The sequence below is a fragment of the Brassica napus genome, chromosome C3 (assembly GCF_020379485.1).
Source record: "Brassica napus cultivar Da-Ae chromosome C3, Da-Ae, whole genome shotgun sequence".
NCBI lineage: Eukaryota > Viridiplantae > Streptophyta > Magnoliopsida > Brassicales > Brassicaceae > Brassica > Brassica napus.
In genome coordinates this window covers 12,206,215-12,328,278 of record NC_063446.1, presented here as the reverse complement: position 1 = coordinate 12,328,278, position 122,064 = coordinate 12,206,215, and the positions used below count along the sequence as shown (strand labels likewise).

At 33.4% G+C, this 122,064-nt stretch overlaps 10 protein-coding genes across 15 annotated transcripts; 5 read left to right on the top strand and 5 right to left on the bottom strand.

The window, feature by feature from the left end:
- Positions 1-3,973: 3,973 nt before the first annotated feature.
- LOC106427755 (NADPH-dependent aldo-keto reductase, chloroplastic) lies at positions 3,974-6,132 on the bottom strand. Its single transcript, XM_013868475.3, has 7 exons — positions 5,887-6,132; positions 5,549-5,599; positions 5,302-5,378; positions 5,129-5,216; positions 4,652-4,927; positions 4,328-4,576; positions 3,974-4,212 (listed from the first exon to the last, which is right to left on the bottom strand). The coding sequence occupies exons 1-7, from the start codon at positions 6,004-6,006 to the stop codon at positions 4,126-4,128; spliced, it is 948 nt and encodes a 315-aa protein (XP_013723929.2). The 5' UTR covers positions 6,007-6,132; the 3' UTR covers positions 3,974-4,125.
- Positions 6,133-7,683: 1,551 nt separating this feature from the next.
- LOC106427733 lies at positions 7,684-8,276 on the bottom strand. The gene has a single exon (XM_013868448.3). The coding sequence runs from the start codon at positions 8,184-8,186 to the stop codon at positions 7,962-7,964; it is 225 nt and encodes a 74-aa protein (XP_013723902.1). The 5' UTR covers positions 8,187-8,276; the 3' UTR covers positions 7,684-7,961.
- A 16,480-nt stretch (positions 8,277-24,756) lies between these two features.
- LOC106427749 (L-type lectin-domain containing receptor kinase IV.1-like) lies at positions 24,757-26,927 on the top strand. Its single transcript, XM_013868468.3, has one exon. It carries the CDS (start codon positions 24,818-24,820, stop codon positions 26,843-26,845), a length of 2,028 nt encoding a protein of 675 aa, XP_013723922.2. The 5' UTR covers positions 24,757-24,817; the 3' UTR covers positions 26,846-26,927.
- Positions 26,928-29,699: 2,772 nt separating this feature from the next.
- Positions 29,700-35,171, top strand: LOC106427726 (protein CER1-like 2). Its single transcript, XM_013868443.3, has 9 exons — positions 29,700-30,173; positions 30,298-30,742; positions 31,210-31,429; positions 31,876-32,254; positions 32,346-32,453; positions 33,253-33,453; positions 33,814-33,912; positions 34,005-34,178; positions 34,276-35,171. The coding sequence occupies exons 1-9, from the start codon at positions 30,114-30,116 to the stop codon at positions 34,459-34,461; spliced, it is 1,872 nt and encodes a 623-aa protein (XP_013723897.2). The 5' UTR covers positions 29,700-30,113; the 3' UTR covers positions 34,462-35,171.
- Positions 35,172-50,212: 15,041 nt separating this feature from the next.
- Positions 50,213-57,794, top strand: LOC106427727 (protein CER1-like 2). The gene is made up of 8 exons (XM_048749384.1): positions 50,213-50,421; positions 53,632-54,010; positions 54,086-54,193; positions 54,309-54,437; positions 55,029-55,127; positions 55,219-55,392; positions 55,474-55,622; positions 57,749-57,794. The coding sequence occupies exons 1-8, from the start codon at positions 50,213-50,215 to the stop codon at positions 57,792-57,794; spliced, it is 1,293 nt and encodes a 430-aa protein (XP_048605341.1).
- LOC106427766 (phosphoinositide phosphatase SAC4-like) lies at positions 57,781-59,673 on the top strand. 4 transcript variants are annotated; one of them, XM_013868492.3, is made up of 5 exons: positions 57,792-58,204; positions 58,303-58,419; positions 58,512-58,727; positions 58,828-59,096; positions 59,201-59,673. In XM_013868492.3, the coding sequence occupies exons 2-5, from the start codon at positions 58,324-58,326 to the stop codon at positions 59,460-59,462; spliced, it is 843 nt and encodes a 280-aa protein (XP_013723946.1). In that variant the 5' UTR covers positions 57,792-58,204; positions 58,303-58,323; the 3' UTR covers positions 59,463-59,673. The 4 variants fall into 4 exon arrangements, 3 of the variants coding, with proteins under 3 accessions (XP_022554778.1, XP_013723946.1, XP_013723947.1); XM_013868493.3 differs by having other exon boundaries at positions 57,794-58,204; positions 58,828-58,991; XR_002656829.2 differs by having other exon boundaries at positions 57,801-58,204; positions 58,512-58,702; positions 58,828-59,673.
- A 140-nt stretch (positions 59,674-59,813) lies between these two features.
- On the bottom strand, positions 59,814-63,748 carry LOC106427767 (phosphoribosylaminoimidazole carboxylase, chloroplastic). 3 transcript variants are annotated; one of them, XM_048752528.1, is made up of 17 exons: positions 63,507-63,748; positions 63,119-63,344; positions 62,783-62,995; positions 62,590-62,701; positions 62,446-62,508; positions 62,222-62,360; positions 62,087-62,142; positions 61,930-62,003; positions 61,690-61,837; positions 61,450-61,623; positions 61,285-61,372; positions 61,090-61,200; positions 60,888-60,994; positions 60,688-60,805; positions 60,502-60,596; positions 60,311-60,417; positions 59,814-60,227 (listed from the first exon to the last, which is right to left on the bottom strand). In XM_048752528.1, the coding sequence occupies exons 2-17, from the start codon at positions 63,331-63,333 to the stop codon at positions 60,134-60,136; spliced, it is 1,914 nt and encodes a 637-aa protein (XP_048608485.1). In that variant the 5' UTR covers positions 63,334-63,344; positions 63,507-63,748; the 3' UTR covers positions 59,814-60,133. The 3 variants fall into 3 exon arrangements, with proteins under 3 accessions (XP_048608485.1, XP_013723948.2, XP_048608486.1); XM_013868494.3 differs by having other exon boundaries at positions 63,119-63,333; positions 63,507-63,681; XM_048752529.1 differs by having other exon boundaries at positions 63,119-63,398; positions 63,507-63,671.
- A 1,310-nt stretch (positions 63,749-65,058) lies between these two features.
- LOC106427776 (scarecrow-like protein 9) lies at positions 65,059-67,632 on the bottom strand. The gene is made up of 2 exons (XM_048752527.1): positions 65,452-67,632; positions 65,059-65,353 (listed from the first exon to the last, which is right to left on the bottom strand). The coding sequence occupies exon 1, from the start codon at positions 67,520-67,522 to the stop codon at positions 65,498-65,500; it is 2,025 nt and encodes a 674-aa protein (XP_048608484.1). The 5' UTR covers positions 67,523-67,632; the 3' UTR covers positions 65,059-65,353; positions 65,452-65,497.
- A 46,632-nt stretch (positions 67,633-114,264) lies between these two features.
- On the top strand, positions 114,265-115,988 carry LOC106427761 (transcription factor AS1). The gene is made up of 2 exons (XM_013868483.3): positions 114,265-114,433; positions 114,719-115,988. The coding sequence occupies exon 2, from the start codon at positions 114,773-114,775 to the stop codon at positions 115,817-115,819; it is 1,047 nt and encodes a 348-aa protein (XP_013723937.1). The 5' UTR covers positions 114,265-114,433; positions 114,719-114,772; the 3' UTR covers positions 115,820-115,988.
- Positions 115,989-116,097: 109 nt separating this feature from the next.
- Positions 116,098-118,524, bottom strand: LOC106427762 (actin-1-like). The gene is made up of 5 exons (XM_013868485.3): positions 118,380-118,524; positions 117,952-118,023; positions 117,484-117,877; positions 116,432-117,045; positions 116,098-116,338 (listed from the first exon to the last, which is right to left on the bottom strand). Exons 2-5 carry the CDS (start codon positions 118,009-118,011, stop codon positions 116,273-116,275), a joined length of 1,134 nt encoding a protein of 377 aa, XP_013723939.1. The 5' UTR covers positions 118,012-118,023; positions 118,380-118,524; the 3' UTR covers positions 116,098-116,272.
- Positions 118,525-122,064: the final 3,540 nt, after the last annotated feature.

Genomic DNA, 122,064 nt, shown 5'->3' with positions numbered 1-122,064 from the left:
TAAAAATAAATACTTAAAAAATATATAAAAAATTTAAAAAATAGTTTCAAATATAATCTTCAATTTTCAAAAAGAAATTTTGAAACAAAAATTAAAAACAAAAGTTTCAAAGAAAATTCAAAAAAACCAAATTAATAAAAAAGTTCGAATTTGAAAAAGTATAATTCAAAAACATAAATGAAGAATTTTATTTATTTAAATAATAATTTATTATATATAGATAACAAGGGTATACGAGTCTTTTGCCACTTAATGAAGAAGATATTTTTAAAAATGCCTATTTATTGATGGTAAAGATGGAAAGTGCTATCATGAAAGTGGTAAACATAAAATTTCCTCTTGATTTATTGAATGGAAACTGAAATTTATTTTAAATAATCTTAAAATAAGAATTCAGATTTGCTTTGGTATTTTAATTATGGTTCTATTAAGTTCCACAAACATAAAAACATAAAATTTAAAAGCAAATTTAATATTAAGAAAACTATTTTGTAACTATTTGATCAAACTATGTTTATTTTTAAATTTTATTTTTAGTTATTTTAATATCTCTTAAAAATAAGGAGTAAACAAAATAGTGATTATATTTGAAAATAATATTATATAAGTAAAATATAATTTATCGATATATTTTTGTTATAATTGAAAGATATTATAGTCAACTAAATATATGAAAAATAAATAAAATATTTCAATAATACTAATTATAAACTATTTTAAGTCAATTAAACATATATCAATTTAGGTTACTTAATTATTTTATGTAATCATCTAAGAAAATAGATAGATATATAAAAATATTTCTATTACTTTGATTTTTTTTGTGTTAATTAAAATTATGATTTAAAACAAAAAAAAAATTTTATATGTGCAAGATTATTTTTAATGAAATCACATTATATACAAATTTATATTTCTCATCGACGAAAATATAGATATAAAGAAAGTATTTTATTACTTCAAAAATATATTTTATATTATTTAAAAATATTTTTTAAATGTAATATTACTATTTTATGAACTTTTCCTTTTTATGTAAACATATTATATATACATATATTTTTGTTTTTTAATTTGTTTTTTTACTTTATAAATATTTTCCTTTTTAATATATGTATATATTTTTTGGAAAATTTTAAAAAGGAAACTAATTAAAAAGTAAATAATAGTATTTTCAATGTAACAATTTAATTCATAAAGGGTATCAGTGTAATCAACCATCGTGAGAGTTAACGTGAGAGCGACACATAGAAAACTGACTTCTTAAATAATATTATAGAGATTCAATATATGAACATATTTAACTAATAACTTATTTTATTTTATTTTACTTTATTTTAACCAAATTCAAAATTTCCTCAAAAATATACATCAAATATACGAAGCCTATGATATTTTTATATAAATACTTTTAATAATAGTCATTCGAGGTTTGCACAAATTCGATATTAACAATTTGGTCAAGCATATAACAAAATTTTGATTTTAAAAGGTTATGCATCTAACCTGTTAACCAAACTATGAACAATAAGAGTCTCTTGTTTCTTGGAGTTTCCCTACTTCAATCATCATCCTAGAATATAGTTTGTTTTACGCAGACAATCTCCTTGTAAGTTTGAAGTCTCTTCTTCTCATTGTCTAACTCTTCTTTATTACAATCAATTTGAAACATAGACCTAATTTTTCATTGACCAGCTTTGGTTCGAAGAAAACTCGTTACATGAAGACGTGGTAACAACGACTCCTCTACAAAAAAAAAAAGTAAAAAGAATTCAAAATTACTTATTCATTTGCTAAACAACTATAGGAACTCGTCTGCAATGTACACCATCGAATGTACACCAGCGAATTTTCATAAGCCATCTATAACTTCGCTTCTTCCGCAACTTCAAGAACTTTCTTAAGATAAGAAAAATCAAAAGCCCTTCTTGAAAATAGATAATTATAGAAAAGACACAAGCATCGGTTGTGGAAGAAAGTAAACTGTTTGGAAATTTTTTGTAAACAAAGTTGTTATATGAGTGATTCTAGTGTTCATTTAAAATTGATTTAGTGTAGGAAGTTGAGATCGTGTTGTAGTGGTTGAGACAGTTAAAACTGTTTTTGCTTTTTTCATTTTACGTGGAGGATAAATGAACTGTTTTAACTTTTCTGGTCGAATTTCTGAAAAATAAGAAATGAAAAGAATAATTTAATTGTTTTTATTTTTCATTTTGTAAAGTTTTTCCAAGTGTCAGATTCTTATTCGCTAGGCGACTTGCGTTTTACTATATAAGAGATATTTTTTTGTTTTCAACTACATGAAGATCGGAGCCGTCTTAAATTATATTAAGACGATGTTCCAAAAAAAATATTAACTATATATTTAACAATGTAATAAAATAATTTTAAAAGTTAATAGTTTTATCTGTATATATTTGAGGTTTATGTTCGAATTATAAACTATAAATTTAATAATACATTAAAATAAAATTTTGAAATTTTAAACTAAATTTATGTATTTATTTTGAAAATTTTCCTAATATTTTTTTTTATTTTTAGATTCAGACTCTATTCGACCACTCCAATATCACATGCTATTAGACAGACATGATGAGGATATGTAGTTAGTATGTATGTCTCCTAGGGCCTCTTTTAGTATCTGAAAGTAGAATAATCCCTATTTAAAAAACAAATATTTTAATAAAATAGATGTATAAATTAGGATTTAGATTTTTAAAATAATAACTATATTTTATACAATATTAAAATAAAGTTAGACATATATATGGATGAAGCTACTAAGTTCTAAATCTATATCACTACTTTTAAATTGTACCGTTAATATTTTTTGAAGATGACAGAAATAATTTGATACGAAGTGAAGTATTTCCGGTTTACATAGCCACATGTTGCAAATTGCTTTGTGGCATTGATGTAGAGATAAGTAGATTACGGATTTAATATCAAAGTTTATGTATTCCAAAAAGACCTCGACTACAAAATAATATTTGTAAATATAAGAATTATAAAAGGAATACTTGAATTCTCAATTTTCAAAATCGGTTAGACAACAAGAAGAATGGTTATCATTCTTATTTTTCGATGTGAACATAGTACCATCTCCAAACTTCAATTTAATGACACACTGACGCATTCAATTTCTCATTTAGCCAGTCTAGCTCTAATACAATGTGAATGTAGAGATTTTGATTGGTATGTTCGCCACCATATGAAACATCATACTGTCGTTTTTAGATGACATAGTAGAGTTATTGTTGGGTTCACTCCCTAGGGTGAATCTCTAGTTTCACCGGCCAATAAGATTTCATTATTTCAAATTCGATATCTTTTAAAAAAAGAAACAAAATATTATCAAGTTATATTATGTTTTTAAAATAAAAAAAGTGAGAAAAATAGCAGCTACAGAATAAAAAAATTAAAATAATCTTTTTAACGTCGTCAGCAAAACACTAAACCCTAAATCCTAATCCCTAAACCCTAAATCCTAAACCCTAAACCCTAAGGTAAACCTAAACCCTTGGATAAACCCTAAACCTTTGGGTAAACTCTAAATCCTTGGGTAAATCCTAAACTTTAAATAAAAACACTAAACCCTAAAACTCTAAACCCTAAATCCTAAACCCTAAACCCTTGAGTGTTTTAGTGTGTATTGATTTTGATTTAGAGTTTAAGATTTATCCTAGAGTTTAAGATTTATCCTAGAGTTTAGGGTTTACCCAAAGGTTTAGGGTTTAGGATTTAGGGTTTAGGGATTAGAATTTAGGGTTTAATGTTTTGCTGATGACGTTAAAAATATTTTTTTTTGTAATTACTACTATTTTTTTTTTTTTTTACCTTTTAATTTTAAAAAATAATATAATTTGACAATATTTTGTTTTTTTTTTTAAAAGATATCGAATATGAAATAACATAATCCTATTGGTTGGTGAACCTAGATAGGGGGTGAACCCGAGAATAAGTCAATTTATAATTGGCTTATTAATCTTTATTACTAAAAATTCAAAATAGGAACAAATATGCTGGTAAATTATTGGAGGGACATAACATTCATGAATAACTGAAAAGTTTGAAAGATACAAAAGCCTCCATATTATTGATAAAACAATTAGATCATCTGAAGTATTATATCTCGCCATCCCATAAGTCTTCAAGAGACTTGTAAGGGCTCAGTGTCTCATGAACAAAGAAGGAAGCATTCAATAACCTTGCCTGCATTTAATCCAAAACACACACAAAACTCTTAATTTAGAAAAAGCCAATAAAAAGCAGGAGAACTATGTTACGTAATGAAATGAAAAGAACGAAGTGGAGATGTAGCCGGTACCTCCTCAATCTCTGAAAACCTGGCAAACAAGTCATCGGGTATTGACCAGTCAAAAACCTCAAAGTTCGCTCTAATTCTTCCTTCATTGGTACTTTTAGGAAGCACACTGTTACTCATTTGAAGTCCCCAGCGAAGTGCGACTTGAGCAGGAGACATTCCTAGTTTTTCAGCAACAGTGTTCAGTATAGGGTTCTTCAAAACATCGCTCTTGAGCCACGTTGTTCCTGGAGAACCCAATGGAGAGTATGCCTACAAGAATATTTCAAATAAAGTGTATAATGTATGGTGCAATTTTTTTCCCAAGGCAGAGAAAGTGATGCTTACGGTGAGGTGAACTCCTTTGGATTTGCAGAACTCTCGTAGCTTAGTCTGTTGCCAAGAAGGATGACATTCAACCTGGTTAACCGCAGGAGGAACACGAGCTAACTCCAAGAGAGTAGCTAGCTTCTTGGTGGAGAAATTGCTTACACCTATTGCTCGTGCCTTGCCCGAATCATAGAGTGCTTCCATCGCTTTCCATGTGCTAGGAATATCTACAGGCATAAGGTTCTCGGGCTTAGCTCCAACAGAACCTTTCTTCATCCGTACAGGCCAATGTATCTCGAAAAGGATCATAAATAAATTTGTTACTCAATTATCAACCCGTTATGAAAATTAATCCCCGTGGGCAGAAATGCTATACAGATTAGATTTTAAGCAAAAATATAAACAAGCTTCAACACTATATATACGTTAGTCATCCCACATTTGAATCAATATGATTTAATGCACAACTGTACCATCGAAATGATTCATGCTTACCAAATAGAGATCGACGTAGTCAAGCTGCAGATCCTGTAAAGTTCTTTTCAGTGCCTCTGGCACATCTTGAGGGTCATGATCCGTACACCTTGATTTGATGATACACAATATGAAAATACAATGATTGAAAACTACATTTATTAATCAAGGAGTATACATTTTAAACACAATACCAGAGTTTGGAAGTGATGAACAGCTCCTCTCGTTTCACTACATTGTCTTCAAACAATTTTTTCAATACTGACCCAATCTGAAAAAGGAAAAAGGCGACAAGCTTATGAAAAAATCAAAATGTAATTAAAAAGCAGATCATTGTCATATGCATAAACACACATGTTTGTTGTTACTTTCGCCATAAAGAGAATCAAGAAGGAAACTTTTTTTTTTAATTTGATCAAGCATCTACGTGTTTCATTCTACCTCTTTTTCGTTGCCGTAGATCTGAGCGCAATCAATATGACGATATCCGATCTACAATCCCAATCAAGATAAAACAGCTTCAGTTGTACACTTAATTACGACAAAACTAATTGAACAAATCAATTAACATAAAGCAGTGTTAAAAAAAAAAAGCATAAGGCAAACAAAACATTTAACAGAAATAGAGAAATCTCTTTTTGTTTGAACAAAAAAAAAAAAAAGAAAAAAAAGATAAATCTCTTTTTTAGAAAATATATGAAGAAGTATGTTGAGGAGATCTCCGAAATTAACTATTAGCATATGTCCATAGAATCATAAATTTACCAAGAAAGACGAACCTTAACAGCTGCGGCTACGGCATCACCGACAAGACCCGGAGAGGCTTGCCATGTTCCCAAACCCACCGACGGGATCTTAGCGCCAGTGTTGAGCTCAAAGAATCTAATTGCGTTAGCCATTATCAGAGGAGATGGAGTTCAAGATCGCTACTGCTCTTTGGTTCAGACGCAAACAGCATTTCTCAACTTCCTCACTCATTAATAATAGACAAAACTAAAAATACTAAGGATACGTTTTTCAAAAAAAAAAAAAAAAATACTAAGGAAAAGCGACAGAAGCGGGAGATTCGTGGCGAAATTGATTTCTTTCTCGCATGCTTAATAATGCCACGTCAGATATTGACCATTCCGTGGCAGTAGCTTATTCGTTCGTTTAATATGTCCTCTTTGCTAATGTTCCCCTGTTCTAAAAATCGACCATCTAACCGCCTAGACGGCCACATGGGCGCTACGCGTCACTCTTCCGATTTATGCCAAATCCGATTTTCTCCGCCTAGACCGGCCTAAATGATCGCCTAATCTTTTTTTTTTTGTTATTTTTTTTTATTTTTAATAATATTTTTATTTATTTATTTGATCTAAAATTTTATAAATATTTTTTATATTCATAGTTTTGATGAAAATTATACTATATTAAGTTTATATATTCTATTTGTGTGTTTAATACAATTTTAAACATGAAAATGTATTAATGTTATACACAATTAAAGATTAACATGTTTTATAACATTGTAAACAGTTTAAAAATTCCGCCCCGCATAATTTCTGACTAATCCCCGATTTTCTCTTTAAACGTTAAACCTAATCCGACCGTCCGCCTAGCGCCTAGCGCCTAGCGCCTAGCGCCTAGCGCGTTCCCCAAACAGAGCTAATGTCTAGTGTGATCATCAAAGTGATACGTGGAAATAGAGTCTGTCACTATAGTGCGCAAGTATTGTTCAACTTGTTAACATTTTTTTGCTAATAAGACATATAACATCGCCTTCATGAAGATATCTCCAAATTTTTAAAAATATAATAAATTAAAATTTTAATAAATTATTAATTTGAAAATTATATTCACAGTTAAATAAAATATATCTTTTATGTTTACATTTTTATTTAATTTAAGAGACTCATATTAAAATCCTCCGTCTGAGGTGCTTTGAGTTTTTATTCTCTTAACAAATGGTCTCTAAAAGGGGATTTTGCGTATGAAATGTGTTTTAGACAGTTTAAGAATTGTTGATATTACGGGAGTCTCCATGAGAACTAATTCGTAGATAATAAATGCAATATATTATTTGAAACAGTAATGATGATTACATAACTTGAGATAATATATAAAAGATATATGCATAGAACTATAGAAGATAAGCAGGCTTTTCTGAAAGCCAGTAAGAGTCCTCCAAGGTAAGATCTCCTAATAGGGAATAAGTTGATCAAATTTCAAACTTGAATGGTTTTGTAATGCATTTGCTCGACTTTGGATTAATATTTTATAAACACTATATATGTGCTTGACAAAAAAAAACACTACATATATGTAGGTTCTAAAGTCCGTAGATAAAGAAAAAATAATAAAATATTATTTATGTTATAAACTGTGTGAACAGTAGAACGTAAGTAAGAAGTTAGAATACACACAGATCAAAAATTAAGATAAGTATTCTAATGATTGGTATAACATAGAGCAACCATTAGAATACATGTTTTAAATTTGATAGATCATATATAGACAAACGACATATAGTCTACATACTTTACAGTGTACACAACGTTGAACATGATCAACGTTAGAAAACCACAATCCCATAATTCTCAAAAGTATATCAAATATTCATATAATTTTTATACAATTAAAAGTCCCTTAAAACACACATACACAAAAGCCATGCATGAGACTACCCTTTGGGTGAAAATCCCACGCTTAGAGAATCAATCTCCCTACCCTTATTACATATCAGGTTTCTTCAACCGGTCCAAACCCTACATAACTCATAAAAAATATCAGACACTTAACCTAACCAATAGTAATTACTTATTACAAAGTCACGGACTCTTTCCCTGACGCGCATCTTCAAGTTCCCGTCGCATCATGTCACGACTCGACGGTGAACGGGTGACTGGCCTCCAGTGGAAACAGCAAACGTAGTGGTAGTGATCGTGGTCTTCGACGACGCTGTATCCGAAGAAGATCCAAGACCCGATCCGAACCGCCCTGAATCGCCCGGAAGACGAACATAGTAAGAAGAAGAAAGCTCGTCGCGGTAACGGATTTGCATGACGGCTCTATAAACAAACGGAATTAGACCCTCCATGTTATGTTTATTTCTCTAGTAGCCAAAGAAAACAGAGCCGTTTGGTCTTTATAGGGAGATAGGAACTACCACATGGCGTTTCATGATTTGTACTATATCCACAAGTTCCTCACGTCATTTTAGTTGCTATATTTTAACAATATATATTATATGATTTTGAATGTTAATAAGAGAAGCAACCTTTGAGTAAGAAATTAGCTACATGAAGAATCTAAAAGCTACATTCCAACTAATATGAAAGCACGACTGGTCCAACGGATTTATCTTCAATAAATATATTAATTAATTTCATCCACATCCAATTTTAATAGTGTTTTGCAGCTGGACTGCTGGAAAATTGTGAATTTGCAATCCTATTGACTATATCCACATTTAGTCAATAATATTGTAAATCAACCATGTTAGTGTTCGTAGTTCTTTTATATTGTTATTATGATCCTAGTTATTATTATTTTTTGACAAAGATCCTAATTATATTTTCATATGTTAATCTTGATTCTTGTATGATTAGTTGATTACATAAGTTTATCGATGTAAATTGTTAATAAAATGATTTGCGACTTTTTTATATAGAAAAATATAAAAATATATTTATAAAGTGGTAGATGTGTTTGGATTAATTATAGTAAAGAATGTATGATGTCAATATAAGTATTTAGTAAGTGGTGGCGTGTTGACGTTTTGGGGGGGGGGAATATAACAAGAGACGCTTGCGAAATTGCGGCCAATATGCTTAAATGCTAATTGCTATTGAGGAATTAATTATTCCGTATGATTGACTACTGCTTAGATTTAATGGTTATCTCAATCTTGATGATGACTGCGATAATATCTGTAATTATCGATTAGATTGAACTTAAAGACCTTTAGACTAACCATACAATTTATACTCGATATTCTTTATAATTTGGTATTTATATATTATCTTTATAATTTGGTATTTATATATTATCCTAATACCAAAAGATCATCTCCTAAAATCTAGTGGACAGAGTTAAAACATGCATGAGGGATTATCTTAATAGTGAGTGACATATGAAGATTTTAGGACTTGTTTTTTGGTGCAAAGATTTTAGGACTTACAGAACATATAACATTATGCCAATGAATCTCATTTGGTAGTCAGAATTTACAGGTTACTAGTTTTGCAGTTCTATTAGAGTTGGATTATGGACTTCTTGTAAGGAGACGATGAGATGTTTAACAAGAAACTATTGGTGTCCATCCTCGTTGAAAATTTACAGAATAGCAATAAACACTATGTTCTCTTGATTTGGATCGAACGCGGAATGTAGAAAGTTTCAACAAACTAGAAAATTAATGAAGAATACAAGAAATCTCTCACCCAGTGTGTTGCTTTTCAACTTTTGAATTAACCCAGTGTGTTGCTTTTCAACTTTTGAATTATTTTATAAGATCTTCTCTTTTATACTTACTATGAACCAAAAGCTAAGAGGAACGTCTACATCACTGCCCTTTCTCAACTGGATTTTAAACTAAATAACATAAATAATTTAATACTTAAAGCTTTTGAATATAAAGAAGTTTGGCGCCGAAACCCCCATAATCGTTCAAGCCTAAAACCACATCATGTAATATTTGTTTTATTTCAATGAAACTGAAATTATTGCATAAACAAATAAACAACATGATATTTTTTATTTTATAATTTGTCAAATTAAAAATAATCCTTTTTTCTAATTTTTTTATTGTTAAGATATATTGAACAAGTACAAATCATCCTTGCCGAAAGCGTTTTTTTTATTTGAATTCAATATGAGGGCAGGGCAAAAAAAAAAAAAATTATCCTCTAATATTTATATTCAAATAATGTTTAAAATATTTTTAAAATTTAATCAGTAATATTTTATATATTTTGTAATGAAAATAAAACTATATACATATCAAATAATTTTGAATCTTTTTCGATTTTATTTATTAAATTTATAAAATTTTATATATGAAAATAGAGATTTATAAAAAAATTGGACCCCTTAACTATTATCATACGGGGGGACACGGACTTGAGCCCAGGGAACACACCGCTTGTCCCTCCTGTGAGCCGGCCTGCATGAGGGACATCATCCGGAGTACAAAAAGCACGGATGAGGAATATGAGTTGCACACGTTTTGCTAATTTGTAAATTCTCACATCATCAGATCCCATAAATTTGGGGCATTGGTATGTAACTAAAAGTGTGTTTTAGCAACAAAAAAACCCTAAAAATGTATGAAAGTCCTCCTAATTTCGCAGTTGACGGAAAGGAGTAAGAGAAAACTCACGGACTTTAACTCAACAGGCCAACGAAACAAGATGGGAAGATTGATCTTATACGAAGTCACACCCTCAGGCCCAATGGCCACAATCACTGTAGTAATATATGGAAATGCCACAATCATAATCATTGGTGGGGTTCCGGCAAAAAGATGAAACCATATTTTTCGACCCAAAAAAATGGAAATGTCTCTATTATTTCCATTTATAATTGAGTCTGAACAAATGAATAATCCTTAACAAACTTTGAACCAATACTCAACCATGCTTGGCCCGATGGAATAAGATGGATGTGCAATAAGTTAGTGTCCATTACTTTCCTTTTTGTGTGGTCAACTTAGGTATATCCATCTCTTTGTGACAATTTACAAGAGTATTTGGGGTTCAATTAAAAAATATAAAAATAAAAGGCAAAAGCGAGTAAGATCAGCTAGAATCTATACACAAATGGCACTAAGATCTAGATTAGTTTACCCATCACGGTACATTTTATTTGGATTTGATGATGATATAAAGAATTTTTTACATGTAACAGACGTTTTATCATTTTTAAATTACACTCAAAGCCACAATGCACTTGCAAAACATTTTTTCAATGGAACCTACAGAAAGAATATACATATTTGTCTTTAATGAGAAGAAAATGAAATTTTTCTTAGACAAGAGGAAAGATAAAGTGTGTTTCTTTATTATTATTTAGTCTACTTCTTAATATTTTATTTTTGTTTATTTTTAAATTAAAAATACATATAACAAATTTTGTTAATATAATAAATTATATTTTTTATTCTCTATAATTTGATATTCACTTTGATATATTTTTTGTTATATTTTAAAATATATACTTGTACACGTATTCCATGATTGTGTTATGGATGAGTGATATGTGGATGTTTGAAAAATGTGGATAACTACATGTAGAATATAAGCATAGAAAGACACATGTAGATGGGTGTGGAAAGATAAGTGTGGACGTGTAAGCATGGATGAGTAAACATGGACGGCTATTTGTGGACGAGTAAAGTTATGATTAAAATTCAAAATTCAGCATACTACATATCTCATGGTGGAACCACTGCAACTTCACCGAGCTCATCCACGACGATGTTGAGCTTGGAATCCATGGTGTGGCTCACCTGGAAGAGAAGCTGACTCGTTTTGACTGGGGGTTTTGGAGGAGGAGCTGGCTCGTTTTAACTTTTTGGTTTGTTTAGCTTTGTTTTCAACACTGAAGCTTGTTTTTTTCCCTATACATGTACATGATAGTTATTGGTTTGAAGTTATTAATTTGTTCATCCTTGAGATTGTAGACACATTGGCATCCATATCATAGTCTTTCAATATGTTACATTTTTTTATATCTATGTTTAGTGTTTGAGTTATTACTCTATCCACCAAGTCAAGCTTCAATTTCCTCTCCACAAATTTAAGAGATTTCTCTTGTTCTTTATTCATGTTTATGTTAGCGTCCATATCCACAACATAATCAAAATCTTTTTGTCTCTGTCCACAGACAAACATTGTTGTTGGAGTTGTCCTTAAGCTCAACTATTGTGGAGCTTGCTCTGATGAAGCTTCTAGAATTTTTACAATCATTTCCGTCCACGCATCACCCGTCCATGTATTATCCGTCCACGCATCGATTAAGGGCAAAATTGTCCATAGTATATTGATGGTCCACAACAAAATATCTTACATGTAAGAAGTGACTCTGAGTGTAAAAAAAAGTTAAAAAGTGGCATAGAGAGTAATCAACTCCTATCTAAAATACTATGATGAATGTTTTCTTAAACCTTTTTCTGTTTAGTTTATGTTCGCCGCGTCTTGATTTGATTATGGTCCTTTGTTTTTACGTCTCAAGTAGAATGTGCTTTAGCGTTCTCGTACTTTCTTGACCCCAACATAACTAAACGATCCGTTATCTCTGAAGTGAACATATTTGAATTTTTCTACTATAGAAATTTGGAAAAACAGGTTAGAGACATGTATGTCTACTAGGGGTGTTCAATCCGGATATCGGTTCGGTTTAGGTTCGGTTTTTTTCGGTTTTCGGTATTTCGGTTAGTAAAATATAACTACCGTTCTAAATCCATATTTACTTCGGTTTGGTTCGGTTTATATACCGTCGGTTTTCGGTTTATTCGGTTTTATACCAAAAAACATAATTATTTAGTTTGAGATCATATCAAATGAATTTTAGAGTCACATTGTCAACACAGTCATTTATTAAAAATCTATTACATGTTCAAATAAATGAACAAAAATGTAAAAATGCTTCTACCATCAAATAAAATCATCAAATCCATAATTAAAATCAGAGCCTGAAATTTTGAAAATAAAAATATGAAACAAAACAGAAATATGAAAGAAAAGTTTTTCCACTCTTCCATATTTAGTGTTCATTAAAGTCATGTTTTTTCTATTGAACACGAAACTCTGTTTGTTTATAGATAAGAAAAAAGTTGTGAAAATTTTCCATTAATTATTTTCCATCAAATTTATCATCTTCATATTAATTTAGTGAATACTAAAATAAAGCAAAAAGATAAAAAAAAAAGACTTAGAAAATAAGATGTCTGAATTGCGATGTATTCAAGTGTTTTACAAATTATATAAGGTTCTTTATTACTATAACATTATGGTAATAGTTATTAACACAAATTTAACTTATATAACAAATAGATTTTCATGTATTGTTATAAAATAGATACATATTTACATGTTTCTACTTTTAATCGGTTTTGTTCGGTTTATTCGGTTTAATCGGTTATCTACCAAACCATATCCAAATCCTACGGTTTTTATAAAATTATATCCATTTGGTTTATATGGTATATACCAAAACCAAACCATATTGTCTATTTCGGTTTGGTTCGGTTCGGTACGGTTCGGTTTTACCATATTGAACAGCCCTAATGTCTAAATGCCTCGTTTTAATTTAATGGTAACATGTGATGACATAGTTTATCCAAACCAAACCGTGCTCTTTACATAACCCAATTGGTTCATGTTTTACTCAACCCGAATGGTTTGGTTTGGTTACTAAACCAATAATCCAATATATTTTTATCTATAAATAAATATATAAATATATATATATATATATATATATATATGTAAATATATTGTAAATTTTAGTTAAAGTTTTGTTTACCATTTTTTCTTAACTTCCATATATTTTTTTTAAAAATCCAAATATGATTCAAATAATCCTAATATCTAAAGATTGTACTGAAAACAAAACTTAAAAACTATAAGCATCTAAATCGTAGCCATCACGTTTCGTTCATCTTCTCCAATTTTCATTCTCTAAATTATGTAACAGTTATTATAGGATCAATAAAAACAAAAAGGTTGATGCAAATAGTCTTTTAGTTAATAGGTTTTGGAATGTTTACAAGTCTTTGTTACACTAATTAGATTACAAATAGTCTGCTCTTTGCTTATTATGTATTTCTTCGTTTGACGTGGTTAAGAGTTTTGTCATCGAGCTTGTTTTTTGTTTCATAGATTTTTAAAGAAAACCAAACTAAATCTAAAACAAACCGAACCAAACCAAACCCAAACCAAAGCTACTTTGGTTTTAATTGGATTGAGTTTTATAAAACCCAAATTAACCAAACCAAACCGAACCCAAACCAAACCCGAAACTAAACCGATATGCCCACCCCTACTTTGCATGCATATCCCATTAAATAGTTTGCCCTTTTGCCCCACATAATCTTTCACTGTATGCCGTTATAAGATTCTAACATTCTAATTTTTAACAGTCTACGTCAGTTTTTCTTTATTCTAACACATCATTCAACTTTTATACATTAAATTATAAGTTTTTTAAATAAAATTTGACATCTTATTTTTATCATTAATAATTATTATCTTTTATGTTCAAATTAAATAAATCAAACCTCTATTTATGAAGAATTTAAAATAATAAAAAATTTGTATAAAAAAAGAAAAATAAATTATGTAATTTATAATAAAATTATTAGTTTTAAGTAATTAGATAAATATCAAAATATCAAAAACTTCTAGCAAGTGACCGGTGTTGTCAATAGTCCCACTTTTTTTCTTATATTCAAATAGTTAATTGTATTCAACTACATTTAATCTATATAATTTTTTTATATAATTCAACTACCTCTTAAACCATGTACAATGGTCACAATTTTTCAACACTTCAAATTCACTTTTTGGATTCCACATCATCTTCTCTATTATTCCATATGATAATTCAAAAATCATCTAATTTTTTTATCTACAATAGGTTGTTTAATAAAATACAACAACTATCTATATATTTATTTTTTAGTTAACAAAAAAAAAAATTCAACACTTTACCCCACTATTTTATCATTTTATTTTCTTTATTTTGTAGACAGTATATTAAAAATATATTTCAACTTAAAAGTATCTTAAGTTTTTTAAAAAAAATAAATAAATACAGAAATAGAAATCACCATTAAACAAAAAAAATTACAAAATAGTGAAAATGACAATTTGTTTACTATATCCAAAAAAAATGAGACTAATATCTATGTATAAATCATAAGCATGATAAATTTTGGTATAGTTTTCGTTTTAAAAATTAAGTTTTAATAATTTAGAAGAGAAAAATAGCGCAGATTTTATCAAACAATAGAACATTGCTCGTGGGTCCTATGAAATATCTCTTCCTTTCATACATTGCCATGTGTCACAGTTGAACTAATTTTAGTTTCGTTCAACTTGTTGAAAATATTCAATAAAATATAATCCACATGTATTTTTGTAAATTCATCCGGTTCATTGTAGAAATTAAGCTGTTAAAAAAGTAATTCAACAGCCCCTTTGTTAATGGTCTTATAATGAAATTAAATGTTGATTTTTTTTATTCTAACATCCCATTGTAAATAGTCTTACATTAAATTAGTGCATTTATACTATCAAAACAGAAACATTCGTATTTTTCTTCTTTAGTAAAAATGTCATTTTTTCCAAAAATACTCCTAAATTTACAAAGAAAATTTAATTATCATTAATGAAAATGTTATCTTTTGGGTTTTGAGCTTAAAACTATACATATCTATTATATTATTTATTACATATATGAATGACCTATTAAGAAATCACATTCCAGCAAGCATATTTATTAATAGGTCTAAACCCATTGATGGTTCTACAAAAAAAAAAATATCTACAAAATGGTAATAGTGGATCCTTACAAAATCTGCAAATTAGAATGCATAACATGAATACAATGCATTTGCTTTATATGACAAATTAAATAGTTTATTCAGTTTTATGTATTATGATAAAGTAAATGAGAAATTTAATCAATTTTTTTAAAAAAAAATATTATAATTTTTTTTCCAGCTTTTGCCTGGTCAACCATGTCGATTCACGAGTTAATGGAGAATATTTGGATTTTATCAAAATTTTAATTAACAGGCTTTCGTTAAATCTAATTTGTGAAAACATATCAATTAGTAGAACTTCTGATAGAATTCTACATCAAGGACATAAGCCGGTCCGGATTATGTACGACCACTGGGTTTACCGGTTCGACCGCGGTTCCAGATCGGATATTAAAACACTACTTATATCTTAAATCGTCTATAAACCACATATGTACTCCCATTAAAAGAGTTAAATCATTTGTAAAAATAGAATGATTTTTACGCAATTTAAATGTAGATGCACCATTAATCCTCCTCATTTGATTTCGGTACATGTATTTTGGTATTTGATGTTTTGGTTCTAAAAATTTAGGAACCATTCAAGTATTTACAAAACTTGGTTTTGTTTCAGTTGGGTTATTTCAGTATTTGCTTCGGTTCAGTATGAAAGTTTGGAACCAGGAAAAAAACACTGGGTCCAATTCAGTTTTGATTTATTCTGTTTTTTAGGATAATTACGGATTTATAGATTAAAAAATATCAAATAATTTGGGATTTTCGGTTTAAATATCGGGTAATTTAGGTTGTTTGGATAAAATATCTAATAATTTATATATTTTTTTTAATATTTTGATAAAAAAAACTATTCGGATAATTCAGATTATAAATAGTATTTTTAGGATATTTGATTATTTATAAATTAAATATAATTAATATTTATAAGTATATAATTTGTATCTTAAAGTTCATGTATACATTTGGTTTTCGGTTCAGTTTCAATTTTCCGATTCTATGATCTTCTCGGTTATTTATGAAATTCAATTGAATTTTGGTTTTGTATTTTTAGTTTGGTATGGTTAGGTTCGTGGTTCCGGATAATGTGCTCAGACTTATACACTATCTTATATAAAAATTTTGTTTAAAAATAATTTATATAATTTGAAAAATAAGTCTACATTTTACCAGCGGGAGTCAAAATCTAATATTCCATTAATGAGTTTGTCCTTTTGCTTCGCATACACTATTGCAACAACTTAGCTTGGCACAACCTTCTCCTATGAAAACACCGGTATCATATCTTCAAATCCATCATTTTCCTGTAAGACGAGTATCTAAGGGTAACAAACTCATCAATATTTAATTTAACCTAATGTCGTGGACGAAAATTTCTGATGATTCGCTAATATTCAGATTTAAAACATTCAAGCAGTTTTATTGGGTTAATGTGAATTCTATTATACGAATACTTGTTCGACATTTGTTGGGTTATATTAGCCTAAAGAGTAAAACCCATAAAAGAAGTGTAAACGGTATACTATATATCATTACTTGAAAAAATCTTTCTGATCTCTATGCTAAAACGACGTGACAAACTCGTCTCTGCAAACCACAAGAGGAGTGAGGATAGAAGACTTTGCTAATTAATTGCTACCATTCGCACAATCTCGCGCAAACGCGAAACTTCAGTAGACCAAAATATTCACATGTTTGACTTAAAAATCAACGATTATCATGTCAGAAGCTCCCAAGGTGAGAATGGATCCCTTTCTAGTCTATGAGTTTTGACTAGTTGTGCATTTTCCACGAGGGTCCCAAACTGCCATTAGCGTCATTTCCATCCCACCCAATTCATCATTTATTATTCAGGACAAAAGGTAAAATGCTACGCCCTTTAATATTATAATAAAAGAACAAGTTCACATGGTTCCATGATTTGTAAACAATGCTAGCAAAAGGTTGTCAATCTTGTACATATAGTTTTTACAAGGGACATATAATATCACTATTATAAATCCATTTTAAACCTTCTGAAACTAAATATTGAAATAAATAGTGAAGTACATAAAAATGTTATGTTTACAGATTCGTATAAGCATCACATGTAATCAAAGTTCAAACTATTTCGTTTTTCCTCTAAAATAATACAGTAGTATATAAAATAAAAAGTAAGAGATTTTTAATTAACACAAAAACAGGTGGGAAGTTATGTCGTCGGCAAGAAATTTGAGAACATTAAGTTCTGCATCCACATAAATATTTGAGAGGACCTTGTCTGCTCAATTAAGTACGTGTCTTCCAATACCTCTTTGACTTTTTCACATTACAACTTTTGGAAATGTTGAAAGAAACTCGCTGCATTTGGCATATTAGACGACCGTGAGTCCGTGATCGATAAAGTGTACCCAAGGCCAAATCAAATTATTAAATTAGGATTAAAATTATCATTTACATATTAATTGAAAAACATGATATTTGTTATAAAAGTAACTGGAATTTTATTGTATCGCAGGAATTTAAATAAGGACAAAATTTTATACCCGTAGAATATTTTAACACTGATAGAAAGAGTGTATTAGAGAGAAGAGAAGGTTGAGGTGTATTCTTCTAAACGATCGAAATCGATTGTTTATATAGAGAAGAAATTTACTGTGCAAATAGTGCAACGAACCCCACATCTTTATATTTTCAACAATTGCGGTGGCTGCTGCTTTTTTTCTTTGACTTTCGTAACACTCCCCCTTGGGGGCCGGTGTCACTATCCGCTCTCGCTTAACGTCTTTGTTGCCTCGTTAAAAACCTTTCCAGGAAAACCCAATGGGAAAAACCATAGTAAGGTAAAAAGAGTACAACTACGTAAGCTCCCCCTCGAATGAACAGTCATAGATCCTTCTGATGGCGCATCCCAATGTTATGGATGTGTTTTCTGAATATCGAGGTAGGGAGTGATTTTGTGAAGAGGTCGGCTGCATTGTCGCATGATCGAACATATCTTACTTCAATCTCTTTATTCTTCTCGAGCTCTTGAGTATATGAGAAGAACTTTGGAGGTATATGTTTGGTTCTATCGCTTTTGATATATCCTTCCTTCGTTTGAGCAACACATGCCGCGTTATCTTCATATAGAATAGTTGACTCCGTATTTTCGTCAATCCCACTGCTTGAACAGATGTGTCGGCTTATTGATCTTAGCCATACACATTCTTTACTTGCTTCATGGAGTGCAATGATCTCAGCGTGATTTGAAGAACTAGCAACAAGTGTCTGCTTCTGAGAACGCCAAGATATGGCGGTGCCTCCAATTGTAAAAACATATCCTGTCTGGGATCGAGCTTTGTGTGGATCTGACAAATAACCTGCATCTGCAAAACCAATCATTTGACCTTTTGAACTTTTAGGATAAAACAAGCCTAAATCAGTTGTTCCTTGAAGGTAACGAAAGACATGTTTAATTCCATTCCAATGTCTTCGCGTAGGAGACGAACTGAATCTCGCTAAAAGATTAATGGCAAAAGATATGTCAGGTCGAGTACAATTTGCAAGATACATAAGAGCTCCAATTGCACTTAAGTATGGAGTTTCAGGACCAAGTATTTCTTCATTTTCCTCAGATGGTCGAAACAGATCATTTTCAACATTAAGTGATCTAACGACCATCGGGGTGCTAAGAGGAGTTGCTTTATCCATGTTAAAGCGTTTCAATACTCGTTTGGTATATGTAGACTGGTGTACAAATATACCCTTTCGAGAATGCTCAATTTGTAATCCTAGACAATATTTTGTCTGCCCGAGATCTTTCATCTCAAATTCTCCTTTCAGATAGTTTGATGCCTTTTAGATTTCGTTTTGAGTTCCAATAATATTTAGATCATCAACGTACACCGCGATTATCACAAATCCGGATGTTGTTTTCTTTATGAAAACACAAGGACATATAGGATCATTTGTGTATCCTTCTTTTGTTAAGTGTTCACTGAGACGATTATACCACATTCGTCCAGATTGTTTTAATCCATATAATGATCTTTGCAATTTTATTGCACATAACTCTTTAGGTTTGGAACTTAATGTTTCTGGCATTTTAAATCCATCTGGGATTCTCATATAGATATCAGTATCTAATGATCCATATAAATATGCCGTAACGACATCCATGAGACGCATTTCTAAATTTTCATTTGCCGCTAGGCTCATCAGGAATCTAAATGTGATTGCGTCTATGACAGGAGAATAAGCTTCCTCATAATCAATTCCTGGCCTTTGAGAGAAACCTTGGCTACAAGACGAGTTTTGTATCTTGTAATCTCGTTTTTCTCATTTCTTTTTCGGACAAACACCCATTTGTACCCAACAGGTTTTACATCTTTGGGTGTGAGCACAATAGGTCCGAATACATTTCGTTTGTTAAGCGAATCTAATTCGACTTGAATTGCATCTTCCCATTTTATCCAGTCATGTCTCTTTTGACATTCATATACAGACTTTGGTTCTGGATCTTCGTTTTCTTCATTTATTTCCTTTGCTAAAAGGTATGAGAAAACATCATCAATATCATCCATCTCATTTCTTTTCCATATCTTTCCATTATGGATGTAATTGATAGAAATCTCATGATTTTCTTCAGATTCAAGATGCTTTATATTGTCGTTAGATTCACAATTTTCTTCGTCCAAAATATTTTCTGTTATTTTGGGAGTATCATGCTTTTCACATTCCTTACGTTTTCTAGGAAGTTTATCCTTTGAACCAATAGGTCTACTGCGCTTTAAACGTGTTCCTGATTCACGTGTATCAACTGCCGTTCCACCATTTTGTGGTATTTCAATACGAGCAGGAGTATTTGCAGCGGGTATATGTGATTTAGTTACCATTTTGGTATCAGCAAATGCATCAGGTAGCTGATTTGCTATATTTTGTAAATGCATGATACGTCGAACTTCTAGTTCTGACTGTTTCGTAGGAGGATCAAGGTGTAATAACGATGGTACACTCCATTTGATCTCTTTTCCTACTTGTTTATTGTCTCCCCCTAGAGTTGGGAATTCTTTCTCATTGAAATGACAATCGGTAAATCGTGCCGTAAACACATCACCAGTTTGTGGTTCTAGGTATCTTATTATTGTTGGAGAATCATAGCCAATATATATTCCCAACTGTCTTTGCGGTCCCATCTTTGTACGTTGTGGTGGTGCTATTGGAATATAAACCGCACAACCAAAGATTTTTAGATGAGAGATATTTGGTTCTTTTCCAAATGCTAACTGTAATGGGGAATATCTATGGTATGCACTTGGTCTTATCCGAATTAGTGCTTCTGCATGCAAAATAACATGTCCCCATACAGAGGTTGGGAGTTTTGATCTCATGATCAATGGCCTTGCAATTAGTTGCAGCCGTTTAATTAATGATTCTGCCAAACCATTTTGTGTATGAACATGAGCAACAGAATGCTCTACTTCAATCCCTGATACCATACAATAATCATTAAAAGCTTGGGATGTGAATTCACCAGCGTTATCTAATCTAACTCTTTTAATTGGATAATCTGAGAACTGTGCTCTTAATTTGATTATCTGAGTTAGAAATCTCGCAAATGCCATATTTCGAGATGATAACAAACAAACATGTGACCATCTACTCGATGCATCGATTAATACCATAAATTAGTAGAATGGTCCACACGGTGGATGTATTGGTCCACAAATATCACCTTGGATTCTTTCCAAAAACTTTGGTGATTCTTTGTCAACTTTGGTTGGTGATGGTCTTATGATTAATTTCCCAAGAGCACACGCATCACATGTCATTTTATTACTTTGGTATATATCTTGGGTTTTTATTGAATGACCATGTGAGCTTTCAATGATTTTTCGCATCATTGTAGTGCCTGGATGACCAAGGCGATCATGCCATAATGTAACATCTTCTGGATTTCTTTTTATCACAAGATGTGATTCTATAGCATCAATATAAGTGTGATGCAATCCAGAAGGAAGTTCTGGAAATTTTTCCAGTACAAGGCCTTTGCCTGATTTTTCAGAAGTTATATACAAATACTTCTTTCCATTCTCAGTTGCAGACTGAGTGTTATACCCTTGACGGTATATATCTTTGAAACTCAACAAATTTCTCTTGGAATTTGGAGAATATAAGACATTATCTATGGAAAACTTTGTTCCATTAGGCAACATAAAGTTCGCCTTGCCAATTCCTTCGATCAGGTCTGTAGGACCTGATATTGTGTTTATAGTCATTTTTACTGACTTTAAAGTAGAGAAATATCTCTTATCCTTCAGTATAGTGTGCGTTGTGCCACTATCTGGTATGCAAACTTCTCTACCAATTTGTTTAGTTGTTGTTCCATTTGCTTTCTTATCCATTTCGAATCGCAGAGTGATCGTGCTGATAACGTGTTATAAAAGGAACTGGAATTTTATTGTATCGCAGGAATTTAAATAAGGGCAAAATTTTATACCCGTAGAATATTTTAACACTGATAGAAAGAGTGTATTAGAGAGAAGAGAAGGTTGAGGTGTATTCTTCTAAACGATCGAAATCGATCGTTTATATAGAGAAGAAATTCACTGTGCAAATAGTGCAGCGGGCCCCACATCTTTATATTTTCAACAATTGCGGTGGCTGCTGCTTTTTTTCTTTGACTTTCGTAACAATATTATGTTTTTGGTGCCGGTTAACCACGTATCAACACTAGAATAAAGGGTGTTAGTGGAAATTAGATTTATGATGACTGTTAGAATTTATATAATCTATTGTTATTGGCTTACACATTCTCACATTCCCATTAAAATCTAGAGTTATTAGTTTCATGAATTTAGTAATTCTATACACAATCTTTTGTTATTCAAAAAATCTAAATTTTAATGATTCTTTAAATCTATTAAAGTTGGTGTTATTGAGAGTTGTATTCTTCATCATTTAATTCATAACACAAGATTTTGAGAATACTACTTATATACCTTAGATTCTTAGAATCATTATATCAATGTATTTTCATCGAATTTCACAATATACAAAACTCTCTGGAACTCTTTCCAAATTTAACAAATCTCTCAACTTTTAAAATCAACAAACTCTATATAAATCTTACTCCCACTAACACCCCCTAATTATTAAAATCGTTAGACAAATAAGTTGTTGGTGCATCTAAATATAAATTATATTTTTTATTAAACTAACTATCAAATTAATTAGTAGTTTACAAAAGAATATTTTTCATTTTTCCTTAAATAAAATTTACAGAATTACCTAATATGATTAATATATATATATATAATAATTAATGATTATGAATAATACATATTTGATAATAATTTTTGTATCGTCATTCTTTATTGTTTAATTTTATATTATGAAAAGAAATTAAACAATCACATTAACCATATAATAAAAATATTAAATTTTTTATATGTTATGTTTTGATTTTTTTTTTAAAACGACTATAAATTACTAAAAAAGGTAAAAGTCTCACATTGAAAATTTTGTGATCAGTGGTTTAATTTTTTTTTGCTCAAGCAAGATACAAATGATCATAAATCGTATAAATATAAAGTCTCATTTAATAGATTATATATCATATATCATATAAAATACATAATTATGTTTGTTTCAAAATTTGCATTGAAAATTTTATTGAGATCTTAATACGTAATTATTTTTATTGACATGAAGATTGGAAAATAAAGATGAAGCCATAAAGGACTCCGGAAAATTGTATACATATTTTTATATATAATGTTAAAGAATAGTTTGAGCAAAATTTGGTTGCATAATCCTATTTTCCTTTTTTTCTTCGTTTTGTCGACAGAGAATAATTTTGATTCTTTCCATTGCATATTTGAAAGAAAAGATTATGTGTCTAGTTCAGCCCATTTGAATTCATTTTGGGTTTAATATAGATGTAAGAATCTATAAAATTGAATGTAAAATTATATTACGTTTTTCTATACCTAAAATTAATTATTATGAGGTAAACGAAAAAGCATACTCAAATTTTAAACAATTACCACTATCAAGTTATTAAAATAAAAATTAAAAAAAAATTATTTAATATTTTGTGTTCTGTCTATACTTTATTAAATTTGAAACATGTTTTCATACGTAGAGAAAAATAACAAATTGAAAACACATAATTAATTTTAAATTGCAAACATTTTATTATTTTAGATATTTAACTCCTCACCAAGTACTCCATTACTCCATAAACTTTCCTTGATAACGTGTTAGTTTAACCCTGACGTCCTTTATATAATCATCTATTAGTATGTTTATGTTACACACATCACCATTCTACGCAAGATCAAGTTAAAAATGAGCACAGTTTTTTTTTTTGGTAAAAAAAAAATGAGCATAGTTAGTTCAAAAGGATTTTACATATTAGTTAAACTATGGCATCACACACATATATATCTCAAATCAATCATGTAAAATCTATTTTCAGTATGAAATCCCTAATAAAACTTATCCATTTGTCGTTTTTTAGAAAACTTATCCATTTGTTAGTTTGATTTTCGTTGGTACAAAAGAAATGATCCTCACGTGAGCTTACAACTAGAATAATAATAATTTCTAAAAATGTTCTCATTTAAAAAAAAAAAAACTTTAAAATATTTATAAGTCTCAAATGCTATTTGTCTTTCATTTATTGGTTTATTTTATTTTTGTTAACATTAAGTTTAGTAATATGACAAATACATTAAGATGTTAACTTTTTTTTTTTGCTTAAGATACTGAATGAAGTTTTGGTAAGATATGCTCTAATAGTTAACGTTGAACCTTCGTTCACTACACATTAAGTATTTATTAATTAGTTGAAAATACTAGTGCCGAATATGTTCTATAAAACTAAAAAACATCCTTATAGTTACAGCTTCGCGAGCGTGATAGATGGCTGATTTTATAACTGGTATCTAAATCTCAATAAGAGTTAAATAAGCTTTAACCTTGGAAGTTGGAACACATATCACCTACTTTGATTAATATTCTTAATCAAGAGCAGTCCCCACAAAGACCAAAAAACTTGCTTTTCTAGAAAGAAAAAAAAAAAAATAGAAAAAGACTTGCCAACTCTCTCCAATACAGCCATTAAGTATATTTCTTTCTTCAATCACTCTATATAATAAACTCAAATAATATCAAAATGGAATCTAAAAAAACACATAGAGCAGAGAAAAAAGGAAGCCATGTTCTTGAAGCTTTTCACCATCTCCTTCTTCTTCAACCTCCTCTTTCAATCCCAAGAAACATCTTCCCAAAGTACCAACTTCACTTACAACGATGGCTTTAACCCACCCACTGACATATCCCTCCAAGGGATCACCACCGTCACACCAAACGGTCTCTTGAAACTAACCAACTACACCGTTCAGAAAACCGGTCACGCCTTTTACACCAAACCGATCCGGTTCAAAGACTCCCCAAACGGCACCGTTTACTCATTCTCCACAACCTTTGTTTTCGCTATTCACTCTCAGATCTCTATACTTAGCGGTCACGGCATCGCCTTCGTCGTCGCTCCTAACCCTAGCCTTCCTTACGCAACCGCAAGCCAGTACATCGGTCTCTTTAACATCACAAACAACGGTAATGACACGAACCAGGTCTTCGCTGTGGAGCTCGACACGATCCGGAGTACAGAGTTTAACGACACTGATGATAACCATGTCGGAATCGATATCAATAGTTTGAAGTCGGAGAGAACCTCGTTAGCCGGGTGGTGGGACGAGAAGGGACAGTTCAAGAATCTGAGTCTGATCAGTCGTAAGCCGATGCAAGTCTGGGTCGACTACGACGGTGGCTCGCACAAGATCGACGTCACGATGGCTCCGTTCAACGAGGATAAACCTAGAAGACCGCTTGTGTCGGCTGTAAGAGATCTTTCTTCGGTTATAAGCCAAGACATGTTTGTCGGTTTCTCGTCTGCCACAGGTTCTGTTCTGTCGGAACATTTTATCCTCGGGTGGAGTTTTAAGGTGAACGGCGAGGCTCAACCTTTGGCTTTATCGAGACTTCCGAAGCTTCCTCGGTTTGAGCCCAAGAGAATCTCAGATTTTTTCAAGATCGGGATGCCGTTGATCTCCCTCTTCTTGATATTCTGTTTCATCTTCCTCGTTTGCTTCCTCGTGAGGAGGAGGAGAAAGTTCGCGGAGGAGATGGACGAGTGGGAGAAAGAGTTTGGGAAGAACAGGTTCAGGTTCAAGGATTTGTACTACGCGACCAAAGGGTTCAAGGAGAAGGACTTGCTCGGAACCGGCGGGTTTGGGAGTGTTTACAAAGGTGTGATGCCTGGGACGAAGCTGGAGATCGCCGTGAAAAGAGTCTCTCACGAGTCGAGACAAGGGATGAAAGAGTTTGTGGCGGAGATTGTGAGTATTGGTCGGATGAGTCACCGAAACTTAGTCCCTCTCTTGGGGTATTGCCGCAGGAGAGGTGAGCTTCTTCTTGTGTATGACTTCATGCCTAATGGGAGCTTAGACAAGTACTTGTACAACACGCCAGAGGTAACCCTAAACTGGAAACAGAGGATCAAGGTGATTCTAGGGGTTGCTTCTGGATTGTTCTACCTTCATGAGGAATGGGAGCAAGTGGTGATTCACCGAGACGTTAAAGCCAGCAACGTCTTGTTAGATGGAGAGCTCAACGGAAGGCTCGGAGATTTCGGTTTGGCTAGGTTGTATGATCACGGGTCGGATCCTCAGACCACGCATGTTGTTGGGACATTGGGATACTTAGCTCCTGAACACACTCGGACAGGACGTGCAACAACGGCTACCGATGTTTTCGCGTTTGGAGCGTTCTTGCTAGAAGTCACGTGCGGGAGACGTCCTATAGAGATCAGGCACGAGATCGATGAGACGTTCTTGCTCGTGGAGTGGGTTTTCGGGTTATGGAACAAGGGAAACATCTTGGATGCTAAGGACCCTAACATGGGTTATGAGTATGACGAAAAGGAGGTGGAAATGGTTTTGAAGCTAGGTCTCTTGTGCTCTCACCCGGACCCAAGGGCTAGACCAAGTATGAGACAAGTGTTACAATATCTAAGGGGAGATGCAAAGTTGCCTGATTTGTCTCCTTTGGACTTTTCTGGGAGTGGGATGATACTTGGGCTCCAAGATGGGTTTAGCGAATTAGGGATGTCGTATTCTTCATCCGTGTTTAAAGGGTTTACCGGGGGATCTATAGCTGATTCTCTACTCTCCGGTGGGAGATGAATGTTTTGAATATTAAGATGTTTTTGTGTGTATGTTATTGTAAAATAATTGAAACTTTTATCAAAGAATAGATTATGACAAATGTTGTTTAGATGAAACGTACATGTATTAGATGTACAATCTAACAAAAAAATAGATTCGATCCAATGACCATCTAAAATTATCTAGCCTTCAAAATTGTTATTATGTGCCACTGCTTCTTACATAATCTCTGTAACTTCTGCTCCAAATGATCAAAAAGATATTCACTTTAGAAACACAAAAACAAGTGAACTCATATTTTTACTAAAAGACGTGTGTGCTAGGTGACCTATTGAGAGAGCTACAATGATAATTATGAGACACTTTGCTCCTGGATTGGGAACAAGGGAAACATCTTGGATGCCAGAGGGAGATTTGTAAATAACGTAAGTCATGAGGCAAATGTGTAAATTTCATGTCATTGGGAAAATTTGAATATACCATAAGTCGTTGGGCAAGTTTGTAAATACCATAAGGCATGAGCGAAATTTGTAAATAGCCTACGTAGTGGAGAAAATTTATTAATACCCTAAGTGGAGGTTTTGGTTTACGTATTTTAATGGATTTGAAAATCTAAATTAAATATAGTGTTTTTGGTTTTATAATTTTGAAATCCATATTAAAATCATGTGCTATTGATTGATTTATAAATTCTAATTTAAATCAGACGTTGTTCAATTCTACAGATTTATTAATGGATTTGATTTTATAATGAATTTGAATGGATTTATATTTTTTTTTTGTTAAAAATACAAAGATTCAAATCCGAGAAAAACCTTCCAATTTGTTAATACTAATTAAAATTTGTAGGTTAATTTTGAAAATCTATATATTTTAATTAGATTTTTAAATAATTATGAATTTTTAAATCAATTAAAATACATGAACCGATAACACCTCCTAAATCATGGAGTAGTGGTTGAGTAAAGTAAGTTGTGTATTGATAGGATAAGTTGTGCGGCATATTCTTAAATAACCTGAGTCGTGAAGTAAATTTTTAAATATTGTGATAAATTTGTAAATACAGTAAGTTGTGTGCTAAACTTGAAAATATTGTAAGCCGTAGAGCTAAATTGTAAATATAGTAAGTCGTGGGTACATTTGTAAATACCTTTAGTTGTGGGCAATTTGTAAATACTGTAAGTTTGGGCTTTTGGGGCAAGTTTTAGGACTTATTTTGTAAACGGACCTGTTTATAGTTACGTGAAGTTTTGGGGTTGATTTTAATTAAGAGCATCTTTATCCCTGCAAAAAGAAGGGTCTCTTAAGCAAAAAGTACAGGAGGGAGCCCACAAAATAACAAAAACCGTATGTCCAAGTCGCCAAATAAGAGACGTTTTCGGTGAGTTTTTCAACTGTTCGCGGGCCCTGTTGACACGTGGCGGTCCACAATTGGTTTTTTATTTTTTATTTTTTATTTTTTAATCAGAAAAAAACTAAAAAAAAATTAATAATAATAAGAAACCCATTAAGGGTTAATGATGCTCTAACCGGTTATGTTTGCAATGATTGACTGGTTAAGAAGAAGAATGCATTGCAAGTGCCTTGAGAGTTGAGAGCGAAGGAAAAACTGATAATTTTTCTAATTAGTAAATAAAATGAAACAAGCGAATAACTTCTTAAGCATCTTAAAAAATAAAAAGAAGCAGTCTTGCAACTTCAAATTTTGCTGTCTTGCAAACCTACAATTCCGACTTGGTATGTTTAAAGATCCACATTTGAACTTTTAAGAGAGTAAATTATTAATATGTTTTTAGATCTACCGCAAATATGATGAACATTTTACAAAGTCGCCATAACCCTAGTGCCTGATCTCGGTAGAGCTAGACTTAAAAAAACTTATGTTTTTTTTTCTCTATTTGAATTGTATTGAACAGCATAGCAACCATTTATTTAATCGGTGTAGTTGTGCCTTGTGGCCACATTTAATAAACTATGATCAGAAAAGGCAAAAGACGAGAAGAAGGCTGGCTAAATTGTGCTCAGAAGCAATTACAACTAAATATGAGTAAATACATTTAGTTCTACTTGACCAAAACAGATACATATGGGCCTTTGGTAATGGCATGCATCAATTATGTACTGTTCATTTGGTCTTAACAGTTACCAAATTTTATGATCATTTTGTTTGTTAAAGAAGAGATGTGAAAGATGGCGGAGTGTACAAAGTAAAATTCATACAATAGATATTATTGTATGAAATGTATGCCATGATCATAAAATGTATGCCATGGTTCAAATTCATACATTAGATATTATTGTATGAAATGTCTTGCAACTTCAAATTTATGATCATGGCATACATTTTATTGGTTTTTGTGTAGTGTTGATGTTATTTCATAATGGCCAGAAAATGAACTCATCTTTGTTCTTGTCTCTCGATTTCCAAAGAGAATGTTTTTTACCATATAACACATGCTATGATCATCCCCAACTCGACCCAAAACATCGATTATTGTGATGTATATTTCAAATTCTATGCAATTGCTTATATAACATATTATTATTGTTAGTTATCATTAGTTCGTTTCATCGTACAGTTAAATCTTTAACTACCACAGTACCTATAAATCGGCAGTTAGATTTACTTTCGGCTGTCTCTCCCCCTTTTATCATATCGAGCGCTAATGAAAACGTATAGATAATATTTCATAATTGGTATTCCAAAACATCGGACTCTTAGATATTTAGTCTCCTAGATATTTAGTCTTTCAAGATGGTTTATGAAATAAATATTAAATCGACCCCAGTTTCTGTGGAAAAGTAGCTCCAAGTTTCAACAAGAAACCATAACCATTTGAGTTATGGGTACTAGACTCTTTTACGTGTAAGACCGACTGCGACTGTTCATGCAAATTGAGATTCTAATTTTGATTAAGACAGTAAAAAAGCAAAAACGGCAAGGAAACTTCTCAAATATACTAATATGGTACCAATTTTTTTTTGTAGTCAAATCAATAGCTTAGTATTGGGGATGCGTGCAGATTCAACGACATTTAATGAGACCTCGTAACTCGTCACCAATGAAACAGGTTGTCTTATCTTTTAAACTTAGTTAGGGATCATACGATTATATATATATACTTACGGAAAAAGGAACTCTCACATGTACCTCACATGTGATGTGTGTGTGATGCCCTCTATTATATATATGCATGTGTTTGTATATAAGTTACACTCACATACACCCACAAACAAGCCCATTGGAAAGACGTGACTGAGTAGCCATCATTGTAGGGGTGAAAGAATGGCGTCGAGACCAGGTCTTCTCACGGAGTGGCCATGGACACCTCTTGGAAGCTTTAAGGTCTATTTTACTGCTCTTGTTCCTTCATAACATCTTCATAAAATCTTCATACATGTATTTATAGGCTGTTGTTTGTATCAATCATTAGTCATAATGTTGGTACAAAATATGGTAAATATTGCAGTACTTGGTGTTGGCGCCGCTGGTTATCGACAGCATCTACTCGTACGCGACCATGCGAGATGTCGATAAACTTTTGATATTGGTGGTAATGGTGGGGAGGGTTGTTCACAGCCAGATGTGGATAAGTTTTGCCCGCTACAAAACTGCGAAAGGAACCAAAAGGATCGTGAACAAATCCATAGAGTTTAATCAAGTCGACCGAGAACGAACCTGGGACGATCAGGTCATCTTCAACACTCTTGTTATTTACTTAGCCAAAGTGTATGTATTAGGAACCAATACCCTTCCTTTTTGGCGACTCGATGGAGTGGTTCAAGTCGCTCTCCTCCATGCGGGCCCGGTTGAGTTCATCTACTACTGGTTTCACAGAGCCCTTCACCACCACTTCCTCTACTCTCGCTACCATTCACACCACCACTCCTCTATCGTCACCGAGCCGATCACTTGTACGTAAATATATATAACTTATATATATATCCTCGCAGAAAATATAAAAACTGTGTGATTAGGCACAAGCCGGATATTTGTTTGTTTTTTTTCCTATCAGCTACTTGACTTGTCCTATAGTCCTACTTGCCTAAATTTTAAATACTTGCAAGTTATTTGGGACGATTTACTATTTGTTTATTCAGGTTCAAAATATTAAAATCAGGTAACTAAAACTTTTAAATTGTAAAAACATACATATAAAGTTGCTTAAGAAAAAAAAATTATGAAAACTTATATATTATTTTTGATATTACAATATCTATACAACAATAATATCACGTAAGTTTTTTAGTGTTTAACATAGTTTGTTTAGTATGGACAAAATTGTGTTTCATGATTTTTTGTCCTATATACAAAAGAGGATTTGATACGAATATACGATGACATGTACATATGATAATATAATGCATAATTTTGATTGCAGCGGTGGTACATCCGTTTGCGGAGCACATTGGCTATACACTAATCTTGGGGATACCTCTAGTAACGACTTTGCTTTGCGGCACGGTCTCTGCTGCCTCCGTTACACTCTACATAACTTACATAGATTTCATGAACAACTTGGGCCACTGCAACTTTGAGCTCATTCCGAGATCCTTCTTCTCTCTTTTCCCTCCTATTAAGTACCTTTGCTACACCCCTTCGTAAGTCCTTCAAAATCCACAAGAATACTCTTACTCTTCTTAGTTTTACGTTTACAATCTACAAAGGAGTTCTTATTAAAACACTATAAATTTTGGTTTACCGAACACAACATAAATTACACAGCCTATAGGAATACCACATTGGCACAATTAAGAAAACAGTTTTGAAATTAAATATATATAATTTTGATTTTGTAAGTGATTCAAAACTCACATCTGTTGGGTATGGTATGCTTTTTACGATTATAGAAAATCACTTATTAAGGGGAGAAAATATCAGGGCTTTGAGACTATATAAATACTGATCTAAAATATTATAAATTATTCATTCACATAATTAAATAAAAACCTCAAAACATGCATTTACGCTAATATTGTTTTATCTCTAAGTGTTTTTGTTTTCTTTGTGCTTGATTCGCGTTATTCACGACATATAATGATTGCAGATTTCACTCGCTCCACCACACGCAATTTAGGACGAACTATTCTCTATTCATGCCAATGTACGACTACATTTATGGGACCAACGACAAGTGCAGTGACTCATTGTACGAATCATTGTTGGAGCAAGAAGAAGAGAAGCCGGAAGCAATCCATCTCACCCACCTGATATCACTGGACTCTATATACCATCTCCGACTTGGCTTCGCTTCTTTCTCCTCGCACCCTCTATCTTCTCGGTTTTACCTAGTCCTCATGAAACCCATCACTCTCATCATCTCCTTCGTACTAACTTCTTTCTCTTCTCGAACATTTGTCTTCGAGAGAAACCGCTTTGGTGATCTCACCCTTCACTCCCATCTCCTTCCCAAGTTCTCCTCTCATGTTTGCCTCTAGTCTCTCTTCCCTAGTGATCTCTCTACAATATATCATATAGTTACATGTCTTGTAATTAAATTCGTTTGTCAATCAACAGTACAAGTCGCAGCAGCAAAAGGAATCTATCAACAAATTGATAGAGACGGCTATCCTTGAAGCGGAGAAGAAGGATGTGAGAGTAATGAGTTTGGGGCTACTAAACCAGGCATGTAATTAATACATCAATTAGCTAAAATTAAGTTATAAGATTCTAAGAGCATGATTAATGGGGGAGACCCATTTTAGGTTTTTAGAGCATGATTTGACATTTTTCTTTTAACAAACGTCTTTTATATCTCTTATTTAGGAGATGTTTTTTAGTGTTTCTTAGTTAAAAACTAAAAGACAGTATCTTATATTACACTAAGAACCCCACCCTAAGAACTTCCATTAATCATGCTCTTAGGTTTTTAATGAATATTTAACTAATAAACTTAAGTTAAGAACTCTTGTTAAGAGACAATTAGTTTGAGTGCTCCAATGGTAGAATTAAATTAAGGGTTCTTAAAAAAAATATATAAAATATTGTTTCTTCGTCGAGGAGAGCCAGCACGAGAGAGAGATCGCAGTTTTCCTTCGTCGAGGAGAGCCACCGAGAGAGAAGTCGCCGTTTTTCTTCGTCGACGAGAGCCATCGAGAAAGACGTCACCGTTTCGTCGAGGAGAGCCACCGAGAAGGAGAGAAGTCGCCGTTTCGTCAAGGAAAGCAACCGAAAGAGAGAAAAAGAACGAAAGAAACAGACGAAACTCAGACACCTCTCCTCTGCCCAATAATATTTTGACACGTGTCTTCGCTTTTTTTAATTAAGAGACGTGTCTTCAGTTTACATTTATTTTTCTTTTTTTAATTCCTAATTAGGTTAACAAATCCACTTGAGAGATCCCATTAATCATGCTCTAAGGAGAGATAGACCCCATACGTTATACATATTTAAACACTTAACTATAATACTATAATGTGATTAGGGAGAAGAATTAAATGGGTACGGAGAAATGTACGTAAGGAAATATCCAAAGCTAAAGATTAAGATAGTAGATGGAACCAGTCTTGCAGCTGCGGTTGTGGTTCATAGTATTCCTGCTGGCACGAGAGAAGTTCTTTTTCGCGGCCAAATCACAAAAGTTGCTCGTGCCATTGTCATTTCTCTTTGCCAAAGTGGCATCAAGGTACCTATTAATTACATGTATAATCATATTATGTGTTTGTTTTTCTCTAGTTATAGAATTTATACAATTACTTTGCGTGTAAGAGCTAGTGTGATCGAACGTTAGTTCGATATTATAACTTGAACATGCAAACATGCATTTATAAATATAAACGCTATGCCATTATATTTCTAGCAAAGTCCTTAGATAGCTTATTTTTTTTACACGTAAACAATGTCACATGGCCTACTTACGTCCAATTCAATTTAGCGTTTTGGTTTCGGGTTAAAAAATATATCCATAATATTTTCTACGATTGACTGTACTGCTTAGTTCATATTTTAAATTTGGTCATTCTTGATAAACTATTTCCATAAATAGGTGATGGTTTTACATAAGGAAGAGCATTGCATGCTAGCCAGATTCATTGGTGGGGATTGCAAGGAAAATCTGGTCCTCACAACCAATGACTACCCAATGGTATGTGACATTAATACATCATAACAATCATTTTTGTAAAAGCTAATGAGAACTATTTTTATAAAACTTTGTAACGTATATATGATGTACAGATTTGGTTGGTGGGAGATGGGCTAAGCAAAAAAGAGCAGAAGCTGGCGAGAAAAAGAACTCTCTTTATTCCTTACTCTCAGTTTCCTCCTAGAGAACTTCGAAAAAATTGCTTTTACCATACTACTCCGGCTATGACCATCCCCGACTCTGCCCAAAACATCGATTCTTGTGAGGTATATACTGATATACATGTTTTTTAACTCTAGTAAAACTATAAATTATAACTAACTATGATATATAAGTTAACTCATATGTTTTTATAAAATATAGAATTGGCTAGGGAGGAGAGTGATGAGCGCGTGGAGAGTTGGTGGGATAGTGCATGCACTTGAAGGATGGGAGGAGCACGAGTGTGGTCTTGAAGTTCCAATGGTTAATCCTCCAAGAGTTTGGGAAGCTGCTCTTCGAAATGGTTTCAAACCTCTGGTTTTTCCATCTTTAGATGTAGTTTACTGAAGGTTGGTCCCAAATAGACCGTACTAGAGAAAAAAAAAGAGTCTGTAAGACCATCTCCAATGTATTTCTCTATTTCTATCTCTTGATGATTTTTATAATAAAGATATGTTTTGTTTCAATGTATTTATCTAAAATAGAGATCTCCGTATATAAAACAAAATATAGAGAAATGCTATTTCTTCCTCTATTTTACAGGCAAAAATAGAAATGGAAAATAGAGATGGATTGAAGTGATTTTGCTTCTAAATGCTATTATATAAGCAAAAATAGAGGTGGGTTGGAGATGCTCTAAGATACAACATATTGTGTTTGTCATTTAAGTGGACTGATACGGCAAGCTTATAGAACTCGGCCGCTCTTTCTTATGGAATTTTCTTTTCTCTTTTGATATAATAATTTATATTAGTTGTTAACGAAAATATCAAGTCTTTTTTTTTTTTGTCGTTGGTTAATTATGCTATTACAAACTATGAGAAATGTTACAAGACGATTCTACAACCGGCAATTCTACCTGCCTTATGAGGATTCACGCCTGACTGCATCATCCGGAGCCATCTTATGAGATCCATGCCTGACGGTACTCCTTGCGCCATGCCGAAGATCTCCTGTATGTTTTTCTCCATAAATCTGCATAATTCGCCTTTGTTGGGATTTGAAACCCAGACCTCTTGGTGTAGAAGCATTAATGAACCATTACTTAAACCACTGGACCAAGGGGGCTTCCACAAAATATCAAGTCTAGCTAGACCTGTTAAACCGTTTCAATCGTACAGTCTTTCCATTACTACCACATCGGTTTCATTGTCCTCTTTCAATGATTTAATTTGACGAAGCTAGGTGGATGATTAGTTTAATGGTAGCTGTAGAAATTATACCAAAATAAATATATTGGTTTGTTTTTTCTGTGTTGTTGTAATTAGGCATGGGACTTATTATCCGAGATCCGGATTTGATCTGAAATCCGCTTCGGATCCGCTCTGAAAATAGGATATCCGGAGTGCCCAGATCCGAATCCGGATAGTAAAATCTTGGATCCGTCCAAACAGAATCTGAATCCGGATATCTTAATTTTTAGGTCCGATATCCGGATCCGGATCCGCATTTTTAAAACACATTAAATTTTTAAATTTCATTAATATTTATATTTTATATAATTATATTTATACATAAATTAATTTTATAATATTATACAATATTACAGACATATATATATATATATTTATAAATCTTGTATAAATATTTAATTTATGTATTATTTTTAAAATTTTAGTATTTTTTAAAAAATTATTATTTTTAATTATTTTTGCGGATCCGGATCCGGATATCCGCGGATAATAGAATATAGAAACGGATATCCGGAAACCACGAATCATGATCCAGATATTAAATCCACGGATCCGGATCCGTCCCAGGCCTAGTTGTAATATCCCCATCACGAGTTAAATTCATACAATACATATTGTTGACAAGATAATATCATTTCCATTCAGATCGGTGACAAATGGTAAGCAAAGGAAAATATATATGATGGCAAAGCAAGGGCGGAGCAAAAAACTTGATTCTAAAATACCAAACTGAATCCAATCCGAAAAAGTAGTATCAAACCTGAGCTGAAATTCGTTAAATAACAGAACAGATTCAAAATTTTGGTTGAGAACCGAACCGAAGTATTTAGAATACCCGAATATATCTGAAATAAATTTATATACTTAAATATATTAAGTATATTTAGATTGAGAAAGTATATATAAATTTACAAAAATTAAAATTAATTCAAACATGTTATCCAAACCCAAACCGAACCCGAATCGAAACCGAACTAAAAATTTTAAATATCCGAAGGGATTCAAATCTTTCACCCCAAAACCCGAATAAATCCAAACGGTATCCAAATGAAAATCCGAACACCCACCCCCTGGGCATGACAATAATTCAATATTTGCTCTTGTCTCTCGATTTCCAACTACCAAATTTCAAAGAGAATGTTTTCACCCTGTAATAAATGTTATGATCATCCCCAACTCGACACAAAACATTGAATATTGTGCCATGTATTCGTGCTATTTGGGATTCTCATTTTTTAAACATGCATGGGTACTAAACTCTTGTGTATGACCGATGCTCATGCTATTTGGGAAACTTATTTTAGTAAAACTACGTGTTTTGCCCGAACATATAGACAAAATCTTTTGTGAATACTAATTAATTTATATTTTATTAATTCAAAAACCAACATGATAATTTATTATTATATTTTCAAAAAATTTAAAGCAGACGTCCAATTATTTATATTTGACAAAAAAATCATAAATATATATATATGTTTATTGATATATTGAAGTTTTAAAAACACTCACATGTTAGGAATATTTAAGAAAATATCTTTATATAAATGTTTTTGATTGATTAATATTTACTTATAATTTTTTAAAAATTTTAATTTTATTAATTTATAATAAAATAATGTTTATTTTCAGAAAAAAAAATTAAATATATATAAACACACTATTTTAAGAATTATCATGTTATTACAATATTATTTCCAAATAACAATACAATATGTATAAGAATTACCTTAGTTTTTTGAAAATATTTTTTATTTTTAATTTGATAATTTTATTATATTAATTTATAATAATTATCTAGCATAACATATAAATCTAATATTATTAGTCTAAAATTCCTTTTTAAATATATCAAAAATTATATATAAAATTTTCATTAAGGATACTAACGACTTTAACCGCTCTAACTTTTAACATGAGAGTTCGGAAGTGAAAAATCACTTCGCAAATAATAGTTTAGAAGACAGAAAAAAATGGTAACGAAATTGTCAAATAAAATATCTCTCTATATAATTCTAAGTAGTGTTTTAAGTTTTTATTTTTGTTTCACTTTAAATGATGTTTTCAATTTTCTATGTAAAACTTTAATGTTATTTAGTATTTTGACCTTTTATATTCTATTTTGTGAATATTTATAAACTCAACCCCAACCCCTTAATACTAAACCCTAAACAATAATCACTAAAGTCTAAACTCAAACGTTAGTATATTTTTTGATTGGTGGTATTATTGAAAAGTGGTACTTAACTTGTGGTATTTCTAACAATTTCTCATATAACTTCAAATATAAAGTTTTTACTCTATAAAAAGAAATCTCAAAACTTTAAATTTGAAGTTTTTTTTTTTTTTTTGCATTTTGATTCTTACCATTACACGTCATATTTATGACTCTTAAATATTTTGTCGTTTATTTTTTTAATCTTTAAAAAATTTATATCACATATATATTTCCAATTTCTTATTAATTTGAGTTTGACACATAAAATTAAATAAAAAATTTAAAATTAGATTTAAAATATTTGAAACTAAATTTAGACAATAAAAATATTATAGAAGAAGCTTAACAAAAAAAAGTTTAAAAAAATAACATGATTACATAATTATTACAAAAATTTTAGTACTAGAACACTTATATCAGCTAAATTTGACCTGGAACCTCCAAAATCACTAAAATATTGTGCAAATTGTTAACCGAAGATAGTTGTGGTTGTTTTTGTTCTTGACGTCTTTTTCTTACGCTTCTTTCTTGTTCAGATTGAATATATTCACACTACAAGAAAACACACCGAATTCCGACGGAGGTTCCGACGGACACCAAGGTCGTCGGACATTTGTGACGGAATACTGACAAATTTCCGACCAAATCCAAAAAAATTAAGTCGTCGGAATTCCGTCGGCTATTTCCGACGGAATTCCGACGAAATATGGTTCGTCGGAATTTTCCGATGACTTTTCGACGACATTCCGATAAAAAATGTAACCGTTGTAGTCGTCGGAAGTTCGTCGGTATATTCCGACGAATTTCCGACGACATTCCGATTAACAGCAAAGTCGTCGGAATTCCGTCGGTATTTTTCGACGGAATTCCGACGAACCATGTGACCGTTGCCGACAAATATATATGACCGTTGTATAGCCGTTTGAGATTGGACAATACCGACGGAATTCCGACGGACTGCTTTACATCCGTCGGAATTTCGTCGGAAAGTCGTCGGAGGTCCGTAACCAATTTCCTATAAATACAACCCCTCCTCATTCAACTCATTCACACTTCATTCTCTCTTCATTCTCTTTAGTCATAACAATTCCGTGAAAATCATGTCTTCAGAAGTTTATTATCGTTCGTGGATGGATAAACCTCATTTGGATCCGAACACCAATTTGCTTACGGAAGAATACGTTCAAGGGATTGGAGAATTCATGAGGCTTGTTCAACAGCAACCGGATGCAAAAAGTGGTATGTTAAGATGTCCCTGCTCTTCTTGCAATAATAATAAGGTTATAAAAGAATTTGATGTTTGGACTCATTTGTATATGAAAGGGTTTTCACGTAATTATAAAGTTTGGTACCTTCATGGGGAAACTGGTTATGAATATGGTAGTACTAGCGAACCTCAGCCTGTTAGTGAACCTCAGCCTGATATTAGGTTAGAAGAATCTAGAACGGATATAGATTATGGTGTAGGTACTGAGCAGATGGTACATGATCATTATAGAGGGGAAGAACCAAACCCCGAATCTAGGAGATTTTTTGACATGTTGGATGCAGGAAAACAACCTTTGTATCAAAATTGTAGAGATGGTCATTCAGTCTTATCATCTGCAACTAGATTAATGGGTATTAAGACAGACTATAATTTGGCTGAAGAATGTATGGATGCGATTACTGATTTTGTCAAAGGTATTCTACCTGAGGATAACCTTGCACCGGGTTCATACTACGAGGTTCAGAAACTTGTTGCAGGTCTTCAACTACCGTATGAAGTGATAGATGTATGTATTGACAACTGCATGATCTACTGGAGAGCGGATGAGACACGGAATGTATGCAAATTTTGTGGGAAACCTCGTTATCAGGAGACGAGGGGAAGAGTTCCGATCCCATTCAAAAGAATGTGGTATTTGCCTTTGACGGAAAGATTGAAGAGGTTGTATCAGTGTGAGCGCACAGCAAAAGCAATGAGATGGCATGCAGAGCATTCCACAAATGGTGAGATTAGACATCCTTCAGATGCAAAGGCTTGGAAACATTTCCAGTCAACATATCCAGAATTTGCGGAAGAGAGAAGAAATGTTTATCTTGGATTATCTACTGATGGTTTCAGCCCATTTGGAAAGCATGGAAGGCAGTATTCTCTATGGCCAGTTATTGTGACACCGTACAACTTACGGCCGAGCTTGTGCATGCGACGAGAGTTTTTTTTTCTCTCAATTCTCGTCCCCGGGCCAGATCATCCTAAAAGATCACTAGATGTGTTTCTTCAACCACTAATATATGAGTTGCAACAACTATGGGCGCATGGTTTTGAGACATACGATGTTTCGCGCAAAGAAAACTTTCAGATGCGGGCAGTACTTATGTGGACAATAAGTGACTTTCCAGCATATGGTATGTTATCTGGATGGACAACACATGGGAAGCTATCATGTCCATATTGTCAAGATGACACAGATGCTTTCCAACTAAAGAACGGAAGGAAAACGTGTTGGTTTGACTGTCACAGACGATTTCTACCACCTGATCATCCATACCGCAGGAGTAAGACTTCGTTTACGAAGAACAAGCAGGTGTTTGATGGTCCACCTGAGGAAGTTAGTGGGAAAGATTTGTTGAAGCAGTTTAGGTATTTTGATGCAGAAAGGACGCCAGATGTAGGTGGACATGAAAACATTCGAGTCAATGCGGTTGGAGAGCTACATAACTGGCACAAAAAGAGTATTTTCTGGGATCTGCCATATTGGGAGAGTCATCTATTGCGGCATAATTTAGATGTCATGCATATTGAGAAGAACTTCTTCGATAATCTGATGAACACAGTCCTTAACATCCAAGGTAAAACGAAGGATAATTTGAAGTCAAGGTTGGATTTAGTCGATATTTGTGATCGTTCTGAACTTCACGTTGATGAGAACGGTACGGCCCCTTTTCCCATTTATCGGCTAGATGGTGCTAGAAAAGAAGAGTTCTTTGATTGGATTACAGATAAAGTGAAATTTCCTGACGGATATGCATCAAATTTGGGGAACTGCGTTGATAGAAGCGAAGGAAAGTTTACTGGCTTGAAGAGTCATGATTGTCATGTAATTATGCAGCGCCTCCTTCCGTTTGCTTTTTCAGCATTATTGCCACGTAATGTTCATGAAGCAATTGCAGGTATATTATATTTTTACAATTTAATTTATTTTTATATTTAACAATTATGCTTATAAAAACTTAATACTTACGAAAATTATGTCTTTTATCTATGTAGGGATTAGTGTTTTCTTCCGCGACTTATGCAGCAGAGTAGTGACTGAAGAGGGTATTAATAATTTGAAGACAAACGCACCAGTCAGCATGTGCAACCTTGAGAAGATATTTCCTCCATCATTCTTTGATGTAATGGAACATCTTGCTATTCATCTCGCAAGAGAATTGGAACTTGGTGGTCCTGTGCAGTACAGATGGATGTATATTTTTGAGCGTTATATGCATCATCTGAAGAAGATGGTCAAAAATCAAAGCAGGGTGGAAGGATCTATAGTGGCACAGGTGATCAATGAAGAAACTGCAATCTTTGCTGAAAATTATTTTCCACCAGAAGTGCATACAAAACACCGAAGACCTGCTCGGCATGATGATAGAGGGGAGAGAGCAACATATCATGTTACTGTCCCAAGCATGTTCAAGGAAATAGGACGACTTAGTGGAAAATTCACGAAGCGGAGACTTACGGACACTGAGCACGCTCATTTGCAAACATATTTGCTCACCAACTGTGAAGATGTTCTACAATATGAGAGGTAAAAATATTTATTCATTTATTGTTAGATTAATATTCAATAAATTTATTTCATATTGATAATATTTTTGTATATAGTGTATATATGGCGGAGTTGCGTATGACTCACAGGCATGCAACAGAAGATGAGCTTCGACAACTTAGAGATAACGGATTTGCTGCGTGGCTTCGTAGTTATGTGAGTCATATATCATATTACCCTATGCAAATGATTAGTTTAAATTTAATATATATAAACTAATTAATTTTGCAATCATATATGTTTTTTTTTTATAGGTGAATGATGGTTTGGCCAGAGGTCTTGTGTTCGATGATTGGATACGCGAATTTGTGCAGGGACCAAACTATGTGGTCAAATCATATCCTAAATTTTGTACGCGAGGATATGCATTCACAAGGAAAGGTCATTCTAAGACAACATATGATGCTGGTGTTTCATCTTCTTCTGGTGACGATGTCTACTACGGCAACATAAAAGAAATATTGGAAATCCAATTTCCTGGAATGGTTGGATTGCGTTGTGTAGTATTCTATTGTGATTGGTATGACACCACCCCAGATAGAGGAGTGAAGATTGATGCGTTTGGTGTTACATCAGTTCATTCGCGGCGGAAACTTCAATATTATGATCCCTTCATTCTTGGTTCGCAAGCTGATCAGGTATGTCAATCTATTCATAATTTTTTACCAATATAATTAATTAATGTTATATATTTTACTAATACTTGTATAATTGATATGTATAGGTGTGCTACATCAGTTACCCTCGGGTGACGTACAGAGACGATCCATGGGTTACTGTAACGCAAATCAACCCAAGAGGACGAGTGGATGGAACTTCTGATGATGATGAACCATTGCAACCAGAGTCTACCAGCAACGCCCAGGCAGTTGAAGATTTGGAAAATGTTCAACTCGTTGAGAATTTGACTGTGTTTGGACATGATGCTGTCGTACATTCAGAGCCGGAAGCCGAGGTTGGGGAGTTTGATGAAGATTCAGAAGATTCTGATTAGTTTTTTTTTTTTTTTTTTTTTTTAATGGTCCGTCGGAAATCCCTCGCAATATACCGACGACATAGCGACGACAATGGGTTTCATTGAAAATTGGAAAGGTCGTCGGTATTTCGTCGGAAAATACCGACGACATTCCGACGAACTGGACAAGTTCGTCGGAATGTCGTCGGTATTTCCGACGAAATACCGACGACATGTGTTTCTATAAAGTTTCAATCATAAAAATCTATAAATTTAGATGCCAAAATTATGAAAATAACACATAATAAGTGTTTAGTATAGTATTAGATCGCAACCGTTCAAATATAACAACTCATTAAAATATTTATGTATGCATATCATTGTTTTCATAACATCTCATCTTAACATTATATACTTATACAATCATATTTATATAAGCTTACACTACAAAAAATGTTATTGTGTAAAATCGTGTTATAAAACATTTTTATTGTTAAATCTTTATGCAAATACTATATATATTATCAAAGATTTGGATTTTGCATTTAGAAACTTGAAATCAACACCCTAAACACTAAGTCGTCGGAATTCCGTCGGAATATACCGACGGAATGTGTCCGTCGGAATATACTGACGGACACATTCCGTCGGAATTTAAATTTGCCCGGGAGAACCAAACCGCTTGAAAATTTTCGCGAATTGGCATTTGGTATATTTTAATTATACCGACGGAATACCGACGAACCCGTGTCCGTCGGAATCGTCTGATATAATAACCCTCCTCCTTCTTCTTTCTTCGTTATCTCCGCATCTCTCTCTCTAAATTCCTCTCTCCACCGGCGATTCACCGGCGATTCCTCTCTCTACACCGGCGATTCATCCCTCTACACCGGCGATTCCTCCCCCAAACCCTAAATCATGTAAGAATCATCCCAAACCTTCTTTAATCTCAATTGTGTAGGGTTTTGGATGTTAGATCTCGGATTTTAGGTTGTTTGATTGATAGTTTAGGATATATAAGTTAGGATTGCTGTTTGGATTGTTGTTTTAGTTTTTTTTGGAACATTTTTTTATTTTTAAAAACGGTTTTTGATTTTTAAAAACGTTTTTTGATTTTTTAAAACATTTTTTTTTCATTTTTAAAAACGTTTTTCAAGTTTCCAGTAATGAAATATATATAATAAAACGTTTTTAGAATTTTTAAAAAATATTTAACAACATTTTTCTATATTTATAAATTTTTTATAATTTTGTATACATATATATATATATGAAAATCATGTATAATAAAAATTTTAAATTTTTTTATAAGTTTCCACTAATAAACTATGTATAATAAAACGTTTTTTTAAAAAAAATATAAATATTTAACAACATTTTTCTTCATTTATAAATTTTTAACAACATTTTTCTATATTTATAAATTTTTTATAATTTTGTATACATATATATATATATATATAAAAGGTTTAATAGTTTTTTTTAAAACGTTTATAAAACCTTTTGTAAATATATAAATGAAAACATTAAAAATAGAAATGATTTGAAAATATGTTTGATGTATTAATTTTTTTTTTTTAGGGCCGAGGATGAAGCCCGCCCCGCAGCCCGTCTTCGACGTAGTTCGGTGAGCAGTTCCCGTGCATCGGGATCGTCTCATGACTCGGTTCCCGCATATATTCCCGCTCCAGCTCCCTCTGCCCCTCACGCTGCCCCTCACGCTGCTGCTCAACAGGATCCGGGGGTCATGCCGGTTCATCTATTGGTTCAACAACCAGGTCGAGAGCATCTCCCGTTTCTCCAACCCAACCCACGACGAGGCCATAGCACTTGGTTAGTATTTTTTTTATTTGTACCGTTATATTTTTTCCTTTAATTAACTTGCTAACTTGTATTTTTTTTTAAAGGTTCACCAAGTCGAAAAATGGCATTAGCCGGAGCATCAACCAGATGATGTACTCCATGCTCCGTTTTGGATATCCAAAGTGGAGTGTGATCCCTAACGACGAACGAGAGTTGTGGTTTCGTCAGTTTGCGGTATAGTAACTCTTCATTTTTTTAAAGTTTTTACATTTTTTTAAATATATTTACTTATTAAATTGTGTTTGTTTTGTAGCAAGAGTTCAACTGGCACTCCGATCTTACGGAAACAGTCCGTAAGAAATTCAACGAAAAGGCCATGGACTCTTACACAAAGCAGATAAACGCGTGGAAGACAGTTTGGCAGAAGAACAAGAAGCCACGGTTCATCAACGGGGCGGTGTGGGAGCAGTTGATAGCTCATTGGGAGAAGGAAGAAACTGCAGAGACGTCTTCTAGGAACTCCAGGAACCGGAAGAGCGATCGTGGCGGGAAAGGTATGTATGTGCACAACCTCGGCGCTTGCTCTATGTCTACTAAGGAGGATGAACTTGTAAGTTTTTTATTATTATTTATCTTTATATTTTTTAAATAAATATTTTATATATTTCTTGGCTAATAATGGCGGTTTTTTTAGATCGAAGCAAATGACGGTAATCCCGTTGATCGTCTCCAACTCATTAAGGTGGCTCACACTAACAAGACGACGGGTCAAATTCAGGACCCCGTGATCAAAGGTGTAGTTGATTTGGTGGAAGCTGAAATAGTTTCCCAATCTCAGCCTCTCTCTGATGACGGCGACTCCACGGGAGCTTCAACCAACCTGTCTCTATTGCAAATAAATGAGATGGTTGAAAAGGTAATTTTTTTTATTAATATATTTTTTTTATAATGTCGATTACTTACTTGTCCATATTTACTTACTTTAAATATTTTTGTAGGCGGTTCCTAAAAGGAAAGGAGGCCGTTTAGTTGGGTTGGCCCGTCGTGCTTCTTCGTATCCGGCATCTTCTTCGCAAGCTCCGTATGCCGATCCCATGATTCTCGAGGAGCTACATGACAAAGATGAACGGATTGGGGCATTGGAGGAGCAGAACACCACTATCCTTTCGGAGAATGCCACTATCCGTTCGGAGAATGCCACTATCCTTGCTGAGTTGGCATCCCAGAAGAAGTTCAACACCGAGATTATGCAGAAGCTAGATTGTTTGATGTCTTCGAGTTCATCTTAGTTTATTTCGGCTTTTTAAAACTTTTGGAATATTTTTTTTTTCTATTTCGGTTTGTATGAATTTTAAACTTTATGAATGTTTTTTTCCTATTTCGGTTTTTATGAATTTAAATTTTATAATATTATTAGTTTTAAATTTCTGATTTTTTAAATTTATTAATATCAAAAAATATATTAAAATGCAAAATTAATTTGTAAAAAAAAATGGGTATATACCGACGGACAATGGTCGTCGGAATATACCGACGGACATATATCCGTCGGAATTTACCGACAAACCACATTTCCGTCGGAATATACCGACGAACGAGGTTCGTCGGTATATTCCGACGACCGTTTTCCGTCGGTAAATTTCGACGCCCAAAGTTCGTCGCAATAAACCGAGGAACACTCTACGTCGGAATTGTCCGACGAACGTTCTCCGTCGGTACGTAGTTTTTCCGATGAGCTCTGGTCTCGTGTATCCGCATCGTAATATCGTCGGAAGTTTGTCAGGATGACGTTTCTCGGTATTCGTCAGAAAGTCGTCGGAAGTTCTGACGAAATTCCGACAAATTTTTTTTTTCCGATGAAACGATACCGACGGACAGGTTCGTCGGAAATTCGTCGGAATCGGTCTATTCCGACGAATTTCCGACGATTTCGGCCATCAGAATCCCCCTGTTTTCTTGTAGTGTCACGAGTATTAATATCAGCGATAAAGCTAAGTCTTTAAACAATATTTTATACTTCTTTAAAACTAACTTTTTAGCTTCATTTTTTCATTTGTTATTCAATCATCTCACAACTCTTTCTCTTGTTTGTTGAACTTTCCTATAAAAAATCAAAGATTTGTTTGTTGGATGATATCAAAGTATCAACGGCCGGATTATTACCTTTGGTAATCTTTCTCTTTTGCTTTCTTCCATCCAATAGGACGTCGTAATGAATTTGATCTGCCATCATCACTACTTATATTGATTGAAAATGAAGTCATTCTCGTAGATTATGATATCGGAGAGCCGAAGTTATCTCTTTCAACCATTTTTAACTCGTAATCTACAAATTAAAAATAAAGAAGATCATTTTTTTTTACTTGGAAATGCACTAGTAGATCATATGTAGGAGCATCATGGATATAGTTTTTATGGAACAGTGTGGTATTTTGCTTTAAGTTTAATACTCAATAATGTATTTCTATGTAAAATTTTATATTTTTGTGTAACATTTTATTAATTAACATTGCTGTAATATTTATATATATGTGCAGATTTAAATTAAGTAGGAAATATATAAAAAACCATAGTATGAAATATAAGTACTTTTGAAGTTAAGTTTCAAGTTTTGCATTTAGAGAAAAACATCTTTAACTTCAATATGAAATTATGTAAACTTCAAAATAGAATGTCTTTTGAAAATGCTCTTATGAATCTTTTTGGACTTTCTAAAAATGGAACTTTTACATGTGCCTCACATGGCACATGTGATTCGCGTGTGATTTCATAGATCGCAAGTTATTGTTAGTTTTGTTGTTGGAGGCGCGCGATCAAGTTCGCACAACTGATTGTGAGACTAGTCGCAAATCGCGATTTTAAGACTGAAAAAAATGAGTGATTATCTCTGACTCATTTCATATTTTACTCCAAATGAAGTAGAAAATAGAGTAATGTACAAATAAAAAAATATTACTTCATTTATAGAGTAATATTTTTTTGTTTGTTCATTACTCCAATTCATACTCTATAATTTATTATAAAATAGAGTAAAATATGGAGTGGGGTTGTGGATGGTCTTAAAGTCAAAGTTTTTGTAACTTGGACAACTAGACGAACAACATATGTTGCAATTGGCAGAAACAAACAAAAAATGGTTTGAGGTCGCTGTCATGTTTTTGTATATAAATATGTAGCGCACACATAACCTCTACAAACAAGACCATTTGGTGGGTGGACGTAGGTACGAGACGGATCGGATATCCGGGCAATTTTAAGGTATCTAGATCCGGATCCTTATCCGGCAGATCCATAATTTTACTATCTTTATCTGGATCCGGGGTTCTCGGATATCCCGGTGTCGGATATCCTTCTAAAAATTGTAATATCCGGCGGATATCCAAATCCGGATTTGGATCCTTAAAATAAATAAAAAATAATATTAATATATAAAAAAATATTAAAAATAATTTAAAAATAAAAAAATATATAATGTTTTTAATTATTTCTATGTATAATATTACAAAATTTACATAAAATTTATATATACTATTATAAAAATAAAAATATATTAAATAAATTAATTTTTATATATAGATATTACTATTTTTGAAATAGTTATTAATAAAACTTACGGATCCGGATATCCGGACTAAAAAATTAAGGTATCCGGATACAGATCCGGTTTTGACGGATCCAACATTTTAATATCCAGATTCGGATTCGGCCCCTCCGGATATCCGGATTTTCGGATCGGATCCGGATCGAATCTCGGATCGAATCCGGATCTCGGATAAAAGTCTCAGGCCTAGGTGGACGTGACTGAGTAGTACTCCCTCTGTTTTCTTTTATTTGACGTTTTATGAAAAAAATAGTGTATCAAATTATTTGACGTTTGCGAAATTCAATACAAAAGATGACAAATTCTGACATTTTCTATCCTTATAATTAAAAAACGAGTTCAGTCAAAAAGGTTAATCTAATATTAATGATAAAGGTTAAAATAGATATTTTGTTATCTTTCTTAATTGATGTGGCAAGTTGTAAAACGTCATATATAAGTGAACGGAGGGAGTAATAGTAGTAGTAGTCATCATCAGCCATCATTCGGGTTATTGTTAGTTTTGTTGTTGCAGGAATGATCGCGCGATCAGGTTCGCGCGACTGATTGTGAGACTAGTCGCAAATCGCAATTTTAAGTCACTAAAAAAATGAGTGATTATCTCTAATTCATTTCATATTTTATTCCAAAATGAAATAGAAAATAGAGTAATGTACAAATAAAAAAATATTACTTCATTTATAGAGTTTGTTCATCACTCCAATTTATACTCCATAATTTATTACAAAATAGAGTAAAATATAAAGTGGGACCGGAGATGGTCTTAGAGCGAAAGTTTTTGTAACTCGCACAACGAGGCGAACAACATATGTTGCAATTCGCAGAAACAAACAAAAAATGGTTTGAGGTCGCTGTCATGTTTTTGTATATAAATATGTAGCGCACACATAACCTCTACAAACAAGACCATTTGGTGGGTGGACGTAGGTTTGAGACGGATCGGATATCCGGGCAATTTTAAGGTATCTTTATCCGGATCCGGGGTTTTCGGATATCCCGGTGTCGGATATCCTTCTAAAAATTGTAATATCCGGCGGATATCCGGATCCGGATATCCTTCTAAAAATTGTAATATCCGGCGGATATCCGGATCCGGATTTGGATCCTTAAAATAAATAAAAAATAATATTAATATATAAAAAATATTAAAAATAATTTAAAATTAAAAAATATATAATGTTTTTAATTATTTCTATGTATAATATTACAAAATTTACATAAAATTTATATATACTATTATAAAAATAAAAATATATTAAATAAAATGACTACTATATTTTTTTTACGTTTCAGCAGAAAAATAATATTTTTACGGTTTTGGTGGAAAAATACATTTTTGCGGTTTTGGCAGAAAATGTGCATTTCTACGTTTTTGATGGGAAAATTGCATTTTTTCGTTTTCGGCGGATAATATTTTTTGCAGTTTTTGCCGAAAAATGTGTTTTGACGAGAAAATGCATTTTTGCGGTTTTGGCAGGAAAATGCGTTTTTGCGGGTTTTGGTGGGAACATGCATTTTTGCGGTTTTAGCGGAAAACTGTTTTTTTCCGATTTTGGCGGGAAACTGTTTATTTCCCGGTTTTGGTGGAAAAATGTGTTTTCCGGTTTTGGCGGGAAAAATGCATTTTTCCGGTTTAGGCGGAAAATTGCGTTTTCCAGTTTTGCCGGGAAGGGGAAATGTGTTTTCTGGTTTTGGTGGGAAAATGCGTTTTCCAGTTTTGGCGGGAAATGCGTTCTTCTGGTTTTTGCGGGAAAATGCATTTTTCCGGTTTTTGCGGGAAAATGCATTTTTCCGTTTTTTGCGGGAAAATGCGTTTTTGCGGTTTTTGCGAGAACATGAGTTTTTGCGGTTTTGGCAGAAAAATGCATTTTTGCGTTTTTGGCGGGAAAATGCGTTTTTACGATTTTGACAAAAAAATGCATTTTTACCGTTTTGGCCGAAAAGTGCGGTTTTATTGGTTTGGCCGAAAAGTGTGTTTTTATGGAAATGTGCTTTTTGTTTTTTTTTGCGGAAAACACATTTTCGCGATTTTGGCGGGAAAATGTGTTTTTCAGTTTTGGTGGGAAAATGTATTTTTCGGTTCTGGCGAAAAAGTATATATGCAAAAAAAAATAGAATTTTTGGCTTGAAAATAATATTTTGATTTTAAATGTTATTTTTGCCATTTATCATTTTGGACTGAATTAGATGCATCTGCGTCTAGATGCACCATCAAGATTCACCTTCATTTAGGTGAGAATTTGAGATGAGTTTTAAAAAATTCAGCTGGGTGATCCATCTGGATATAGCATTATAATGTACAAAACGAACATCGATCTGCATCTTCACCCAGATGGATCAGCTGGGTGAGCAAACGAAGAGCACCACCTATGCATTTATTTTTGGTAACCTTCATATAGATGCATTTATAAGCTATTGTTTATATCAACCATTAGTCATAATCTTTGTATAAAATATGGATAAATATTGTAGTACTTGGTGTTGGCGCCGCTAGTTATCGACAGCATATACTCGTATGCGTCAATGCGAGATGGCGAGAAACTTTTGATAGTGGCTCTAACGGTGTGGCGGATTGTTCACGGCCAGATTTGGATAAGTGTTTCCCGTTACCTAACTGCCAAAGGAGCCAAACGGATCGTGAACAAATCCATAGAGTTTGATCAAGTCGACCGAGAACGTACCTGGGACGATCAGGTCATCTTCTACAGTCTTGGTTTTTACTTAGCCAAACTGTATGTCTTAGGAACCAATACCCTTCCTTTTTGGCGACTCGATGGAATGGTTCTAGTCGTTCTCCTCCATGTTGGTCCGGTTGAGTTCATCTACTACTGGTTTCACAGAGCACTGCACCACCACTTCCTCTACTCACGCTACCATTCACACCACCACTCCTCCATCGTCACCGAACCGATCTCAGGTAAACTGTTATTAAAATTATATATATACTCTCTCACAAAACTTATAAAAACTGTCTATACCACACTACCTATTATTACTCACTCTCCGTTCCAATTAATGTTTATCACTTTTCCCAAAAATTTAAACCTAAACTTGTTTACTTGAGGCTAAACTCTTGTAATAATCTCCTACAGAAACAAGTAAACTCTTGGATTTATGTTCTCTTTACTATTTTGTATTAATTTTTACTTGAGGTTAAAATGGGGGTTTATCATAAATTTTACACTGAAAATTCAAAACAAAACTTATCTGAAGGGTATATGCACTATAGCCAAATGCTGGAAGCCTATTTTGAAAAAAATAAGTCATAACAAAATCGTCAATAAGAGGTGTTGCATTTTTCTTATAACAAAAAGCATGAGTTTCGTATAGAGAAAACCTATGATAGCCGTAAAAGGTTTTAATCACTAAAATAACTCACAAGTATCCAAATGACCAAAATATGTTTAATCAAAGAGGCAAATAACAATTATACATTTATTTTCTAGATATGTTAAAAATAAATAAATATTGTTTAAAAAAGTTAGAAATTTTATTTTTGGAATTTTTTTAATAAAAATGCGAAAAAAATCTAAAGTTCTTAAAATTTATTTTAATCCATAAATATTTTTATGAAACAACTTTTTTTTTTACGAAAACCTTATTAAATATGTATGATATCTTATTGAATTTGAGTTTAGGAAAATCTTCCTCAATGTATATGATATTTTTCTCCTACCAAAAAAAAATGTACATGATATTTTTCTAAATCTGATAATTATAATATCTTTCTAGAAAGAAATTGATAAATATGTATAACATCTTCATAAAATTCAGGAAATCTTCATAAATATATATTTAAAATACAATTTCAAATGTTTATTTAGGAGGATCTTCATGAATATATATTTATGAGTGCCTTACTGAACTTTGAATTATATGTAAATTTAATAAGATATTCTTAAATATGTATAACATCTTCCTAAAATTTCTGGATGACCTTCCTGAATTTGATATTTAAGTTTTATAAGGATATTATAATATGTAAAAGCATCTTCGTAAATTTTTGAGAGATGTGATAATCTATTGTTTAATATTTTTCCTAAATATACATATAAATAAAATTTAGGAAGATAAATACATATTTATGATAAACTTCTTAAATATATACATACAAACTACATTCAAGAAGTCTATTTATACATTTATAAAAGCATTTTTGAATTTAGCATTTTTATTTACAAATTCTGGAAGAAATCACACATGTTTAGGAAGGTCTTGCTAAACTCAAATTTAGGAAGATATCATACATGATATTTAAGAAGTTCTCCCTAAACCTTTTTTAAGAAAATAATTTTCAAAAAATATCCAAATTTTTTTTTTGAAAAAATGAAAAGTTATAAAAAGTATTTTGATCTTATTATTTTCGAAATTTTAATATCTATTTTGTTTTTATATTTAATAAAATTATAAATGACGGTATAATTATTATTTAACCCTTTAGTAAAATATATTTTGGTCATTTTGACATTTGAGTGCTATTTTGAGAACAATGCTTTTTTAAAGACTATTTAGGAGTTTTGCCCTTTCACATATAACAAAAATTGGTGTTAATATAGTTTATTTAGTATAGACTAATTGCGTTTCACTAAAAATTGTCTTCTATAAAAAAAAATAGATTTGATACAATGACATATGCATGTACCAATAATAAAATGCAGAATTTTGGAGAATTTTCGTGTTTACCCTTTTCATGGTACCATTATTCATTAGAGAATAATACAAATTATTCATGGTAGAAATTAAAGTAAACACCCGTGCGTCATTTGCAAAAATATATTCTTCATTAAGTGGCAAAAAACTATTATACCCTTGTTATATATATATATATAATAAATAATTATTTAAATAAATAAAATTATGTTTTCGAATTATGCTTTTTCAAATTCAAATTTTTTTATAAAAAAAAATTTTGAATTCTTTTTCTGAATTTTTTTTTCAAAATTTCTTTTTGAAAATCTAAAATTATGTTTGAAACTATTTTCTAAATTTTTTTATATTTTTTAAATATTTATTAGAATCATAAATTTTACATTCTAAAAATTCTACTCCACCTTCAATTTTAAATCTTAAGTCTAGATTAGTTAACCTTAAGGTTATAAATGTATTTTACCTTTCAATAAAAATGAGAGTAAAACTAGTTAGTGTAAACATGAAAAATGATACTATAAATATGATAATTTTCCAATTTTGATCGCACCGGTGGTACATCCATTTGCGGAGCACATTTGTTATACACTAATAATTGCGGGGATACCTGCAGTAACGACTTTTTGATGTGGCACGCTGCCGCCTCAATTTTTCTCTACGTAAGTTATATAGATTTTATGAACAGCATGGGTCACTGCAACTTCGAGCTCATTCCGAGATCTTTCTTCTCTCTTTTCCCTCCTCTTAAGTACCTCCTCTACACTCCTTCGTAAGTTCTTCGAGATCCACTAGAATAGTATTATTTCACCTTTACCTTGGGCACGTTTACAGTTGACTGTGTGTGTTACAGTTTTTTTTTTTTTTGATAACATGTGTTACAGTATTATTTTACTTGTTCAGATACTCTTTTACGTTTACAATCTACAAAAAAAAAAAAAAAATTATTAGAATTTAGAACAGTATAAATTTTTTTTGCTACCAAAAACAAGACATAACTTAGAACATAGTGTCTATAATACTAATAAATTTTAATTTCATTTAACTAATAAAAAAAATTTAAAATTAAAAGAGAGTTACATTAATTGTAAACTGACAACTAATGGTCTCTCACATATTTTTGTAGAATATTTTTACCAAAAACTGTTTCTACTCTCTCTCCTTATTTTTTCCAGTAAATCAATGCTGAGATATCTATCAAGAACTTCATGTTGTGTGTGTCGTCCGTTATACATTATTAGGAATAGCACATTGGCACATTGAAAAATTTTGAGACTAAACATATATAGTGATTGCAGATTTCACTCGCTCCACCACACGCAATTCAGAACGAACTATGCTCTATTCATGCCAATGTACGACTACATATATGGGACCAACGACAAGAGCAGTGACTCATTGTACGAAACATCGTTGGAGCAAGAAGAAGAGAAGCCAGACGCAATTCATCTCACCCATCTAACATCACTGGATTCTATTTACCATTTCCGACTTGCCTTTTCTTCCCTCTCCTCGCACCCCCTATCTTCTCGGTGTTACCTAATCCTCATGAGACCCCTCACTATCATTATCTCCTTCATACTAACTTCTTTCTCATCTCGGACCTTTGTCTTTGAGAGAAACCGCTTCCGTGATCTCACCATTCACTCGCACCTTCTTCCCAAGTTCTCCTCTCATGTTTGCTTCTACTCTCTCTTCTCTAATATCAAATAGTTACATGTCTTGTAATTTAATTCGTTTGTCAATCAACAGTACAAGTCGCAGCAGCAAAAGGAATCTATCAACAAAATGATAGAGACGGCTATCCTTGAAGCGGATAAGAAGGATGTGAGAGTAATGAGTTTGGGGCTACTGAACCAGGCATGCATTTAATACATCAGTTAGCTATTATTAAGTTATAAAATCCCAACGAGAGATATATAGACCCCATACATTATACATATTTAAACCCTAATAAAATACTGTAATATGATAGGGAGAAGAATTAAATGGGTACGGAGAAATGTACGTAAGGAAGCATCCAAAGCTAAAGATAAGGATAGTAGATGGAAGCAGTCTCGCAGCTGCGGTGGTGGTTCATAGTATTCCTGTTGACACGAGAGAAGTTCTCTTTTGAGGCCGAATCACAAAAGTTGCTCGTGCCATTGTCATTTCTCTTTGCCAAAATGGCATCAAGGTACCTATTTAAATATATAAAAATATATATATGTTTATGTTTCTTTAGTTTTCAACAGTTATAAAAATCTCCTGAAGCGATAGTGATGTTATGAAGTAGTACAATGCCAAGCCTTAATTATGTTCCAAGTGAAACTGATTAAACCTTTACTTGTTTTTAGCGTCTTTTTTAGCTTTTTGTGTGGCTCTCTTTAGCATCTTTGCTTTGATAAGCATCTTAGATTAATCAAAAACTTGTAATCTCTCTGTGTTATTACTCATCTAATGAAAATTCACATACTTAACAAACAAACAAACAAAAATGATCGAACGTAGTTAAAACGTTATGTCATTATCTATCGAATCTTAGTCCTTTGATAGCTTATTTCTGTCACGTAAACAATGTCACTTTAAGTCCAATTCAATTTAGCATTTTGCTTACGGGTTACAATATATATATATTCATAATGTTTTCTACATTTGACTGTAATAATTAGCTCACATTTTAAATTTTTGGGGTATAAACTATTTTAATAAATAGGTGATGGTTTTACGTGAGGAAGAGCATAGCATGATAGCTGGATTCATTGGCGGGCATTGCAAGGAAAATCTGGTCCTCACAACCAATTACTCCCCAATGGTACATTAGTACATCATAACAATCACTTTTATAAAAGCTGATAAGTACTAGTATTTTCATAAAACTGTGTAACATAATATATGGTGTATAGATTTGGTTGGTGGGAGATAGGCTAAGCAAAGAAGACCAGAAGAAGGCAAGAAAAGGAACTCTCTTTATTCCTTTCTCTCAGTTTCCTCCTAGTAAACTTCTAAAAGACTGCTTTTACCATACCACTCCGGCTATGATCATCCCTGACTCTGCCCAAAACATCGATTCTTGTGAGGTATATACATTTTGTTAACTTTAGTAAAACTATCTTATAACTAACTACGATATATAACACAGTTGTTTGTATAAAATGTAGAATTGGCTGGGGAGGAGAGTGATGAGCGCATGGAGAGTTGGGGGGATAGTGCATGCGCTTGAAGGATGGGAGGAACACGAGTGTGGTCTTGAAGTTCCAATGGCTAATCCTCCAAGAGTTTGGGAAGCTGCCACTACAAGAAAACAGCGGTATTCTGACGGACATTCCGACGGAAAATGAAATCCTCGGAATATCCCGAGAAATTTCCGAGGAAATTCCGAGGAAACACAAAATTTGGTTTCCTCGGAATTTCCTCGGAATATACCGACGGATTTCCGAGGAAATACTAATCCGTCGGAATATTCTTATGGAATACCGAGGAAAAACGTATTCCTCGGAAAAAACCAATGAATTCTGAGGATATATTATAGCCGTTAGAGAACCGTTGGGGGATTTTTAAAATTCCGAGGAAATTCCGACGAACTAGCCGTTGGCGTCGGAATTCCGTCGGAATTTCCTCGGGTTGTCGGTAGGATTCAACTATAAATACAAGCACCCCTCTTCCTCTTCATTCACTCCATATCTTCATCCTCCTTCTTACTCTCTTTACACACGAATTTGATTCATAAAAAACATGTCTTCTTCAAATTATTTTCGTTCTTGGATCAATCGACCTCATTTGGATCCGAACACGAGATTGCTTACGGAAGAATACCAACGAGGTATAACCGAATTCATGGGGTTAGTTCACCGACAACCGGAAGCAAAAACAGGTATGTTAAGATGTTCTTGCTCTAATTGTAAAAATAGAAAGGTTATTAAAGAGTGGGATGTTTGGACTCATCTATATTTGAGTGGGTTTACACGAAGTTACAAAATTTGGTATCATCATGGGGAAACAGATTATGAACATGGTAGTACTAGCGAACCTCAGCCAGCGGTTAGATTAGAAGAACCAATTAGAACGGATGTAGATAATGGTGTAGGTACTGAGCAGATGGTAAATGATCATTTTAGAGGGGAAGATTTACCCAATGCACAAGCTAGGAGATTTTATGATATGTTGGATGCTGGAAAGCAACCATTGTACGAAGGTTGCAGAGATGGTCATTCAGCTTTATCATCTGCTACAAGATTGATGGGCATTAAAACAGATTATAATTTGGCTGAAGACTGTGTGGATGCGATTGTTGATTTTGTAAAAGGTATTCTACCCGAGGATAATGTAGCTCCTGGTTCATACTACGAGGTTCAGAAACTCGTAGCTGGTCTTGGTTTATCGTATCAGGTAATAGATGTATGCAGCGACAACTGCATGATTTATTGGAGGGCGGATGAACAGCGGGTTACATGCAAATTTTGTGGAAAGCCTCGTTATAAAGATACGAAATCGTTGAATCCGTAAGTTTTTTTTTTTTAAAGTTCAATTCATTTATTTCTTGATTTAAATTTGTAAATTTGACTATTTTCTATTTCAGTCGGTTCCAAAGAAGAAGGGACGTTTGGTCGGTTTGGATCGTCGCACCCGGTCGGTTCCTCCTTCTTCTGCACCACCGTCTTTTGTTGATCCAGAAGTACTTACGGCTCAGTTGAAGGACAAGCATGATCGCATATCTTTGTTGGAGACCCAGATGGCGGCTCAACAGACGGGCTATGAGGCACAGAGGAGGCTGAACCAGCAAATGATGGAGATGATGCAGAGGATGTATCCGAACGAGGTGTTCCCGGACGTGCCAGACCCGTAATTTTTTTTTTTCCAAAAACTTGGAATGTTTTATTTTTATTTGTGAAACTTTGAATATTTTTGAATTTTAATTTTAATTTTAATGATTTCAATTTTAATTTTAATTTTATATTTTCGAATTTAAATTTCAAAAAATTTATTTTTTTAAAAAAAATTAATTTTTTTTAATTCCGAGGAACGGGTTCCGTCGGAATATACCGAGGGGCATGTTCCTCGGAATATTCCGAGGGACACCGTTCCTCGGAATTTTCCGAGGGACACTTTCCTCGGAATCTTCCGATGAAAATTCCGAGGAACATTTCGTCGGAACTTCCGAGGATTGGACCATCGGAAAATCCATCGAAATATCCCGAGGAAGCTCTCCCTCGGTATATTCTGAGGAGCTTTCCGACGAACATGTGGTCCTCGGAATTTCCTCGGAAATTTGTTTCCTCGGAAATCCGTCGGAAAATTCCGAGGGATTTCCGAGGAGAAATGAATTTCCGAGGAGTTATTTCCGAGGACTTGTTTCGTCGGTATGTCGTCGGAATAACGTTATTCCGACAACATACTGACGATTTTTTCCCTCTGTATGTCGCTGTTTTCTTGTAGTGTGCTCTTCGAAATGGTTTCAAACCACTGGTTTTGCCGTCTTTAGAGACCAAATGATGGGGTAATTTATTGAAGGTTTGGTCTCAATTACAGTTTGTACTAAGAACCAAAAAAGAGTTTGTAAGAACATGTTATATCCCATGTCTCTATGGGAGTTACATAATATCTATATATATAAAAAAATGTTTGCTTCACTCCTGGGGTATCCACGTCACCGTCCACATCACTAATTCGAAACCTGACGTCGCGACACCTGTCCCTCTTCCAAAACGCTGCACTTCGTCTTTGTTCTCTCTTTTTTTCTTCTCTTTCTGTCGTCTTCTTCTTCTCGCCGTAATACTTCACCAAAACCGCCGACTTAAAAATCGGAGACATCCTTCCCGGTGAATCTCCGGCGTACACACGCAGTCCATCAATCAAAAATCACATCCCACTCGATCTCGAACACAGAGTTGGGTAAGTCGTTGATACCAGATTCGTGTATTGAGTGAAAAAAAAGTAACGACCTTTGATCTTTTATGAGCATCTTTTGATTTGATTTTTTGGGAATTTAGTAAATAACCTTATCGCCATCAATGGAGAACGGAGGCTCCACATCCTCTTCCTCGGGATTATCATCATCTTCCCTTCAAGCCTCTATGCAAGAATTCAAACTCTTTGAGACTCAATTGGTACCATACTACTTCCACCTTTCACCTTTTGATCGCTTGGTTAATTTGTAGCTAACATGAATACATGATGATATCATTTTTTTGCTTTTCAGAATTTCTATATGATTGGCTGGAATGGTAATGGAGTGTATAGAGTACTAAAGTTAGACCGTATTGATACGTCTGACCTTAATATCACTGATATTATATCAGTGAGGATGCCACCGCCTATACCAGAAAAGAATGCTACGAGTTGCTTAAACGGATACACGAAGGCAACAAGGCCACATGCGGCCTCAAACTGGTCACTCTCTGTTATGGCATCATTGGTATTGTGTCGGTTATGTTCACTGAAAGATACATTTTTTTACCTTTACAGAGTGTTCTCACAATTTTATTTTTTCGTGCTCCACATTTATGTGGTCTCAGGGTTCATTAAGTTTTTGGGACCATACTCCATGCTGGTTATTACCGAGAGAAGAGAGATATGCCAAATTTGTGGTCACATGGTCTATGAAGTGTCCAAGAGTGAGATCATTTCTTTGCGTAATTCTAGCGTGCTTTCCAACATTGCAAATTCAAGAGACGAGAACGTGTGTTTTCATCTACCTTTTACTATATTATGCCATTTTTTTGTTTGTTCCAAGCTTATTGTTGAAGAAAGTTTCTGTTTTTCCTTTCTGTTTGGTGAAAAGAGAGTGAGTACATGTGTTTATTTATTACACACCTTCGACCTTTGTATGAACTGTAGTCATAACCTTTACGTTTCTTTATCTGGTGTTTCCCACATGTTGATAAACAGGTACAAGAAGCTCATGTGTATGGTGGACCTTACAAATGACTTCTTTTTCAGCTATTCTTTCAATATAATGCGTAGTTTCCAGAAGAATCTATGCAACCATGAGAGTGGTGCTACACTCTATAAGAAAATGTTTGTGTGGAACGAGTTCTTGACTCGGGGAATTCGACATCAACTTTGGAATACCGCCTGGACTGTAGCATTGGTGTACGGTTTCTTTAAGCAAGTACAGCTATATTTTCTGCTCCTCACTGCCAAAGAGTAGAAAAGTTTTCCGGAATTCCTTTTTTTTTTTTGTCACAACAACAGTTTTGTTATTTGTGTACCATTTTATTTGGGATCATTATATTGCATCCCTATATCATGTTTTGTCTTCCACTAAAAGGTCTGCAAACGAAGCACTATTGGTTTTTATAGCTATGTATCAATTTTGATGTTCTTTGCTGACTAATAATAACTTCCTCATTTTAAACAAATGACAACATCATCAAACGACTAAATACAAAATCACCACACTATTGGAAAACTACTACAAATAGAATAACTCTAAGTACTATTTCTGAGTCAAAACACTAAGTGCTAACTTAAAATTAGTTTTAAAACAAGTAGATAAACATTATTCAACATAATAAAATAGTTTTTTATCATAACTTCCCGTCCGTAGGGCGGACCGATGCTAGTTATAAAATAAAACATTGTGTGGATACCTCATCCAATAGTTTCTCAAGAACTGAAAGCTAACTATCAGATCCCTCACCGGGACTAGCTTGACTCTCAAATAATTGTGGCTTAGCTAAACCGGAACTAGCCGTGACAACAACTCAAGGAACCGAAACTACCTGTCACATCTCTCAACAAGACCTTACTGGCAGAAAAATCAATCACGATGGAGTTCCCGGTTATCCGGTAACCAATGAGAGCTCTGGCCAGTAATATTCACTGGTTCAGATACGATTCCCAACCTTGACGCTCAAGTTTCTCTCCTTTAACCATGTTCTCTTCTCTCATGTCTTCCTGGTACTGACTCATCCTGATCAAACCAAAACCCATAAGTATTATTTATTCTTGTTTATGCTGACTCTTATGTAACAAGAGAAAAATAAAAATTAGAACCTTGAGACGAGATCAGTATCAGAGATCCCCAGCATCCTGATAGCAAGCAAGGCTGCGTTGGTGGAGTTGTTTATAGCAACAGTGGCTACAGGAACACCCCTAGGCATCTTTTGTAACACCATAAAAAGAATGTAAAAGGTTTGAATAATTGACAAAACGAAAGTGAATCATGAAGCAACAGATGCGTGTACCTGAACAATGGAGAGAAGTGCATCAACTCCATCCAAACGGGTAGCACGTACAGGGACACCAATCACAGGCAACGGAGTGAGTGAAGCAACCATACCTAATTTTCAAAACAAAGAAAAGACACACATCTGTTTGAGAGAATCTAGTGTTTTTTAATGAACAAGATGAGTTTCATTTTTAAGACATACCTGGTAAGTGAGCAGCACCACCAGCACCTGCAATTATCACTTGTACGCCTCGACTATGAGCTGAGCTTGCATATGAAAACATCATCTCTGGTGTCCGATGTGCTGAAACTATCTTCACCTGTAAACCAAACCAATGATGACATTCAAGATGCAAAGAGACCAATGCCATGATTAATGTCTAAATTCAAGTTTCTTATTACCTCATATGTAACACCAAACATGTCAAGAATTTTTGCAGCATCTTTCATAACAGGAAGATCCGAGTCTGAACCCATGATGATACCAACACGAGGTGTCTCTGCAATGTCTAAGACAAAATGCAACATAACTTCAGTCAGATACATTGAAAAGTAAAAAAGCCAATGGACTAAAAATTCCAAATTATGCAGTATAGAAACTGACCATGTAGTTGACGGCTTTGTTCATTTAATATACAATGCAACCTTTGTTCCAAAACACCAATAGACTTCCCAACAAGAGTGATGTGCCCCATCTTCCGTTGTTTTCTCATTTCTAACAACAAGATTTCATCATATACAATCTTTTTGAGTTAACTATACAGTTCACGAGAAAAGAGTAAGAGAACAGGCATCTAACCTGGCTTGTCATACCAATGCACAGATGCACCTGGAACACTCAGAGCTCTTGCAATGAGCCGGTGAGCCAATCTAAAACCAGCTTCTCCCTGTAACATCAAAATTTAAACTGATAAGAACAAAGACACTTCAAACAAATAGAGTAAAAAGCGGAAGCATCCATTACATCATCTTCGCCCAGAAGATTGTACATAATGGAGGCAGGAGTTCTCATCGACGGATCACCGAGTGGAAGACCAACCACAGCTCGCAAGTGTTGCTCAAACTGTGAAGTATAACATGACTCGATAGTTTGATGGCCACTGTTGTGTGGTCTAGGTGCAACTTCGTTCAGCAGGATCTGAGAGGAATTAAAACTCTGATAAGTTAAAAAAAACATCAAAGAGCCTAAATTGTATGACAGTACCTGACCATCATCTGTCAAGAACAGCTCAACAGCGAAAACACCAGCGCCTTCTAAAGAACCAACAGCCTTTAGAGCAACATCGGTGGCAAGTTTGTTGATCTTCCAAGGCACATCTGCTGGTGCTTTAACTATATGGCATATGTTATCCCTAGAGAGTGCATTTCATTAAGGTCTATTAGAAGAGAGGTAAACAAACCATATCTTATATAAATCACATTATGTCCAGTTTCTTTGTGTTACCTGTGAACAGTTTCAACAACGGGATAACAAACCATGGAACCATCTCTTCCCCTAGCCACAATAACAGCCAACTCCTAAAAGTTTTATACGTAAATGATTATAAACATCAGAGGGTGATAAGTTACTTAAGCAAAAGAGATTGTGATCATCACTTTACCTTTACAAAGGGTGCCCATTTCTCAACGTACAAACCACGACTGAAACCTCCAAGAGCTGGATAAAAGAATCGACGCAAAGGTTGCTAACTAGAATCTGTGAGACCACTTTACATATCGTTTAGTGAAGGCATTACCCGTTACAGCAGAAGTAAGCGCGTCTTGGCTATTAGCAACTGCATTTCCGCGTCCATCATAAGCTAATCGCTTGCTCTTGATCATGAGAGGGTAACCAAAAAGTTCACCTGCTCTTTCAGCTCCTTCAATATCACTTATCTGTCACGTCAAAGGCTCAGGGGTTAAAGATACTTAACAAACTCCTCATGTTTCATGGAAAACAAAACATAAAGAAAGGCCTAACCTCCATAAACTCTGGAAGTGGGATGCCATGCCGAGAGAAATGAACTTTTTGCATGTACTTATCCTGAAAAAACATCAAACTGCCTCATACAAAAACATATTGCTTGAAAAGGTTAAATTAGTCATCACACTTCGGTTAAGAAACCTGAATTATCCTGATAGTAGAGGCTTTTGGTTGGACATCTACTCCTTGTTTCTCAAGCTTCTCTAGCGTTTCAACGTCAACATGTTCAATTTCAACTGTCAAGACTCCACATCTAACTACGGCAATAAAACAAAATCATCTATCAATAATGTTAACAATGGGAAATCTAACGCATTAAAGCAACAGAAGGGACCTTTTTGCAAACTCTTCAACAGTAGCACTGTCGTCAAAGCTATCAACCATGTGGCTATAAGCTAAAGAACTTGCTGAACAGTTCTTTGAAGGATCTAAAATCATAACTTTGATAGCCATTTGAGAAGCGGCTTGGCAAAGCATACGACCTAACTGTCCACCTCCCAACACTCCCACAATGATCTCAGAGACTCCCTTGATATGTGTATCCTCGCTTTCAAAGAGAGAAAGCAAAATAACATTAGAACAACTTTCAACTTTGCCAAGAAACAAGAACCGTTATGATGTGACAACATTATACTCCAAACAGTTGGGGAGCTACAGGGGACAAAGGTACCTGATAGGAGAAGCTTCGTGAGAGCTACACGCTAACACCGGGTTGAGTTTCTCAGATGAAGAAGAAGTAAGATTCGCCATGGGGAAACTCTGTGAGGAGTTCGTTTTGCTAACTGGAAGAGATCCAACTCTGGAAGTGAAGCGAGGAGTGTAAAGGACAGGACTTGGATTCCCAGAGACAAGAACAGCAGCTGAGCTCTGTTTCAGAAGCAACATCTAGAACATAGCTGCAGTATTAGCAACCAATACAAACAACTAGATTCATCATCGCATACTGAACTCTGTATTCAGTTCCGTTCAAAGAAGAAGAAGAGTGCTTAGACCAAAACCTTAAGTCAGTGCCAACAGCTACACTTTAAAATGCAAATTGAGAAGAAAACTAAACCAACCTGGTTTCGAGCTGTGGCTTGACAAGGAGAAAGAGGATGCGAGAAGTTAAGCTTCAAAGGTTCGATTTTTATTTGAGGGAAACAAAACCCATGAACTCACTCTGTCACAGAGAGAGAGAGAGAGAGGATGCGAGACTAACTCAAACTCAGGTGGTTCTTAGAGCAGAGAAGGGTTTTGGGAAAGATACAATACGGTTTGAAGAGTACCATAATCGGTTCGCAAGTTTTTACCGGTCTAATTACTTAATTCAAAATCCAAACCAGATTTGATGATTTGGGCTCTACCCGAAAATGTACATAACTGTAGTTGTAAAATTGTATAAAATATTAAATACTGGTTAAGATCTAGCGGACCGTATATATAAATTATTTTCATGTATCATATATTTTTAGGTATTATGAAATAATAAAATATATACTTAATATTAATAAGTCAGTATATAATTAAATTGGTGCGAGCACCTAAATAAATTTTATTAATTCAAACAATCATTTTTCTATTTTATACGGTATATAACTAATTTAAATGATATTAACACATATATATAGAGTACATTTTTAATATTGATATGTATTAAATGATGTTTCTACTCATATAATTTTTTGATCATTTGTATCTTTTTATAACAAAAACAATTTTGTGGGATGGTTAATAGTTTTAGTAATTTATATATTTTTTTTAAACTCAATGCAAAATTTAAAATTTAAATTGTCAATATTTTTTCAAAAGTTTTATCAAAAAAATTGACCAAAGCAAATTTTGAAATTAAAATATTTTATTTATTTTATATATTATATAGTTTAATTTAAACAATATTAATATATATATATATATTTTATCAGAATATTTATTAAATGAGATTTTTTATTTATATGATTTTTTGTAATTATTTGTTCTTGTCATAAGAAAAAATTTAAATCATGGATCACAAAAAATTTAACGTGAAACTCTTAACAGTTTTAGTAATTTAGTAATTTATAATCATTTTAAAAATTCAAAATATAACATATACGAAACAAATATAAAATTTTAATTATAACATATACAAAACAAATATAAAATTTTAATTATATAGTTAACGTGGTTATTGAATTTTTTTAATAATTTATTCAGTTGTGTTCACTATGACAAGAAAAGGATTCATTTACTATATCTTTCATTAATCTTTTCTCCTAATCTACGGTGTCCTATTCGAGCAGGCGTCGCAGCTTCAGGAGGCAAAACTTAAAGCACTTTGACCTGGCCTCAAAGCCCGAAGGAACAGGCACTCCAACAAAGGACTTGAAGGTGCTTTTCACTCAAGTAACCACTCGGTTCTGATACTCAATTAGTGTTTTTTCATATCTTTGCCCTTGTAGCAGAGTCGTAGGATTTGAGAATGAGAGGAATGAGTTCTTTGTGTGTCTGAACGGGCTTACTCTATATCTCGAGGGGTCTTGCCCGAGATTCTAAGTAACATCAAAAGGCCTTTGAAATATATTTAGAGATCATCAAAACTAGCAAATAGCGATGAAGGACCACAACTAATAACTAGGAGCTCAGATTCCAAGCTGAAGAATTTTCCAGAGATAGTATTAGCAACACATCTTATTTCAATGTAGCATTGGTCCTCGCGTGTACATTGGAGAAGTAAAAACCTCCTTTCAAAAACCATATTCTCTCTAAGCTTCCTCTTATAATACGTGTTACAATCTAAGACAAGTTAACTCTGCTAGCAATATACAAACTCTCTCAATCTCATCATCCCTAGCTACAAGAATAACGTTAGGAGAACCTAGCTGAGTATGTCATAAAATTTGACTTACATAAAATGTGATTCTTCAGACGCAGCACTCTAGTCTTTCATCTGCAAAAGAGATGACACAGTCTCAGACTCTCAGTACAATGTCTCGAAAGAAGCAGATGGTATTTACAAGGCAATGTGGATATGAATCTGAGCTGTACCTATAGAAAAAGAAAAGAGATGGTCCCTGTTATGCCCACCACAAGGTCAAGCCTTGGACTCTGGTTTCCAAACAGAAAGAGCCATTACGGTTCTTCCCTTCCAGCCTTGCAATAACCACCGGTTATCTTGATCGATCACAAAGTCCTTGTGGTAGAATGTGTTCACCTTATGCAGTGATGTCTTCATAATGTCTGGGTCAAATGGGACTTGCACCAACCCTGACCTCATAGCTCTGACATGCCACTGCTTATACGTCTCAGGCCTCTCCACTCTTTCCCAACCTTCGCAAGCAATCACATTCAATGCCTCTCTCCCAAAGACCTCCATCTCAAGGAACATCCTCTCTTCGTCTTCCCGTGGCACAATTGTCTCAAGCATGTCGAAAATCGATGAGAAATGAAAAAGAGCCTCGCGAAACCGTGTCACGAAGAAGGGGGCGTTGTATGCACCATTGACAATGCCAAAGACGAAAAGATCAGGATTGATCTTCCCTATCAAACTGAGAACAGCGTCTCTACAGCTCTCTACTTTGACCGACTCGTCATGCAAATTCTCAGCTCTGTACAGACAATTAACAACAGTGATCTCATCCCTGTCTATATCAAGATCTTCAAGCTGAACAGCATCCCACTTTTTAGCAATGGCTTTATACTCAAACGGCACACCAAACTGTTTAGCATACGCTGCTAACCTCTCACCAGTCTCTTCAACCCGCTGCGTAGGACGAAACCCTGGCTGAGGAAACTCAATCCCGGTGACCCGAACCTTCGGTTTCCCATATATCGAAAACCGGTGGATAAGAGTTGGCCACTGGAAACCATAGAGGATACCAAAGTCAATAACATGAACTCTAGGAGAGTTTCCGACAAGATCTCGTATTGTCTTGTTGGTAATGAAATAAGAGAGCTTCCTGAAAGGGCAACACGCAAGGAAAAGCTGGTGAGCCTTGAGCACAGCTGCAGCAGATCTCGGTTTACTCACAATCCCTTTGTAAATCTGGCTTCCTGTACCGGCTAACCGCGCCTCAAGACCATTAGCAAAACAATGAGCCAGCCTCTGGTTCCCATCACCAAACGGCGTCGAATGCTGACGTATCTGCTTCAGCAACTGCCCTGCACATCTGCTGTCATCAGCTGCAACAGCTTGAGCACAATGTATCAAAAGACTCCTCAAGTCCACAACTTCTTTCTTCACCCCTCCTCCTCTGCCTCGTCCTCTTCCTCTTCCTCTGGCTCGTCTCTTCCCTTCTTGAGGCGCTGAAGCTTTCTTCTTCCCCACACCTTTCTTCAAGACTTCACGCAACGCGTCGAACTCCTTCATGCTCTCCCCACCTGGGACATGAACCAAGATCTTGTCCACCACATCAGACCTCAAAATGGTCTCGGAGAACACTGCAGGTAGCTTGCTGCACCTCTCTTCTTCGCCGCTGTTAGGGTTTCTCCTTCCTTTGCTCCTACTGTCCTCTCTGAAGTTCACAATCATCTCATTTCTCTCGCTATCTTCTTCAACCCCACGCCTAAACAGCCACACAGACTGATCATCCCTACTAGCATTCCATGATTCATGTACACCGTACGGAGACTGAGGAACGCTAAGAACCGGAGAACAACGACTCTGCGGATTCCGAAAATCCAACGTGAAGCCACCACCACTCATCGGCTTCATTCCGCCGCTCATAAACCCGCCGCCGGAGCCGTTACGATCCCCGGCGGGAACAACATGGTCAAGATTCTCGATGTAAGGCGAGCTACGCTCGGGAGAGGGAGGATACTTCTTACCGATCGCTTCGTAGAGAGATCGCTCGGCGGCTTCGAGATCGAGAGACTCCTGAAGCATACAGACTCTATCGTCCATGTCTTCCTCCATCAGAATCTGGCTAATGTAACCTAGAACGGCGTCGGAGAAGTCGAATTCATCGGCGGGATCTTCTTCTTCTCCCGCCGCTGACGTCGCGAAGGCGTTTTGGTTGTTGGAGAGGCCGTGATTGTAGTTGTAACCGTCGAAGAGTGTTAGAGATGAAGGTTGATCGGGTAAGCGGGTTCGATCAACCGGGGCTGGATCAGTAATCATTTGGATTGTTGTTTGAGAAAGCAAGTTTGAATCCGATGAGGAGGTGATGACCAAGGAAGAAGACGACGAAGACAGTAGTAACGAGTGGAGGGGACCAGAAGGAAAGAGGAATCGAATAAATGCATTTTGTATCTTTAATTTTTAATATTAATTTGTTTATTATAAAATTACAAAATCTATTCTATTACCCATCGATAAAAGTTGGATTCAACAATTAATGACAACAATACATGCATCTATCATTTTTGAACATAACCACCCATTTATATAATTTTTAATAAATCAAATTATAACATAATTTTTAATTTTGATTTGATTTTTTAATTAATTTCAAATATTAAATTAAGTAGAAGATATAATTTACTTTATTTACTCCAACACAACATAGATAAAATGTTTTGATACTTACAAAAACTTTCATTTATTCTATCACCAAACCACACATATAAAAGTATCATCATCATAATAATATAATAAAATTTTATTAATACTGTAAACTAACATAAAAGATAAATCTATAAAACCTATCCCCTCTTCATTAAAAATTTATTCGCATTTTATATGAATTTCCTTTTATCGGAGTTTGTAGTGACACATATTAACAAAATCTACAATGATTAAAAACATATTTCTATTTAACTAAAATTTTGTAAATTAAAAATAATAATTATATATGTCTAATAAAAGCTGTTTTGTAAAAAAAAATAACGGCAAAAGATTGCATTCTTTAGACTCATATTTTTGATTGGTAAGATAATTCGATGATATAAATTAGAAACAAACGTCATTTAAAAACAATTAATACAAACATCAACTGATTTTATATAACTAAAATAAACATAAGATGAAAACTATAAAATTATTGCTAAAATTTGATAATATTCGTTAATCATAATTATCCCTGAATATAATGTGAATATTTATTAAATAATCACTAAAAATGTTTTTAAACTAAAAATTTAAAAATTATTTATTAAAAATAATGACTCAGCCTAAATCATGAAATATGACAAATAATTTTTTGAAAATAATTAAATTATGAATTAAAATTATGGCAAAATATGGAAAAATCTCACTAAGAATTATTTATTATAAATATATAAAATTATGAATTAAAATTGCTAAGAATATGAAATATATATATATATATATATAATTTAAACTGTGGAGAGCATGACAAATAAAAAAAATATTAAAACATAAAGAATAAGTAAATTTCTTAAAATTTTGAAAAAAAATACAAATAAACAATAAACAATGACAAATAATCAAAATTACCTAAAATTATGGAGAAGATGACAACTAAGCAAAATCACTTCTCAAATAGTATATATAATTAATCAACCTAAATCATGAAATATGACATTTAAGTTTTTCAAAATAATAAAACATAAAATATAATCAAAATATCTTAAAATCATAGAGAACATGATAAATTAAAAAAAAAAAAAAATTATCACCTAAAATTATATATGACAAATAAATAAATTTATCAAATATAATTATTAAAATGTGACAAATAAATGAGTTAATTTAAATATGAAAAGCATAATAAAGAAGCAAAGTTAAAATTATCAAAACATAACAAATAAGTAAAAAATTATGGTAAATAAGATACATAAGCAGTAAAAAATGACAAATAATCAAAATTACCTAAAATTATGGAAAATATGACAGGTAAGCAAAATCTCACATAGAATTATTTATTATAAATAAATAAAATTATGAATTAAAATTACTAAGAATATGAAATATATATATATATATATATATATATAATTTAAACGGTGAAGAGCATGACAAATAAGAAAAAATTAAAATTATTAAAACATAAAGAATAAGTAAAGTTTCTAAAATTATGAAAAATAAGACAAATAAACAATAAACAATGACAAATAATCAAAATTACCTAAAATTATGGAGAAGATGACAACTAAGCAAAATCACTTCTCAAATAATAGTATAGATTACTAAACAAAACTATATAAAGGGTTTGTTACGTTTAAAAAAATATTGTTTGAAAATTAAGTATCATATTAATGTGTTAAAAGGCTATGGTGTATAGTTTAACAATATAATAAATTTAATACAACTCTTTTTTTTGTCAGCGAATTTAATAAAATTATCGAAATACTTTACTAATTATTTAAAAAAAAAACGCAAAATATCATCACAGATAAAAACATAAATATGATTACAAAAAATGAATATATGGTACCAAAAATACACAATTATATACTTATGAAACTTGATTTATCTAATACATTTACAAAATTTATCTGTTCTATTAAATTCATATCATACAAAAATATGATTATACAAACACACAAACATATAAATTATATTAGGTAAAAAATTTAAAAACAAAAGAGAAGATTATACTATGTTTAAGAAACCCTTCACTAACTAGACGTTTTATATAAAAAAATAAGCGTCAAAATAGATTATTCGAGATCATTAACATTTAAAAATTATTTGTATGTTTTATATTTATATTAGGCATTTCAATATTTTGTGTTTAATTAGTTTGAAAAAATAAAAAAATATTAAGTATAGAAATTCAAAATCAAATAATTTAAATTTATATTAAAAACAAGAAAAATGAGCATTTAATTATAAATAAACTGACAATGAAATTGATATGATTAAATTACTCATAAATTATTTTAATGTAGTAGATCAGTTAGTTTGATTAAAATCAATTTATGATTATATAAATTATGTTTAAAAAAACTTATTTAAATTCTTAAGAATATTATTCTGGCGTTGACCGAATTTTATAATAATTGTGAGGTGTTAGGTTGTGTTATTCAATCATGTATTTTAGTAGAGTTTAAATATAAAAACAATCCACCATTATTCGAATGATGATTATAAATTATATTTTAAAATCTATTGTTATTCAGTGAATGATTTAGATCATGTTTTTAAAATCTAGTATTATTCTTTTAAGAATTTTAAAATTCTTTGTATTTTGGATTGATTTTAAATCATTTATTATAGAGCCTCATGAATAAACTATTGAACTCAAAATCCAATGCATATTGCGGAGATTTTATCTTGAACTATCTTAAAATCTTGAAATTTGATAGATTACAAAACATTAATAATTGATTTTAAATCACTAATTGAATAACAAACACTTAGTGATTTAAAATCAATTATTATTATTAATGTTTTGTAATCTATCAAATTTTAAAAATTTAAGATAGTTTAAGTTGATGGATTTTAAAATCTCTGCAATATGCATTGGAATTTGAGTTCGATCATTTGTTCATGAAGTTCTACTAAAAATTATTTGAAATCAATCCAAAATACAAAAAAAATTTAAAATTCTTAAAAGAATAACATTAGATTTTAAAAACTGGATTTAAATTATTCATTGAATAACTCTAAAATTTAATATTATCATTTGAAAAACAATGGATAGTGTTTAGATTTAAACTCTATTAAAATACGTGATTGAATAACATCACCATAGTATACTGAATTTAGTTACATCTTACTAAACCAAGTTATAAAAATCGACTTCTAATGTTTAGGTTTGCATCAAACTAAAAAATCTTTTATAAGTTCTTTTTCTTTTTTTTAAACATCTATTTCCATTTATGATAAATGTGAAAATACATAATCTTCATGAAGAAGATCAGTTATGCCAGTTGGTACATAGTAATGATAAGAAAATGGAGCCATTGTAGACGTTATGGATTTTGCAAGTTTATCAGCAGGTTTATTGCCTTCCCTTTTAATCCATTGAATCTTGATATCTTGAAACTTCTGTATCCACCATCTGATTTCCCTTGTCCAATTATACATTGCAAAGTTGAGACTCTTGTTATTGATAATGTCAACGGCCTTCTTGCAGTCACTCTCAACAATTATCTTCCTGTGCCCCTGAGCCCAGCAGTGCTGTAGAGCCATTAAAATAGCCTGTAATTCGCTTTCCAGTGCTGTACCGACTTTACCACCCCTAGCTTGTGCAGCTCCTATAAATTGTCCTTCCTCATTACGAAGAACCCAACCTGCTGTAGCCTCTATAGTCTCATTATAGAAGGATCCATCCACATTACACTTTAATCTTCCATGTGTTGGTAATCTCCATCTCTTCAGCTCGTCCACTCTCTGATGCTGCGTCTGATTTGTTGAGTTTACCTTCTCCTGATGAGCATCAGTTACTTTCCATTCTATAGCATCATTTCTAGCAAACCTCAACACATTTCTCCAGTGCATATTTTTATTTTGGAAAAGGAGTTTGTTTCTACTTTTCCAAACATCCCATAAGACCCATATGGGAAGGTTATTAAAATGCGATAACCTGGTCGAGGAATCAAACTCCAAACATGCTTGGATCTTATCTTCCAGTGTCGCATTGATATCATTAAAGACAGAATTCGGAACTCCAGATGCCCTCCAAATTTGCTTCACATACAAGCAATCAAAAAATAGATGTACTTCTGTTTCTTCTTCCATGAAGCATCGTTTACATACCGTATCCGTTGTAATATGCCTTCTCCTTAGATTATTACCTGTTGGTAAACTCCTTGATAATAGTCTCCATAGAAAATGTTGCACCTTTGATGGAGTTTTAGTCTTCCATACTCTTTGCTTCAAATTCACATCTCCATATGTTGGAGGAATGTAATTTTGATCGGGTAGATGTGTAGCGAGCCAGTAACCAGACTTAACTGTATAAATTCCATCTTCATTATAGTGCCAACCGAGAAGGTCTTGTTGTGCCTTCTCACTGATTCTCAAGGCTACAATTGTTTCATAATCCTCCTCTGCAACTTCTTCTCTTAACTTCTCCAAATTCCAACTCTGTCTCCCAGGTATCATGTAACTCTGGACTTTATCATCATAAGCTGGTATACCTCTTGGTCTAGGCGGTCTTGGAGGGTGTAATGGTAGCCAGGCATCTTTCCACATATCTGTATGAGACCCATCTCCAATCACATATCTCATTCCTTTTGAAATGAGTTCCTTACCATACAATATGGACTTCCAAGCATACGATGCCTTCTTCTTCAGTATAGCTCCCAAAATGTTATCATCTGGAAAATATCGTGCTTTAAGCGTTCTGGCCATGAGACATTGTGGATTTTGTAAAATTCTCCAGACTTGTTTCGCCAACAAAGCTTGATTGAACGAACTCAGATCTTTAAAACCAAGTCCTCCTTCTCTTTTAGGAATACATACTCTGTTCCAACTATACCAGTGCATCCCTTTTTTCTCCCCAGAGCCCCACCAGAACCGTGATAATACTGTGTTGATCTCATCACTAACTTCCTTTGGCAGACGAAAGATGTTCATAGAGAATATTGGCATTGACAATGCCACTGCTTTAAGTAAAACCTCCTTTCCTCCATGTGAAAGATGCCGTTGCTTCCAATTTTGTGTGACTTGTCTGACTTTATCCACAATATATTGAAACATCTCCGTTTTCTTAGAACCAAATTGCTCCGGCAGTCCCAAGTATTTTCCAATGCCTCCTTCATTGTGTATTCCCAACTCATTCCTCATCAATGTTTTAACCTCATCTCTAACCTTACTCCCAAAGGTTATTGAAGACTTACTCAGATTTATAGATTGACCTGACACTGCTTCGTAGTTTGAAAAAATCTTCTTAAGTTTCTTGGCTGCTCGAAGATTAGCTAAGGAGAAAAAGAGTGAATCATCTGCAAAGAGTAAGTGATTGACCGGAGGAGCCTGGAGTGCAATTTTAACTCCCAATAATGAGCGATCATCCATCGCTTTGTTCATCATGTGAGACAACACCTCAGCACACAAAATAAACAGATATGGAGACAAAGGATCACCTTGTCTTAACCCTCTCTCAGGTACTATATATCCCTCTGCTCTTCCATTAATTAGTACCGAATAACTTACAGTAGAAACGCACTCCATAATCCATTGAATCCACCTAGTATCAAATCCCATTGATAGCATTGCTTCTTTGAGAAATCCCCATTCCAATCTGTCATATGCTTTGGTGATGTCCGTTTTTACAGCCATATATGAGCGCGCTTGACGTTTTCTCGATTTTAAACTGTGAAAGATCTCATGTGCTACCACTATGTTATCAGAGATCATTCTTCCTGGAATGAACGCATTCTGGAACTCTGAGACTATGTCTGAATAAACGCATATTTATGTCTTTAAATTAAAAGCTTTTTTTATGTCAAAAAATATTAAAAAGTTTTTATCCGAGGTAGGGTAAACGAACCGTAGCCGTTGATCTTTAAATCTTTCATAAAGAGGTTTTTATGTGGGGACCTGTCGTCGTCTTCATTTGACATTAGCGAAAATGTGCTTTTCTTTATCGGTTGGTTGTTTGCCACGTGTCAGTCATTACAGTAATTAATGCTTGCAACTCTCTTTTAAAAATTGTAACTGGGTTCAACAGCAATTTAAAAAACAACTAAACATATTTCAAATTTTAGTATATATTTGAATATAGCTATTTATATATAAGTGTTTTTAATCTTTTGTATTAATCTTTAATATTGCAAAAGATTATAATAATAAGATATTATTTTTACATTGTGGAAAAAGATACAAATTTGATAGTGATATATCATTTAACTAATTATTCACTGTTCAAAACTGAAATTTTTTTTTGTTTTGTTACTTTTAATCCCAAAATGGATAATAAACCAACTGATTATTAAAAAATATAATTAAACTAAGTGCGGGTTGATAACTTTATTTTTTATTAATAATTAAATTTGATTTCTAAATTATCAATATCTAATGAATTTACATAATTTTTGTGTTTGTGAAAATATAATGTTAACCTACTTTGTTTAAAATTAAAATCACTCATTTAAAAAGTGTCACTGTAACTATCATAATTATCATAGTCTAAGAATGAAAGGTTAAACTCAATCGAACAACAGTTCATTAGAGCTTAATGGAGACAATAACATTATATTCATGTTTTACTGATAAATTTTAGATAAATTTCCAAATGTGGTAAATTTCTTCACTTGACGATGTGTTTCATGAGGAAAAAACAAATTCTACTTAATTAATAGAAATTTATTTATTAGATTTTATTAGTTTTTTTTTAAAATAAGAATTATGTTTTGATTATGTAATAATCACTGTTGTGTTTTTCTTTCAATTTTCATGTGAATATTTTTAAGATTGAGCTTGGTAACCACAAAAACAATATCCATGATATTACTTTCGTTTTCATTTCCATTTGTCGGATTTTGATGAAATGTCAAAAATAATATCGTAAATGGATTTTCTTTTTTTTGTTCTTATAAATATTTTTTAGTTTTCCGTAGTTTTATAATTTGGATTAGATCATGTAAATTTTTAAATAAACTATTATTTGTTAATTATTTTTCACCAAATTCTAGTTATTCAATGTATTTTTTACAAAAAAAATATATAGTTTTATTTATTATGTCTTATTAATTTTCAAACTGATTTTTATAAGATATTTGTTTTGATTATTTACTAAAACCCCATATTCTTTCGCCTAGTTACTAAACGGAACGACTTAGATGAGCGACTGAAAGGTCTTATTCATTGGTCGTTCCGGTGAAACACCGGAAAATGCGGCGATCAAACAATAAAAGAGATCCAAGAGTATCTGTGATACTAAATAAAACATCAACTTCATTTGTCTTCTTTTTCTCTCCCCAACGACATGTTTCTCTCTCATCAGCTACTAAAAACACCAGTTTTCTTTCTTTCTCTTACATGTCTTTCGTTAAATTTTGTACTGCTGGTTATTGTCACAGTGTTAACTAAACGAACAGGGTCTGAGCACTGTGGGGGACCAAATAAAGTCTATCACTGGTCACTTGCCCTTCCATGACATGAATATGCTGCGAGGGAACTCATTCTATTTGGTACCAATAGGTTATTGGTGCAGCAGGAGCAGTCATGAACCCTCGTTGCAGTTCTGTTGGATATAAAGAGAACATAATATGTTAGCTTTTCTATTTATTTGTTTCACATTAAAGGTAAATTAATCGTAAGTGCAATACAAAACATATAAGTTTGTGATGGCTTGATACCTTCCATCAAAGAGAACATCGAACCAGCATGCAAGACCATGCACTCGAGTTCACACGAACACTATAAATTTCAACGGAACATAAATGTCGAAAATTGTGTTTTCCACGAAAATAAAGTGACAGGTATATAAGTTTAGACCATGTCATTCACCAAACAGAGAATAGTACACACTGAGATTTCTTTTATGCGAAAGGGCATGGACAAAAGATTATGTGATGTTAACGAAACACCGTTGAACCAAATTTCATGTATAAAGAAGCTATACACCTATCTAAGTGAAATTTGACTCTCACCTGCCAAAGCTCACACACAACACACAAAGTCACTCTTAACTCTGCTTAACCAATGAATCAGTTAACCCCAATAACTTATTCTTCTTTGTTTTGTTAAAAAAAGTGAGAAGCTTAGTCAAATCATAATCGCATGGCATAAAAAATCGACACCGCAAGCTCCACGTACTCGCGGCCTGATAGAAGTGAATATAATCAAATAAAAATCTGTGATTCTGAGATGCTCCAACGCGAAGAACCCCTACAAAGTTAGTGGAGTCGTTGTTTTTTTTTTGCTGAAGTCTTCTTTGATGAGGGGGCAATGGTGTGAGCTCACTGTTGATGCGTGAATGGTTTTATAGCCATTTTTTTATAGGGAAATAAACAGTCTCCTCATATAAAAATGTAATATTATTAGTATAGATTTGGAAATAATAAAAATGTAAAACTATACATTATTTCAGATATTATATTTAATGTAATATTACCATTTCTTTTATTGTATATTTATTTATTCTATTTTTTTGTTTTTTTTCTGATAATGTATATTTACTTATTTTAATTTCTTGTTAATTTTTTTGTATATTATGAAATGGTAATATTACATTATGGAAGATTGTTTGAACCGTAAGAAATAGAGATTGCTTATTTTTTGTTTATTCCGGTCAAAATTATTATTTTCGGTCATATGATTTAATGAGCAACATGACTTCTTTTGGAAAAAAAATTTGTATCCTAATATGAACACTCCTCTTTGTAAAATTAAATATAAAAAAAATGTAATATTATTATTTTCTTATATTGTATATTTTCTTATTCTAATTTTTGAGTTTATTTGTTTAACTTAATATTATCATTTCTTATATTGTATATTTTCTTATTTTAATTTTCAAGTTTATTTCTTTAACCTTTTTGTAAACTAAACGTAAAAAATGTAATATTGTATATTTTCTTATATTGTATATTTTCATATTCTAATTTTCGAATTTATTTATTTAATTTTTTATATGAAATGGTAATATTACATTAAGGACAGTTACAAAAAAAAAATGCAATGAGCCACATGACTTCTTTTGGAAAAAAGATTTGTATCCTAACATGAACACTCCTCTTTGTAAAATTAAATATAAAAAAATGTAATATTATTATTTTCTTATATTGTATATTTTCTTATTCTAATTTTTGAGTTTATTTATTTAACTTAATATTATCATTTCTTATATTGTATATTTTCTTATTTTAATTTTCAAGTTTATTTCTTTAACCTTTTTGTAAACTAAACGTAAAAAAATGTAATATTGTATATTTTCTTATATTGTATATTTTCATATTCTAATTTTCGAATTTATTTATTTAATTTTTATATGAAATGGTAATATTACATTAAGGACAGTTACAAAAAAAAAAAAAAATGTCACGTGTCGTTTTTTGGAAGAAGTTTTTTCGGCTGATGTGAACGCTCTCTGGAGCCTCAAAAGGTTCCTTTTATTAGTATAGATTTATTTAATTTTTTATATGAAATGGTAATATTACATTAAGGACAGTTACAAAAAAAAAATGCAATGAGCCACATGACTTCTTTTGGAAAAAAGATTTGTATCCTAACATGAACACTCCTCTTTGTAAAATTAAATATAAAAAAATGTAATATTATTATTTTCTTATATTGTATATTTTCTTATTCTAATTTTTGAGTTTATTTATTTAACTTAATATTATCATTTCTTATATTGTATATTTTCTTATATTAATTTTCAAGTTTATTTCTTTAACCTTTTTGTAAACTAAACGTAAAAAAATGTAATATTGTATATTTTCTTATATTGTATATTTTCATATTCTAATTTTCGAATTTATTTATTTAATTTTTTATATGAAATGGTAATATTACATTAAGGACAGTTACAAAAAAAAAATGTCACGTGACGTTTTTTGGAAGAAGTTTTTTTCGCTGATGTGGACGCTCTCTGGAGCCTCAAAAGGTTCATTTTATTAGTATAGATTTATTTAATTTTTTATATGAAATGGTAATATTACATTAAGGACAGTTACAAAAAAAAAAAAAATGCAATGAGCCACATGACTTCTTTTGGAAAAAAGATTTGTATCCTAACATGAACACTCCTCTTTGTAAAATTAAATATAAAAAAATGTAATATTATTATTTTCTTATATTGTATATTTTCTTATTCTAATTTTTGAGTTTATTTATTTAACTTAATATTATCATTTCTTATATTGTATATTTTCTTATTTTAATTTTCAAGTTTATTTCTTTAACCTTTTTGTAAACTAAACGTAAAAAAATGTAATATTGTATATTTTCTTATATTGTATATTTTCATATTCTAATTTTCGAATTTATTTATTTAATTTTTTATATGAAATGGTAATATTACATTAAAGACAGTTACAAAAAAAAAATACCACGTGTCATTTTTTGGAAGAAGTTTTTTTCGCTGATGTGTACGTTCTCTGGAGCTTCAAAAGATTCCTTTTATTAGTATAGATTAGTACACTATTTAAAATGGCAGTACACAAGTAGTGGGATTTTTAAAAGGGTTTTCCCAACTACGATGTAACAAAGCTTAGAACTTTAAGTTATATCAGTACTATTTTTATAGGAATTTTTAACCTTAAATGTGAAAAAAATCTATAGAATTAAATTGCTTTCTTAACTAGGATAATGCTAATGACGAGAGCCTACACAACGGTCATGTACCACTTATTTTCCAACTTAATATTTGATTAGGTCAAAATAGAGTCATCAATCATCTTATAATTAGTGTTTTTTTTATTCATGATGATATGCAATGCCATCAACTTTTGGCTCTTTTTCGTTTTTGGGATACGGCTAAATGATAACATGCGCGCATCCACAAATAAATTTTTATAATAATGTTTGTTCATTAAATTAAATGGTTTTAACATTTTGCAACACTACAATTTTTATTGAATGTAAAATGACAAATACAAATGTTGGTTTCTTAAATCTATCATTGTTCATTGTTGTTGAACAGTTAAAGTATTATATATCATTTTAATTTAATACTTCATATGCACAAAAAGAAATTAAGTTTTGCGGCTAACACAAATCACCAAAACCAAATAGGCAACATCGATTGTATAGTGACGAAAAGATATTAGTTTTTATGTTCTCGATTTGTTTACTATTGACTGACTCTCCATAAGTGATTTCATTTTCTACCTCTATAAATTGTAATTTCGTTTTCGTCTCTGTTTCATTGATATGGATTTAGTTTTTTTTTTTAACTTTTTCTATGAATTCGGTGAACTACATAAGTGTCAATTTAAAAATATGGACATCTGTAAAAAATGGGAACCACTCAAGATACATATCTAAGAATCAAAATTTTGAAGAAAATCACCGGCAAACTCTATTAACAGGTTAGTGTTCAAATATAATATATCAAACTATTATATAATATAAGTACATACTCAAAATATAAATATATGTCTAGTATATATTCACCAGTTTGCTCTAAAAATCATCTAATTCTAGAACAACAAAACAAATTGCTTATTTTATTAGCCTACGCTTTTGAGGTTTAGTTACTAAAGAGTCTTGTTCGGGAATGCGCTAGGCGCAACGCGTGCGGTCGACCCGTGCCTAGCGCCGAATCAATTAACCGGAGATTAATCAATCGGGGAGTAGTTTTTAATAATTTAATATATAAATATGGATATCTACTAAATAATTGTATCATAAAACGTAAATGTAATGTGGTACGATGGTTTCTCCCTTCTATTAATGATATATGGGTCACGTGTTCATCACACACTCTCTACATTTGTTGTTTTTTTTATTTTTTATTTAATGATTGTAAGATTTACGAAACTACCCTCGTCTACTACCTCTTTTCTGCGATTTTAAACCAAACTAGATTCTGACCCGCCCTTAAAAAGGGCGGGTATATTTTTTGTTTTACATTTTTTTAGGTCTTTTCAATTGGTAATTTAAATATAGGTCTAATGGCATAAAGCATAATAAATAATATTCTAAATAATGATAAAAATAAAAGAAATAATAGTTGGACCATACTTTTATCAATGGGTCACACTGCTATTTTAATAGAATAGATTTCAGCCGCCTCATCTTTTTTTTCATTTGTTTTTGACGATTCCTTGGTTTCTCATGAAATTTTACTTTGTTTTAAGCAATCTATAACCATGCACCGGATTCCAAACAACCAAAACTTCAAAAAATGGAGGATTTTGAAATTTCCGATTTGTTGGCAGGATAGGTCAAAATCGCCGTGGTTACCAACTGGACATCGTTTCTCCGGCGCGTAATCGGTCAAAATCGCCGCGTTTTCGAACCTGGCTGAAGAGTATACAAATAAAAAATATATATAGTATTTCACCATTCTAGTATATGTAAACTATGTATAAACTAAGAACTGTTTGATTTATTAAATGATAAACCAGAAAACTTATAATAAATAGTTCAAATCTCTCATTCTTACAATTATAACAGCTAGATAGGGTATTAGGGCTAAACAAATATTAGACGAATGATCAAATCTCTCATTCTTCGAACAAACTCAAAATGAGGTGATTAGAATCTTGTCGTGATATTTTACTAAAAGATTTTTAGGAATAAAAATCAAAACTAAAATATTTAATTTGAATTAAATAATACATATAGTGCTTCCAATATTTAAAATCACTTCGATTTGAAGAAGTGTGTTTCTGGGATTTTCAGGATCGAATAAGATATTAGAAACCACCTATTTAACATAATTTGTAAGCATAAGAGTATATACATTAGAGTAATCACATAAATCAAAACTAATACCTTTAGTTAATTTACAATCACGTTTTTGGTAAATATATCAAAACAATCATTTTATTTACTTTATACGGTATAAATTAAACTTTAGTGATATTGACACAGATACATAGTATATTTTAATATAAATATTTATTATTGACACTTCCTACTCATATGATTTTTAATATTTGTATATTTTCTGTAACAAAAATTTAAATTGTTAATCACAAAAAAATTATGTGAGATTTTTCAATACAAATTTTAAAATTAAAATATTAAGATCTAAATAATTTTCAGTGCAAATTTTGAAATCAACATATTTTTATGTTTTTATATAGTATATAATTTATTTCAAATTATATTAATATATATAATATGAATATCTATTAAAGGTACTTCATATTCATACAATTTATTAGGACTGGACATTTTATCCGATACCCGAACCCGTATATGAATCCGATCCGAAAATTCAAACCGAAGTAGCAAAATAACCGAACGGTTATTGAATTCGGAGAGATTGGATATCCGAACCCAAACGGGTAATATCCGAACCCGAACGGGTAATATCCGAACCCTAATGGATATCTAAAGATAACCAAACATAAGTATATTTAACCTTATATTTCTAGTTTACTTCTCTCATTTTATTCAAAATATTTATATTAATGGTACACATTGCTCAAAATTTGATAATATACATATATTATGGACAAAATTATTTGCTACTCACTTAAAATACATATCAAGCTCTTGTTTCTTGTATTAACAAAAGTTGCAACAAAAATTTCAAAACAACAACTAAATTGGTGTATTTCTATTTTTAAAGCTTTATCTCCAAACCTATTAATAGCTTAATTTTTTTTAAATTAGAAAATCAGTTAAGTTTAAAGTATATTTTAAATACAAAAAAAATTAAAATAATGAATAATTTATTTAATTTTTCTTTAAAATTTAAATATCCAAACCCGATCCAAAATATCCGAACCCGTACATAAAATACCCGAACCCGAACCGAAGTGTCGAAATACCCGAACGGTTTCTATACCTTTATACTGAATACCCGAAAATTCTAAATACCTGATACGAACCCGAACGGGATCTGAACGCTCACCCCTACGATATATGATCATTTGTATATTGCTTGAACAAAAAAAATTAAACCATTGATCACAAAAAATTTAATGTAGGACTTTTACCATTTTTAGTAATTTATAGTCGTTTTAAAATTTTTAAATATAACATATAAGGAAAAATCTAATTTTTTTTACTATATGCTTAATGTAAATTTATTTTTTTAGTAATATAAAATTAAATAAAAAAAGAGAGAGAATACAAAAATTGTTATCAAATAATTATTCATAATCATTAATTGTCATATAAGTATATGTTAATTATATTAGGTAATTCCGTAGCTTTTATTTAAGGAAAATATTCTTTTGTACACTACTAATTAATTTAATAGTTAGTGTAATAATTAATTTAATAGTTAGTGTAATAAAAAACATAGTATATGTTTATATAGACCAACTTATTTTTCTAAAAATTCTAAGAATCATCTTCATGATGATACGGGGCTACGAAAACATGTTGTAATGCTCCATGATTAATATATAGGGGATTTCAACCTACTTAGGCAGGGGTAACCCTAGCCTAAAGCTTGCAAAATATCAGTTTTTTTTTTGTCATCGACTTATACAGACTCATGTTGACCCTGTGGCCCACACTGGGAGATCTTGATCCATGTGAACGACGAAAGACGGTTGCTTTCTGACACTACGTGCAAGGCTATCCGCCATTGAATTTTGCATCCTTGGTACATAGATAATCTCTGATCGTATGAAGCTTCCTTTCAGGATTCTAATATCTTCCAAATAATTTGCAAATGCTGGCCATTCTTCTGGTTCCAAAACTATCTTCACCAATTGAGAACAATATGTTGCAAACGCAACCTGAAATTGACGTAATTTCTTCATACATTCCATTGCCCAGAGTAATGCTTCCATATCCGCATGCAGAGGAGTTAAACAAGCCCGGACATTAATTCCTTGCCCCCAACAAACCATCAAAACCTTAAGCCAACCTTGTCCGGAAAAAAATATCATTATCCTTCCAGAAACCATCTGTGAAACACCATCTTCCTGTGATAGATGGTATAGTCGAAACCTCAACTGATGATACTATCTTGTTTTCATTCAATACTTGTTCCTCAGCCCAAAGTGTTGACTCTGTTTCTCCCAATTTGAGTGTATCCCTAGGATCCATGTCCAGATTACTGAAAACTTTATTATTCCTTCCTTTCCAAATATACCATAGAATCCACGCAAACTGATGATCATCCATCTGTGGTGAAACTCTCCAGAAAAGATGATCCATATTTGTAAAGAGGGAAAAAGTCGGAAAAAATAGATGGGTTTGATGGTATCTTGGATAGGGCCCAAACCTGAATTGCTGGAGGACATTCAGAAAACACATGGTTAACCGATTTCTCCTCCGCTCCACATCGTGCACATTATATATCCCCTTGTATTCCTCGCGCTTTCAGATTCTTCTTGACTGTTATACATCATGTCACCAATTGCCATAGAAGATATTTCATTTTAGGAGGACATCGCATTTTCCAACAGAACGCCTTCAATGCATCAAATGTAGGTCCAAACATTAAATGTGGTTTTTCCCTGTCTGGGTAAACCCATTCTATCTGATATCCTGATTTAACCGCATACTTCTCATTCTTTGTAAAATGCCATCCATCCCTATCCATCATCTGAGTTCTACTCAATGGTATACTTTCTATAATTTTCACATCCTGGGGATCCATCAAAGTCCGGAGTACCTGCGATTTCCACGTCACGAAGTAGAATCAATAAGAGAATCCACTGTTAGGTATGTGTTGAAATTGTGTTGATTTTTATTTGTTGGTCTCGTGAGAGTGGTTGGGAGCCATGGATCATTCCATACAGAGATAGATGATCATGATCCCACCCTTTTAATTAGTCCATTTCTTACCAGAGATCTAGCAGAAACTATACTCTGCCAACCATATGACGGAGAATATGAACGAATCGGTTCCAGGGGTGAGGCATTCCTGTAATACTGACCTTTGAAAACTCTAGAAAATAAAGTATTTGGTTTCTCAATCAGACGCCATAACTGTTTACCAAACATCGTTGTATTGAAGTCAGTGATGTCCTTAATCCTAAACCTCCATCCTCCTTGTTAACACATACTTTATCCCATGATTTCCAGTGCATACCTCTCGTACTTCCCCCTGGGCTCCACCAGAATTGTGCGACCGCGGTCGTCAATTTTTTGGTTGTTGCCTTAGGTAATCGATAGCAAGACATCACATGATTTGGCAATGCCGTAACCACCGATTTTATAATCACTTCCTTTCCTCCTTTTGTAAAGAATTTAAAAGTCCATCCATTAACCCTATTATTTAACCGGTCCTGCACAAAGCTAAAAACTTGTATCTTGAAACCCCCTCAGATTTTCTGGAAGGCCTAGATAAGACCCCATACCTCCAATATTCTGGATGCCCAATATATCTCGTAACTCCTGTCTAGCCGATTCCTCAATTTTGTGCCCAAATTGAATCGAAGACTTATCAAAATTTATAAGTTGGTCAGATACTACCTCATACTCCTTTAAAATCCTCAGAATGGTAAGACACTCTTCGTTTTGAGCCTTACAAAAGAAAAGGCTATCGTCTGCGAAAAGCAAATGAGATATCGATGGACATGCTCTAGCTACCTTCATGCCAGTTAAATATCGCCCTCGTTCCACCTTCTTAATATTTGCAATCAAAGCCTCAGTACACAGGATAAATAAATAAGGCGATAAAGGATCTCCTTGTCTTAATCCCCTCTGAGGAACAATAAGACCCCGTGGTTGACCATTTAGTAGAACCCGATATTGAACTAATGATATACATTCCACCATTAATGTAATCCAATGAAAATCAAAGCCCATCTTCTGTAGTAGAACCTTGATAAAATTCCACTCCACTCTATCATACGCTTTACTCATATCCGTTTTAATCGCCATAAATTTTCCTTGTTATGCCTTATTAGTCTGTAATCCATGAAACATTTCCTGAGCTATAGGAATATTATCGGAGATCAACCTTCCAGGCACAAAAGCCGATTGGGTTTCGGAAACGAGTGAGGGTAGACAAATTTTCAATCGCTGACACAGAACCTTCGAGATAATTTTATACCCAACATTACATAGGCTAATTCGCTTCAACTCTGTCATTCTTGTAGGCCTCTCCCTCTTTGGGATCATACAGACCATGTCCACCAAATCCTTCTTGATAATATGTCAGGAGTGTTGGAAAAAAAGAGTTGTCATGCCGTTCGGTCCTGGTGCCTTCTCTGGATGCATCATAAACAAGGCATCTATAACCTCATTCTCTGTTGCTATTCCCAGCAGACGTTGATTCATCTGAGGAGTGATACCCGGTGTGACCTCTGTGAGGAAATCATCAAACTCCGTTGGTGAAGTAGTAGTAAAAAGCTCTTCAAAATAGTCGATCGCCACTTTTTCCACCCCAGTATCTTCAGTAATCCAGTTACCCGCATCATCATGTAAGCCTACAATCCTATTACGGACCCGTCGTTGCTTAGTTAAAGCATGATAAAATTTTGTATTAAGATCCCCAGAAGAATACCACGTATCCCTACTTTGCAAAATATCAGTTTTATATGCCAATTTTTATGTACATTTTTGGCATAATTTTTAAAAATATAGTGGTTATGGACATCAATAGCTTGATTTTAAAGGATGTCACATTGGGCTTGAGCCCAACATAATTCTTATAGAAACCAAAAATAAACAAAGAAAATACATGAAGACAGAATCAAACTTCGGAAAGGTGTGTCAGTGGTTAAGGAATTAGACCAAATGAGCTACATACATTTTCGTCAAATACAATACAAACACAGGTATATAACATTTAACTGTTGGCAGATGACACCCCATTCCATAACCTAGGTCCGCCTTTGATGGGCATCTAATTATATAATGCCGAGCATGTGCTCACGTGAAAGGCTGGATATATCAACCGGTGCTAGGTAGGTTAAACATGTAATACATATTAGCAATGCAAAGAACTTCTCACACATTGTTTGCATGCATGTGATTGCTTATACCTATCTTGGTCTTTGGAGTGATACTTCCCTGAAACATTTTTATATATGTTTTATAATTTTTCTCTTTAATTTTCTGAAGGTTGGGTGATGATTACATCACTAGGGTAGATATAGCTTTAAACTATTCAGTATTCAGCACTCACTAGAACAATCAAGACATCAAGAGATTAGCCATTGTAACGCAACATGTGGCGAATCTACAACTTGCGCCAACAAGATTTGATTCTTCTGCTTACTGGTGTCAGTAAAGTTTATTCATATATTCGGCCTATCGTTAACAGTGTGACAGCAAGAGAAGGTCGCTTTTAGTTGTATTACTATTTTGCAATAGCGGATGCCATGAATCTAACTACATTATGGGTTTGATAAAATATATATGGACTTCTCAAACTATAACTTATCTTAAAACACAGAGAGCCTCACTATAAAATAAGCTTAGGCCAAAAAGTCTTTCATTTTGTAGAAACATTTCGAAGGGATTGCAGGCAAATACCAACTAAACTTTGACGTCGCATGGATTACAGATGATATCCTAGAGAGTTTGTGTTGTTACCGTCGACCCAAACCAGACATGTTGTTGGAGATGGATTTTACACCTCCATCAATATCCGGCGTAGTTTCAAAAAGGCCCATGAAATAGAATATCCGACACAAGACGAAGAAGACACAATTGGCTGAAAGACATTCTGACGCAGAAAGTCAACTTCATACTTGAAGGGAGTCGTGCATGATCAATTGAAGCAATTTGACCGACGTTTAATGTTTCGGAACGAAGTGAATTGCATTTGTGTCGCATGAAATATATGACCTCCTGTGACATGAGTCTGAATCCAAAATATATGACCGGCTAGAAGGCTTTCTAGCCATGGGTTTTCGCTTAATTTTTTGAAAATTGCAGTGGTTTGGGAAGATATTTCATTTTTCAAAAGTGGTATTAAATCTGAGATAAAGTTACATTTTTTCTCATTTTTTGTGTTTGCGAATTGCGATTATGAGTGATTTGTTTCTTTTGTGTATTTTCATTTTTATTATTTTGTTGGTGCCATCTTCTGCTAATAAGCTAAGAATTTAGGAAGTGGAATCAGTCTATGATCGAGGCGTATGAACCGTGATTCACCAACCAATATGTAATGGGCCATTGGGCCAAGTTTTTCTGTAGTCTTGTGGAATCTGAAAATCTATATTTCTTCTACTTTTAAACATTCGATTTCAAAATAGTGCGGGACTTAATGCAAGTATGTGACCGCGTGTGCTTAAAGTAGAGAAAAATGACTATAGTTTTCATGAAGGTTGTGATTGTAAAGAGTTTTCGGCCCAAATGAGTTGTTTACTGGCTGGCTATGGAGAGAAGATGTAAAAATAAGTAATCATGTGAAAAGGATGGATTTAATAACTGATTGCATATTTTATGTGATTTGACTGATTGTGCTTGTGATTTATAGTAGACGTCATGCTTTACTTTAACGTTCATTTTGTTTACTACCTACTACTTATCAGCATTGTTATCTTGTTTGTTGAATTATTAGGATGATCCAGAATTCCAGATTCGTTGAATGTTCAATATTTAGTTATTGTTCGCAAGCTGCGAAGCTCAAGCTAGAAGTCTGCAATTGGATTTTATGTGTTTTACAAGTACATTGTTTCATGTTGTACATGTGTAAAACATGTGTTACGAGGATTGTGTAAAGACGTTTTTATGAATTTCATTTTCAATAATACAGGTATCTATATGTACAAAATTCTTTCATCCCGTAAAGATGTTTTTATGAATTGTGTTTTCAATAATACATGTATATGTACAAAGTACTTTCCTTTATATCTTTAGATGACACTCACCAGAAAATTAACCAATGATTATGAGCAATCCAAAGAAGTGTCCATTTTGGCGGTAGCATCATATAAGTCGGATAAATATTGGATATATAAAATGTTTAAACTAGTCACTAGTGTACCAGAAGTGTCATGGTAACATCATTACCTAATATTTTTTAGAAGAAAAAATCATGCATAAACACACTCTTATTTTAAAATTCTTCTATTAAAAAAAACACATCGGCTAACATTCCATATTTAAAAAAAAAAAATATTAACCACAGCAATTGTCTTCCTTCCATATTCTTAATCTTATGAGTCTTTCGATAATACATAGCAAAATACATAAATTAGGATAATTTATCTACTCCACTTACTTTATAATATAACAAGGAATTTTTTTTTTTTTTTGATAAAAACAAGAAAAAATTTTGATAACACATTCGCCTCTATCATCATCTAATCTATTAAAACTGAAGTACAAAATGTAATTAATCTTCACTTCATGTTCCTCTATCATCATCTAATCTATTAAAACTGAAGTACAAAATGTAATTAATCTTCACTTCATGTTCAATATTACAAAACCTGCGACTGCCTTTTAATAGCATCATTTTACAATATTACTAAACCAGCTAAATTAAATTAACATACTAAACCCAAAATAACGTGTTCCAATGCATTGTCATTATTTAATCATGTGATGGAAACATGAGCTTTTTAAACATGAGCTATTCACAACGATCTTCCAAACCTATGAGTTACAAAACCAATATGAATATTTCTAGATGATAAAGACGTAGTTCAACAAATGCATGATTCAGTGTGTATTTTGTATAACTAAAATGGTTTTCATTATCTTTTAATCTCATCATTCTCAAGTGGATTTTTGTGAATCTATATATGAACTTCCAATCTGAATTTTCTTAGTAGGTGCAGTATTTTACTAATTAGTCTAACACATATTGATAATATTCATACTTGGTAACAGATTTTATTGTGTTTATGAGATACTAATATTCAGTTAAAGATTTGTGGGTGACAATATCACCAATTTAGCAAATTAAGGAATATTTATTTTTACAGAAATTAAGCAATATAGTGTATAAACATTTAAGTTGGTGCATATCCCCTATATATTAATACATAAACATTTAAAAAGTTGTAACCTTAAGTTTGTATTAATTAAAAAGGAATCTTGCTTAGGTGTCACTTAATTAAGATGTCAATTTGGCTTACGTGGCAGCATAAGAATCAATTGAAATTTAATAAGTCCAAAATCCAATTGCTAGGAAAACTTATATTAATCCGAACATAAATGTATATGATATGATAAACTTAATACTCAGCGATCTCATTAAATGAAAATTTCTTTAAAATGACTCAAGGTTGATATATATTTGATCCAACAATTTTTTTTTTAAAAGTGTAAAATATACTCTTAGTTTATATTACTTGGAAAGCAAATTAAATCAAAGTTTGCTACATATTATGGCCTAAGTATTGCATGCTTTTGTTATAAATCGGAAAGTAATGATTTTTTTAAGTGTTGATTTTTTTTATTAATAGCAAAGAGACACATCTATTCAAAATTGTTTTGCTAATAAAAGAAAAAAAGAAGAATATTGTTCGGTTCTTAAGCTTTTGTCGCCTACATAAATGTATATAAAGAGTAATACAAAAATTAAATTGTTTTTTATTACCAAACGAACTTATATATCAAATACTTTTGCTTGCAACACAATTCTTTAGAACATAAATTATGAAATTTATATTGAAGATTAAAAAAAAGCTTTGGCACCTGCCTAATTGATTTCCGTACACTACAAGAAAACACATGCTTAACGACGAAAATTAACGAGGAAAAACAATCCTCGTAAATTTGCGTCGAGTATACGACGAATTTACGTGAAAAACTAAAGTCATCGTTATTTCCTCGTAACGTAACGACAAAACTGTTTCGTCGTAAAGTGGATGTAATTTTACGAGTATTTTACGAGGAAAAACTATTTCCTCGTAAATACGACGTAAACTTTGCGTGGTATTTACGAGGGAATAGTTTACGTGTATTTAGCGAGGAAATTTTTGAATCCACCAACTTCATAGGTGTTACACGTTTTTTTTGCCCACCTAATTAATTTTCGTCGTAAATTCATAGCAAAATTACAACTACCAGATTCGAATTTTCCTATAAATATGGATGTTTGAACATCATTTTAAACACACCAACAACAAAAAACGTGAAAGAAAAAAAATGGCTGGCTCCGGGACTATTTACGAATTGCGGAAGTGGATGTATATGCATAGAGATGCTAACGGGAGAGTGACGAAAGAATACCTTGCGGGTCTGGAGACATTTATGCATCAAGCAGATTCAACACCGCTCGCCCAAGAAAGTGGTAAGATGTTCTGTCCTTGTCGGAAATGCAACAATTCGAAACTGGCAAACCGTGAAAATGTTTGGAAGCATTTAATAAATAGAGGTTTCACGGCAAATTACTATATCTGGTTTCAACATGGAGAAGGTTTTAATTATGATCAGAATGAAGCTAGTAGTAGTAATAGCAATTTTCAGGAAAAAGAACCGGTTGATCATCATTTGCATAATGAACATAGTTACCATCAGGAGGAGATGGTATAGATTATGATAGGGTTCATGATATGGTAGCTGATGCATTCGTAGCTCATGATGAAGATGAAGAACCTAATATAGAAGCAAAAAAGTTTTACGAAATGTTAAACGCGGCGAATCAACCACTTTAGAGTGGTTGTAGAGAAGGTCTCTCTAAATTGTCGTTAGCTGCTAGAATGATGAATATTAAAACTGGTCACAATCTACCTGAAAGTTGCATGAACGAATGGGCGGACTTGTTTAAAGAGTATTTGCCGGAAGACAATGTGTCTGCAGATTCTTATTATGAGATTCAGAAACTGGTTTATAGTCTTGGGTTGTCTTCGGAGATGATAGATGTTTGCATCGACAACTGCATGATCTATTGGGGAGATGATGAGAAGCTAGAAAAATGTCGATTCTGCAAGAAGCCACGATTCAAGCCGCAAGGACGGGGACGTAATAGGGTACCGTACCAAAGGATGTGGTACCTACCAATTACAGACAGATTGAAAAGATTGTATCAATCAGAGCAGACTGCTGGAAAGATGAGATGGCATGCCGAGCATACTCAGACGGATGGTGAGATGACTCATCCATCAGATGCAAGAGCCTGGAAACATTTCAACAAAGTACATCCAGATTTCGCTAGCAATATCCGGAATGTGTATCTCGGATTAGGCACAGATGGATTTAGTCCGTTCGGAATGTCAGGGAGACAATATTCATTGTGGCCAGTCTTTCTTACTCCATACAACCTGCCACCGGAGATGTGCATGCAACGGGAGTTACTATTCTTGACCATATTAATACCTGGTCCGAACCATCCAAAAAGGTCCCTGGATGTTTTCCTACAACCACTGATAAAAGAGTTGAAGGATTTGTGGTCAACAGGGGTGAGGACGTATGACTGTTCAACGAAGACGAATTTTACGATGCGAGCGATGCTTTTGTGGACCATAAGTGATTTCCCTGCCTATGGGATGTTGTCTGGATGGACTACACATGGGAGATTAGCTTGTCCATATTGTAATGGAACGACAGATGCGTTTCAACTGAAGAATGGTAGGAAGACAAGTTGGTTTGATTGTCACCGTCGATTTCTTCCCATTGGCCATCCTTACCGAAGAAACAAGAATTTGTTTAGGCACAAAAGGGTTGTGAGAGACACTCCTCCTCCATATCTAACTGGAGAACAAATTGAAGCGCAAATCGACTACAACGGAGCTAACAAAACAGTTCGTTGGGGTGGTAATTGGCATGTCCCTCGTAATATGTCATATTCTTACGGTGTTCATCACAACTGACACAAGAAGAGTATATTTTGGGAGTTGCCATATTGGAAGGATCTTCTTCTGCGCCACAACCTCGATGTGATGCATATAGAGAAGAATTTCTTTGAGAACATCATGAATACAATATTGAATGTCCCAGGGAAGACAAAAGACAACATAAAATCGAGGTTGGACTTGCCGGATATTTGCTCAAGAAGCGAGTTACATATTAAAAGCAATGGACAAGTTCCCGTTCCGATATTCAGATTATCTTCAGAAAAAAAGTCGGTGTTGTTCAACTGGGTGGCATCAGAAGTGAAGTTCCCCGATGGGTATGTTTCGAATCTCTCTAGATGTGTTGAAAAGGGTCAAAAGTTCTCCGGCATGAAGAGTCATGATTGTCATGTATTTATGCAACGACTACTGCCCTTTGCATTTGCGGAGCTACTTCCAACAAACGTACATGAAGCACTTGCAGGTACGTAGTGTATTATATCACAATAATTTACAAAATAATATATGACTAACAATGTGTTTAATTTTTTTTTGAATATAAAAGGCATTGGAGCATTTTTCAGGGATCTGAGCACACGCACTCTTAAAGAAGAAGTTGTGGAACAGCTTCAGGAGAACATTCCCATCTTATTGTGCAACTTGGAGAAGATATTTCCTCCCGGATTTTTTGACGTCATGGAGCATCTAGCTGTCCACCTCCCATATGAGGACTCGTAGGTCAACGAGGAAATAACGAGGAAATATAAAAATACAGAACGCGGGACTCGTTAATTCCACGTAGGACAAAATCGTCGTAAATACCACGTACGATGAATTCGTCGTAAAAACCACGTAGGATGAAATCGTCGTAAATACAACGTAAGACAACGAGGAAATAACGACGAAACCTAAAAATAAAGATGGGGTTTGGAATATATGAAGTAGAAAATAAGGAATATGGGGTTTGGGGTTTCGGGTTTCGGGTTTCGGGTTTGGGGGTTGGGGTTTGGGGTTTCGGGTATGAGGTTTCGGGTTTCGGGTTTCGGGTTTCAGGGTTGGGGTTTCGGGTTTTGGGTTTGGGCTTTCGGCTTTCGGGTTTGGGGGTTGGGGTTTAGGAATAACGACGAAACTTAAAATTAAATATGGGGTTTGGAATATATGAAGTAGAAAATTAAAGATGGGGGTTTGGGTTTTGGGTTTCGGGTTTGGGCTTTCGGGTTTCGGGTTTGGGGATTGGGGTTTGGGGTTTCGGGTATGGGGTTTCGGGTATGGGGTTTCGGGTTTCGGATTCTAGGGATTTAAACATAACACTCGTTAATTCCACGTAGGATGAAATCGTCGTAAAGACCACGTAAGCATAAATCGTCTTAAAGATCACGTAACCAGAAATCGTCGTAAAGACCACGTAAAAAGATTTAAACATAAAACACGTTAATTTCACGTAAGCATAAATCGTCGTAAATACCTCGTAGTGTAAAAACTAGAAAAAAGGGAAAAGGATCAAAATACCAGAATAACATGTGGCAAGACTTCCAACAATTATAATACGTAAGTCTCGCCCACATGAATTCTAATATCTTATCCTTTTCCTATTTTTTTCAAATATTTATAATTTGAATATGATTTTGCTGAGGAATGTGATTTCAGATAGGTGTGTGATTTGGGAGTTTATGTGTGGTTTGAGAATGAGAGTTGTGGGTATATTTATAGGAAAGCAAGCCTCGTTAATTCCACGTAGGCAAAATCGTCGTTAATACCTCGTAAACAAAAACACGGGCCTTTGTGATTCCTCGCAATTTCCTCGTAAAAAAAAACACGGGCCTTTGTAACTGCTCGCTATTTCGTCGTAAACTTACGACGAATTTGCGACGATATGTAATCTTATATATACACCCGAGCGCTCACTCTTTCTTTCCTCTCTACTTCCTCTCTACTTCCTCTCCATTTCGTAGCAATGGTAAGCCTCTCTGATTTCTCTCTAATTTGGTTAGTTTAGGATAGATTAGGTGGTTAGTATAGGGAATTTAGATAGGTTTGCGGATTTTATGTTATTTAGTGTTGATTAGGTGGATAATGTTAGGAAATATATTGTTGATGTTAATTTTAAAAATTTTATTTTTTTCCCAGGTTCGAAAAGGAAGACTTACTGCCCATTACAGAGAGATCTTCGGTGAGCCGGGTAGTCGTATAGACCCGGCCTCTTCTTCCGCTCCCAGTTCTTCGGGCCAGGAGACTGTCCCCGAGACTCAGTACACTCAGAGAGTCTCTGGGTCTACTTCTTCTAGTGCACCATCGGCTCCTCATGTGCCTCCTCCGATGCCTCCTCCTGTGCCTCCTCCGATGGCACCTCCGATGGTCCCCAATATTCATCCTGATCTGATGGTGCCTCCGAGTGCTCCTTACTCGCAGTACACTGTAGAGGACATTCTCAGTCTGCCAGGCAGAGAAGGTTTACCAGTCATCGACCCAGACCGACCGGACGGAACGTTGTGGTATGTTGCATTAATTTTTTTTTAATTCGTTTAAATTTCTTTTATAACATTAAAAATAATTTATATTTTAAATTTGTATTTTCCAGGTGGGGGTTTGACGGATGTCATGCATCGGACGTAACAGACACGATCAAGGGTTACTTCTCCATGGCACATCCAAACTGGAGTAAGACGCCTCACTACGTCAGAAAGACGTGGTTCAAAATTTACGCTGTAAGTTTCTATTAATTAATTATATATTTTTTAATTTTTTCATGATTTATATATATACTTTCTAAAAAAGTAATTGTTAATTTATTTTTTCCAACAGCAAAATTATAATTGGGCCTTGGGGATCACTGAGAGGGTGAGGAAGAAGTTTAACGCGAAAGCGAAAGTTCGCTTGTTGGACACGGTCTCCAACTGGAAGGGTGACTGGATCGTGAAGGGGTATGAGCGTGGCAAACCCGCTGAGCTCACCACGGATGTGTGGGATGGCCTCATCCGTTATTGGCGCCTTCCTGATTCCATTAGAATCGCCCAGGCTTGCTCTAACTCCCGTAACACGGTCGATGAGCACGGGAACGGGCCGATGCTTCACACTACGGGCCAAAAACCCCACGCCGGTGTCCGTTTGGAAATGGTAATTAAATATTTTATTAAATAATTTTTTTAATACATATATTAATTTATTCTAACTTTCTTAACTGTTTTTTAGGCCAAAGAGACGGGACATCTCCCGTCTCTTATGGAACTTTACGAGAGGACCCACAAGAACAAGGCGGGCGTATTTGTAGATGGCAAGTCCGAGCAAATCTACAAACGACGTAGTTGCTCGGGTTGAAGACCGCCAGACTCAGCTGACCCAGCAGTCTACCGACGGATTACCCGTCACCTTATCCACACTTAAAGTGGATAAGATTTACGAGTAGGTAAATTTTGAAAAAAATTAATTTTTAATTATTCATTTAATTTAACTTTAAATTTTTACTTACAATATTTATTTTTTTTTTTTAAGGTTGTCCCTAAAAAAAAGGGACGGACGTTGGGTATTGGTTCCGTCAACGATGTTCCGAGAGCGACATCGTCTTATGGTCAGCGACGGGATGATGAAGTCACGGAGCTGCGTAGAGAGTCCGCTCAGCTGCGTAACGAGTTGACCGCGACAAAATCTCGTATGGGTGGAGTCGAGGGCTTCTTGGACGTTATTGCGGCCACAAATCCGGAATGGGAGTCCATGTTGAGGAACATGCGACAACAACATCCCATTCAAGGCGAGTCATCCGACGTACATAACGAGGCGGATGTTACGAGGAGGAGTGATGAATTCTACCGGGCGATGAACGATCCTTAGTTTTTTTTTTTGGTTGTTGTATTATATAAATTCAAAACTTATTTATATATAAAATATTTTCATATTGATTTATTTTTATTTTGAATTTTAATTTATTATTAAATTAAATAATTTTAATTATTTTTTAATTATATTTTTAAATTCTGTAAAATAATAAAAACGAAGTAAATTCGTAGCCATTGTACGACCTCTTTACGTGGAAACCTTACGAGGAAATGACGAGAAACATTTAACGAGTATTTTACGAGGAATCATTTACGAGGAAATAACGAGGAAAAGTTTACGACCATTTTACGAGAAAATCATTTCGTGGTTGTTACGTGTATTTTGCGAAGAAACTCTTTCAAGGTATTTACGTGTAGGTTACGAGGAACTATTTTCGAGGTATTTACGAGGTATTATAGCGACGTCCTTACGTGGAATATTGACGTGGTCTTTACGACGAATCATCCTACTTCGTCTTTACGACGAATCATCCTACTTCGTCTTTACGACGAAATATATTCCTCGCTAAGTTACGACGAATTAGCGAGGAAATATGTGTTACGACAGACGTGTAACGAGCAAACGCGTTTCCTCGCTAATTCGTCGTAAAGCCTCTTTTACGACGAATTAGCGAGGAAAACCGCCCTCGTTAAGATTATGTTTTCTTGTAGTGGTAGTCTAGGAGAACATTAATAATGATATTTCTTAGTAGTAATGATATATATCGCTTTAACCTAACTTTCAACCTATACAAACTATTGGTTGTATCATCATCTTTCTATATTTAGGCCTTAAGTATAATAATAGTCGGACTGCAAAATTTTATGTTGTTTTAATGTGGCTCATAACCAAACTATACTTCAAATTATAAGCCTAATCCAACTTGTAATTGTCTTTTTAATATTTTAATTTTCCATCTTATGTCAAAAGAAAGTAAAAATATGATATTCTGAAAATTAGTGTAACTTAAAAATCAAAAATATATAAATTTTATTTACTGATAAGTTAGTAAAAGAAAATATCCAAATGTATCGGTCCAACATAAAGATGATTATATAAACAATAAAAATTGTATGCATATAAAATAATTCGATCATTTATAAATCTTAAATTTGTCAATAAAGTATGTTTAATATTTTAATAATATAATTCAATCCGCGTAAAGCGCGAATCTTACCCTAGTTAGAAAAAGAAATTGAGTGTTGTTCAACCATCACATGGATTTTACATCTTTTTCATATCATAGAATTCATATTTCTAACCAAATATGTAAAGATTGATAAACATATTCCAGTTTTTCGAAATGGAAATGTAATCATTACAAAAATATTTTTAGAAGTAATTTCTAAAATTTATTCATCCTAGATATTTAACACTTAAAGATCTATAGATTTTGTAGCATATTCTATTTTTGGTTTGAAACTAACCACACAATTAATGATCATATATAAAATATTCTACAAATCAACAATATATTCATCTTAAATATAGTTTCCCAAAATTTAAATAACTGCAAAATAATTCTCTTAAGAATATCTATACTATTAAAACTAAAATAATTTTGAGAAAAAACTCTTATTTAATGTTATATATTACAAATTTTACCATCGGAAACAATCTAGTTTTTGTTTTTTCATTAATGATCTTTTGTAATTTCATACTCATAAGGTGTTAACCAATACATGGTGATCAGTTTATGATGATAATAATGAAACTGTTTGGATTTGGAAACCTACACCTCTTAACCCATGTTTCTTTACTGATATCTCGTTACTTTTATGAGTTTTAGCATTTGTTATTAGTACATTTTAATTATTTTAAGATGCATTTAGATGTATATATTGCATTTGTGTGTTTATTTCCATTTGATCGGGGCTAAAGTGCGCACTTGAAAAATTTGAAGCGAAATTGTGGGGTCATTCTGACATTTTGTAAAGTTTGTAGCCGATTTGAAGACCATCAAGAGTCCAGGGACCAATGTTGAAAATTAAGTACATTCACTTGGGTTAAATTGCACAATCGAAAGTCCAGGGGTTGATTTGAGAGGGTGTTTCCACAAATTCTGAAGTGTAGGGCTGAATTGTAAACAAGCAGAAGTTGAGGACCTGGTGTGCAAACTCTTGTAAAACCACCATTGTTGCTCGATCCTTATTCTCGCCGGTTTGGAGCCGACGGCGAGGCTCGATTCGAAGACGAGGGAGCTGACCATGACAAAGACGACGGAGCTGAGATGGCCTGGACGAGAGATTCTGTGGTCGAGCAAAGCGTTGGAGACGGAGGAGCTGTCGAGCTTCTCGATCTGAAGCTCAGCCACGACGGAGATGATAACCGGAGTTGCAGAGGGCGAGTCCGGTGCTGCTGGCTCATCACCACGAGCCTGGCCTGAGACGAAGAAGAAGAAGTTGGAGCTCGCGATTCAGGCCCGAGACAGACATGATGATCAGCGGCGGAGTTCGTGGTGGCTGAGCAATTGCCGATTGCGATGTATGAGAGCACCCAAGGCGGAGGTGAGACGTTGCGAGCAAGACGACCTCGCCGTGGAAATTTGGTCAGGTGTGTGTGGTTGCGGATTGGAGGAGAGCTGAGGCGGTCGGGATTGATGATTGAAGCATCGGAGAAGACAAAGACAACGAACCATCCGTCTCAAGCTTTCGGTTTGAAAGCGGCTTGACGTAGCGAGGACGAGATGCCACTGTAAATCAACCGTGGATGAGAGCGGTTCAGTGTTGCGACGTGGTGTCACCGCTCGGGACACAGCGATAGTTGCAGCCGAGCGAAGAGACTGTATAGAAGACAAACGCGATTCCAAAATGTTGACCGGTTTATTCCGGATTGACCCGGTTCAATTTAATCAGACCAGTTCGAGTTTTGCATTACTATAAATCTAGATTTAGAACTAAAAACTTTGATCTTCTCTCATTTGTCTACTTTTGTAAAATTTTGTATATTTTGATAATCTAAAGAAGTACTTCATCTTATATTTTGTGCACTTCATTTTATATTAGCTTTGATCCTTACATGGATTAAAGGTTTCTCATGGAGATTGGAGAATAGTGACTTTGTAATTCATCGATTAGATCGATTTGTGTGATTAGGTGGATATTTAAGATGTTTCTTATTTGATTAACATTGTTTTTTTAACTTCAAATCGATATTCTTCTTATTGGATCTGATTATTATTTGATTAACATTGTTTTATGCTTGCTAAATATTTTTAATGCTAGATTAGACTTGATCACTCTCATCTTGATATTAAGTTATTTTATGTTTGAAAGGTGTTTATTAAAATGTTTGACTGAATTCTTTTATATATTTGGTCAACGACAGTTGTTGCCCAAGATGTTTAGTAGTTAGTAAACTTGTGATTCATGCATGTTTGATTGCGTTAGGCCAACAACCGTTAATGTTTAATTCATGATTAGCATAGAAGTTTTTGCCACGACAGTGGATTAATCTTATTGAATAAGATCTAGACCTATAGATTTGTTTATTGCTTTTTTTGAACATCCTAAATTGAATTTTGATCACCTTATATCAATTATCCATACCCATTGATCCATCCTTAGCATTTGATTGAATTTTTGCACTTATTTCTTGATTGGATTTGAGATCACCTTGTTTATATTTCTATGATATTAGTTTATTACAAATCATCGATCTTTTTATTTGGTTAGATTAAGGAAGCTTGTGTATTCTTGGTGTTATAAGTCTTTAGTTCTATGTGGATTCGATCCTAAAATGCTATAATGACATACCATTCAATTGTGGTTTTGTTGGCACGTTAAGTTAATTGATTTGTGTTAAAACACGGTAATCATTAACTACCCGTTTATATTTAAAATCGTTAGGTGACGATACAAACATTCAATACCAAAATCTATTTAATGATAACCATTTGAGATAACATTATCAATTTTAAAATCTAGAAACTAATTCAAAAAGTTGTTTCCAAATATATCTCTTGCGATCTTAACAATGAAATATTACCTTATTCATATTATTTAATTTTGCTTCCAACGGCATATTGCTACAAGGTAAATAATAATCTTCTTATTCTCCAATCTTACCTCCAAGATCTTCCTTGAAAATCGAATATCAATTAAGCAAGCATCGGTAATTAGTTTCCATATTATGGGCTTGAGATTTTAACAAATAACTAGGATTTGATAGCATATATATTCATACAATACGATTTAGTTTAGAAACAGAATATAAAAATATCTTAGATGTAGCTACTCGCCATATCTATCCTCTTAACCTAGATTCTATGACCCCACATATGTATACTTCTCCTCCTATTTTTATGCCCAATCAGATGCTTCGAGCCCGTGTTGTTGTTAAAGCAGAACAAACGACGTTGAAATTGCTATTCCTTCGGTGGAATGAGCAGAAGAAAAAATTAAGCAGAAAAAAAATTAAGCAGTTTTATAAGGTAGCGTTGAGATGTTATTTTTATTTGCATGATGAGTCTTAATAATGATTTCGCTTTGTATTATATTTTCAGGTTATTTTTAATCTCGTTCCAAAGTGTGCATATTCACAATTTAAAAGAAGCAAATATAATTCTCTTCACGTGTTGATAGATGCACATGTTGATGGGAAAGGCCATACGTAGAAATGGTTAATGATAAATAGGTTTCTGTTAATATTATTTTCATTTGATTGTATGTAGACAACTGTTTCAAGACTAAAGTAGAGCAACGCAAAGAACAGGTAAAATGTAGTTTTTTGAATGAATGTTTTGACAAACATGCTACGTGATACTGATATGTGATTGGTTAGACATTTTCTAAATGGAAGGCATCCTAGAGACATGAGGTGAGTGATTATCACAAGACAATCACAAGATTAAAAAAAAAAGGAATCTTTAAACCTTAAAATATGATCTTATATACAAACTAACTATATATTTGACCACAATATTCATGTAAAACATATATATTTAGAAACAAGTTAGAACAAACACTCGTGCGCACGCACGGATCAAAATTTAATATGGATTGAACGTCTAGTCTATGTTACATGGAATCGGAAACGGATACGCGAAAGCGGAAGCGTTTGGAAACGCGGAATCGACATTTTATAAAATTTTAGGAAGCGGAAACGTGTTGGAAGAGTTTTAATATATATATAAAATAGTAACAATAGTTATTATTATTATTTATTATTAATTTGAATAAGTATCATTTTAGTGTTAATATTTTAATGTACAAAATCTAAAATGAAATTGAAATTTAAGTTATTTTTTTGTAATATATATATTATATATCATGTGAATATTATTATATTTATCAAGTAAAGGAAAAAAATATCAGTATATTATTCAAATGTTAGTTGTCCTCATGTTAATTTCATAAAAATGCATATATATTATTGTTTATTTAGACCGGTGAGAAGAGTATAATATCCATATTTATTTTTCTTTTAATTTTGGCTAATAGAAAAATTCAAATAAAATTTATAGTTTAAGAACACGTGTAACTTGAAAACCCTAATTGCTTCTCCATCATTGCTCACCTTGGAAACTACCTTTTCACACGATAAATTATACACATCTCGGTGATTAACAAGTGCGAGTATTTGTCAAGTGCTTTATATCTTTGAACGAATCCGACTTATTCAATCAGGCGCTTCCGAACCGGAATCGGAGCTTCCCCTGCGCTTCCATATTCAACTTTTCTGGAATTCTGATTCCAACACGGTTCCTAGCGATTCCGGACGCTTCTGAACCCGTTTCCGCTTCCGAAGCGGGAATCATAGATAAAAAAACGATTCCGTGTAACGTAGCGTCTAGTACACGTTGAAAAAAAAGTTTCTAGTACAATGATATAATGCTAAATAGGTAAAGACATGCACCTTGGTGAAGATATGGTATCACTAATAAATTGTAAATATACTGCGTATAAATTGGATTGCTCATTAGTTAGTGATATTCAAATATTTTTTAGAGTTGTGTAACGTAAAACCATATGAATACATCTTGTAATATTGAAAAATTGAACCAATATGTAATGTACAATCTCACACATAATAGTTTTTAAATATTCACAATGTGTTGGATTATTCAATTTATTTGATTTACATGGTCGTATTGAGAAGGAAATAATATTTGGACATGATTTATTTGACATGGACCACGTAGGTTTGTTTAATCTTTGTAGACTTAATAATTGTTGATGGGTTTATCGTCGACGACATGTTATTGGCCCTAAACTATTGAGAACGAAAAACATATCTAATTTCTAATCTATCAGCAAGCAAAAAAAAAACTATTCATCTTGTCTATGTGATTAAGAAAAATGGATTAGGGTTTACAACGTAAAAATTCAACATGTTTGACGTTCCAAGAATATTCTAACCAAATCTTACCCAAACGATTCTTCTATTAACAATTTTGCTTTCCTTGTTGTTGCTTCTTCATCGACATCAACCATCATCTCCTCCGACAGTCTATTAAGTGAATTAGCTTCTCCTACAATTTTTGGGTTCTAACCTTGACTTATATAGGTTAAAGAACATACTCCGAGAATATATGCCTAAGATTTGCCAATTATTGGCATATATTTAGCTTGTCAATCACTCATACAATTAATATTTTCATGAAGCATTACACATTAATCCTAGTCATACATTCGTCTTTGGCTTTAAAGCATTGTGAAGGTATGAAATATTTAGGAATCACCCTAATATATAAAGATTATCATTCAGTTGAAGTATTTCATATAGTTAATACTATATATATGATTTCCTAAAATAAAAGATGACTGCTTACACTGTGTTAACGGGATGAATACACATTATTAGGTTATATTCATTCTTACCTTTCTAGCATACATATGTATCAAATAGTAAACCAATTTCTATTCGGTATGTTTGACGGTTAACCACATTGTTCGCATTACAATTCGGTTTGTGATAACCGTTTGTCAAATTTATGAATGTGACATATTGTGTTGTTTTACTGCATTTTTGTATAACTTTTATCAATATAATGTTCAATTGAGTTTATGTGTTTAAATAAAATGGTTTAATGGTCTTCTATGGTCTCAACAGGTTCTGATGTCGTTGCACAGAGTATGTAAAAAAAGGTTTACAATAGTTTTTTATATACCTATATTTAAGTCTATCTACAGTTTAGATAGGTGCTCTTTCTACAATCTCATATGGATATGTTGCTTTAACTGTATGCAAAGGAGGACGAGTAAGTATGGCAAATATGAAGTTTAAGTTTTTGTAACGTGCGCAATGTTGGAGTTTATAGGAAAATCTTGTAAAAGTTAAATGTTTCATATTTAATTTTAATGTACATGGAGAAACGACAATAGTAGGTTGAATGTTAGTGGCATATTTTGTAAATATTGTAGTAAAAAAAAGGGAGTTAGTTATTCAGGTTAAGAATCATTGTGAGATTGACACCTAAGCACGGCATGGATGTAAATAAAATTAAAAACTAAATGTTACTCTCCCAAAATGTAAAAGTATTTTTTTAATCAATACCAAAATCCAACCAATTTAATTTCCGTTGAACAATATATAAGTTAGGTACAACTGTCCAAAAAAAATAGGATAAAACAACAATGGGTTTAATATTATTAACTACATATTAATAGTCATGTATATGTATATTTTCTTTAATTAGTTAACTTTCTAATAAATAGGTCTAACAACATTTAAATTAGATTTTTAAAGAATGATTTCTTTTTAATAGTATAGATATTTTGTTATGTGTTTTTCATAATTAATAGTTTTAAATTTCTATGATAATATTTCTATAAATAACTGCATAAAAGGTATAATATTTTTAAACCGAAAATATAAATGTAAATAAATTTTAAAAACATAAAATTACAAAAATATTTATTAATTACAACTAATAAAATATAAAAATTATTAAAAATTAAAACGTTAAATAATATATAATATTACTTTTGTGTAATTTTTGGTGTTATAGTTGGAAATAATAAAAAAAAATATAACACCAAAACACCAAATTTGATGTATTTGAGGAATGACGGCCCAGTGGTCTTGAGGGAGCTTTGGCCCCAATACGGACCCGGGTTCGAATCTCTCTGGCCACCGTCAATTAAAATGGGGTGAAAAAGGCGGCCCTCCAGGATGCCTTCTGCGGAGGTGTACTTAGGCGCTAGTCGGGTTCCCTCCGGGGTGTCCGGATTACCTGAATTATCAAAAAAAAAAAAAAAAAATTGGTGGCATTGTTAGAGATGGCCTTACAATCATAATCAAATAAAGTTTTGAAACAAATAAACTAATTTATATATGTGTTTTAGTAATTAATTTAGCTTAACTGTTGAAAAAACATAGATAACTTAAATTACTTAACAACCAAATTAAATAAGGGCTAATTTGCGAAGTAGCCATGTATTGCATGTAAATTAAGTAAGTAGCATTGATTTTGAAATAATGTAATTTCAGGTATTTAACACACAGTTCATCTGGTTTTGCCCTTTCATTTAACAAGTTACCAGTTACAAGTGATATAGTACGTAACGTCGTGGGTTTTGTGGCGTTATGAGAATCACATATTAAAACACAGTACATGGAGAAAATTAATTTAGCACAAATGGTTTATCTGACGGCAGTAAGAAGATGGAAAAAATGGTTGCCATGTAAAAGTTAAAGCTGTGTCCATTTACGTAACAAATGTAAACATATGTTGCGAAGTGTTGGTGTATAGGAACTATTCTATATACCCAAAATAATATGGAATACACACGTGATAAAAAAGATTGTTCAAATTTTTTAATTTTATATGATGACATAGACTTACCTACTGCTTTGCGAGGGTGAACCCAAACCCTTTGTACTAAACCCAAAATTACTGATCACTAAACCCAAAACAAAAATATAAACCCTAACCCAAATAGCAAAACATGGAAATAGTACAATATTTTGTTCTATTCTACACGAGGCACATAGAATAGAGAAACTGTTGAAGTAGGCGAAAGTATGTTATGAGGGACGACGTCACCAGGTGTGAGAAAGTATGGCGTAGACGATGGAATCAATGGCCAAAACTTGGTAACAGATTTGGCATATGAAAGAATACCAAGAAGCCACATAATAAAGTATAATTATGAAAGATAGTTTTAGTCTATTAAGAGAAATGAGTGGTGTCAAAGTAAAACCCGTAGCAATTCATGTTCTATGCTACATGGGGCACCTAGAATAGAAATCTAGGAGAGAATAGATGACGTAGTACGTGACTTCGTTGGTTTTGTGGCGTTATGAGAATCACATATTGAAACACAACAAATGGAGAAGATTAATTTAATACAAATGGTATAACTGAAGGCAGTAAGAAAATGGAAAAAATGGTTGCCATGTTAAAGCTAAAGCTGTGTCCATTTACATTATAAATGTAAACATATGTTTCAAAATGAGTGGTGTATAAGTACTATTATATATACCTAAAATAGCATGGAGTACGCACGTGATAAGAAAAGGTAAAATATGATGGAGGAGATTGTTCAAATTCTGTAATTTTTATATGATGACATTGAATTACCTACTGCTTTGCCCGAATGAACCCAAACCCTTTATACTAAACCCAAAACCATTGATCACTAAACTCAAGACATAAATATAAACTCCAACCAAAATAGCAAAACATGGAAATAGTACAATATTTGTTCCATTCTACACTAAACACTATACTTCGAAGTCCTTCTCAATTACTACTTGACGAGAGAGAATATAATGCATAAACATGACTGAGAAGGTGTGAGCCCCTTTCTGCAATACTTTACCAAACTGGGACGCATTCAACATCACCAAATGCTCATCCTCTAAATGCACTTTTGATCACTTCAATCAAACGGAGGTTGAAATAGTTGTTAACTTTTTTCTTTCCAGTTGGTTCAAAGCCTGTTGTAAACAGTCTATTTAGAAGGTCTAATTCATCGATGACAAACCTGAGATAGTCAAATAACATGTGAAGTCAACAGATGAGATACGCAAATAATATGGGAAGTCAACATAGTAGTCAATTACCAGTTATATTTTATGTAGTCTAGTATTTATATGCATGGAACAGAACATACAGTAACACAGAATGGAATGGAAATCTTCATACGGGTTGCTAATTTACTCCTGAAAAAATAGTACAACCGAGTAGACTATAATATTAAGTACTGTAAACTATTCCATTTAACAAAGCATTCTATTTAACATAGCATAGTATCCAAGCTATTCCATTTCAAGCTACATGAAAATCCAATATAGATCTAATCCTTAAAGTGTGAATTCACATTTCAAACATAATTACCCCAACAATTCGCAGTAAACAGATGAGTCCGAGCAACCGGGACAAATTCAACCCTAAATCATTTCTTTCTACTAGCCCAAATAGGAGAAAAGAGCATCAGACGAGTAGAATCGAAGGCACAAAACCGAGAACTTACAATATTTAAACAGTTCTCAGATAAATCGTTGATGTGAAGTACAAGAAGCTCGGATTGCTCTGTCTCGTCGATTGTACTGTAACAACCTCTTGTCTCAAACGATTTAAGAATTGGAGACGATATCTCCTTTGCGACGCACTTCGAGATGGCTAATGAACGGAAACAAGGACAACATCACCGACGGTGAAGAGCAAAACAAAACAGAGGGCTCGAGGAGGTGGTGCAAACCGGCGACGGAGAGACCTTTCATTTTCTCCAAAAGTATTAAAAAAAGTTAAAAGAGATAATGTGAATATAATCAAGCCACGCGTAACTTGACAATTAATTTTATTTTTATTTTTTTTCAACAGGTTTCGCCGGTTAGTTTCAGAGGCATAAATACATTATTACATAAATGGAATGTGTATATAGAAAAACTAGGGCATTTAGCTATGTATCCAATTATGTTTTTTTTCTTGGTCACACAGTTCAATTTCCCATTAAATAAATTTTACAAACACAAAAGACCAAAAAAAATTTTCAATCCAAATGGAAAATAATACTTTTGTCATGGTTAGAAGAAGTTATATCGATAATTATATGGTTAGAAGAAGTGAACAATAAAAAAGAAGTTATATGGAAAATTAATCATAAATAGTAAAAAGAGGAAAAGAAAAGAAAAATACAGAAAAGAGAGAAAAAGCCGGAGGGGATGGAGCACATGAGGTAAAAGGCAAGAGATGGCAGAGGGAAGATCAGAGAAAGGATCTGCCTCAATTTGACAACTCATATGTCATGTCATCTCATCCCTCACTATTATTTCTTAACACTTTTTCTCTGATTCCCTCAGCATTTACTTTTTTTTTTTTTTTGGACAAAGCATTTACTTTTATTATTTACTGTTTTTGCTCTGTTTCACATTCTATTATATAACCCTATATTTATACTATTGTTTTTATTAATAATTTTTCTCCACTAATTAAAATTGTGTTTGGATCATCATTGTTTAGGTCTTTAGATGCATGCAGCATTATGAAGTAACGAACTGATTCAAAGTGGTATCAGCACCGGCCGGTCCCAGGTAGGGGGGACTAAGAGCAGATTAATGGAGAGTTCTTAGAGTAGGATTTTTAGCAGAATATAAGAACTCGTCTCTTAACTTTTAACTAAAAAAGTTAAGAACCGGCTCTTAAAACTCTTGTTTAAGAACCGGTTCTTAGATTTTTTAGTTAAAAATTAAGAAACGGGTTCTTATATTCCGTTAAGAACCTCACCCTAAGAACCCTCCAATATTCATGCTCTAAGAGCATGATTAACCCGGGGTTCTTATGATGAGGTTCTTAGCAGAAGTTAAGAAACCGTTTCTTAATTTCCGCTAAGAACCGCACTCTAAGAACTCCGCATTAATCATGGTCTAAGGACCTTGGCCCAGAACCTCTGGATAATTAAAAAAAACCTGATTTAAAGTGGTTTCAAAATTAAATTCACTAATTGTGTAGGAAACTAGGAGATATAGTCTAGTAGTATGTGTTAGTGCTGCTACTGTATAATACTCTCCCAGTTCTTTAAAATTACATATTTTAGAAATAAATTTTGTTTCAAAAAGATCCATCTTTTATATTTTCAATGCATACTTTGTTAACTAATTGCAAACTTTAAAAAACTTAATTACACTAATTAAATTTTTATTGGTTTAAAATTATAGAAAGAAGATAAACACAAAAAACTATGTAAATTTAATGTGTTTTATTAAAATGTGCGAAAAATCTAGAATATATAACTCTAAAGAATAAAGAGAGTAATAAAGATCCAAATAAATTTACAACTAGCAATGACTAATTAAATACAAGTATACAACTTTGATTTTTTTTTTTAAAGGTACAACTTTAAATGATAGAAGATATTACTACGCAATATTCGTTTGTGGAGATAACTTCTTAGGTTCGCTATTTAGTATTTATAAACTCTTATTTGCATGTGTACACAAATAAATCGTAAACAAAATACTAAAACATTTGAATAAATAATTAAAAAAAAAATTTGTACTCGAATACAAATGTTTGCCAGTTTTTGGATTTTGTTGTGGTACCAAAAGAGTTCGTGCCGGGTGATATTATTTTGTCAAAAGGGTATGCACCATACCATTATTTGGAAACGTACACTTATGATTTGTGTTCAAACTTGTATACGATATGCGTTATTTAAATTGTGATGGAAATACGCTTTACAATCCAAAGTTATATTTACAAAAAACAAAAACTATCAGACGATTTCAACGTGTGTACCAAATGAGTTTTCGGTTTACTCTCAAGATCTTTTGTATTTAATATAGTATGTATGATCAAACTGTTTGATAATCCAACCTCTAACAAACGCAACCAGCTTTCATCAAAGAAGATTCGAACTGATGTGTGCATATTGAATATTATACCGGTAAAGCATGATGATAAACCACAGCCTTTACCAGCATTGAAAAAGATGATTGAAAGAGAAGTTCCACGAGAACAAAGGGTGGAAAGGGTGTAGAAAGAAGTAGCTGCAATTTTGGTTTGGAACAAAATTGTGATTATTTCAATTTTAATAGGAGTATAAGTTATAAAGGAGTAGCTTATTGCAATAAAGGTGCATTTGATGTAACAAGATTCAATAAAAGTGCATTTGATGTAACAAGATTTTTTTGATGAATGAAATTTATCATTCATTAAAATATATATATATATATATATCATACCAGTTCACATGAAGATTGAATTTCCAGTTAAAAATTGAGTCAGTTTCCTTTAGATGGTTCAATATATCTATTCGGTTTAGTAAGTTCAAACTTCAATTATATCTCCTTATTATTAAAAGAGAAACATTAAAAAAAAACAACATTGATTTTATATATTATTAACAAGTTTGTCGTTATACTTATGTGTTAACACCATAACCCTTCTCACACCACATTTTAAACAACCATTCATTTACTAGAAAAATTACAATATATGCCATCAACCCTCTATTCATTATATCATTTATTATATCATTTATCAAAATATATTAGTTTAAATGTTATTTACATATCAGATCTCTAATTGGTAATACATATAGAAACTAACTAATATATCGTGTATGAAATTTCTCATTCCTTGAATGCCAATCACATACATTGTCATGTGTGTAAGTTTCTTTTGCAAAATTATGTACGAAGTTACACAAATTATATAAGTTTTATTTTTTGCATTTTAATTATTGTTTTTCTGTCAAAACTTTGTATATATATCTCATCCCGAACATGAACATGGCTCGGATCATTATCTAGTATAAATGTACATTTGCAAGCATTGATTGAATAACTAAAAATGAGAAAGTTATTTATGTAACGAACTCCATCTTCTTCAAGCACAAGCTTTCTCTCTATAATAATTCGTGTTCGTAATAGTTCATAATCTGGACCGTGATACGAGTCACAGAAACTATCAATTCTCGATCAACATATGTGATTAGTCATATCTCAATATACGCAACTAGAACATGTTGTTCTTGTTTTGGTAAAATCATCAAAACCATGATGGCTGTTTTTTTGTCAACTTTTTTTTTTCTTACTACCTATATTCCTAAACCAAATTTTGATCGACAATTCGATGAATAATCCTATTAGACCAATAGATATCCGGTTTACATAATAAAATAAAATTATTTTACTTCTAGTCTGTTTTGCTAGGGCTTAGCGCGACAGTTGTAACTCTAGAAATGTAAACTAAGCTGCAACTTTCAAAATGATCATTCTTTTTTTTTAGGCGACAATGATCATTCAAGAAACGAAAAGAAGCTATCGCTGAAAAAAAAAAGATTAGAAAGGAAGAAGCTAAGGTAATAAGTACTGGACCCCTCCGTTTCGAATTAGATGTCGTTTTAGAGCAAAATTTTCGTTTCAAAATTAGTGTTGTTTTATGATTTTAATGCAAAATTTATTGATTTTTTATTCTAATCTATTTTTCTATTGGTTGAAATCTGGTTAGGTGTATTGGTAATGATGTTTTTATCTAGTAAATAGATAAACTTAAATGTTTTATTAATCTGTGTGTCGAAGTCTAGAACGACAAGTAAAATGAAACGGAAGGAGTATAATATTGGCTGTGACTACGAAGCATCTAGTGACGTCATACATTAATATGTATGTGGTTGCCTAATTAGTATAAGCGAAGAGCATCTCCAACCCATAACACTATTTTAGTGTCAAAACCACACTATTTTACTTTTCCAATATAACACTAAACTTCACATTAAAAACTATTTTATAATATTATATGTATTTATATTTATATTTATATTTATCATTTATTTAATTGTCTAGTTTATTAATAAATTAAGTGAATATTGTTTTAGTGGGATGAATAGTATTTTAGGCCATCTCCAACCAAATTGCAAAACACTATTTTAGTGTAATTTTTACACTAAAACATCTCTAATTCAACTGCAAAAACCACACCATTTTTGTGTCACACTATAATTTTACATCAAATTTGGTATGATACTATTCACCTCACTATAATACTATTCATTCCACTAAAACACTATTTATTTATTTTATTAATAAAATGTACAATTAAATAAATGACAAATAAAAAGTTAAATACATATAGTATTATAAAATAACTTTTAATGTGAAGTTTAGTGTTATGGTTGGAGAAAAATATTTTTTTTAGTGTTGAAACTACACCAAAATAGTGTGGTTTTGACACTAAAATAGTGTTATAGATTGGAGATGTTTTTAGTGTGGTGAATAGTATCTTACCAAATTTGGTGTGAAATAATAGTGTTGTATTAAAATAGTGTTTTGGAATTGGGCCGTGAAGACGGCAAGAGAAAAATTGGGGGTGGTAGAGAGTGACTAAGTCAATCATAAAAGAGTGAAAGTTTTGTCTGCCTGATTATAGCATTAGGAGTTTCTAAATTACGCCGGTGAGTAAGGCGTGCATGGTAGCAAACACAAGTAGTGTTGAGTAGTGGTAATCGGATGTGATGGAACAAAGAAAAGGATTTCTTGGTAGGGTTTTTTTTTTTTTTCCGCCAAGTTATTTTTTATTAATAAAAGGGACTAAGCCCAACAACAAGTACCGGGCCAAAGCTCAACAAACTACTACTTAAAGCCCATTACGAGAGGGCATACACAAACCAACTAAACGGGCCTACGGCCCAAACCGAAAGAACCCCACTACGCGGGCCGGACGCGTCTTTGCTGACCCATGCATCAAGGAAACTGGACGCGTGTTGAGATCTCGTCGTCAGCGCGACACGCGTCACCTATGCCTCAACTTGACCATCGCCGCATCGGAGCACCGCCGGAACACCACCACCATACACCTCGTTTCGTCGGAGCTTCAATACCGAAAGCCTCCACCGAAACCGAACTTTTCTTCAACGCTTAACCATTCTGCGGAGAGCTTCATCGAACTCTTCTAGATCTCATCCGCCAGAAAGACACCGCGAGCCACTGAAACCGCACCACCAAAAACCACAACGCAACTACACGCCACAAACTAGTAGCCACAACCCACAAAATAATGGGTCTCATAACCGACAGGGCATAGCTTTGAAAGCCTCCACCCTTGGAGTCAAGAGCCGGCGAAGACGGAGCTGCGTAAGTCTCCTCTTCCCGGGAACTGAAGCCGGAGTCGGTGGATCTGAGAAAGCCTCCACCTCCCGGAGAAGGGCCGGCGACGACGGAACTAGGGTAGCTTCCATGTCCCGGAATCAACACCACAGAACGACGAACCAAATTACTCACGCCAGCACCTAACCCGACCGCGTCTTTCCTCCAAACGCTAAACCACCATAGAAAGATGAATTAGATCCAGAGCTCAGACAAGGAGATCGTTGAAGGGCGGCGAAGAAGAAGGAAAATAAAGGAGCTTGATGGAAAAAGACGGCCTCCGGCGATGGCACGGACGCTCACGCGCCGTCCGTACGCCGGGCCCTAAAACGAGATCTACTTTTTGCACAACCTCTAATTCTTGGTAGGGTTTCTAGGGACCATTACTGTTTTTACATGCTTTTGCAAAAGACACCATCCTCATTTTCTGATACGTGTCCATCTCAACCGCAATTACTCATACGTCAAATCCTGGTTTTAGCCAACAAAACCAATTTTTTTTTTCCGGCTAAAAGATTTTATTAATTATTGTCAGCACAAATATTGTTGTACAAAAAACCTGGACAAGATTGGAACAAACTCCAAGCAGTCAGAGAAATAATAGATTTTTTTGTTAGTAAGTCAGCACAACCATTATGTTGACGATGAACATGCACATATGATGTTGAGAGAAATCGAGACTTCCATGCAATGACTGAGTTGACCAAGTGTTGACAACGGGAACTGTAGGCTTCCCCTTTTATGTATTTAAGGATACTGAGATTATCTCCTTCGAATATGACGTTCCTATAACCTAACGATGAGCATGCTTGCATTGACCAAATCAGTGCAGACAATTCCGATTCCATAACTGTTGATCGTCCTTCAAATTTTTCTATTCCAGCTTCTAAAAGAGTACCATGTTTATTACGGATTAACCAACCCATTCTAGAGTCGTGAGGACCTTCACGTTGAGCAGCGTCGTAGTTACATTTGACCCAACCTGAAGGGGGTGGAGACCAATGAGACCGAATGTTTCCAGATCGGGTTATTTGCGTAGAATTAGTTATTTGCGATGAAACTGTAGAATCCAACCATTCCTTTAAATATGTCCGGGCTTTGGAGATAACTTCATCCGTTGTATATTGAATTTTGTTGAACAGTAGATCATTCCTACATTTCCATAATCTCCAAACCACCCAGAATGGTAATAATTTTTGCTCATCTAGGAGATTATTATTTGATGCAAAGGAGAAAATAGTTTCCAACTTATTCAAAAGAGAGTCATTGGTCGTGGTTAAAGAAACTGGTGAACCTGAGAGACGCCAGACTTGTTGTGAGAAAAGGCAAGTGAAGAAAGCATGATCACTCGATTCATTGTTATCACATCATCTTGGACAAGTAGGATCAAATGGAATGTGCCGATGACGAAGATTTTCTTTAACAGCTACAATTCTTAAACCAATTTTCCAGAAGAAATGTTTAAGTTTCGGAGGGATCGGTGCTGACCAGATCTTTTTTGTTAAGGCAGGAGAAGAAGCAAGTGGTGGTGGAACAATCTCTGCATCTTGAGTTGTAGTTATATAATGATAGCCAGACTTGACAGAATAATTCTCATCGGGCGTATAAGGCCAGATAATGCCATCAGTGGCTGGTTGATAGGGTAAATAAACTTTCTGGATGAGAGGTATATCAGTCTGTTCAATCAGATCACGAATGACTTCCAAGTCCCACTGATTTGAAATTGGGTCAATAAGGGTCTTGACACTTAACTGAGGGTTTGTGTAGGGAAGTAAACGTGGGGCTCGGGGAGGAGTTGTTGGGAGCCATGTATCTGATATAATTGTTGTATCTCCACTTCCAATACTATATTGCATGCCTTGCTCCAAAAGATCCCGTCCATGTAATAAAGACTGCCAACCATAGGAGCTCTGATAACCGCGCTTAGCCTTCCACATAGTAGTCTTTTAAAAATATCAGTGTTTCAGGACACGGTAAACAAGACTATTTGGTCGTTGATTAATTTTCCAGACTTGGTTCGCAAGTAAAGCTTGATTAAAACTTTGTAGATTACGGAACCCTAATCCTCCACTCTGTTTAGATTTGGACAACCGTTTCCAAGATAGCCAAGACATTTTTCTATTTGTCTCTGTCGATCCCCACCAGAAGCGTGAAAGAATTCCATCAATCTCGTACAAAACCAATTTAAAATGTAAAGAAAACGGTTTGTTTTCGAACCAGGTGTAATTTTTTTTTTTTTTGAACAAAAAAAATGCACCTGGTTCAAATTTTTTTTTTACACCACTACATATTGTATAATGTTGTCAAAAACATTAAAAGTTTATTAATAGTTTTCTTTTCTAAAAAACATTTGTTTGAAAGATCTACATAGTTTTTTTTTTTGAAAATAAGATCTACATAGTTTCTAAAACATTAGTCTCTTATGTATATATTAAATAAAGAAATCAAAAAGTAGATTTACCAATTAATACATTACTGAAAACAAATATCTATTTTAAGCAATATCAATCGTAGAAAAATTTCCAAGTCTATAGATGTGCTTAACAAGTTTGGAGTAGTTTCTTTAATTATGTGATCTAAATTTTTTAACTTTAAGAAAAAAATTGTAAATGTATTTCAATATATAATAGTTTTATTAAAATTGATTAAAAACAAAAAAAAAGTGATGATAATCTTATAATCTTTTTTGAAAATAATTTTATCATATATACTATATTTTGATTCAAATTTGACTTTTGTTTACTTTAATGTTATTGAAAACGAATTTGAGATCCCAATGTAAAAAAAAAAAAAAAAAAAAAAAATCATATTAGCAAACGAACTAATGGAATATCAAACTTTTACCTCCACGCGCCACTGTAAGAGAGTTTTTTCACCACTTGTGCGTATAACCGAAGAAACGTCAGTGTCCCAGTTGATAAACTTTTTTCGTCCTTTATTAGATTTCTTTTATCAATCTGCCGTCTCTGTGGTCTAATCAGGTACGTTGTCTGGTTTATAAAGCCTCTCTCTTTGGTCTTTTCATTTCCTCTTCCACTTCGCCGACGAGATTAAAGTCCAAGACAGAACAATCTGTGTGAATGGAAGAAGTTACTCTGATTCTCCTTTTCAAGATTATCTTGTGAGCATTTTTGTTTTCCTTGCAAAATCTCTTATCTTGAACTATTAACTCCTCTGTTTTGGTTTCAACAATTAACTCCTCTGTTTTTGGTTTCAACAATTGAACTCCTCTGTTTTGGTTTCAACCACTAACTCCTCTGTTTTGGTTTCAACCATTAACTACTCTGTTAAAGTGTTAGTCTTTCTCATCTTTGATGGTTCTTGAGTGTCAGATCCCTCTGTTTCAAATGGGTTGCTCTGTTTTTCGATCTTAAAAGTTTTGATCTTTTTTGGAAAATTAACGCAGATGAAGAAGGAATGGTGTTGAGATGGGAAGGAGTGATGTGTGGAGTTTCAGGAGATGAAGGAGAGGCAACGTTGGAGTGGTGAAGAAGATGCATTGCTACGCGCCTACGTCAGACAGTTCGGTCCTAGAGAATGGCATCTCGTCTCCGACCGCATGAACAAGCCTATCAACCGTGACGCCAAGTCTTGTCTAGAGCGTTGGAAGAACTACCTCAAGCCAGGGATCAAGAAAGGGTCTCTGACCGAGGAAGAGCAGAGGCTTGTGATCCGTTTACAGGAGAAGCACGGCAACAAGTGGAAGAAGATCGCCGCCGAGGTTCCCGGGAGGACGGCGAAGCGGTTAGGGAAGTGGTGGGAAGTGTTCAAGGAGAAGCAGCAGAGAGAGGAGAAAGAGAGTAACAAGAGAGTCGAGCCTATCGACGAGAGCAAGTACGATAGGATTCTCGAGAGTTTCGCTGAGAAGCTTGTGAAAGACCGCTCTGTTTCGGTCCCTATGGCTAGTTCAAACGGTCCTCCTTCTAATCATGTGATCCCGCCTTGGTTAGCTACTCCTAACAACGGGAACAATGTTGCTGCGAGACCTCCCTCGGTGACTCTCACTTTATCACCTTCCTCCGTGGCTGCAGCGTCACCTCAACCGCCTATACCATGGCTGCAGCAGCCTGAGAGAGGAGACACTCATGTGTTAGGGAGTATGATACCGTCTTCGTCTTGCAGCGGTGGTAGTGAGAGTGTGTTCATGTCAGAGCTGATGGAGTGTTGTAGAGAGTTGGAGGAAGGACACAGAGCATGGGCGGAGCATAAGAAGGAAGCGGCTTGGAGGCTAAGGAGGCTGGAGCTGCAGCTAGAGTCAGAGAAGACGAGTAGACAAAGGGAGAAGATGCAGGAGATTGAGGCAAAGATGAAGGCTTTGAGGGAAGAGCAGAAGATGGCAATGGAGAAGATTGAAGGAGAGTATAGAGAACAGCTTGTGGGCTTGAGGAGAGACGCAGAGGCCAAGGAGCAGAAACTGGCTGATCAATTGAGTTCTAAGCATATTAGGCTCACAAAGCTTCTTGAACAGCACATGGGTTGCAGGCAGAGGCTATTAGACCGGCCATGAACCCTGAACCAAACCTACTAAGATGTCTTCTCCTCTTTGTTGTGTATTGTAATGTAAGCTTTTTGTTTTGAGTTTCTTTTTTTCATTTGGTGTCTCCAATGTTAAATCAGACTTTTTGGTCCCTTTGTATGTCTTGGTTTCTCTTCTTTAAATCATTTGGCATCTCCAATGTAGGCATTGCCTCACAGCTGCAACACTTTCTATAGTTTACAACTTCAGTTGATAAAAAGTGTACAAGATAAAACAGAGATAGCTTGAAACACATTTTGGCTATGTAATAATCAAAGAGAAAGAGATATTATTATTCACTTAAAAAGACAGTTGAAACTAAATAAGAATAAGAAAATAAATCCTTGAAAATGTCTTTGGCCGAAGTTTCAAAATATAAAAGAACAAAAAAAAAACAAAGAGCAGCATAACACTTATTTTCAGAAAAAATGATGAACTTTGAACTTAGAAGCACTTCCTGTGAACAATGGATGGGCCTGACTCATCATACTCTGCCTTTGCGATCCACATCTGCACACATTAAGACAAAACATCTTGATTTAGTTAAGCTGCAGGGTAGCTAGAGACTGATAAGGAATCAACTTAAATGGTTTAGGTGTGCACCTGCTGGAAGGTACTGAGTGAGGCCAAGATGGACCCTCCAATCCAGACAGAGTATTTCCTCTCAGGAGGAGCAACAACTTTGATCTTCATGCTGCTTGGAGCCAAAGCAGTGATCTCCTTACTCATTCTATCAGCAATCCCAGGGAACATTGTGGTTCCACCACTAAGCACAATGTTACCATACAAGTCCTTTCTGATATCGACATCACACTTCATTATGGAGTTATAGGTTGTTTCATGGATACCTGGATTCTCCATACCAATCATAGACGGTTGGTAAAGAACCTCAGGACAACGGAACCGTTCAGCACCGATGGTGATCACTTGTCCATCAGGCATCTCGTAGTTCTTCTCAACAGATGAGCTAGTTTTGGAAGTCTCTAGCTCCTGCTCGTAGTCAAGAGCGATGTAGCAGAGCTTCTCCTTTATGTCTCTAACGATTTCACGCTCTGCTGTGGTGGTGAAAGAGTAGCCACGCTCGGTTAGGATCTTCATAAACGCGTCCGTGAGGTCACGTCCCGCGAGATCAAGACGTAGGATGGCATGTGGAAGTGCATAACCCTCGTAGATAGGAACCGTGTGGCTCACGCCATCTCCAGAGTCGAGCACGATGCCTGCAACACATATACCATAATCAGACAAAAGCTTTATACTGTACACTCTACATAACGTAAGCCGATTTCAACCAAACTGAACCAAACCAAACGGTTTGGTTTCAGTTTTGAGTTCGGTTTAGTTTGAAAAGCTTCTGAAACTATTTCGGTTCGGTTCTCAATTTGTTAAGTTTTCAAAAAATAAAAATAATAAATAGCCGAATTATCCAAAATTAACCAAAATAACCGAACCGAACTAACCGGATATAACCAAAAACATCTGAGTTTTAAAAAATTTAAAACCAAAATTAATCGAAGCCCAAACCAAACCGATTTTTTTTGGTATTGTGGCCAAAGCGAACTAACCAAAATAAAAATACCCGACCCGAATAAACCAAAATAACTGAAATAGGGCTAGTACAAAGCTTTCAAGCTTTATAGAATTAGGACTACACTCACCGGTTGTACGACCACTGGCGTAAAGGGAAAGCACAGCCTGAATAGCAACATACATAGCGGGAGCATTGAAAGTCTCAAACATAATCTGAGTCATCTTCTCACGGTTAGCTTTCGGGTTAAGAGGAGCTTCAGTGAGTAGAATAGGATGCTCCTCAGGTGCAACACGAAGCTCGTTGTAGAAAGTGTGATGCCAAATCTTCTCCATGTCGTCCCAGTTGTTGACAATACCGTGCTCAATAGGATACTTGAGAGTTAAAATACCACGTTTGGATTGAGCTTCGTCGCCAACGTAAGCATCCTTTTGTCCCATACCAACCATCACTCCGGTGTGACGTGGACGACCCACGATGCTGGGAAACACGGCTCGTGGTGCATCATCACCAGCAAAACCAGCCTAAGTCAATAACAGAGACATGATCTCAGACAGAAACTAAATAATACATTGTTCCATGGGAACAAGAAACATACCTTAACCATTCCGGTTCCATTGTCGCAGACAAGAGGTTGAATGTCTTCACCGTCAGCCATTTTGCTACCTTTCTGCAAAACAAAAGGATATGATTTAAAAAAAAAATATCTTGAAAACATTTTTTTTATTACCAACGACAATATGGAGATCAGTCTAGTCTGGTAATGATTTTGTCTATTAATAGAATTAAGTCATTAACTATGCACAAAGAACAATCTTAGATCGAGAATCTCTTAAACAATTTCCAAAATATTATTTAAAATTCAGGAAAAACATGGTTGATTAAAAAAATATGACAATATGATAAACACAGATCGAAGATGAGATCATGGTGGATTGAGTGTAGAATCGAATTGAGGCAAATATGAAATCCAAACAAAACGTACAATTGGGTATTCGAATGCACAATGAAGAATCTAAACATTACCTGAAACCGAGAGAAAAGTAAAAAGCTGGAGAAAGGGGAGGAAGTAGAAGAAGAAGGAGAATAATAGAGAAACAAAACGGGTCCAAAGGCTTCGAATTCGGCTCACCTCGTATTCCACTTCTAAAATTTATTTGAAACTGTTTAAAAGATAAAAGTATATTTGAAATTACCCTTTTACTCTCTACTTAGATAACCGGGTTGCAGGTCGGTTAATGTGTGATTTTTTTTAACAAGGATTCTGATTCAGTTTGGTTCGGTTTAAGTTTAGATTGTATGTTTTCATTTTTTTAGTCATAGGCATTTAGTGTATATATATACTTAATTTTATATTTAACTTCTCACTTTTTATTCAAAATATTTATAATGATGATGTACATGGCTCAAGATCATATAAAACACTATGTAGTAGGCAATTTGAGTGGACAAAATTATTTGATATTCACTTAAAATGTATGTCAAGTTTTGTCTTTTATTGTTTCATGAATTAATAAAAGATGCATCTAATAAATAAAAATATATTTATATTTAATAATACAAGAAGTAATTTTAAATATATAATAAATAAATTAGATATAATAAATTCAGTGTAAGAAACTATATTCTGAAAATTAATATAATATTATATATAATTAGTTAATCCGATAACAAGATCTACTTGGTGTTTAAAAATAATAATATATACAAGACAAAGAAATCTATATTTCTGAGTAGTAACTACCCCTATTAAGTTTGTATGATATCTAACTATATATATAATAAATAGATTATTCTTTCTTTGCACTGTCAAAAACAGTAATTTTAAGAAAATGTATTAAAAAGTACAACAAAATTCAAAAAGAAAAACAAAAAGAGAAATAATATATGTTTTATTTGTTAATAAATCAAACACAAAGTTAAGAAAATTTATTCTATTTACTATCAATGTTAAATTAGAAAAAAAATTGAAAACAAAGTAAAATAATAATATTTTCATGATTTTGTTTTCTAAAAAATGAAATAAATCTATGTTCTGTAAACAAATGGACCACATGTCACTACTACAATCTAATAAAAAGCTTGTTAATAATATAATTTAAGGTTATTGTATCCGGATAAATATCGAAAAATGTCACATATTGAATTTTTAAAAATCAACCGTAACTCCAAAACCAATATAAAATTAAATAATTAGATGACATCAATAAAACTAACAGATTAAAATATTTACACCGCAAAAAGAAAAACATTAGATAGCTTCATTATAATCATCACAACAAGCTTATTGAGAAGTTTAATCTAATTCCAAGTTTAACATAAAAATATATTAAAAAATAACTATAAAATAATTATTACAGCTTAATACAAAACTAATCTCTTCAAATATAAACAAAGAAAAAAACAAATGTTAAACAATTTTTTTTAATAAATACAATTTTTCGCGCGAAACCTGGATTAACCCCTAGTAAAAAAGGAAATACTAACAGCTTTTCTGATTAATATTCCACACCACGTTGGATCTATAAACATCCATCAACCATTTGTGCTTCTTCCTCTTTTTTCATCATCTTCTCTCTCTCAAGAACAAGAGTTTTTTTTTGTTTCTTTCTGGTCCGACTTGTGTAGATTTCTAGGTATGTCAGAGATCTCAAGGCTGATGCAAGAAGAGGTGACGTTAGGTGAGGTTTCAGACACGAGAGAAGGCGAATTTTCGGACGACAAACTAGTGTTAGATATATGTCGGAAAAGGAAGAGATTAGATGAAAAAGAAGAAGAAGTTGTGCAGAAAGATAAAGACGTATTCAAAACACCGACTTGTCCGGAGAATAGAATCCCTGAGGTCAGAGAATGCCCACCGGCGCCAATGAAAGGAGGTAAGAAATATTCGGTGATGCACAGAGGTAAAACAAAGTCGTGCCGGAGAAGCTTGAGTTTCCCGCTGGAATATACCGTCAGCTCAATTATAACGGATTTGTAGTGGACAATAATTAAAAGAGAGAGATATTAACATTAGTTTTTATGATTTTATTATGGCCATTTTTAGATCAGGTTTGGAATATGATCTGAACGTCTTTTTCTCATATAGACAAAAAAAATACTTGATTAAATTGGTATTTTGTTTTTAAGAATTCTTGATTCTTGAATATAGTTTTCTCTTTCGAGATGGTGATGATTTTTCCATTTTTAGTTTTCTATTTTTGATGTTGACGATTTTTAATGTATGTTAATTCTTTCTTTAAGATAGTTTACAACCATCTAATTGATCAAGTTGGTTGGAACGTACGAAGTGACTTTAACTTTAATTTTCATCTACAGCCTTAAATATTATCAATCATGATTTATCTTGGTTTTTAAAACTATAACAAAAAAACTAAAGTTACAGCAAAAACACATAAAAATGATTGTAAAAATTTTATTTTCTAAAGCCCCATATTTTTAGATGTAAGAAATTTAAAGCTACATTCATTAAAGGTAAATCAAAAAATCCTACGGAAGTAAATTTTCAACAGTTACAGCCCAACAAATCACCCCATTATAAGTATTTTGTTTCTAAGAGTTCTTGATTCTTTTTTTAAGAGTTCTTGAGTATAGATTTCTGCTTCGAGATGATGATTATTTGTCCTTGAATTTTTTTTCTTCCTTCTCGTATTTGCCGTTTTTCAAACAATATATGTATGTTGTGTTTTTCTTTTGTATATTTACAAGTTTTTTTTTTCTTTTTTTTAACAACCATCTAATTGCTCAAATATGTTTTGCATTATCTACTAAGACTCAAATTACTCGTATGACATTTCAACGTAAGTGAAGTGCACATTCAGCTAGCTAGCATTAGTTAACCATGGAACAAAACCAGTAACGTAAGCTACATTACATATTTGCTGACAGTATACACTCGCAATGAACGAAGATGATATTGTTAAGTTAAAGTTATGCCAAAGAAAGAGAGAAACAATCAAAAGTGGAAAAAGGTGAGAGAAGCATGAAGAAGACATGACAAGAAAAGAGATTGTTTATAGAATTTTATGAACGTTTTAAGAGGTCCAGGCCTTACTTAAGTTGCTTCGAATACTATGAAGTTGGAACATCCAATGCTAACTTTATCAGCAAAAGCCTACGGCGTGAACACTCAACCGTCTCATGCCTTAAGCTTCTTATTTTTTCTTATGGATCTTGAAAATCTTTTTTGTTTAATATTTTCTTTTTAGGTTCGTTTCTATCTTTTTGTTACCGTTTCGTTTCGTCTCTGTGTTACTCTCTTTCTTTTATGTAGCTTTCGGTTTTGTTGGCCTGTCACCTCATTTGTTAATTAATTGACCATTTATTAATTTGATTGGAGCTTGAATGAAACGTAATGGTCATTTTTTTATTAACGGAAAAGGAAAAGGAGATGGGTAAGAGATCTATAATCCGCACTTTGCCTAGTCGAAAATTAAATCAAGATCACATTATAAGCTTATAGCTAAATATCTATCACTGACTTAGAGGACGAGTTTGGTTGGGTTTGTTGAACGCTATTAAGCACCTGTGGATACGTGTTGTCCTGTCTATGCTGGAATATAGGATCAGTTCTTGCCCAGCCCGGACTTAGAGAGTGGTCCTTGAGCGGGCTTGTCTCTGTGTCTCAGAGGAAAGTATTGGTTCAGGCAACCGTATGAAACAACTTCATGCTAGCGTCGTGTCCCTCAATCTCCGGTTATCCGGTCTCCCC

Excerpts from the sequence above, each read along its gene's own strand:
- LOC106427755 (XM_013868475.3), bottom strand. The coding sequence starts at position 6,006 with ATGGCTAACGCAATTAGATTCTTTGAGCTCAACACTGGCGCTAAGATC. Across the intron at positions 4,577-4,651 it reads CCAAAGGAGTTCACCTCACC|GCATACTCTCCATTGGGTTC; the intron begins GTAAGCATCACT and ends ATATTCTTGTAG. Across the intron at positions 4,213-4,327 it reads GGTTTTCAGAGATTGAGGAG|GCAAGGTTATTGAATGCTTC; the intron begins GTACCGGCTACA and ends GATTAAATGCAG.
- LOC106427733 (XM_013868448.3), bottom strand. The coding sequence starts at position 8,186 with ATGGAGGGTCTAATTCCGTTTGTTTATAGAGCCGTCATGCAAATCCGT.
- LOC106427749 (XM_013868468.3), top strand. The coding sequence starts at position 24,818 with ATGTTCTTGAAGCTTTTCACCATCTCCTTCTTCTTCAACCTCCTCTTT.
- LOC106427726 (XM_013868443.3), top strand. The coding sequence starts at position 30,114 with ATGGCGTCGAGACCAGGTCTTCTCACGGAGTGGCCATGGACACCTCTT. Across the intron at positions 32,454-33,252 it reads GTTTGGGGCTACTAAACCAG|GGAGAAGAATTAAATGGGTA; the intron begins GCATGTAATTAA and ends TAATGTGATTAG. Across the intron at positions 34,179-34,275 it reads AAAACATCGATTCTTGTGAG|AATTGGCTAGGGAGGAGAGT; the intron begins GTATATACTGAT and ends TATAAAATATAG.
- LOC106427727 (XM_048749384.1), top strand. The coding sequence starts at position 50,213 with ATGCGAGATGGCGAGAAACTTTTGATAGTGGCTCTAACGGTGTGGCGG. Across the intron at positions 50,422-53,631 it reads GGTTTTTACTTAGCCAAACT|ATTTCACTCGCTCCACCACA; the intron begins GTATGTCTTAGG and ends TAGTGATTGCAG. Across the intron at positions 54,194-54,308 it reads GTTTGGGGCTACTGAACCAG|GGAGAAGAATTAAATGGGTA; the intron begins GCATGCATTTAA and ends GTAATATGATAG.
- LOC106427766 (XM_022699057.2), top strand. The coding sequence starts at position 58,324 with ATGGAGAACGGAGGCTCCACATCCTCTTCCTCGGGATTATCATCATCT. Across the intron at positions 58,420-58,511 it reads AACTCTTTGAGACTCAATTG|AATTTCTATATGATTGGCTG; the intron begins GTACCATACTAC and ends TTTGCTTTTCAG.
- LOC106427767 (XM_048752528.1), bottom strand. The coding sequence starts at position 63,333 with ATGTTGCTTCTGAAACAGAGCTCAGCTGCTGTTCTTGTCTCTGGGAAT. Across the intron at positions 62,361-62,445 it reads CACTTCCAGAGTTTATGGAG|ATAAGTGATATTGAAGGAGC; the intron begins GTTAGGCCTTTC and ends TTGACGTGACAG. Across the intron at positions 60,228-60,310 it reads GATACTGATCTCGTCTCAAG|GATGAGTCAGTACCAGGAAG; the intron begins GTTCTAATTTTT and ends TGGTTTGATCAG.
- LOC106427776 (XM_048752527.1), bottom strand. The coding sequence starts at position 67,522 with ATGATTACTGATCCAGCCCCGGTTGATCGAACCCGCTTACCCGATCAA.
- LOC106427761 (XM_013868483.3), top strand. The coding sequence starts at position 114,773 with ATGAAGGAGAGGCAACGTTGGAGTGGTGAAGAAGATGCATTGCTACGC.
- LOC106427762 (XM_013868485.3), bottom strand. The coding sequence starts at position 118,011 with ATGGCTGACGGTGAAGACATTCAACCTCTTGTCTGCGACAATGGAACC. Across the intron at positions 117,046-117,483 it reads CGCCAGTGGTCGTACAACCG|GCATCGTGCTCGACTCTGGA; the intron begins GTGAGTGTAGTC and ends TATGTGTTGCAG. Across the intron at positions 116,339-116,431 it reads CACTCAGTACCTTCCAGCAG|ATGTGGATCGCAAAGGCAGA; the intron begins GTGCACACCTAA and ends TAATGTGTGCAG.